Here is a 128,979-nt window from a genome sequence, read left to right as displayed (position 1 = left end):
AACACGTGTGTTGGGTAAGCTTTGTTCAGACATGAGTTAACGTGCTGTTGGCCATGCGTTCAATGTTAATGAATCAACAACATCTATTAAATAAGGTGGCTTTAAACAGAAACACACATACAACAAGGGTATGTCTTGATTGGTCGATGAAAATGTTCAATGTGATGCTTAATATTGCGAAATGCCCTCCAGTTGGCACGTGCAACTGGCAAATACTGCACTCGCGAGGGCCTCCAGCCGCAGCAGGAAACCCGAAGACAAGGAAGAAAATGCATGTACTGGAACCCATTGCATCCGTACAGAGAAGAGGGCCTCGCAGGTTCTCATTTGTCTGTTGTCTCAGTCCTCCCACTGCGTACATCTCCGCACTCCCCAAACGGTGGCCATCTCCGACGCTGACAGCGACGCAGCACCAACTGCATGGCCTGCAGGTGGAGTCACTTTTTGTTTTGAAAACATAGGGCAAGAGATGTGGAGCAGCCCAACTAGTTAATATAATATAAAAATTTCCTCTGGGGCCTGAACGGTGTTGGCCGATACACGGGTGTTTAAGGTTACAGACCTTGCTCCATCAGCGTTGAGCGCCAGGCACTGGTGACAAAGCCTCCCTCCTGTGTGTTATTGGATACGTCCATTTCTGACGCATGTGTTCAGTGGGCAGAACCTGTCACACCCTGCCCGGCAGAACAGAGTCCTGTCTAAGGGTGTACTCCACGCTCACCTGCAGCTCAGTGACCTAATTCTACCCAGGAAGCGTCCAAGCCAAATACTGTATTCATATGGTCCTTCATCCACTCTTGTTCTTTTAAATATATTTTTATTGATTTCAGAGAGGAAGGGAGAGGGAGAGAGAGATCAATGATAATAGAGAATCTACTGGGGATCGAGCCTGCAACGCTGGCATGTGCCCTTGACCGGAATCGAACCCGGGACCCTTCAATTCGCAGGCTGACGCTCTATCCAAGGAGCCAAACCAGCCGGGGCTCTTCCACTCTTCTATCACAAGCCAACTCCACAAGGTCTGAAATTCCAGCCGGGGAGTGGAATGTTGTGTGTGAGTTTTTTCAGAATAACGTGTTTGTGTTACATTTTTGCAGTCCTCTTCTCACAGGAGGTGTGTTTATTGTTTTGGAGAAGAGACAGCAGAGAGTCAGAGTATTTAAAAACCCACGGTAATTTCATTTTACTGTTTTTACAAGACGTTCCTTGCTGGGCATACAACCTCTTGCCCTAGTTCTTGCCCCGGTTCTAGATCAGCATTGTCAGGCAATCCTCAGTTTTTCCAGCGGGAGTTACTCTGCCGCACTCTCCTTCTTCTCCTTTTTATTTTTATTTCCATCCTTCAGGGCTTGGCATCTGAGACCGCCCTTGCTGGTTCCGCGATCTTTGGAAAGTCCCTCCCGGTCTCCATTTGCAGGGGGTGCTCTCGCCCACCACGCGGGACCGCTGTGACCGTGACTGACATCCTCTGTACCGCAAGCTGAGCGAGCACTGCGCCAACCTTGTTGCTGTTGGGTGGTGGGAGGGTTGACTAGCCCTCCACCCTCCTCCATCAGGAGGATTTCATTGGACTTGGAGCCCTTCCCAGTAGCAAAGCAAGGAGTCATTAGAGGTTCCTGTTGCCCTTTCTGAGCCAGGCGGGCTCCTGGGAGGAGCAAGAAGAAACCAAGGCCGCTGCTTGGCGCAACAGGGATTCCTTGACAGGGGCCGGCCGGGCTCCCTTCGAACGGAGACGATAATTGCTCCTTCCATGTGGCACTGGACGAGGGAAGCAAACATAGGAGCACGTGAGAACAGTGAACGTCTTCATCTAAAAGCTTCTGTTGATTTTGGGTCTGCCTTACCCTTGGGAATAGCAACAAGGAAATTCCACCGGAGCGCCCATGTCCACGCTCACCCAGGGTGGGGAGGGTGCCTGGCTCCAGTCCCGGAGGAAGAGGGCCGCCTCCCGGTGCAGCCACCGAGCCTGGTGCACACGGGCCGTGGGAAGGCTGGGAAGAGGCGCCTGCCCACGCCCTTGGAGGCGCAGATGTCCCGACTGAGCCCGCACTGGCCTGGGCAGGGAGAAGGGTGCTGCAGGCAAGGTGTCAGGGTCAGAAGGGCTGTCATCGTGGGCACCAACACCAGACAATGGGCCACTTAAAACGCTTAGGGGGCAAGAGTTTTAAGACTAAATCAGGCCACGTGGAAAAGAGTGCTGTGGGGACGGGCATGGGGACTGGCAGGACACAAGGCAGGACACCATCAGGCCAGTCTTAGGAGATCCCAGCCACGGGGAGTGATGTGGGCAGTGACACTGCCACTGGGACTTCGCTTGGTAAACACGGCTAAGGAGCATGGGCACCATTACATTCATTAAATTAAACGGTCCCATAACAGCCCCGTTTGCGCACTCCTGTGCTTCTGCTGGGCGCTTCCCGGGGCCCGCACACGTCACAGCAAGCCCAGTGGTACCCGGGACTCATCCCACCTGAGGAATGAGAGGCAGCAGCCTCTAGTCAGCGTTTCTTGTTGGCCAAGAGTACCCAGAGGCTGCGTGCGCCTCGCCGCCTGGCTGCGTGCGCGTGTGCGGTGCAGCCGGGCTCCCAAGTGGGAGAAGCCAGGAGCGGAAGCCACGCTGCGGGGGGTGCCCTGGCGGCAAGCTGCCCTTGACTGAAGGTCGAAGTCCTCATGGGCTTGCACGCTGCAGCCAGAGCTGGAATCCAAGTCTGCTTGGCAGCAGATTAGCCCCCACGTGTGTCCGCGTTCTAATCCCACCACCCGTGCACGTTAAAGGGGACTTTGCGGGGGTGGTTACGGTAAGGATCTCGAGACGCAGAGGTTCCCCGGATTACCTGGGTGGGCCTGCTGTCATCACAGCACCCCTTATGGGAGGGCCCCCGGAGAGGCGGGTCCACGTGGTGAAACAGACTGCAGTGATAAGCCCTGCAGCAAGTGGTCCAGGAGCTGAAAGGGCAAGGGCGTGGGCTCGCCGCTCGCATCCCGGAAGGAACCAGTCTTGGTAACACCTTGGCTTCAGCACAGAGCCTGGTTTTGGATCCCGACTTCTAGAACTGCAAGGAAATAAATTTGCGTTGTGTTAAGCCACTAAGTTGGTGGCAATGGGTTACAGTGGCCATAAGAAACAAGTACGCAAAGGTGTGTGTGAGGGCCCCAGGCAGCTGACACACCTGATAATAATCCATGGAGCCTAGAACCTAATTTCACTTTATGCACAAACACAAGGGCTTTGTTTACAGTGTTTGAACATGCAGGATTTTCCAGGGAAGAACGCTACCACGAGTCACTCCCCATTTCAGAAAACCACACCCACTATGGCAAAGCTCCTTGGGATATTTGAGTCACCAAGTCAACATGTCCTATCAGTCACGTTTATGGGGGTTCCAAGTACAAATGCCAACATCTCACCCTTGCAAATTGAAACATATGATTTTATTATAAATACTAGTGGCCCGGTGCACGAAATTCCTGCACATTAAAAGGGGATTAATTAGCCGAAACCAGTTTGGCTCAGTGGATAGAGCGTCGGCCTGCGGACTGAAAGGTCCCAGGTTCGATTCCGGTCAAGGGCACGTACCTTGGTTGCGGGCACATCCCCAGTAGCGGGTGTGCAGGAGGCAGCTGATCGATGTTTCTAGCTCTCTATCCCTCTCCTCTCTCTTCCTCTCTGTAAAAAATTAATAAAATATATTAAAAAAAGGGGATTAATTAGAGGAAATATTTTAATATTGCTATTTGCCCTTTCTCTAATAATGGAAGTGTCAGAGATTAAAGGAAATTAGTAAAATGTATATGAAAATCTTCCTCCTGTCAGAGTCCGGGGCGCGTCTTGGGACCCAGAGTCAAGTTCCTGCCCACCTGTGGTACGTCAAAATTGCACAAGACCCAGACCCAGCTGGCCCCACCCTTGTCAAGGCCTGCTGGGAGGGGTGCACAACCTCAGGTCCCCTGGCCTGGTGCCAGGTGGAGGGTGCAGCCTCAGGTCCCTGCTGATGGCTCATTAAGGCTCATTATGGGAACTTGGCCTCCGCTGTGGATGCAGCCATCTTGTGTTACAGAAACCCCCTCCGTTGTGGGCGCCTCCATCTTTGTTGTGGTGTGATGGTCAATTTGCATATTCCCTCTTTATTAGATTAGCTGTTCCTTCTTTCTTCCTCTGTGGGACCTCTATGACCTAGGTAGGGCCTTGTCTTGCACTTTAGAAAAATATATGTATGGCCCAGCCGTTGTGGCTCAGTGGTTGAGCATCAACCTATGAACCAGGTGGTTCATGGTTAGATTCCTAGTCAGGGCACATGCCCAGGTTTTGGGCCCAATCCCCAGTGAGGGGCATGCAGGAGGCAGCCGATCAATGATTCTCTCTCATTGTTGATGATCTCTCTCTCCCTCTCCCTTCCTCTCTGAAATCAACAAATCAAAATATAAATATGCATGTATATATTTAAAGTATGTATGCATGTAGGTTGTGGCGTGCATTAATTCTATTCCAGGAGATACAAGCTGTTGGAAATGGACTTTGGGTCAGATGAGGCTGCTAACAACAGCTCTCAAAGGCTCTTCCTGCACCTGCTACCTGGGTACCTACACCTTCCCCAGTGACCCCTCTCCACACATCAGGTTCCATTGGCCGTCTACCTTCTGCAGTTTAGTCCGAATTTGCAGGTGAGAATCTGAGGCTCGGAGAGGTAAACAATTGTCTTGGGGTGCACACAGCCAACAGGCCAGGAGCCAGGAGTTGACCACACGAGTCTCCCATTGTGCCCCCCGCCTCTCTGTGCATTAGCAACAGCTAACGGGACAGACTCTGAGGCTCCAAAGGCCCTGCTCACCAAAGAAACAGTCAACCATGTCCACGTAAGCGACCGTGCCTAATAGCACAGGACAGGGGAAACAGCACACGTGCTGGCCCACGTTATCACTGCTATTCGAGTCTTTTTTTAATATATATACGTATATACTAGAGGCCCGATGCACGGAATTTGTGCAAGGGGCTTGGCCCTCGCAGCCCTGGCTTCCTCTGGCAGGTCATCCGGAAGGACGTCCGTAAGGTCATTCAGTTGTCCAGTCTAATTAACATATTATGCTTTTATTATTATAGATATATAATTTTTTTATTGGTTTCAGAGTGGAAGGGAGAGGGAGACAGAGATTTTCTATCTCAATGATGATGGGAGAGAATCATTGATCAGCTGCCTCCTGCGCGCCCCACACTTGGGACAAGTTCTCAACCCAGGCATGTGCCCTGACCTGGGAATTGAACCTTGACCTCTTGGTTCATAGGTCAACGCCCAACCCCTGAGCCACACCAGCTTACTCGAGTCTTTTGTCCCCTTGTTTGCGTCCTCCTCCTGTGCCAGCGCCACAGGGGAGCTGTGAACAGGCTGGGACCTGTCCTCTTTCAAAGCCAAATAGGGGTCTGGGCCCTGAACCCAGCAATAAAGCCCTCAGGTCTAATAAATGTTACAACGTGTGTCGCCTGGGAGGGCGGGCTCCTGGGGCCTTAAACCCAGCCTGTGGCCTCCCAAAGGCAGAGAGAGAGCACTGCCCACCTCCGTTCCCTGGGATCAGTCCTTCCTGCGGCCCAAGAGCATCTCCATAATAGGGAAGCAGAGCGCAGCCTTCCAGGGGTTGATTCCAGGGCTGCAAAGAGCAGCTGACGGTTCTTTGGTCTGCAGTATGTCAGCCAGGAGCTTCTCACGTCCCCGCCCCGCCCTCCCCACTCCCCCAGCGGGAGTGTTTTGGCCTCTCACTCGCGTCAGAATTTATTTCACATCTTGACACTGTTGAGACGATCCACAGCACCTTCTTAGGGACGAGCTGCGCAGGAAGCCGCAGGAAATGGAATCAAATGTCCACTGTCCGCCAGCGGAGCTTCTGGAGACGAGACGGGGGTCAGAACCAGGCCTCGGGGGAACACGGGCTCTGAAGGGCTGTGTGTCCTCAGAGTCGCTGGAGCCTCTGAAGCAGGAAGATGGCCAGCAGTGGGCCGCCTTCCGCACTTGCCAGATGTTCTTTCCTGAGAGCTGCCCGCTGCTGTTATACCTCGGCGAGCGCTGGTGTTTTAAGGCCCAGAGAGAGATCGGTGAGACCACTGGTTTGGCTTAAAGACACAGACAGCTGGCCAGTGTATTGCAGTGGCTGTGACGTGATGGACGCCATTTGGTGAAGACCAGGTCTCGGGCCACCTTGTCCTGGTGTGACCAGGGCTTGACACCAGGTCCTTCTCAGGCGCCGAGACAGACTGGGTCAGCTCCGCCTGTGTGTGTCCATAGGGCCCGCCCCCAAGGGAGTGTTAGGGGATGAGTGTATGCTTGCATGTATGTGTGTGTGTGCATGTGTAAGCGTGTGTGTGAGTGTGCGGGTGAGTGTGAGGGTGTGTGTGAGCTGTGAGTGTCTGCGCACGCGTGCGTGCGTGTGTGTGTGTGTGTGTGTGTGTGTGTGTGTGTTTGGGGGGGCATTGGTATGCTCCCTGAAGTCAAGGTGAAAGTGATTTGAATCCCTGCATTGTCAGAGACCTTTCTAAAAACTCCACGCATTTACCGCCCACTGTGTGGAGCTGAGCCTCTTGTATAAAATTTAGTTTTGTTTAAGTGTCAGAGGAGACAACCTGTGGGGGTTAAGGCGTGTTGATTGCAGCCGGGTCATGTTTGGTTTCATCCCTCTCAACCGTTCCTTTCCAGACTGAGGGGTCTTCTTCCCGAGGGCAAGTTCACCTGCATCCTTCAAAGAAAGGCCAGGGAACAGCTCCCGGCCATGGAGAGAGGCCTTCTGTCTGGGGATGGAGGCGAGCCGGCTAAGCTGTCTTCTAAAGCGAACTGCAAGCACGTGGGTGTGTGGAGGGTCAATGTCTTCTCCCTTCCTTCCGGGGCGCAGAGCCAAACCACATTCCCTGCCTCCCTGGCGGTGAGCATGCGCATGCGATGAAGTTCCTGTCCGTAGGACTTGAGCAGGAGTGATATGTGTAACCCGGCTACGCATTAAGAGAATAAGTGTCCTTCCTCCATGCTTTTTCTCTCTTTTCACCAGCTGGACAGTTGGAACTGGCAGCAACCAAGCGTTGGCAGGTAGAGGACAACAATGTCACCGAGCAACGACTCGGCAGGGGACTGGGTCTCTGAGTGACCAGGCAGAGCAGAGATGCCCACTAGCTGGGCATGCTCACCTGGAACTGGACAGGAGAGAGATTTAAACTCATTCTTTTATTTATTTTTTTAAAGTATTTTTATTGATTTCAGAGAGGAAGGAAGAGGGAGAGAGAGAAACATAATGATGAGAGAGAATCATTGATCGGCTGCCTCCTGCATGCCCCCTACTGGGGATCAAGTCTGCAACTGGGGCCTGTACCCTTGACTGGAATCGAACACAGGACCCTTCAGTTCACAGGCCAATGCTCTATCCACTGAGCCAAACCGGCGAGGGCTGAACGCATTCTTTAAGCCACTGACAGCTGGGGATTGGCTGCAGCAGCCTCGCCTCCACCTAACGCATGCACCTAAGGAGGCCCTGCACCCTTCCTCTCCGCAGGGCGAGAGGCACGGGCTGTGTTGAAGGCCACTGTTCTGCAGAGCTTTGCTCTTGTTGTCAATGCAAAAAGCATGCACAGCCTGGCAGGAAGCGTTGCAGAGGATTCAAAAATGCTTTGAACCATAGTCACCTGTTCGTTATTCGTCCCACAAACATCACCTAAGTACCTGCGGGCCTCCCATTCCAGCACTCTCCGCCCACCCTGTGCCCACCACCTCCAGGACGCCACCTCCCAAGGCCTTCGGGAAGCAGACCCACAGAGAGAATGTGAGTTCCCGGCATGTGCTTCCCTGTGTGGGCAGGAAGGACAGGGAGGATGGAGGGTTTGGGTAAAGAAGCGCATTCTCCGTCCTCGGGGACCAGTCTCATCCTAGCTCCTACAGACTTGCAATTGTTTGCTTCCATTCATTCACCACCAGATGCACCCCCGACACAAATCTCCTCCCACCCAACTCCTGTCTTTCACTATGGTTATTGTGAATAGTAGCTGGTTTGGCTCAGTGGATAGAGCGTCAGCCCTCCGACTGAGGGGCCCCAGGTTCGAGTCCAGTTAGGGGCATGTGCCTGGACTGCGGGCTCTTGATTCCTGGCCCTGGTTGGGGCGCCTGCAGGGGGCAGCCGATCGGTGTGTCTCTCACATCGATGTTTCTCTGTCTGTGTCTCTTCCCCTCCCTTCCACTCTCTCAAAATCAATGGGAAAATGTCCTCTGGTGAGGATTAACAAAAAAAGAAAAAAAAAGTAAGTGTTTCAAGGAATCAGGGACTAGATTTGATCAGATGGCCTGACATGAGCCTTACCTCTTTTTTTTATTTTTAATATACTTTTATTGATTTCAGAGAGAGGAAGAGAGATAGAAACATCAATGATGAGAGAGAATCATTGATCAGCTGCTTCCTGCACGCCCCCTTCTGGGATCGAGCCCTCAACCTGGGCATGTGCCCCTGACTGGAGTCAAACCCGGGTCCCTTCAGTCCACAGGCCAACACTCTGTCCACTGAGCCAAACTGACGAGGGCTGTGCCGAAACTCTTAACACTTCCCAGCCAGGTTGTCTGACTTCTAGGGAGTAAGCTTATCCGTCCTGATTGTCTCACATAGCTGTTGTGAAGTTGGGTTGCAAATGTGGAGTAAAATTATAATGAGCTTTTCGAGTCCCCCCGTTGGTAGTCCCTGGGGCACTCGAGGGCACTAGACACTCCCGAGCTGTGGGTGATATGAGCTGACATGGCAACCTCAGATGAACCTCTGCCCCCTTCCTATGAGACCCAGTCGGTAAATTTCCAGATATTCATGGATAGAATATTTTTCAGCCATAAAAAGGAAATACTAATACACACCACAATGTGAATGAATTCTGGGAAACATTATGCGAAGTGAAAAAAGACACACATATTGTTTGATTCCATTTTCATAAAATATCAGAAGAGAGAAGTTCATAGGGACGTAAGGGATCTTGGTGGTTGCCAGGGGCTGGGGAGAAGGAGAGATGAGGAGAAACTGCTTCGTGGGTTTGGGCTTTCACTCTGAAGCGATGGAAATATTCTGGGCCTAGACCAGGGGTGGGCAAACTTTTTGACTCGAGGGCCACAATGGGTTCTTAAACTGGACCGGAGGGCCGGAACAAAAGCATGGATGGAGTGTTTGTGTGGACTAATATACATTCAAAGTAAACATCATTACATAAAAGGGTATGGTCTTTTTTTTTTTATTTCAATAGTTTTATTCATTTCAAACATTTTAACAAGAAGAATGTAAACACTAATTATTATAATTTGAAACTTCAAAAAATGGAGGAATCATAGCACAATAACATACCTTATATTGAAGATGGCAAAGGCAAAATAAAATTGCCTAACAAAGGAAAGTTACAAAAGCCTTTCAAATTAAACTTAAATATAATAAAATAATTTAAAACTAAAACAAATAGAAAAGAACAAAATGTGTAAACAGTAAATTAAACATTTTCTTTAGTGCAACTTCCAAATGATGCCCGGGACGTAGATGTAGATGGCAATGTAGACTGGGTTGAAAAGTTTTTGGTCTTTAAAACATCAACTTCAGTGGGAACAGTGTTGTTGGTCTCCTTTTTAGCTAATGCTCTGATACTGTGCTCTCCAGGGGCGTGTCTCCCTACATCACCATGATAACGTGTCTCCGCATTCCCAGGGTGATGTCGGGGGGACGCGTCCGCGGGCATTACAAGGAGCCTCTGGAAGATTGAGAGGTTGTTCCTTCTACTGAATGGGCAGATATAAATTTGCCCACTCAGAAGAAGGAGCTGCGGCCGTGTTTCCTGACGTTGCCATGTTAATACTGCTGCTGGTGAAGGAGTGGAGGGGAGAGCAAGAGAACCCTCTGCTCTTTCGGCTCCGCGGGCCCGATAGAACAGCAGAACGGGCTGGATCCGGCCCGTGGGCCGTAGTTTGCCCACGGCTGGACTAGATGGAGGTGGTGGTGGCACAGCATTGTGAATTGGTAAATGACACTGAATTGTACACTTTATTTATTCACTTACTTACTAGTGGCCCGGTGCACAAGTTCGTGCACATTGAAAGGAAATTAAGTAGAAGAAATATTTTAATATCGCTATTCGCCCTTTCTCTATAATAGAAGTGTCAACCAAATTCACAACCCACAATGACAGATCAAAACACATGCATGTGATTGGCGTCAGTGAGAGCTTTATATGTATCATGCATGTGCAAGTCAATTTAGCCTTTTATAGATATAGAATAAACTTGCTTAATTAGACCTGCTTTCTGATTTAGCTAAACTTTTTCCAGCCCAGTGAAGCACCCCAACTTCTCTTTCAGGTAATTGTCAGCAACACAGCAGTAAATATCAACACGAAGCAGATTATTATTGTAGATCACGCAGGGAGAACAAAGGGTAAAATATTGAACTGCAGCAGTGTTTAACTATATTCTGCTCAGTGAGAAAACCTGAAGTCATTCTCAAGGTCCACCATTTCTTACTTCTTTTCAGGCAGGTCAAGTTTCTAAGCTTTCTAAATCTCCGTTTTCCGGCTAATGAAAATAGGATTCCACTGAGTCTCCTATGTACCTACTCCAGGACTTCTGTGAGGATCGAATGAGATGAGGCACAGGAAAACACTTCACAGACATTTGGTTACAGTGTAAAGGTTTCCACCTGTGTTCCTGGGCTGAAGAAACTGCAAGGGGGATAGTGTTCGGGAGAGGAAGCCTGGCATTGCTACGTGACGTCATTACCCAGACAGTCAGACACTTAGCATATTAGCCTTTTATATATATAGATTTATTTATTTATAATCCTCACTCGAGCATATTTTTCCATTGATTTTCAGAGAGAGTAGAAGAGAGAGGGGAAGACAGAGAAATATTGATGTGAGAGAAACACATCGATTGGTTGTCTCCTGCATGCACTCTGACCAGGGCCCGGGCAGGGAAGGAGCCTGCAACCGAGGTACATGCCCTTGACCGGAATCAAACCCAGGACCCTTTGGTCCACAGGCTGATGCTCTATCCACTGAGCCAAACAAGCTAGGGCTGAATTGTACAATTTAAAATGGCTAACTTTGTTATGTAAATTTCACCCCAATGTAGTTATTCACTGCTTTACAATGTGAATATGTTCTTAGAAATGTGTTGTTAGGCAACTGTGTCATTGTGCAAACATCGCAGAGTGCCTAGCTTACTGCACTCCTGGACTACCCGGTGTAGCCTGCTGTTCCTAGGCTACAAGCCCACACAACCTGTTACCGTATGAAGTGCTGTAGGCGACTGTAACACCAGTACAATAAAAATACAGCATAAAAGCTTTAAAACATGGCACTACCACCAACGGAGCTGGTGGGACTGGAAGCGTCTCGGGGTGAGTCGGTGAGGGAGTGGTGAGTGACTGAGAGGGTGTTACTGTACACCAACTGCTGTAGCCTTCACAAACACCGTACACTTAGGCTGTACTACATTTATAAAACAACACGAGATTAAATCAGGCACAAGAGAAAATGATGCAGTCAGGAGGCGTGGTAACCAGAAGAGGCATGAAGCTGCTGGCGTAACACAGCCCGCTGTTTACAGCAAACTTTCTAAAAATATGTAAGATAAAAATAATGGTAACAATTATAGCACAGTAAACACATCCACGAATGGCCTGGCCGTCTCTTGTCAAGTATCACGTATGTACATACTTGCATGGGCTGTGCTTTTATGCGACTGGCAGCCAGTAGGTTTGCTTGCACCAGCGTCACCACACACGTTGCACAACCACATTACGGCGGCTGTGACGGCAATAGGACATTTTCAGCTCCATTATAATCTTACTAGTGGCCCAGTGCACGAAATTCATGCACATTAAAAGGGAGTTAATTAGAGAAAATATTTTAATATTTGCCCTTTCTTTATAAGTGTCAGAGATGAAAGAAAATTAGTAAAATGTATATGAATATCTTCCTCCTGTCAGAGTCTAGGGCGCGCCATGGGAACCAGAGTCAAGTCACCAACCACGCACATGCACCTCAAAATCATGCAAGACCACACCCAGATCCAGCTGCACCCTCCCCCCAATTGGGCTAGATCCAGACCCGGCTGGCCCCACCCCCATCAAGCCCCGCCAGGGCGGGCAGGGCGCCTTGAGGTCCTCTGGCCTGGGCCAGGAGGTGTGGCCTGAGGTACCCCGGCCCAGGCCAGGACAAGGGGCATGCCTTGAGGTCCCTGTCAAGCCCTGCCAGGCAGGGGCACAGCCTCAAGTCCCCCAGCCCGGCGCCAGGGCGGGGGGCGCGGCTTGAGGTCCCCCATCAAGCCCCGAGGGTGGGAAGGTATGCCCTGAGGTCCCCTGTCAAGCCCCACCAGGCGGGAGGCGCAGACTCAGGTCCCTGCTCATTGCTTGTTAAGGCTCATTAGGGGAACTTGGCCTCTGCTGCGGGCACAGCCATCTTGTGTTACAGGATCCCTGTCTCGGCTGTGGGCACAGCCATCGTGTTACGGCGTGATGGTCAATTTGCACAGTCCCTCTTTATTAGATAGGATGGGACCACCATTGAATGTGCTGTCTGTTACTGGCCGAAAGGGTGTTATGTGGTGCAGGACTGTAATTTTTTTAATGAAGAGAGCTAATTAAAGGACAGCATTTCACAGAGGAACCTCAGCACTGGGATGAGTTCTTCCCAAACTCTGAGGCGGCCTCTCCCCTTGTCTCCACTCAGGCCCTTCAGGCACCTGTAGCACAGGTCATCGTTCGGTGGCGTAGCAGAGGCCAGGCCTGCGCCACAACTTGGCTGACTTCACCCGCTGGCCGCCCACCACAGTCTTGGGACCATGCTCCTGGCAGCTTCAGTGGGGACACTGACATTTATATCGATTCACCACATTCTACAAATACTGGGACAGCCACTCCGGAGAAATTAGACCCAAGTTTCCAGGCCAGATTGAAAAAGGAGAAACCTATGTGTGTGACTGTGTGAGGAAGTACACGGAAATGTTAACAGTAGTTAGTTCTTATCCTTGGATGGTAGAATTAGGAGTAGGAGTTTTAATTTTTTATTTCTTTTTTGTTGTTGTTAATCCTCACCTGAGGATATGATTCCACTGAATTTTTGGGAGAGTGGAAGAGAGAGGGGAAGACAGAGAGAAACATTGATGTGAGAGAAACACATCAATTGGTTGCCTCCTGCACGTGCCCTGACCGGGGCCTGGGCCTGGGAGGAGAATGCAACTGAGGTACGTGCCCTTGACCGGAATCGAGTCCAGACCCTTTGGTTCACAGGCCAACGCTCTGTCCACTGAGCCAAACGAGCTAGGGCACTTTTTATGTTGACCTATGTCTTTTTATTTTATTTTTATTTTATTTTTTTATTTAAATTATTTATTGTTAAAAGTATTACATATGTCTCCTTTTCCCCCCATTGACCTCTCCCCAGCCACTCCCACCCCCTAGCACATGCCCTTGCCCCCCTATTGTCCGTGTCCATTGGTTATGTTCATATGCACGCATACAAGTCTTTTGGTTGATCTCCTACCCACCTCTCCCACCTCCCTCCCTTTCCTCTGAGGTTTGATGGTCTGTTCTATGCTTCTATGTCTCCGGATCTATTTTTGTTCATCAGCTTATGCTGTTCATTATATTCCACAAATGAGTGAGATCATGTGTTATTTATCTTTCTCCTACTGGCTTATTTCGACCTATGTATTTTTAAATAATTCTACCATAAACATGACTTGTTTGTGTAATTTTAAAGAAAATATTAGGTGGGGATGGTTCATTTAAAGAGTAGTATCTACACTCATTAAAAATTACAGTCGTTCATTAGAACTTTGCAAGCCCCTGCACACGTGGGGCTCACACAGTGAGGGGTCTCCGCCCTAAGGGGGTTCGTGTGCCCACCACCTGCCTGCGATGCTGGAAGCCTCACCGAGCTCCACGAACACACTGCTCCCGGGGAGATGGGCTAGTTCTACTTGAAGGAGGGCCTTGCAGGGATGTCATCTGAGCCAGGCTTCTGCTCCAGCCGGTGGGTCCCCCATTCCCTCATCTTCATAGTCTTTCCTCCTTTCTTTGATCACAACCCTTTCCCTCTTCCAAGGACCGCAGTGGCTCCTCTTCCGAATCGCCTGATCACTTACTGATGGCGTCACTTTATGGCGCCACTTCTATTTTCATGTATTTTGCCCAATTGTATCATAACCTGTTTGAGGACAGACACTGCTATTCTATACCTTTCAGTAACCACAGCATCCTTAAAAAGTGCGTTATTGATGGTTATGATATCAGACACGTATTCTGAATCTATCAATAATAAAATGGACATGCCAGAAGACCCTTTACTGTTTGTGTGTTTTTTTAATTCTTCAGATGCATTCTTAGAAGAATCAGTCACAGATTAAGAGTCGGTGAGCACAAAGCCAGGCTGCTCATAAATGCTCTCTAGGGGCAACCAAAGCAGATTAAAAAAGTGGCTGGAAAATGAGAGTTTCCAAAAGTTATCAAGTTTATTAATCGATACTCTGAAAAACGGAAACTCTGAATAAAATGTGTTCCCACACAACTCACTTTTGTTTGAATACCAGACAGAAGGTTCTGCACTAAAGGAGTCACCATTAAGATTGAAATGATTCTTTCTCTAGAATGAGAGATGATTTCTGGAAACTCTTTAGATAAACAACGCTGTTTTCAATTTATCTTCAGCCGGCTTGCCGCACTCACTGGTTTGGGCCCAGATTACAGTAGCTTAAGTTAACCAGATGTAAGAAGCCCGGAGGTGGTCAGCCCCGCGTGGGTGCAGCTCTCCCCGCTGTCCGAGAACAGGTCTTCTGTCTCCTGTCCGTCATCTGTGGCTTCCAGTCCCAAGGCCACGGCAGCTGCCAGCGCTCCAGCCATTATGTCTGCCACCTGAGAAGAGGAAGAAGGAAGAGAGAGAGATTTCCTCTTCCTAAGGACTCTTTGACAAAGTTGCAAACACCATTTTTCTAACACTATTTGTCAGAACAAGTTGGAAAGTGTGGTCTCGATTCTAAGCAGCAGCATGCACAGCTAAACATCAGCGACACAGGAATGTGTAGTTGTTTTCGGCCTCACAAACCCCTTTGGCAGGCTAGTTAAGCCGATGGACCCCTTCTCAGAATAATGTTTTTAAATGAGTAAAATATAATACATAAGATTACAAAAGATCCCAGTAGAAATATGGTTCTATTGACAAGCCCTTTGAGGCCTGTCGACCCCAAGTTAGGAGTCCCTCCATAGTAAAGAAAAAGGGGGGCAGTTATCAGCCCCTGACACTTGACATAGGAAAAGACCCTACAGAGGACTTTACTCCTGAAGAATGGCTGAGGTCCTATTTCCAGCCCGGCTGTGCTGTAGGGTCTGATGGTTACAGGAAGATCTGGCTTCTCCTCTCAGTTGTTCTCTAAATTACTTACTAAAATGGAGAGGCAGATAGGCAGGTTTTATGTACCAGTATTAGGGGAGTTCAGAATAAGGGGGGATCCTGTGGAGTGGGCTTGGAGAAAGGAAGAAAAGTAAAAGGCTTATTCTGAAAGAAAAGAGAGGCAGTGTATGTGGGGGTGGGGTGTTTTGTTTTGTTTTTATATATATATATTTTTTATTGATTTCAGAGAGAGGAAGGAAGAGAGAGAAAGAGCTAAAAAACATCAACGATGAGAAAGAATCATTGATTGGAATGCCCCCTAGCCTACAACCCAGACATGTGCCCTGACCGGGAATCAAACCATGACATCCTGGTTCATAGGCTGACGCTCAACCACTGAGCCACGCAACATATTTGGAGGGAAGGGGCTGGCGGATGGGAGGGGAGGCCCGGGAGCGGGGGAGGGTCCCACGGAGTTCTACAGGAAATGGCTTAGGAGAAGTGGTTGGCCAAGGAAGGGCCACTTACGTTTGAGCTGATGAGAAGTAGAGAATCACTGAGTCCTTGGAAATAAAGGGGTGAAAGAGTCACGCAGTGCCCATGTGTACATCAGTTGGTTAGGATGGTATGCAAAAGTCTTTAAAATGGTCTGGAAGGATAGAATTCAAATTTCTGAGAGTGGTGGTTGTTGCTTCTGCAGAAATGAATGGGGTGATAGTGAAAGGGACTGAACTTCTTTGGCAAAGAAATCATTAAGCTCCTTGAAGGCCTAGTCTCTTATGTTCTGGATAGCAAGAAGAGCTTGCATTCCCTACTCCCATTCCATTCCCAGGGCAGACATAACTAATCAACCACTGAGCTTGGACATGGCCTCAGAATCCTTCTCCTCAGAGCTCTTTTGCATAGATTGCCAATTGCATCGATTGGGCATGCGGAGAAACCTCTTTCCACCCTGCCTGCACCTTCTGTACTTTTCCCAAAGCACCAGGGTTGTTTGCAGAAGAGATGAAGAAGGAACCAGCGTTATCTTGAAAACCCAGAATTATAAAAACTTAAAGCACATAAGGTTGAAGAAACCTCATAACTCATTTTAGTGACACACGGATGGCTGAGTCAAGGAACTAGTTTGAGCAAGTCAAGGAACTAGTCTAGAAGGGGCCTCAGGGAAGTTGGCAAAGGATCACAGTGAAACGCCTAACGTAGTCTCAAACACCCACACCCTCGCTCGGCGAACTGGCTGCCAGGCCGCAGGTGAACAGCTCAAGTCCAAAGGCATCCCCTCATTTCCACCAGTAAGTGGAAGGACTGTGTCCCCAGCTCTTCTAGGCCAGGGGAAGCCCTAGGACCGGGGCAGGAGAATTGTGGGAATGGCTTCAAGTGAGGCCACTGGAACGAGACCTCAGAACAAGTCCTCAGGCTGAGGCCTGGCAATCTTATCCCACCCCTAAGAGATGCCAGCGTCCTGAAGAAAATATGCCAATGAGTTGACGGTTGTAGCTTTTTCCCATGGTGCCCCACTCAGTGCTGGACACAGCACCTTCCTGGGCACAGACAGGACTGACAGGCTGTCTTAAATGACAGAAATGCCCTGGCCGGTGTGGCTCAATTGTTTGCGTTGTCCAGTGCACTGAAAGGTTGCTGGTTTGATTCCTGGCCAGGACACTTGCTGGAGTTGGGGGTTGGGGGTGTTGATCTCCTGTAGAGAGCATACAGGAGATAGCCAATCTCTCTCTCTCTCTCCCCCCCCCCTAAAAATGAATTAAAAAAATAAAAATGATAGGACCTCGGGCTAACCCATCTCAGCTTGTAAATTTGCTCTGTGACTTTGGAAAGCTCCCTAAGCAAGTGGGAGCAGTAGCTGGGCGCTCCATGAAGACAGCGCGCTGGGAAGACAGGACAAACCCAAGCCCCTCAGACCTGCATGGCTGAGCGCACACAGGACGCACAGGGCGGCGGCGGAGGAGGGTGGCAGTCCCTTGCCCCTTGATCTGCAGGCGTTCACCACAGGAACTGAGCAGCAGTTGGGGCTGGCGGCTCTGGGGAGCGCCCCTGTCACAAGGGCGGTCCTTATCTCTTTGCAAGAGCCACCTCCTTCCTGGGCCCCAGCTGCCTGTGGTTGACTGCAGCTCCCAAATGAAGTTTGACCCAACCGCACACCCCCAACCTGAAGACCACAGGAGGGACTGGATTTTCCAGGGCAGTAATGATGCTGAATCTTTCATCTCACTGTCTAAACATGGTATGTTTGACCACATGTTCCAGTTTGGGGCCCAGAAATCGAAGTGGGGTCGCCAGGTGGAAGGTTAACATGGACACGTTCCCTGTCCCTCCTTACCCTCTGCCCTCTCTGACCTGCAGCCCACGGGGCCACCTCTCCTGCTGGTCCTCCATCTCCTTAGCTCTCAGCCTCGGTGCCCTAAGCCTGGGCCTTAATTCTCACTATGGCAAGACTCAGCTGGCCACTATGCCAGTGGCCTCCGGGGCCTCGGGGAGACCAGAGCCCTCGCTGTCTAATGTATTAGGGACCGAAGCAGGGGGTCCTCCAAGTCTTGGCCAGCTGCTGGGAGGTGAGGGGAATGCTTAGGGGTTGAGGGTCTTTGGATGGAGGGCTCTCTCGTCATGTCAGGTAGAAGCCAGAAGCCCCTCTGCCCCCCAATCCTGCGTGGGTGAACAGTAATAGGAAGCAGAGGGGGTGACAGGGTTTGGAGATAGCAGAGGCGAGTGTGATCCTTGCTCTGCCCGTCACTAGTACTGACGCTCCCCACCAGCCATTTCCTCATCTACAAAGGGGCCAACACCTGAGCCGGCTGTGATGCTGAGCGGCTGCACCGAGACCAGCACCCCTGCTGCTTCTTGGGCTAGGGCAGTGGTCGGCAAACTCATCAGTCACAGAGCCAAATATCAACAGTACAACGATTGAAATTTCTTTTGAGAGCCACATTTTTTAAACTTAAACTTCTTCTAACGCCACTTCTTCAAAATAGACTCGCCCAGGCCGTGGTATTTTGTGGAAGAGCCATACTCAAGGGGCCAAAGAGCCGCATGTGGCTCGCGAGCCGAAGTTTGCCGACCACTGGGCTGGGGGAACCTGGGTCTGCACCAGCGCCCCTAGTGCTGGCTGAGCTGCCCCAAGGCCCTGCAGGACCACACCCACTGAGCAGGACACACCCACTGGGAAGGACACACCCACTGGGCAGGACACACCCACTGATCAGGACACACCCACACCCACTGGGCAGGACACACCCACTGAGCAGGACACACCCACACCCACTGGGCAGGACACACCCACTGGGAAGGACACACCCACTGGGCAGGACACACCCACTGATCAGGACACACCCACTGAGCAGGACACACCCACACCCACTGGGCAGGACACACCCACTGAGCAGGACACACCCACACCCACTGGGCAGGACACACCCACTGAGCAGGACACACCCACTGGGCAGGACACACCCACTGAGCAGGACACACCCACTGGGCAGGACACACCCACTGAGCAGGACACACCCACACCCACTGGGCAGGACACACCCACTGAGCAGGACACACCCACACCCACTGGACAGGACACACCCACTGAGCAGGACACACCCACACCCACTGGGCAGGACACACCCACACCCACTGGGCAGGACACACCCACTGAGCAGGACACACCCACTGGGCAGGACACACCCACTGAGCAGGACACACCCACACCCACTGGGCAGGACACACCCACTGGGCAGGACACACCCACACCCACTGAGCAGGACACACCCACACCCACTGATCAGGACACACCCACTGAGCAGGACACACCCACTGAGCAGAACACACCCACTGGGCAGGACACACCCACACCCACTGGGCAGGACACACCCACTGAGCAGGACACACCCATTGAGCAGGACACACCCACTGAGCAGGGGAGGGCTGAGGAGAGACATAGGAAGGACTCTCATGGCTGAGGGTCTGTCAGGAACAGGACAGAGAGGAAAACTGTGGGTGAACAGAAGCCAAGAGGCAGAGAAGGTGGGTGAAGAGAGATGGCGCGGGCAGAGGCAAGAGGAGAAGCTGCAGGCACTGCAGCGACCTGGGTAAACTGAGTCACCAGCACAGCCTGGACCCAGCACATGCACACCTGTTGGCCCTGAACAGCATCCCTGTTTTCCTTGAGGTCCTGTCGTCTTGACACGCACAGAGGCCCTGCGTTTCTTTTCTTCTAGTGTCTTTACATAAAACAGCCCTCCTGGCCGGTGAGCAGCACTGGGCTCCATCCCTTGCAATCTGAAAAGGTGAAACAAAGTCCTATGTGCGGGATTGTGACCAGAATCAATCAAAACCATGTATGGAGGACGGTCTCTGAGCACCGGGCTCAGCAGGGCATAATAAGGGGAGCTGTTATTGCGAGGACGCGAACACAGCAGAGCCTACAGCATCTCCCCAGCAGCCACAGCGGCGCCGGGACACCCAAGCAGTTGTTTGCTACCAGTGATCCGGGCTTTGTGGACCCAACCTCCTTCTCCTGCTCCGTCCCCCTAGAGACCTCACAGCTACAGGGACAGGGTTTTAGAAACAAAACACAGCACTGATGCTGGCAGGGGCTCACCGGTGCTAGTTCCGTCGGAGAGGCATTCTGAGAATCCTGGGGTGGGTGCTGAAAGTTGGAATGCTCAACTATTTTAATGTTGTATGAGGCTCTCTGCAGAGAATATCTGAAAAGAAGCCCGCGCTGTCCTGACGTCCCAGAACACATGGGATGAAGCCTTCTGGCTGGCCCCTGACCTTGGCCTCACGGGGGAAGGAGGGTGAGAAGGGAAGCGTGTGGCCTGCGCCCCAGGGGGACCAGGACTGTGCAGGCCGTCTGAGAAGCGATGCCATCGATGGCCTGGTTGTCTTGATGCTGGGCTTTTTGCTGCATTTCTTTACTTCCAGGACGTTGCCACGATGGCCCTCCGGCTCCTGTGTGGAACAGCGAGTGTCACTACGCCTTCCGACCTGAAAACGTCAACAGCGGGGCTTGGCGGCTCAGCTCAACTTTGCAGAGCAGGGAGCAAGGTCAGAGCGGGCCTACCAGTGAGTGGTAAGGTCCCGTGAGGGGTAAGGGCCGAGCTGGGATTCACACCCAGGCCGGCTTGCTTCCTTCCCACCATGCCCAGGCATTACTGCTGAAAACAGCGAAACCTAGATGTTATAGCAAACAGGGTAGAGGTGAGTTCCAGCCACGACCTGGTGTTCACACCACACAGACTCACTCTGAACCCCCTGGTGGAAAATGGAAAAATGCCAAATTGGTTTGGGAAGGGGTGGGGAGAGGAAGCAGAGAAGGGGGGGTCAAGGTGAAATGTTCTCTGCTGCGTCATTAGGAGAAAGGAAAGGGGCGCTCTTCTCGTTTTCCTTAACAGGAAGAAAACAGCTCATTCGGACACTGCGCACTTTGGCAAGTAGGCAGAAACCCTGATTTCAGCACTTGAGAAGAGATTGTTTGCAAAAGAAGAAAAAGGATAAATCAATAGCTTTTTCTTAAAAGAAACCTTAACTGGCTTCCGGTGAGTGAGGGCATGTCTGTGGGACTTTGTTGGACATGAAATCATCCAAATGTATTATCATAAGCTGCCAGGTCTCAGGGCTGAGGGCTGGTTTGCTGAATCTACATGGACCCCGCAGCCTCGGTCAGGGCTTGCACACAGGAGGCGCATAGTAAGTGCTCAGTGCTCAGAACAAAAGTGCCACCTGACTACCCACCAGGCTCCAACAGCTTGCAGGGGCATTGAGGTCACAAGTAGACAGCCCCATGTCTGCTGGCCCCATAGGCCCCTCCAATGTTATCAGTTCAAGGACTTGGCTCAGAGTAATCTTAAAGCTAGGCCTTGGAGGTGGCCAGCGAGGAAAGACATGGGTATTGTGGGGGGGGGGGGGTGGGGGGCCCTAAAGGTTCTAGTGACTCTATCCTCCAGTGGCCCCATCCTCTTCTAGGTGAGACTTGCAACCTAGGGGGCCCGACTCAGTGGTTAGATGTCAAAGGTGAGGAGCAGACCCATTCTTCCTAGAATTATATATCATCTCGCTCATCTTTCAAAATTGAGTTTCTCTGCCTCCTTCTCCAGGAAGCCTTCCCTGGTGCTCCGCCTCTTCCCGCTGTTCTTCCCATTCTGGATTAAATCCCTCCCTCCTGCATGCCTGGCTCTCCCTGTGCGACACAGCCTCTCACCACCCTGGATTCTGACACTTATCGTCACACTGTTAGGTCCTTGGGGATAAGAGGGAGGTTTTATTTTATTTTATTTTATTTTTTGTTTACAGAGAGGAAGGGAGAGGGATAGAGAGTCAGAAACATCGATGAAAGAGAAACATCGAGCAGCTGCCTCCTGCACACTCCCTACTGGGGATGTGCCTGCAACCAAGGTACATGCCCTGGACCGGAATCGAACCTGGGACCCTTCAGTCCACAGGCCGACGCTCTATCCACTGAGCCACACCGGTCAGGGCGAGGGAGGTTTTCTTTAACTTCCTGTCCCCAGTACTCAGTCAAGAGCCTGGCACAGCAGAGGCACTCGGTCCGTTTTGTTAGGTGAATAAAAGGAGGAACGGGAGGGGGGAGGGAGGGAGGAGGAAAGAGCATGCTCCGGGAGCTATGCCGCCTCCTTTCGGAAATCTGTCCCATAGCGACTTGCCCGGTGCCTGTCCACAGACGGCGACTGACGTTTGGATTCTATTTTCTGTCAGTGGCTGAGCTCCTCCGCCCCCAGCTGTGTCTTTGGCACCTAAGACAGGAGGAGACTGGGGGAGGTTTGGGGGCTTTGGGAGCACAGTGCCTGAGGAGTGTATGCCCAAGCACAGTTCTGAACTAAACGTATGTCCCTGAACCACAAGCTAAAGGCACGCACAGCCCCGTCTGTCTACCTGGATCTTAGTTACTCAGCAGTTTCAACTGTCAGAAAACAGCAGCTAGCGATGCAGGGCGGGGAGCTGCGCTCCTGTTCAGGCTGTAACCGCGGAGCCCCCAGAGGGCCTGCCAACGGGAGGTGCTCAATAGCGATTTGTTGAATGGTTCAATAAGTGAGAAAAGGGCCCCTTCAATGTCACACAATCCCTGCTGTAGATTTCCTGAGCTTTACTCGTAGGCGAGGCCCCTAGATTCGCAAGTCACATTGACACTTAGCTCACACACAGCTCTCTCCGGCTCGTTGTCTTGTTCTCTATCCACTGCAGAGCACACATTGGAAGAGAAGAAAAGAGTTTTCACTCTACCTGTATACATATATGTTTTTATTATCACAAAAGTGGATGCAAGACTTCTAACAGGAGACGAGGACCAACTGTGGCAACAGCGAACTCGAAATAGTGGAACGGCTCATTCCAATAGATCGCAGGACACTACCAATGCCAAAAATAATGCGCGAGTCATGAAAAGTGGGTAAAATTAACTTCAGCATGCTCTTCCAAGCAGACAGGAAAGCGAATAAAAGGCGTAAGGTCTCTATCCATGGCGGGCAACGTGAACAAGGGCCCTACTTAGAGAAGTAACCCCAAAGCATTCCCTTAGCTGAGTCAGGTGGAGCCTGAGCACTTCCTATTCTCAAGGCGGTGGCTGTTCATTAGCGCTGTCCTGTGGCCTCTCCCCCTTGCTGTGCGTGGTCCCAGGTCGCCTCGATGACACTCTCAGGTCCCGCTCCTCAGGGGCCGGGGGTCCTGTGGAGACCGCCAATGAGAACCCACATCTGAATCCGTCCTTCCATGGACTCATTTCTGGATTTCTTAGAGGGCCGGTAAGAACACGACTACATGGAATACTGTGCTGATTGAACAATAGTCTTGGTTAAAATTAGAATTAGCGGCAACCTGGGAGAGAAAGCCACACAGAGCCGGGGCGGGGAGGACTCCTACCCTCTGCCCGCGGGGTGCGGTGTGCAGGCACGAGCCCCGATTGCCCCCACCTCCAGAATGGCACCGAGGGAAAGAGCCCCTTCCTCCTGCAGACCCCCGTGCGCAGAGCAAGTGCTTTACCCGAGAGGGCGGGCCCAGGGGGAGCCGAGGAAAAGGTGCTGCGGTGTGGCCCCTGTGAGTCCTGGGGACCGACATCTCGCGCTGCCGGGCACGGGGTGGACCCAACACTCTCTGTCTCAATGCCCGGCTCCCTGGGCCCCCGCGACTCCCCCTTCAAGGAGTCTAGCCTGGCCTGATGACTGACAGGTCCTGGACAGTGGCTGTGGGAGGGCCACAGCAGCCCCCAGGACACCCACCCAGGCCTGGTGACACATAGGATCCAGCCGGTTGTCTTTGTTCCAAGGAGAACAACAAGCAAACAAAAGCTAGCTCTGGAGGAGCCGCTGAGGCCCTGCTCTGCCTGGGGCAGCCGAGCCCAGCCCGGGACATCCCGCCTGCGACCCGGGCCCCCGGGGGCCTGGCTGCTTCCTTTCTCGTCCTGGCTGTGGAGCATCTGCAGACGGGACTGGACCACTCGGAGCCACTGCTGGAGTCTTCTGGGAAGACCTGTCTTAGGACACAGTCTTGCTTCCTTCTGGTTTATGCATGACATTTTCCCAAAAGAAAAAAAGAAGTTGGAATGACTAGCATCATTATTCTTTTCCTGCTTTTAGTTTCCACTCCAGAACCATCTGTCATCAGAAACAGTTTACTTTCCACCTCTCAGGCTGCTGTCCACGGCAAGAGGAGGCTGGACAGGGGCAGCCGTGACCTCTGGACGCCCTGCTGCCGAGGGGCTGGGCGGTGCGGAGGGGAGTGAGTCGCCAGCCCCAGGCTTGCTGGGGAGAGCGCCGATGGAGGCCTGCAGAGGCAGACGAGGGGACCGCGCTCTGGCGCGGGTGGTGCCTGAGATGGCGAGATGCTGTGAGACAGGGGTTTCCGCCCTGAGCCCCTCTGCGTCCACTCAGTTGGTTGAAAACAGTTGACCTTCTGTCACTGTTGGTGCAAACATTCCCTGTGACATGGGGGCCGGGAGCACGTGTGGAGGGAGCCAGCACAAAAAGGCTTTCAACTGAGATTTTTCATCCTAAAGTCACGGGGTCCCTATTGGAGCAAGAGAGAAAGGGCCTGAGCTGCTAATGCCTTGTTACCAGGTTTCAGCCCTCCTGTCGCTCCACGTGTGAGGCCCGAAGGAGAGGCCAGGCTGCTGCTGCACCCCCGCGGGAGGGGACGGAGAGGGAAAGTGACCCGTGTCTCAATGCCTGTTGCGTCATGTCAGACGCCAGCCCGGGGGAGGGAGGTGTGACACCTTTGGGTTTCTGGGTTGATGCTGAGCTAAGGAACCTGAAGGAATCTGACTCTTCATTTGAGTTGAGATGAGCTTTACCACAGCTTTTCGAGCTACATTTTCAGACAATCCAGACTGAGGCCATTTCAGTCTGGCCACCAGAAACCACACTTCCGCACGCTCTCCCCGGCTGGAAGGTGGGCGCTCACCTGACAGGGAGCAGGCTAATCGGAACTTTATTTTGTTCTTTGTTTTTAACTATACTATACACACTGTTCCTCATCTACTTTTTTTTTTCAGTGGGAACTTTTTTTATTTCAAGAAAAATGATTTTAAATGTAATAATGTTACTTGCAATGAACATTAATATTTTAAGAAAAACAATCTTAAATATATTAATACATGCAATAAACATTAATATCTCATGAAAACGATTTAAAATATAATGAAAATGATTTAAAATATAATAATGTTATATGCAGTAAACACCAATTATTCAAGAAAATCTATCTTACATATAATAATATTACATGCAGTAAACATTAATATTGCAAGAATAAAAGGATTTAAGTATAATAATATTACCAAAACTGTACTAACATAGTGTGATATCACAAAAGTTGTAGGAGATAATAAAAATCTGCAAATGACAGGATTACTTCTATTATATTCTGAAATATTATTTTTCCCTCTGGCTCTATTTCTGTTCATCAATTTATGTTGCTTGGAGCTTTATGTTGTAACTGATGAGGTCATTGAGGGTTTTAGAAGCAGAGTCATGTGGCCAGACCTGTGATTTTAGAAGGATCACTCTGGGTGCCTGTGGGAGGTGGGTTCCCAGGGGGAGCTGGCTTAGGGACACCAGGAGCTGAATGCTTGCATCCCCTAAAACTCCCATGCCTAACCTCCAGTGTGCCGGGGCCGTGGGGAATGACTAGGTCACGAGGGTGCAGCCCTCGTGAATAGGATTAGTGCCCTCCTAAAGGAGGCCCGGAGAGCCCCCTTGCCCTCCACGTGAGGACACAGGGAGAAAATGGCAGACTGAGACAGGAGCCCTCTGAGTGACCTGGTGGGAGGCGATGACAGAGACCTGCGTCCTGCAGCCGCATAGGGGTGAAGAGTTTAGGGCAAGCATGTCAAACTCGCGGCCCGCAGGCCACATGCAGCCCACAACGAATATTTTTGCGGCCCAGCCAATATAACGGTATGTAAGAAACGTTTTAATAAAAATTTCGTAACTTAATTTTTACAATATCTTATTATACATCATTATTAATAACGAACTACAACGTTCGCTAATGACTGATGACTATAATCGTGTAGCATTCATTTCCCTTACAGGCCTTACGTGCAGGCGCACCATTTCTCTCCACTAATACCAGCAGCGAATATTTTAGCGGCCGATGGCCACGTCATTAGTCTTGGACTGACTTGTTTGGTGTGAGCAACAGGAAATATTTCACTTTCGGAGAACAAGAAAAATAGGTTTACTTGCGTTAAGCTTATTAATTTGTACAGTTATTCAGTGTCTGGTAAGTTAATGTTCAAGAAAAAATATTAGTTTTTATTAAAATGTTCTATTATTTTGTTAATGATGACTCATTTATTTCAGCCCTTTGTATTCAGCAAGTCCAGTGGTTGGCAAACTCATTAGTCAACAGAGCCAAATATCAACAGGACAACGATTGAAATTGCTTTTGAGAACCAAATTTTTTAAACTTAAACTTCTTCTAACGCCACTTTTTCAAAATAGACTCGCCCAGGCCGTGGTATTTTGTGGAAGAGCCACACTCAAGGGGCCAAAGAGCCGCATGTGGCTCGCGAGCCGCAGTTTGCCGACCACTGAGCAAGTCTCTCAAAATAAACCTACGTTTCTGTGAAAATGGAAGCTTTTGTGTTTTGGGGGCCCACGTACACTTACTAGTAAACCTTACTTATGTGGCCCTGTTAGCCTTTGAGTTTGACATGCATGGTGTAGGGGTGGTGGGCCTGGGTGCTGTTACCGGTCATCAAGGTAGAGAACCCAGGAATGGCTAACCTGCCTCAGCCCAGCCTCCTGCCGGCCCACAAAGCTCCTGGGGAAAGTCCGGGGCAGAAGCTGCGCAAGGAAGAGGAATGCCACGTGCCAGTGGCCACATTAACCCCCTCCTCTGTTTCCTTCCAAGCATCAGAAGCTCAACTGCCCTATTAGTTCCATTCCCGGGTCTCGCCACCTCCTCCCCACTCCCCCCCCCCGCCCGCCCCCCATCACCTTCAGCCCAGGGAGACAGCTCTCCCTGCCTTCTGCGGGTCCAGCCTCAAGCTTTAGGGGGGCAAAGGGGGTCCAGTGCCAGAGAGGGAACAGCGGAGAAACAGCCCTGCCCGCCCCGGGGATGCTCCGGCGCCCGGTCAGGTTGAGCCCCAGACGTGCGTGTCTGGGCTCAGGGTCTCGGGGTTGGGGGGGTTCCCTGTTGGGAGCCTTGGGATGCAGCCCTTCATGACGTTTTAGAACAGTGGGCGCTCAGAGGCTTCCTCCCAGCACCCCCAGCACCCCGCACTGAGCACGCTTTGACAGGGGCCAGGCGCTTCCTTCCGATTCCCGCGGAGACACTGTCCTCTCGGCAGACCCCCTGCCCTCCTCTGCCAGAGCCTCCGGTTCCCAATCCAGAGTGAACCAGGGAGAAGTCTGACCCTGGCCTCCCAGGCCAGAGCTCCGGCCGCAGCTCCCGGGTCAACATTCATATGGCAGCCCTGGCCGGTTTGGCTCAGTGGGTAGAGCATCAGCCCACGGACTGAAGGGTCCCGGGTTCTATTCAGTGAAGGGCACGTACCTGGTTAAGGTACAAGCACGTACCTCGGTTAAGGTACAAGCACGTACCTCGGTTAAGGTGTGTGCAGGAGCAACCGATCAATGTGTCTCTCTCACGTCAATGTTTCTCTCTGTCTCTCCCTCTCCCTTCCACTCTCTCTAAAAATCAATGGAAAAATATTGAGTGAGGATTAACAACAAAAAACCATTTATCTGGCCCCACTGGGTCCCATCCACTATAGTCAGGACAGGGCCACAGGTCTAATTATGAACAGGGCTGGATCCATTTAGCAGGGTTGGGGGCGGGGGGGGGGGGGGTGACAGGCCATGATTGGTACCTCTGAAGAGATTTCGGCAGCCTGCCCACGAGGGTGTTTGAGCGAGGTAGGGACCAGGGAGGACCATAGGCCCAGGATTCACATTCCTATCCAAAAGGTTGTCACCAGGTGGTCCAAGACCCCCTTGAGTGTTGAGGCAAGCTCCGGGTTTCAGCATCAGGATGCCATACGGTGCTGGGGTGGTCAGGGAGGGCTGTGTCGATGTTGCCTTTCTGGGAGGCCAGACCCTGGGGGGCAATGGGTCCGAGTGGGTGGGCGTGGCGGGGCGGGGCCTGCTGCTGCTCCTGTAACGCTGCCCCGCGGGGGGCTCTGGGTCCAGGGGGCTCCCGGGCTGTCTGACTTGGACACCGTGGTCTCTCCAAGGGCGCCACGGGAAGGAGCATGAAATGATTCCCGATTCCTAATTCTCTGTGGTAAGGTGAGCCTCCCCCGACACCCTCGGCACAGTCTCTGGTCAATTTTTATTTCCCTGGCTCCTTCCTGAAGTGCCCTTGGCCAAAGCGGCTCTGGGGGTCACGGGGCTGGACTAGCAAAGGCTCCCGGAGGCAGGCCCCTCCCCCCTCCCCTCCCCACAGGAATGGAACTGGCAGGTCACCTGACTCCTGCCGAGTCTCCCCCAGAAGAGGCTGATCTCCTGCTCCCACTGCAGATGGAGAGGCATTCCCGGCGGCTTCCGCAGTCCCCGGGGAAAATGCCTAGTGACGGGCCAGGGGCCTGGCTGGGTGACGGCCTCCCAGCACCACACCTGTGAGCAGCTTGCTGAGCAGGCGACGACCCTGAGCCGCCTCGCTGGCGATGCCTTCGGGACACAGCCACGCAGAGTGAAGGCTGCGAGGAGAAATGCGGGATGTGTTGAGATCAGCTTGAAGGGTGGGTCCCGCCCAGGGCAGGATGGAGGATACGGCTCTCTCCACCTTGGGAAAAAGCCACTGCAGCCACACAGATCGCAGTCAGAATGTCCACAGCCTGAGGCAGAAATGGGCACAGGCCTTTTAGGATGTGGTTCCTCCCTCCTTCCCACCCTGAATCCCTCCCTCCCTCCCTCCCTCCCTCCCTCCCTCCCTCCGGGCATCTCCGAGACCCAGGCGCCCAGGCTGTGCAGCCAGGCCTGAAGCATCCCTTCAGCCAGGCCGGGCCCCACAAGAGGGGCCTCCCAGTCTCCTCTGCTTCTCTTGGGATCAGCTCGCCACCAGGAGGAACTCCCCCTCCTGTTACTGGAGGTAAATCCGAGTCACACACTGGAAAGGAGTTGATTTATCCTCATTTCTGCTCCCCTCCTGTTGGGCGCTCTGTTTGTTTCTCAAATTTTACCCTTCACACCCCTAGGGTGCATATACCACCCTCACATGGCATCTCCTGAAAGACACGATCCATCCCCAGGGAAATCATAGGGTCAACAAATGTAAGCATGTGTCTGACGCCTGCCAAAATGCACCCCCCTCTGCCATGTCGCCATGGGTGTCTGAGGAGCCCCGTCCTGCCCGGCCCACTGGCGTCGCTCTTTGTGAGCTGCCTTTCTCCGTTAGCAGTCAGAGCGGACTGCCTCAGGGATGTTTCAGGTCGCATGTCTCGGGTGACTGGTGAGACCGCTATTCCCACTTCTGTTCACTGGTCGCACTCTCTTCTAAATCGTCTTTCCCATCCTCTGAGCACACGGCTGCTGGAAGCTCGTATCTGCTATTAACGTGTCGTGGTATTTGCTGTGCGCGTCTGACAACTTGCAAAGCTGTTGTTTGTCTCACAACTTCACTTGGATGTCTACTGGGTCATACAAATTTAACGTGTCAAGATGGGACCCTAAATTTTCCTCCCTAAACCTGCTCTACGTCTCTGGTCTTCCCCGTCTTAGTAAATGGCCCTATGAGCCTCCTATCCCCAGCCCTGAGTCCTTCTGGATTCTCACCCACCAGCCAGGCTCCCTCCTCCAGCCCTCCCCACCTGCACCATCTACAGCCTTACCCTAGTCACTGGTCACCGCATGGCCCTATGCTCTCTTCCTTATGGCACTTTTCACAATTGGATATCCTCTTGTTTAGTCATTCATTTGCTTCTTCATGCTGTGTGCCTGGTCTACTAGTAGATTCCTGAGTCTATGGTATAAGCTCCAAAAGTTCAGAGCCTTGCCTGCCAGATGCATCAGTGTACGCCCAGTGCTTAAAGCAACGTCCATCCCTTAGTGGGAATGCACTAAACACATGCTGAATGAGTGAGTGAGTGACCTTTGCCCTTCCACCCTATTTACATTGTACGAGGGAGACCTCAGAGGATGAGCGCACTGGCGGTGGGAGGGCAGTTCCGGGGATAAAGCTGGGCTCTGTCCCTTCCTGGATGACTGGGGCAAGTTGCTGAGCATCTTTGAAAATGAGACTAACAGTGCCGAGGATTGGAAGGTGCATGAGACACTGCGGACTGAGTGCTTAACAACAGATCAGCGAGAATGAGCGTCCGTACATGCCAGCCTGGCCCGGCTTCTCCTCACTTTCCCCTGTGTTCCTGGCTTAGAAGTCACTCCCTTCTTTTCACTAAAACCTTAGAGCACACACAGGGCATTTTATGTTCGTTTTTGTGGTGTGCTTAAAAAACGGTTAACCTTTAAATCAGGCGTCCTCAAACTACAGCCTGCAGGCCACATGCGGCCCGCCGAGGACATTTTTCCGGCCCGCCGGGTGCCGCTGCCTGTCCTGCTTAGCAGCCGACGCGTCCCGGGCCCGCAGTGCGCATAGGAATTTGTTCATAGTTTTTTTTTAAACTACAGTCCGGCCCTCCCACGGTCTGAGGGACAGTGACCTGGCCCCCTGTTTAAAAAGTGTGAGGACCCCTGCTTTAAATGCTTGGGAACTTATTCCATTGTATTAAACAGAGTGAACTTCTAGTATTGGCACCATTTGTTGACTAATCTGTCTCATTTGTTACACGTTCTTTGTTACACACTCAATTTTTATATATGGAGTGGACAAAAGTAGATCTACAGTTGTGAGCATGCAAAACACAGAGTTTTTATTCTTGTATTATTATTTATTATTATATTATTTGTATTGCAACTGTAAACCTACTTTTGCCCACCCCTGGGTAATAGGGTATTTTTTCTGGCTGTCGAGTCTGTCCCCCTGTCCCGTCTTGGGCTGGGACGACCCTGGGTCACACTGGTTCACCGAGCGGAGCAGACTCCCGCCTTGCTCGCGTCATGGAAGAGTCCCACATTCTCTGCTCACAGACTCAGCAACGTGACGTCCGCGGAAGGCGTGTCTGTGCTGGGTTCAGTCCCTCACAAGAGCACTTGTCCTTCCTGCCCTGGGGCTCCCTGGGCACCAGCACATCCTGGTCTCCCTGTCCCCTTCTCACGGAGCCAATTCAAACAGGCTCCGTACCTGCAGCTTGCCCAAACTTAACGTCTCCTTCGCTGTGGCCCGAGGAGCACCCGGCCAAGGAGCCTGCATTCCTCCCTGCCACAGAGAGTACAACGCTGTCCCCAACACGTCATCAGAGTTATCTGCCTACAGGGTCAGTAACGACAGGAGAGTCCTCAGGACATTGACAAATGGGGCCCCACATACCCACCCTGCCACCACCTTGATGCTAACAGCACCCCAACACTCAGCTACAGATTCAGACAAACCCAGATGGCAGGCTGTCCCTGACCCACTCAAGTTTCTGCCAGCTCACCCTGCCCGCGTGGCTCGGTGGGTTGGGTGCCGTCCCATGCGCTGAGAGGTCACCGGTTCCATTCCCAGTCAGGGCACATGCCAGGGTTTCAGGCTTGACCCCCAGTGGGGGTTATGCAAGAGGCAGCCAATCGATGCTTCTCTCTCTAAAATCAATAAAAACATACTTAAAAAAAGCAAACTACCAGTTCAAGTGGCCTTTGTAAGGCCAAAGAAATAACATATGTGGAAGTACTTGCAAAAAAACCATTAAAATATACTATTATTGTTATTGCTGCCTTTTTGTTCCAAAAAGAATGTGGAACAGCATACAAATTAGATATTAATAATAAAACATTATTTTTAATATGTCTGAGGAAATAACCGTTTTCTGAGGTTGTCACACTAAGAATATCATTTTTCAGCCGTGAAGGTGCTAGGAATAGAGTGTGTCTGTACTTGCCCTTGGCCCTAGATTATACCCACCCTTTGTTTAAAAGTCCTGGATGGTAGCTTGGTTTTGCTGAGTAGTTGTTTCTTGTTTTCTGGGGTGTTTGTTTACCATGTGACCTTCTTTCTTTTTTTTCTTTTTAAAAATATTTTTATTGATTTCAGAGAGAAAGGGAGAGAGAGATAGAAACATCAATGATGAGGGAGAATCATTGATTGGCTGCCTCCTGCACGCCCCCTTCTGGGGATTAAGCCCAAAACCCAGGCATGTGCCCTTGACCAGAATCGAACCCGGGACCCCTCAGTCCGCAGGCTGATGCCAGCTAGGGCTTGACCCTCTTTCTGAGTCATTAACTACATAAGAGAAAGTCTCTAAAGAGAAAGTTCTGGACGCTTATTAGATTGGTTTGCTGTCCTGGAGAAGACTAGAGCGTCAGGGAAAAGAGAAAGAAAGGCTGGGAAGACAGAGGAGTGTTTGTCCCACTCCCCCAGGCGGCGGGTGGGGGAGGGGGGGGAAGAGTGACTCAGCCGGATGCGCCATCCAGGCAGGAAAGCCGTCCAGGCTTGCGCATTTCCCATCGCCTGCACCTGCCGGGATCTCCTGGCTGGCACGGACTCCGGGTCACCTGGTGTCCCCAGCGCAGGACACCCTGGGGCCTTTTTCCTACTCAGTCAGATGCCAGCGGGTGTGGCCGGCTCCCAGTCACAGGCAGAGCTCTGCCTTTCCGAATGCGGGCACACGACTCAGATCTTGCATCAGCAGAGGGTCAGTCCTCGCGATTCACTCAAAAAGACCCAAACGAACGTAGCAAGCGAAAACTCTGACTTGCTGACGCCTCCTCGTGCTGCTCCCACATTACGGCTGCCAGGCCCTGGCTTCCTTGTGTTTGCCACTTGCCCGTGGCCTTGGTCACAGGCAGACTCCTGGCGGCCACATCCTCTTCCTCGGCTTTCTGAGAGGTGACACTATGGGAACCCACCTCCGTGCACCCACAGGGAACACGGGGACCCCAACGATGTGCTGGGTTCATGTAAAACTGAACAATGAAGCTAGAGAGGGACATATCCTTCTGGCCCCATGCAGGACATTTCTTTTGTGCCCTGTCCTTCTTCTCAGGGGCTCGCCAGCTCCGGGGAACTTCAGGGGAAGGTGTTTTGCTAATATTGCTCACATCCAATTCAAAACAGCCTCTGCTGGCAGCTCACCGCCTGCGCATATCAGGAAACGCTGCTCCCCTCGCTCCGCCACCTGGTTATTCAAACACGCAGAGCCATGATTTACATACATCCCATCAAGAGTCCTCCCCAAGTCAAATCATTGCTGCTGCTTTTTCCATGACTTGGAGATTTGGATGAAGATGATCGGGGCTCCCAGGAAAGAGAGGGCACGTGATCAGCTTAGGCTGCTGTCCCCAGCTCACCCCACCCCATGGTTCAATGGTAGGTGAAGGCCAAGTCTACACAGGCTGAATCCTTCATCTCAGATGAAACTTCCTATTGCTCTCTCTGGTCCAGAGCTTGTGCACGGTGCCCCAGGGATTGTCCGAGTGGATTGTCCGTGCCTGGTGGACACCTTAGTACCCGTCTCAGACTCCCCGATTCTAAGGGGCTTGTGGAGTATCAGATAACTCAGTGCCTCGGCATAAACTAAACAGACACTTCCGTGAGTAACTACAGCGTGCTGCAGACCATGCCGGGACTTGAGCAGAAGAATTCCTGAACTGTTTCTTACCTGGGTCTTCCTTGGAGACTTGGCTGAGGAAGCTCCTAACCTCATGAAGTACCCTAGGTCCCCATGGAGACTTGCATTCCTCAGCTAGGACTCCTCCCACCCTGTGGGACTCTCCCGGGAAAGCCATAGCGAGCAAGGGGAGAGAGAGGGCCTGGGGCCCCTTTCCTCCTAAGCCCACCCCCTCCCTGAGCTCCTGAGAGCCCCTGCTGAGGCCCCTGTTGGACCGGGCTGCACCCTGGGTTCTGGTTCCTTTGGTCGAAGCAAGTTTAAGGAAGTGCACCTGGGAGTTCACAAAGGCATGTAGTGCTGTGGGGATGGTGTCCTGTCCCTTCGCCTACGAGGCTGTAAGTGCTTTATGAGGACATCGCCTGCCAACGTGCCTGACTGCCCCAGCTGTCGCTGCTGTCTAATGAACTGCCCCAAAACGCAGCGCTTAAAACACTGCAGAGTCATTCTTTCTCGTGATTCTGTGGATTGGTTGGGCTCAGTTGCTCTGCACGGAGTCGGCCAAGGTCATGCACGTGGCCGCGTTTAGCTGGGAGCTGGGTGGGGGCTGAGACATCCAAAGTGGCTTCACTGACGTCGGGAGCCTCAGCCGTGCTGCCTGGAAGGGCAGGGAGCTGACTGGCCCCCCTCGCACACAGACTCCCACTCAGCACTTTACCCCGAGCGCCTGCATGGGCTGCGTCCCGAGGCCTAAGCAGATGCTGTCAGGCCTCAGGCCTGGCCCCGGCACTGCCCGAGCATCACGGCCTCCATGATCTTTTGTCAAATCAAGTCACAAAGACCGCCTGCGCTCAAGGGGAGAGGAGATGGACCCGCCGCTGGTCGGGAGGAGTTGCATGTCGTCATAGGGAGGGGAGGCACTGTTGATGCCATTTCTGAAAACAATTTACAACACTAACAAAAGGAAGGAAGTCAGCAAAGGGATATGTTGTGTGTGGCTCAGATAACATACCAATTGCCCTTTTTTTCAGTATTAAAATTGTCTCATGTGGTCCACTTGCAAAGTTTAAGGCAAAAGCATGCAGAACTCCACGGTATTGAGTACAGGGCATTCTCATTAAAATCAAAGCCCGTCAAAGCTCATCTATAGGGACAGAAAGCACATCGTAGTTGCCTAGAGTGGGGGGGTGGTGAGGAGCAGGGTTGACAATAGGAAACTTTTGGGGGTGATGGAAAAGAGTCTATATTTTAGTATGTCGGTAGTTAAATAGGTGTATACATTTGTCAAAACTCACTGAATTCTACACTTAAAACAGGTGTATGTTATTATATGTAAATGATATCTCAATAGAGTTGGTTTAAAACAACAACAACCAGAAAGCCAGCCCTGGGTGGGTAGCTCTGTTGGTTAGAGCATCGTCCCACTAGGCCGAGGTTGCAAGTTCAATCCCTGGTCATGTCACAGACAAGAACCAACCAATGAATGCCTAAGTAAGTGGAACAACACAGCAGTGTTTTTTCTTCCTCTCTCTCCTTTCCTTTCTAAAATCAATCAATAAAGCCAATCAAAAATGAAGCCAATTTAGTGAGGACTACCAGAAAGCCTCGGTTTGAGGCGTGGTCAAGCACAGCTGAGGTTCGGGGTATACTATATTTACAAACAATAGCAAATTCCTCTGGGCAGGGAGAGGAAGCACAGGGCTGAAGGGGATGTTTTATTAGTTCCAAAGCAGGATACACGTTCATGTTACCATGGCCTCCTGCTGTAATTGCACTTAAAAGCATTTGCTATCATTTGCAGAATGTTGAGTAGGCGATTCTTGGTATTTTATAGATTATTGAAGGGTGACTACATCCTGCTTCCTGGGGTGCAGGAAGGGCTGGGGTCATCTCAAAGCAGAAACAAACAACAAAACGTGTGGGTCACTCCGTGTTAGACTGTCTTGGAATTAAACCGGTGCCAGCACTGGGGAAAACTAACTGGTGGCCATTACAGATTGCTCCAGGATGTCCTAACTTCAGGAGTCAGGATCCTGTAGCGCAGGTGATCCGAGCACATTTTCGCATATTATTTGCGTTCTAAGAAGGGTCACGAAGGGTTGCATTGGAGAATCTGGGGGTGAGCTGGGTAGATGGGCGTGTTAAGTGAGTTCTGTCTGCCAAATGCACCCACCCTGGACGCATGGAGACAGCACCAGGGGCTGCCAAGCTCTGGACCGAGCTTTGGGGAAAGAGAGGGTTTGGGCCAGCAGGAGAGGGAATGTTTAGACTTTCTGGAGGGGTGCAGAGCCTTGGCCAAGAATGCCCATGAGAAAGGCAAGACACTTGCTTCAGGAATGGAATGGGTCAGAGGTCATCCCCTGGGTGCATTGGGTGGGCTGTGGGGACAAAGGGACATGAGCCAGGGAGCCCTTGGTCTCCTGTCTGTGTTCACTACATAGACCAAGTAGCTGGTGGGAACCAGAACTAGAGATCTGCTTTAAATGAATGGCCACTTGGGGAAACAAGCGTTAAATAGAAGTTATTGATCAGATAAAGCTCCGTGTGTCTGCAATGATCTTTATTTATTGCAGCCACATCAGCAAGGGACAATGAACACAGACCACTGATTTTTGTATTTCACTGGGGAGTAATCTTAGTCATGATCAGAATTCTGCTTGAACTTTTAACTGGTAGCTTCAGGCGCAGGACGACCCCTTTCTAGGGCTGAAGTTCCTCGTGTAATTAACAAGCACACACACCATTAAGTTAGGGAGATGTGCCCAAGTCATCTTCCCGCAGTCCTCGCAAAGGACTCCGTTTATGCATAATTTCTCCCTCAGTGTAAACAGCTCCTCAGTTAATATCCTCACATACTCCGGCTTCCCCCAATCAAACAACTGTTAATTTTTAAAATATATATATTTTTATTGATTTTAGAGAAAGAAAAGGAGAGGGAGATAGAGACAGAAATATCATTGATGAGAGAGAATCTGCTGCCTCCTGCATGCCCCCTACTGGGCATTGAGCCCACAACTTGGGCATGTGCCCTGACCAGGAATCGGACAAACCATGACCTCCTGTTTCATAGCAACACCAGCCGGGGGGAAACATAACTGTTAAAATTCATTTCTTGGGAAACTGTTCTGCTGAAGGAACACTGGAAAGGATCTGATTAAATACTTACATCGATCATTATTAAATTACTCATTATTGGCAAGGTCTTCACTTTGACCATTCTAAGGACTTCGGATTAGGATGCTTTTAGCCTTGAGCAAAAAGAAATAAAAATGTCTAAGGATTGATTTCAGGCAATGGTGATGAGAAAACGTCTCCCCAACAATATTTTGTGGAGGAAAACAAATGTTCCAGGGATTAGCATTCCTCAAACGAAGCCCTTCGTCCCTTGTAAGACCCAGGAAAACACAAACAGCTTTCCGCAGCGGCTGGGGGATCAGGGAGCGCGGGTTTGATTTCACAGCCGCTGAAATTCCTATGCCTTCCTGAGCGTCCGCTAACAATCCGTTGCCCTTTCTTTATGCCCCTTCATTCTCAAGGGCCTCTATGCAACAGTGAATACTCTGGTCAACATTCTTGGTTCAAGGTTTCCAGAGCAACCGTGGGAGGGAAGGCACAGGACAAAACCTGACTGGCAGAGACACTCACAAAATCCCTGGCTTTCCACAGCGCCTCATAAACTACGAGTGACTCAGAAATGCCAAGGACGATCCTGATGGAGTCCAGAGGGAAAGCATGACTTCATCTGACACTGACCCAGGGGAGCCAGCACATCTGCTACGTCCTTGACAGTGTTCCGGGCTGAACAGGAGCTCCGGGAAGCGGGGGTGTCCGGGCCCGGCCCCAGCTGCTGCCTCCTCCGAGAGCTCTCAGCGGCGGGGAGGGCAGGGACCTGCAGGGCTCTCCACACTGGCAGGGGGGACGCTACCCCGGGAGGCTGACTCTGAACCGTGCTTCTGGCTGCTGCCTTACCTGTGTTTGAGGGAACTGTTAGTCGTCCCTCGCTTCCTGGGGCCCTTCTGCAGCCCACCTGGAAACCAGAACTTTCCTCCCTCATCATCGGGATCACGGTCTCCCGCCAAGGCCACTCGAGGCTTAAAGAGGACCAGCTGTGCTGTGGTGGGAGGCTCTGCAGCTGTAAGTGGGAACGGAGGCGCACTTGGCCTCCATTTCCTAATCCTGCTGATCAATTCTGCCTGGCAGACACTCCACCTGCCAGCGCTGAGACGGGCAGGCTACTGACTACCAGCCATGAGGGGGCCTCTCAGTCCACGTCCTTAATGGCAAGAGGACACCACACTGCCAGGCTAAGGAGCAGGCCGACTTATTGAAGACTATTGTGTGGCTTGAAGGGGCTCCAGGAAGGCCAGGAATTCAGACCTGGAGGCCCTGGAGCTGACACTCAAATCATCTTCCTGCCACTGCTGAGTGCAGGTGCCACTGGACTTCAGATCCTGAGATGAGACCACCACTAGGACCTCTGCCACTGCTGCCCCATGCCCTCCATGACTGTTCCCTTGAGCCCCCAGAAAAGAATTCCTCCAGGTGATGTTATCACCAATGTACATTGATTGGTGGGGCCCAGGTCACATGCTTGTGTCCTAGCTGCAAGAGATCCTGGGAAATGTAGTTCTGGCCTAAAAGTCTCTAAAAATAGGACAGGTATTCAAAAGATGCTAAGAGTCACAGATATGACATATGCATTCTACATGGCCCCTCATTTTAGTCACTGTGGCCTGAAAATAAGCATTTAACATACACTATTCATTTATTTTATATTAATATCCTTTCTAATAAAAGAGCAATATGCAAATTAACCATCACTCCGCTACACCCACAAGCCACGCCCACCAGCCAATCAGGAGCGAGTATGCAAATTAACCCAACCAAGATGGCTGCGGCCACGGAGCGAGCAGGAGACTTGGGTTTCCCCGACAATGGAGGAAGCCAAGATTTCCGCACACCCTGGCTGGCCCAGGCCTCCACTTAATGCTACAGAGTTTCAATTATAGAAGATAAATAAATCCCAACAAAAATGGCGGCAGCCACGGAGCTGGAGAGAGCAGGAGGCTTGAGTTGCCCCCAGAGATGGAGGAAGCTAAGCTCCCACAGCCCTGGCCTGCCTTGGTCTCCACTCAAAGCTACAAAGTTTCAATTATAGAAGATAAATAAATCCCAACAAAAATGGCTGTGGCCACGGAGCAAGCAGGAGGCTTGGCTCTGCTCAAGGCTACAAAGTTTCAATTATAGAAGATAAATAGAGGAGAAAACCAAGATGGCGGCATAGGTAAACACCTATACTGCTGCCTCACACAACAATTTCAAAACTGCAATGGGAAGACAGAGAGGACATCTTCCAGAACCACCGGAAAGCTGGCTGAGTGGAAATTCTACAACTAGAAGGAAAGATAAAAGGACACGGAGACCTAGAGGAGCTGTGGAGGACAGAGGTGCGGAGACCCGCGTGCGCGGAAAGGGCGGGCGGCTGAATATGCGGCTGGCTTACTCGCGGCGTGCAGAGAGAGCGGGCAGCAAGCGCGTGGCTAGCTGTCTCGTTCTGGAGGGAAACAAAACCTCCCGACTGCAATGAAATCCAGTTCCGGGTGAGACTTTTGGGTACCCAGACTCATTCAGGGAGAAACTGGACTGTCTGGCAGCAGGCGAAACTCGAGGGTAGCCTTCTCTCAGAGTGCATGCAGCCATTGCCGTGGGACACTGAGACACAGGGGTCTCGTAGGGTGGGGCTGACCGGAAACCAAGGCTATCTGCTCCACCCTGAGACTCCACCCCATCCAAGCTGAGCACAGAAGCTCTCCCAGTGGAGACACAGCTGATCCTCATAGCCAATTGGCCTAGAGGTCAATTCCTCCCAGTGATACCAACAACAATCAAGGCTTAACTACAATAAGACTGCACACACAGCCCACAAAGGGGTTCACCAAGAGTGTCCACCTCAGGTAACTGGGAAGGCTGAGCCACTGGGCCCTGCTAGGACACCTAGCACACAAAGCCACTCCATCAACTCAGGGAAGCAGCCAAAATGCAGAGACAAAGAGGCAGATCACAAATGAAGGAAATGGAGGAAAGTAAATGACTGGATATAGAGTTCAAAATGACGGTTATAAGGTTTTTCAAGAATTTCCTAGAAAAGGCCGATAAATTTAACGAGACCCTCGAGGACATGAAAAAGGATCAACTAGAAATTAAGCATACACTGACTGAAATAAAAAATATTATACAGAGACCTAAAAGCAGACAAGAGGAATGCAAGAACCAAGTCAAAGATTTGGAATACGAAGAAGCAAAGAACACTCAACCGGAAAAGAAAAAAGAAAAAAGAATCCAAAACGTTGAAGATAGTGTAAGAAGCCTCTGGGACAACTTCAAGCGTACCAACATCCAAATTATGGGGGTGCCAAAAGAAGAGAGAGAGCAAGATACTGAAAACCTATTTGAAGAAATAGAGACTGAAAACTTCCCCCACCTGGTGAAAGAAATAGACTTACAAGTCCAGGAAGCACACAGAACCCCAAACAAAAGGAATCCAAAGAGGATCACACCAAGACACATCATAATTAAAATGCCAAGAGCAAAAGACAAAGAGAGAATCTTAAAAGCAGCAAGAGAAAAACAGTTAGTTACCTACAAGGGGGCACCCATACGATTGTCAGCTGATTTCTCAACAGAAACTATGCAGGCCAGACGGGCATGGCAAGAAATATTCAAAGTGATGAATAGCAAGAAACTACAACCAAGATTACTCTACCCAGCAAGGCTATCATTCAGAATTGAAGGTCGGGTAAAGAGCTTCACAGATAAGAAAAAGCTGAAGGAGTTCATCACCGCCAAACCAGAATTATATGAAATGCTGAAAGGTATTCTTTAAGAAGATGAAGAAGAAAAGAATAAAGATAAAAATTATGAACAACAAATATGTATCTATCAACAAGTGAATCTAAAACCAAAGAAATAAAAAATTTGATGAACAGTATTAACTGGTGAATATAATAGAATCAAGGGCATAGAAAGAGAGTGGACTGACAATTCTCAGGGGGAAAGGGGTGTGGGGGGTGCAGGAAGAGACTGGACAAAAATCATACACCTATGAATGAGGACAGTTGGGGGGGTAAGGGCAGAGGATGGGGTGGGAACCGGGTGGAGGGGAGCTATGGGAGGAAAAAAGAGGAACAATTGTAATAATCTGAACAATAAAGATTTATTTTTTAAAAAAAGAAGATAAATTCTAGACACCAGGGCCTCTGCTTGGGTTGCCAGGGGGCGTGGCTGGCCTGCAAACCACCACAGGCCCCTCACCCAGGCTGCCCCATGCCCCAAGGGAACCCTCACCCTGATCCAGGACACCCTTCAGGGCAAACCAGCTGGCCCCCACCCGTGCACCAGGCCTCTATCCTATCTAATAAAAGAGTAATATGCAGATTGACCATCACTCCCACACACAAGATGGCTGCCTCCATGTGATCAAAGATGGCTGCCCCCATGTGGACACAAGATGGCCCCCACAAGATGGGCAGCAGGGAAGGGCAGTTGGGAGGGACCAGGCCTGCAAGGGAGGGCAGTTGTGAGCAATCAGGCCAGCAGGGGAGGGCAGTTAGGGGTGATCAAGCCTGCAGGGGAGTGCAGTTAGGGGTGACCAGGCTGGCAGAGGAGGGAAGTTGGGGGCAACCAGGCCTGCAGGGAAGGGCAGTTGGGGGAGACCAGGTCTGCAAGGGAGGGCAGTTGTGGGTGATCAGGCCAGCAGGGGAGGGCAGTTGGGGGTGATCAAGCCTGCAGCAGAGGGCAGTTAGGGGTGACCAGGCCAGCAGAGAAGGGAATTTGGGGGCAACTGGGCCTGCAGGGAAGGGCAGTTGGGGGCGGGGGGCCAGGCCTGCAGGGGAGGGCAGTTAGGGGCAAATAGGCTGGCAGGGGAGCAGTTAGGCATCAATCAGGCTGGCACGGGAGTGGTTAGGGGGTGATCAGGCTGGCAGGCAGAAGCAGTTAGGGGCAATCAGGAAGGCAGGCAGGCGAGCAGTTGGGAGGCAGCAGTCCCCATCGGACATCCCTCTCACAATCCAGGACTGCCGGCTCCCAACTGCTCACCTGCCTGCTTTCCTGATCGCCCCTAACCGCTTCTGCCTGCCAGCCTGATCACCCCCTAACCACTCCCGTGCCAGCCTGATTGATGCCTAACTGCTCCCCTGCCAGCCTATTTGCCCCTAACTGCCCTTCCCTGCAGGCCTGGTCACCCCTAAGTGCCCTCCCTTGCAGGCCTGGTCACCCCTAAGTGCCCTCCCTTGCAGGCCTGGTCACCCCTAACTGCTTTCCCCTGCAGGCTTGATCACCCCCAACTGCCCTCCCTTGCAGGCCTGGTCCCTCCCAACTGCCCTTCCCTGCTGGCCATCTTGTGGTGGCCATCTTGTGTCCACATGGGGACAGCCATCTTTGACCACATGGGGGCAGCCATCTTGTGTTGGAGTGACGGTCAATCTGCATATTACTCTTTTATTATATAGGATTTATGCATTTATTTTAGTTTAATATATTTTATATTAATTTATTTTAAATATGCTGTTTACTGTCTCAAGGTGAGGTGGTGCAGTTGGTGTGTGTATTATTTCTTATTATTGCTATAACAACTTATCAGAAACTTAGTGCCTTTAAACATCATGAACTTATCCTATCTAATAAAAGAGTAATATGCAGATTGACCATCACTCCAACACATAAGATGGCTGCCCCCATGTGGTCAAAGATGGCTTCCCCCATGTGGACACAAGATGGCCACCACAAGATGGCCTGCAGGGAGGGCAGTTGGGAGGGACCAGGCCTGCAAGGGAGGGCAGTTGCGGGGGAGGACAGTTGTGGGGGGGACCCAGGCCTGTAGGGGAGGGCAGTTGGGGGCAACCAGGCTGGCAACAGAGGGCAGTTAGGGGCAACCAGACCTGCAGGGGAGGGCAGTTGGGAGCGACCAGGCCAGGAGGGGAGGGCAGTTGGGGGTGACCAGGCTGGCAACAGAGGGCAGTTAGGGGTGACCAGGCCAGCAGGGGAGGACAGTTAGGGGTGACCAGGTTGGCAAGGGAGGGAAGTTAGGGGTGACCTGGCCAGCAGGGGAGCAGTTAGGGGGTGATCAGGCTGGCAGGCAGGCAAGTGGTTTGGAGCCAGCAGTCCTGGATTTTGAGAGGGATATCAGACTGCCCATTTAGGCCCGTTTGGGCCTGAACGGGAAGTCTGACATCCCTTGAGAGGTCCCAGGTTGGAGAGGGTGCAGGCTGGGCTGAGGGACACCCGCCCCACTCGTGCATGAATTTCGTGCACCGGGCCTCTAGTTATCGTATATTTCTGGAGGTCAGGCTTTTGAAATGCATGTCACTGGGATAAAATCAAGGTGCAGCAGGCTGGCGTCTCTCCTGCGGGCTCTAGAGCAGACTGTTTCCCTATTTTCCCCAGCTTCTAGGGGTTGCCTGCATTCCTGGTCTCACGGCCCCTCCCAGCATCACTCCAACCTCTCCTTTTGTTGTCACACCTAATTCCCTCTCTGATCCTTCTTTTCCCTTTTTGAAGGACCCTTGGAATGACATTGGTCTCCCACTCAGGTAACCATCCAGGATGATCTCCCCATCTCAAGGTCTTTACCTTAATCACATCTGCAAAGTCCTTTCCCCGATCACAGGATGGGGGGGTCAGGATATGGACATCTCGGAGCCATCTTTCATCCTCCCACTTCCTACCAGGCCAGCTGGTGTCTACACCAAGGCCTCCGAGAGCAGAGTGGAGCTCCCTGGTGGATTGACCACAGTCCAAACTGGTGACAGTTACCCTGAGAGCTCAGGCCCAGACTGGGCAGATAGCTGGGGGCTGCCAACCAGAGCCCAGGGATTAGTGTGAGAATCAAGCAAGAAAGTGCTGGAAGCTGGGAGCCTGGAAGCAGCAGAACGGTCATGTGTGTGTGTGTGGGTGTGTGTGGGTGTGCGCACGCGCGCGTGCGCGCGCGACCTGAAGATGCAGCTGTTCGAGCTGCTGTGTGTCTTAAAGGCACCATGCGTGCCAGATGAGAGGTGCCAGGAGTCCCCCTTCCAATTACCCGTCACCTGTGCACCCGCTTCTCACCGTGGGTTTCGCTCTGCATGACCTAACCTGGCCCTCCCACACGTGGAGGGTAATGGCCGATTCTCAAACTTGCTGACATTAACTTTTACCAAGTCCATCAGAGCAGGAGGCACCCTATGACGCCTATAGATGAGCCACCCTCTGCCGCTGGGCGGGGCTCTGAGAACAGTAGCAGTTGTTACAGCCACACAGTGTGCGTGAGTGTGTTGCCAAGTGTGAAGCTGGAGTTGAGGGAGGCCTGGTGTGTGTGTGGGGGGACGGGGGGAAAGCACAACCAGACTCTCATTTGGGGGCTTCTATCCAGGAGGGAAGAGTTCTCCCGAGGCTCATGACGTCCATGAAAGCAGTCAGAAGGCTGCCGGGCCAGGGAGGTCACAAAGCTTCGCCAGCAGGAGGCTGAGGTCCTGCACTGAGGTGGGGCTGCTGGGAGACACCCCATTTCAGAACCGAAGGCAGTGTCTGCGCAGGAGGCTCAGGGTTATTTTAAAAAAGGGGGGGGGTCTCTAACTGAAATATTAAAATTTATGGAATCCCAGCATAATTTTATGGCTCTTTCATTTAATCGATAACTTTGTGGATCCATAAATGTATGGGTCTTTCCCACACGGAATATAAAATTTACATTAGAACTCTAAGATGAAGTGAACAGCCGAGGACGTAAGTCCAGTGAAAACTTTCTCAAAGTGTGGTCTGGGGGTCATCTGTCTGCCTGGAAATCAAATGGGGTGTTGACCAAAGAGCCAGGTTCTTGGGCCCCACGCTGGGACCTCAAGGTTTGGCTGGTGACTCTCAGCGCTTCCACGGTCCACATGCCACCAGGAGGTCACGCGTCACATGAAGAAGAGGAGGGATGGCTTCCTGTGCCGCCCACACACTTCTCAACTTTTTAGGAAGTGCCATAGAGGAAGGAATGTTTCCTTGGGGCCTTGCAATTTTTCTTTTATTTTAAAATTTTACTTTAGTTCTGAGAATTCAAAATGTGAGGAGGACAATTCTCTGCCCACCCTTCTCCCCCAATGGGCCCTGAATGCCCAGCAAAAGGTGATCTGTCTGTCTTACTCCACCCTGAGAGGGTCTGCCTTCCCCCCGCCCACACACACACACACACACCAGGGTCACGCCAAGGTCCCTGACTCCGCAGGGTCTCTGGGCCTGAAAACCCAAGCCCAAGACAGGGCGGAGACACAGCCCAACCAGAGAAGAGCAAGAGGCCGCCCTAGATTGTCAAAGGCCGATCTGAACAAAGGAGCCTTCCGCCCCCTAGTGGAGATGTGCTGCTTTGCAGACCTCGCCAAGGACCAGCTGCCAGGGCTGGTGCTGGGGAGGGAGGAGGCGGGAGGCGGGGGGCGGGGGGGGGGGGGGGGAGGGGCTAACCAAAGCCGTGAGTGAGGCCCTGGAAACACAACTTCTTAAGATCCCTGATTGGACATAGAAAGAGGAAACACTGTGCTACTTGCATTTATAACTTCCACGTGATTTTAGAATGCATTACTATAAGGTAGACTGTTTTGATAATGAGCACCTTCCATTATCACGGGGTTTTAGAACCTTTCCATTATTTCTCAGTGAGATGAAGGCTGCTACTAAGTTCACACACGAGACGTGTATTGTGTAAGATATCCAGGCACATCAGACTGTCAGACTGGGAGGTATGCAGAGGACTCAGCCCCAGGCCGTCAGGGACAGTGAGAGAGGAAGGCGCCTGGGCCGGAGCCTGGCTGCACCACCCAGGCACCCTCTGTGGGAGCAGGTGCCTCTGCTGGCTAAACCGGCCTCCCATAGAGGACACCAACTCAGCTACATTTGAAGCAGAGACTGAAAGCACATTTTGAGACAGAAAATATACAAATGGACAGACAAGTGCCTACTTAGGATTTGAGAGAAATCAGATTGTGACTCAAGGACTCCAGGCTCTTAACAAAAGCTTTATAAGTAAACGTGCACCCCACCTCACACCCATTAGGAAGGCTACTATGAAAAAGAGAGAGAGAGAGAGAGAGAGAGAGAGAGAGAGAGAGAGAGAAGAAAGAAAGAAGAAAGAAAGAAAGACAGAAAGAAAGAAAGAGAAAGAAAGACAGAAAGAAAGAAAGAGAAAGAAAGACAGAAAGAAAGCTAAAATGCAAACAACTGCCTTGGAAAAGGGATCGCAGCTGGCCAGTGTAACCCGTTCCTTTTCCAATCACTAAGGGGACACGCCCAGGGAGAGTAAGAAGGCCAGCGACCTGGTCTAATCTCTTTGTAAATATACTGATAACTGGGTATTTGCTAGGAGCAGAGTGCTTATTAATGAAATTCTTCCAGTCTGAGGTCTCTGGTTTAGAGTTGCTTATGGTAAACAACCCTAGACTCCAGGGACTTATAACTGGAGAAGGTCACATTCAACCTGGGATATAAAATGGAGATTTCCATAATCTAAACGCTCTCCCCGACCCCACAGTGTGAGCTGCCTGCTTTCCAAAAGTTCGCTGTTTGCTGCCCACTTCCACGGAAGACCTAGTCTGGTAACAGGCTATTGTTAAAATGAAAATCCTCTTGGATTTCTTGTGGTTAGTGAAAACGGGTCCTACTGATGTGGGTGTTACAAGTGAAGTGGGCCCTGGCTGGTTGGCTCAGTGGATAGAGCGTCAGTCTGTGGACTGAAGGGTCCCAGGTTCAATTCCAGTCAAGGGCACATGCCCGGGTTCTGGGCTCAATCCCCACTGGGGGTGTACGGGAGGCAGCCGATCAATGATTCTCTCTCATCATTGATGTTTCTATCTCTCTCTCCCTCTCCCTTCCTCTCTGAAATCAATAAAAATATATATAGTTTTTAAAAAGTGAAGTGGCCTAATGAGAACGGGGAACCTGTGCTCTGAGCACGGGAAGAACAGACCTGCCCCGCCTTCCATGTTGTGTCTTGATTCACAGACTTCCATACAGGCAAGATCTCTGCTTCACATAAGCACGGTTACATCTGATCCTTCTTTTTAGCTCAAAAAGTATTTAGAGCAAGTATTTAAATGGGGCCACTATTTTTGTTACCAAAAGTTCATATAAAGTATTAAGAAAAGCATCAAAAAAACAAAAGATACTAGGCTAAGGACTCAACAGGCAATTCACAAAGAGAAAATATAAATGGTAAGCAAACGTAGAAAAAGAGTCATACTTCCTGCTAACTGATGTAGAGGGGTGTGGGGCTTTTGTTTTTGTTTTTGTTTTCTTTATTTTTCAATGGAGAGGTATTTTTTTTAAATGATACTATCTGAAAATGGCCAGGGTACAGGCAAGAAACATTCTCATGCCTTGCTGTGGGGGAGTAAGCCTTAATGCAAGTCTTTTAAGAAGCAATTAGATAATATGACTTAAAAGCACCCAATAATTTAATTTCTGCCGACTTAGCCTAAGGAAAGAATTCTGAAAACAGAAAGAAGTCTATGACCTAACTTTTTTAAAATCGAAAGTAATCTAAAAAGTATAACAGTAAGTGGATGGTTAAATGTACTGCCATCTATCCATTCACTGGAATATTGTCCTATTTCACATAATGCTTGTAAAGACTACATAATAATACATGAATGTAATGCAGTGTTAAGGGGAGAAATGGCGGCCACCAACTGGTTCACATCCTGTATTTTAAAAAATAATTGGAAGGAAACGCACCAAAATGCTCTCATTGGTCAGCTTGGCAGGTGGGACAACTAGTTGCTGTCTTCTCCTTTTCCCTCCCGAGAATGTTAAGTTTTTCTTTAATGAATATTTACTGCTTTCACCATAGCAACCAGCTTTGCAAGGCCAGAGAGAACAAGTCTTGAGTAGCAGATCATAACCCAACATTACCTTTTGATGTAGACGTGGAGGAAAACACAGTGTAGTGAAACGAAATATTGCCCAGGCACACACATGACAACGGTAATGGAGGCGTGTTATGAACGTGTCTCCAGGAGTTTAGTGAGCACACATGATCCCAACTGGGTAGTCCCGAGCCCAAGGTCAGACCGCGCCAGTGGCAGGAGTTGGGGAGGGGCTTTTGTAGAGAACATGCAAAGCGAAGCAAGGAAACTATTTCAGGGGCCATAGTTTAGGCAGTTGCCTTATTTGGCAAAGCCAAGTTGGCTGTCTCTGATTGGTTGTTCTTAAGTTTCATTTTCTCAGCTTCAAAGGCATTGACTCTGGCCTAGGTTTTGGTTTGCTTGCATCGACTACCAAGGCATTAGAGCCAACTCCGTGTAATGGCCTCCTTATTTAATACTTTAACAAGCATTACATCCTTTCCCTCCAGGTCCAACTAAGCAGTTCCGTACCAAGTGGGACTGGCTGTTTGATAGCTGCCACTCGCCTTCACAAACCAACATGTCTCAAGTGGTATACAGAACCAAAGGAAACAGAAAGAGGAAGCCAGGCTATTTAAAAGGAAAACATGCCCCAGCTGGCTTGGCTCAGGGCATGGAGCGTGGCCTGCCGACTGAAAGGTCCCGGGTTCGATTCCAGTCAAGGGCACATGCCTGGGTTGTGGGCTCGATCCCCACTGGGGGGCGTGCAGGAGGCGGCTGATCAATGAATCTCTCCCATCACTGATGTTTCATCTCTCTCCCTCTCCCTTTCTGTCTATCTAAAAAAAAAAAAAAATTAATAAAACATTTTAAAAGAAAAACACTTGCTGAATTGTCTGCACAGTATGTGCTGTGAGTTTCATCAGTCTAGTCAGAAACATGACAAGGTGACATGCACATCCTTGAAATGGTTTAAAGAAATACCAACATGCTACAGAACTACGGAATGAAGGCGAAGTGAACCTGAGACAAAATGGCCCCCATTGGAGGCTCTCCAAGTGTGACCTGCAGGTCCCCAGGGTATGTGCGTGCAAACCATCCTATCTAATAAAAGAGTAATATGCAAATTGACTGTCACTCCAACACACAAGATGGCTGAACCCATGTGGTCAAAGATGGCCACCACAAGATGGCCAGCAGGGGAGGGCAGTTGGGAGGGACCAGGCCTGCAAGGGAGGGCAGTTGTGGGCGATCAGGCCAGCAGGGAAGGGCAGTTGGGGGGGACCCAGGCCTGCAGGGGAGAGCAGTTGGGGGGGACCAGGCCTACAGGGGAGGGCAATAAGGGGCAAACAGGCTGGCAGGGGAGCAGTTAGGCATCAATCAGGCTGGCAGGGGAGTGGTTAGGGGGTGATCAGGCTGGCAGGCAGAAGCGGTTAGGGGCAATCAGGAAGGCAGGCAGGCAAGCAGTTGGGAGCCAGCAGTCCTGCATTGTGAGAGGGATGTCCGACTGCCCCTTTAGGCCCGATCCTAGCCAGATTGGGCCTAAACGGGCAGTCAGACATCCCTCGAGGGGTCCCAGATTGGAGAGGGTGCAGGCTGAGCTGAGGGACACACACCCCCGTGCACGAATTTCATGCACCGGGCCTCTAGTCTATATAATAAAGAGGTCAATATGCAAATTGACCGTCACTCCAACACAAAAATATGGCCGCTCCCATGTGGACACAAGATGGCCGCCACAAGATGGCTGGCAGGGAAGGGCAGTTGTGGGGGGACCCAGGCCTGCAAGGGAGGGCAGTTGGAGGGAACCAGGCCTGTAGGGGAGGACAGTTGGGGGGGACCAAGCCTGCAGGGGAGGATAGTTGGGGGGGACCAGGCCTGCAGGGGAGGGCAGTTGGTGAGGATCAGACCTGCAGGAGAGGGCAGTTGGAGGCAATCAGGCCAGCAAGGGAGGAAAGTTGGGGGTGACCAGGCTAGCAGGGGAGAGCAGTTAGGGGTGACCAGGCCTGCAGGGGAGGGGAGTTCGGGATGACCAGGCTTTCAGGGGAGGGCAGTTGGGGGTGACCAGGCCTTCAGGGGAGGGCAGTTAGGGGTGATCAGGCTGGCAGGGAAGGGCAGTTGGGGGCGATCAGGCTGGCAAGGGAGGGCAGTTACAGGTGACCGGGCCAGCAGGGGAGGGCAGTTGGGGGTGACCGGGCCAGCAGGGGAGGGCAGTTAGGGGCAATCGGGCCTGCAGGGGAGCAGTTAGGCATTGATTAGGCTGGCAGGGGAGTGGTTAGGAGTGATCAGGCTGACAGGCAGAAGCGGTTAGGGGCAATCAGATAGGCAGGCAGGCAAGTGGTTGGGACCCAGCAGTCCTGGATTGTGAGAGGGATGTCCCAGATTGGAGAGGGTGCAGGCTGGCTTGAGGGATACACCCCCCACCCCCGTGCACGAATTTCGTGCACCAGGCCTCTAGTCTTTGTAATAATACTAAGACTTTGTTACTCCTCTGTTGCCATGTGCACGGATGCAAAAAGCTATGGTTGGTAAAACTGCTGGTGCCGGAGCATGAAGGAAGTCGGAGGCACCAAACAGTACCAGGAACCTGTATTCTTCACGCCATGAATTGGTGACTTTTTAAAAATGCCAGTTTCACTTGAGAATGTACTTCAGCAGTAAAAGGATCGTTTTTATTTAACTCTGCTCTTGCTGGCACACTCTGTTTCATGTTCTGGGTGATGAGAAGGGATGCAGGCATCAGGCATTTTGCAATGATCTGAAGTCCCTTGGTTGACCCCAGGCAAAGAACTTACTGATCACACTAATGTGTGCGCTGTCCTAGCTGATTTTCCTAACAGAAGCCGTTTCTGCGTGAAACTATGACAAACAGTCTCAAGTTATTCAGATGTGTGTATTTGATAGGCTTTTTCTTTTTTTAATCTCTGTTGTTTTTTGTTTTTTTTTAAATATATTTTATTGATATTTCACAGAGAGGAAGGGAGAGGGATAGAGAGCTAGAAACATCGATGAGAGAGAAACATCGATCAGCTGCCTCCTGCACACCTCCCACTGAGGATGTGCCCGCAACCAAGGTACATGCCCTTGACCGGAATCGAACCCGGGTCCTTTCAGTCCGCAGGCCGACGTTCTATCCACTGAGCCAAACCGGTTTTGGCTAATCTCTGTTGTTGAAAGTATTACATATTTCCCCATTTTCCCTTCATTGACCACTTCTAGCCAGCCCCGCCCCTGCCCCAGGCCTTTACCACACCATTGTCTGTGTCCATGGGTTATGCATAGATGCTTACAAGGTCTTTGATTATTCTCTTCCCACCCACCCACCCGCACCTTCCCTCTGAGATTCCACAGTATGTTCCACACTTCCATGTCTCTGGATCTTTTTTAAAAAATATATATACTTTTTTTATTGATTTCAGAGAGGAAGGGAGAGGGAGAGAGAGAAAGAAACATCAATGATGAGAGAGAGTCACCGATCGGCTGCCTCCTGCATGCCCCCCAGTGGGGATCGAGCCCACATCCCAGGCATGTGCCCTTGACCAGAATCCAACCCAGGACCCTTCAGCCCACAGGCGGATACTCTATCCACTTAGCCAAACCAGCCAGGGCTCTGGATCTATTGTGTTCATTAGATTCCACATATGAGTGAATTCATGTGGTACTTGTCTTTTCTGACTGGCTTATGTCACTTAGCATAATACTCTTCAGTCCCTCCATGCTGTTTCAAAGGGTAAGAGATCCTTCTTTTTTACTTCTGCATAGTATTCCCTGGTGTAAATGCACCACAGCTTTTTATCCACTCGTCTACACAAAGCGAGCTCGTCCTTTCAAGGGAAACAACGGACGATATTTGTTGCTAATGACAATAATTTGGGCTTTTGAGTGAAAACAGAATTCTAGAATATTTGTATCTGCCATGGTGAGTTTAATAACTTCTCAATGTTTAAAGATCTTTCAGATGTGATTGGCGGTAACTTTTACAAATGCTGGTGTATTCTTTCTATTGGATAATGAAAATGTGTCAACCTTTGGATGATCTTCATAAGTCAATGAACCAATGTTTTCCTAAATGGTCAATACACGATGTTACAAAATCATAAAAGAGTCATTCAAAGTCCCTTTTGCCATTTAAAGTAACATATTCACAGGTTCTAGGGAATAGGATATGGACATCTTGGGGGGGGGCCATTATTCTGCCTACCACAAATACAAAACGGTTCTATTTGTCTCACTAAATTATTTTTTTATAAAATGTAGTTCTTCTTGCCCTAGCTAGTTTGGCTCAGTGGATAGAGTGTCAGCCTGTGGACTGAACGGTCCCGGGTTCGATTCTGGTCAAGGGCAGAGAAAAACAACAAAAACAACAAAAACAACAAAATGTAGTTCTTCTTCATAAAATGTTACGTTAGCATTTAATTGGTTGTTAGTACTTTTGAATAAATTAATATTTTAAATTTCGTAGTTTAATTTCTAATATGGTAAATGTTTATAGGTATAATCCACATAAGCAAAAGCTCCTTCAGTTTTAAGTCTTCAGTTTTAAGAGTGTAAAGGAGTAGTGAAACCAAAAAGCTTGAGAATTGCTGGCTTCAGTTACTGAAATGGTAAGAGCAGACATCACAAAAACTCCTTAAAATAATGTCAAACACCCTCCAAGGAGGGTCGAGGCCACCTTAGCTGTCACAGACAGAAAATGCTGTAATGGCGATGCCATCAGGTGAATTGACCAGAATCTTTAAGGCAATTGCTGGCCATGCCTAGATGTATGGCAACGTCCAGGCAAGGGAAGGGCTGTTTCAAGGTGTCCTTCAAGCACCCCTTTGCCCATAGTGTCACCCATGACCGGGAGCACCCGCTGATCTGTCGCCAGTGCCCATGGCTGGGTTTTGTGCCTGGCAGACTGATTCTGTCCTGAAACCCGACTGGTGAGACACTTCAGACACGGAATGTCACAGAATGTGGCTCTGCTTGGCTCAGAGGGGAGACGAAGGAACCGCACCCCATGGTGTGCTGTGGAAAAGGCCTGATATTATTAATGTCGTCTAAGCTTCTATTTATCTCCTGTTCATGACAAGCAACGCTTCCAACTTCAAAAATGCTTACCAAATTCTCATTTAAGAAAATCACCCAAAAAATACTAGAAAAAAAAACAGACAAAAATGAAAATGTTAGTGGGTAATTTTTCTTTTCTTCAAATAAAGAAAAATTACCTACTAACATTTTCATTTTTCTGTATTTTCTACACAGATACAAATTGCATAAGAAAAATAACTAGTTTTTTATGAAGTACCCACCACCAAAAACATAAATGCAGTAAATACACCTTTTCAGGAAAGTTTAAAAAGAAAAATATTGCATGAAAATTGTGGGATGCTGAATGTCAAATGTATGGATCAGATCAAGCGGGGCGATGCTACAGTAACAAGTGGCTCTGGGGCTCCGTGGCTTGGAACCAGGAAGGTTCATTTATTGCTCATCTGACATGCCCTTCCCAGGTTAGCGGGGACCCAGCCCGGAGCAGCCTCTGTCTGGAGCGTAGCTGCCATGAAGCTTCTCTCTCGACACCGGTCGGGCACAGGGCCAGTCCTGTGCTCACCAGGACAGAAAAGTGTGTGTGACAGCACAGGAGTGAGAGGTGCAGAATGTCTGAACAGTAACAGCCTGTCCTTTCAACGCCAAGCCAATCAAACCCTCCTCAAATACTGGAGAGAGGCGGAGGAAGGAAGACAACTAACCTTTGTGGAGTTGCGCTCCTGTGACTTCTCCCCTTCTTTCTCTTTGAATCCTCTCCGGGTCCTCGGAGGGCTGTCACTGTCTCTTCCAAGATGAGGAAACCCAGGCCCGCGGGGTGAAGGCATTGCCCCGCGTCATGCAGCCAGTAAGTGGGAGAGATGGATGGCAAACCCAGCGCACCTGGTTCTCACGCTCATGGGGTTCCCACTACCCCACACAGGCTACCCCGCAGTGTTTGGTCTCTAAAATGTGTTAAAAGAAAACACAACGCCCCCTCCCCACACACACACCAAAACCTGAGGCAGAGGCCATCCCTTCCCAAACTGAGGTCAGGGTCAGCAAGGCGCTTCCCCATCCCTCACAGACCAGCATGTGAGAAGCAGCTGAGAGTGATGACCTCCAAGGAGAACCACGGAATGAATTCATCAACAGCCCCCCAGCCACAGCCCAGCCCGGCCCGGCCTGACCTTGTGAGAGGCGGCTGCTGCCTCCGGTCACACTCGAGATCCGCACTCACTTCTGCCACTCGTGACGCATGCCCATTTGGGAAGCACTTTGTGCGGACCTCCATTTCCACGTGTGTACCCATCCCTGAAATAAGACCCATAAAACGTAAAGCACATATAACTGAGACCTAATACATGTCCGTTCACTATCCCTTCCGTTCTGGCTTTAAGAAAGAATCCAGAAATGGTAGGACCTGGGACGTAAAACGCACCACCGCCCCACGGTGCCGCCAGGGCGCGTTAGAATACAGGCCCGGTCTCTACGCGCTGTAAGGTCTGTGCCCCGTCCAGTGGCAGGTTCAACCCGACCTTCCCGCGCGGGCGGCGGGCAGGCCAGACCCCTGGGCGCACCGGCTCCAGGCTGGGCGCGGCTTGGGCTCTGGAACGTGGCGTCATCGACGGGGCGGAGTCTGCGCTGGGCCAGGGGCGGAGTCTTGCCGGGCGGGGCAGGGACGGGGTCTGCGCCGGGGGCGGGGCCTGAACCGGGGGCGGGGTCTGAGCGGGGCAGATCCTGGGCCGGGAGGCGTGGTCTGAGCGGGGGCGGGGCGGGGCGGGGCGGGGTCTTGCCGCCGCCGGGTCTGGCCGGGCGCAGAGCCAGCTGCGTAAACACCGCCGGGGCGTCGCGGCGGAGCAGGTGAGCCGGCGGGCGGGCAGGCGGGGCCGGGGCTAGCGGACGAGGCCCAGTTCTCCACGGCCCAGAGGCCCCGGGTGGAGCCGCGACCCGCGGGCCGAGCCCTGCCCTCTGCGCGCCCCTCGCTGCGGCCGCTCGCGGTCCCTTCACCAGTTCCGGGGCTGCGGACGCTGCGCGCGCCGCGGTCCGGGCCTCTGCGGCCGGCGCGGGGGCGGCAGAGGGCAGGGCGCCGGGACAGCCACCGCGGGGGCCGGCTGGGAACTCGCGGGTGTAAGAGGCGCGGGGCGTGGCCCCCAGGCAGGGGCCTTCAGCCGGGCGGGGTCTGCTCCGCTGCCCGACCCCCGCCGAGGTGGGCGCGGAGCGAGCTGTTAAAGGGCCAGAGCATTTAAAGAAGCAGTGCACGTGGGCTCGGAGGCTTGAGGATGGGGCATTTGTTCTTCCCTCCGGCGGGGGTCTCCTTCGCTGCCAGTGCGGCGGGCCTGTGGCACCCGGCGCTGGTACTGCGTGGCAGGGGCGGGAGGGAGACGGGAGGGCAGACGGGTCTTTCTGGGTGTGTGAGCAACTGAACGCGGGTCGGGGCCGGAGCCGGCGACTTGGTGCCCGGCGGTGTTTGGCTGTTTTATCGGCACTTACAGCTGTGGGAGGCGCCCAGAATCAAGCATTTGACGCAGAATAAACCTGAAACAGTAGCTAGTCTCCAGCCCAAATTTTATCGATGAAGAAACTCGGCCCACAGAGCTGAAGTGACTTTGTCCAAGGTCGCCCAGGTAGGATACAGCAGAGCCAGTCTCTGTTCTGGCCTCTCGTCCTGCTGCCCAGCCTTGGACCGTAGCTCAGCCCGTTGGCAGTTGGATGGAAGGCTCCTGCCTGTTGACTTAACGAGTGGTCCCTGTTAAAGGGATGCACTGGTGGTTGGTGCTCGCTGCATCCCATGTGCAGGTGGGCAGCTGAGAGCACCCGTGACCAGAACCAACTGCGGAGCCAACTTCACTCAGAGTTGACATCCTGGGCTGCCAAGGCTGCGTGCAGGTAACCTGGCCGGGTCGGACCCTGGCTGCCGCACGGATGCCCCTGCTGTCTGCTCCTTCTGCAGACACCTGAGCCTCCCAGGCTGTCAGCCAAGACCTTTGGCAGGAATTACAGGCTCTGGATAAGCGGCTGCAGGTGTGTGAGCCTCGGGTTCCCGTCTGCGAGAACGGGCTGTGTGGGCGTGGGGAAACATGTCAGCAGCTGTGTTTTGGGGGCCCAGCTGGTGAAGGGGCGGGGATCCTGGCTCCAGCTCAGAGCTGCAGCCTCAGCCACCCCTCAGGCGGGCAGGCTGTCCAGGTTCACTTGTGTAGGTGAGGGGGCTCTCAGGACCCGGGGCTTGGAGGAATGTTGCTGCAGCGTGGAATGGAGATTGTTTCCGGTTTTTAGGCAACGTTCTGTATCTTTTGGGGTTGAAGTACAGTGCAGGCTTAGACTATACGGATGGGGATGAATGTTCCTGTCTGAGAAAGCAGAGGACAGGAAGAGCAGGCTGCCACTCGCATGTGCCACTCGCATATTGCCTGAATTTCCTAGAATGCACACATATTACCTTTATTTTTAAAAAGTCAGCGGAAAGGTGAGCACCCTTTCAATTTTTCTTCCACGTTCCAGAAGACTATGTTGGCAAAGACGATTGAGCAATCCATTCTCCCAGGCAATGAAGAGGCTGGGAAAAATCGACTCCCTCCCTGACATTGGGTCTTGACTAAGGTCTGATTTGAAATAACTCTTTTCCTCAGATTTTAGCAAGGCACCCTGACCACTTCCAGGCCTGGAGCCCAACACTGATTACACCAGGGCTGGAGCCCAGGCCAGCCCGGCCAGGCCATGGTGAGAAGAACCTCTGGGCCCTCACATTCCGCCCCCAGCACCTCCTGTCACCATGCCCTCAGCGCCTCTGGCTGCTCACCAGGCCCCTGTGCAAGCAGGGTTTGCCCAGTACGAGTTCCCTACCCATCTTAGCATCTGTCTCTCTAAATTATTGATGATTAATCATGACATAACATACCTTACTTTATGAGTTAGTCCTGTTCAATGAAAAGCTGTTTTGTACAGTAGTTCACAATTATCTTAAGAGCTTTGATCATACCACAGTAGCCATGATTTTTACCCTTCTCCAGGGGAAACCGAGATTCAGGGAGCTAAGCGACTTTTCCTACGATGTGGCTTCGGTGATTGAGCGCTAGGATTTGATCCCAGCCCGCTGTCTTCTTAATCTTTTGCGTTTTTGTGAAAGAGGTTTCCCACATTCACCCCCACCCATGTCCGTGCACTGCTGCCAGGAAATGTCTGTGTGGTCTCCTGACTACCTGACAAAGCAAAAAGTAAATGAAAAAATAGATAGGTAGTCCTGGCTGCTTTGGCTCAGTGGATAGAGTGTTGGCCTGTAGACAGAAGGGTCCGGGGTTCGAATCCAGTGAAGGGCACATGCCCAGGTTGCAGGCTCCATCCCCAGTGTGGGGCGTGCAGGAGGCAGCCAGTCAGTTATTCTCTCTCATCATGGATGTTTCTGTCACTCACTCTCTCTCTCCCTTCCTCTCTGAAATCAATAAAAATATATTAAAATACATATATATACACACACATATATATACACTTTTGAAAAAGAAACCAAAGCCACATGTGTGTTTCTACTAAAGACATCTTTGGCTGGTGCTCAGCTGTTGTTCTGACTTTAGGACACACATTTTTGCAAGTATTTCCACCTGTTTTCAAGCTCCAGCAGCTGGGGGAGGGGCTGGGGGAGGAATGTGAGGGCCCAGAGCAGGCATCCTCAAACTGCGGCCCGCCGGGTGCCGCTGCCTGTCCTGCTTAGCAGCCGACTCGTCCCGGGCCCGCAGTGCGCATAGGAATTTGTTCATAGTGGTTTTTTTTTAAACTATAGTCCGGCCCTCCAACGGTCTGAGGGACAGTGAACTGGCCCCCTGTTTAAAAAGTTTGAGGACCCCTGGCCCAGAGGTTCTTCTCACCTTGGCCTGGCCGGGCTGGCCTGGGCTCCAGCCCTGGTGTAATCAGCGTTGGGTTCCAGGCCTGGAAGTGGTCATGGTGCCTTGTTAAAATCTGAGGAAAAGAGTTATTTCAAATCAGACCTTAGTCAAGACCCGATGTCAGGGAGGGAGTCGATTTTTCCCAGCCTCTTCATTGCCTGGGAGAATGGATTGCTCAATCGTCTTTGCCAACATAGTCTTCTGGAACGTGGAAGAAAAATTGAAAGGGTGCTCACCTTTCCGCTGACTTTTTAAAAATAAAAGTAATATGTGTGCATTCTAGAAAATTCAGGCAATATTTTTAAAAGCCCGTTAGCCCTCAGTCCAGGGATGACAACTAGTCACATGCATTTCCTTCTAGCATTTCACGCACATCCGTATCTAGTCATCTGTTAAGATGTTAGAGGTAGGGAACTGGAGATGATGCCGTGTGTCCTATTTTTCCTGCTAATGTGATGCCTTCAGAATTCTCCCTGCGTTGAGCATTCTTAGAAAACTGGATTTGATTGGTGTGTAGACCATCCTTTGTCTCACCAGTGCCACAGCAGGACCCTTTCCAAACCTCCCTTTTGATTGCCCCAGAGAAGCAGTGCCCTGACTCCTGACCCATGCCCACACGTGGCCACTCCCCGTCCCTGTGCTGTGCCCATGTTGGTGCCACCCCCCGCACCCCGCATGGAACACTAAGAGAAGAGGGAGAACAGGGGGCCTCCTAGTCCAGGCTTGTGAGGTGGGGGCCAGGAGAGAGACCCCAGGGTTTGTAAGGTGGCAGGTGATCTGGTGAGTATTTACAATTCACTGACCTCTTGTCAGTGTTCGGAGAAGCTGTGTGTTAAAGACAAGACACATACCTGCCATGGAAAAGGCCCGTGCCTTATAGAGGTGGGTGTGTGCTCGGAGAGCCCACGCGGTGTGCTGTGGGGGCTGCTGTGTGACCATGGCCTGGCCCGCCCAGGATATGCCCCTCACAGGTGAGGGCAGGGAAGAGCTCCTCAACTGGCAGGTGGGGGACCTGAATTGTAACTGGGGCTTTTGGCCTTGGGACTTCCTTTGTCCCTCTGGGCTTCTATGAAACAGGGTGCGACTCGATGGCCTTTAGGTCCTTGCTGGCTCTGACAGAGGTCCCATGGACGTGCCCTTTTTTTGACAAAAGGTTCACGTGGCCTGGGACCCTCCCAAGAGGGCTGGGGACACAGAAGGCAGGGAAGCTGCAGAGATTTCTAAGGGAATTTCCTCCTCTTAGCAAACCCTTTCCCAGTATCAGGGGAGACTGGGAACTTCGCGGAGTCATGGGATCCCTGTGAGGGGTGACCATGGAGGGGGGCCTGTTCTGCTAGGCCTGCAGACAAGCAAACACACACACCAACGCTGTGCCGGGATCCAGACCTTTCTCTGCAGCCCTGAGTGTTTGTGGGAAGTGCAGTAACTCCCCAGCTGCTCTTGGAGCTGCAGTTCCCATCTTTTCCCATGAGGCACCAGTGTTTCCTGTGGCGTTTTAAAATCTGTTTCCTACCGAGGTCCACTGGCCTTAAATTTTAAGGTCAAAACATTTACATTTCTCCGAAATGGAAAGAAGGTTGAAGAAACGGGGTCACTGGGTTTCCATGATGATTGCGGAACTGCTGACAGGAGCACACTGGAGAAATTCTCTGGGCCAGAGCCCCCTGGTTTGGCTGCTTCAGCGTTTCTGTCCCATTCAGCTGATGGATGGGGTGCGCAGTGGCCACATTGGATGTTTGGTTTTGCATCCTAATCCAAGGCAGCTTTCGGTTTCCAGAACAACAAACAGTCTCGTACACAACACACCCCTGCCCCCACCCCATCGGCCCCCTGCACCGTCCTGCGCGCCCGCAGAGAATGGAGCGCTGGTTGCTATGTGGGTGACAGGATTGACACCAGTGGTAGGAGAGTCACCCAGGGCGCCCCCCCCCCCCCCCCGCCACCTGCCCGTGAGTCAGCCTCCACGGGCCGACGCACTGCTGCTGAGGTGGACAGGCATGCGCGAGGAGGCTGTTTATCTGCAGGTTTGGGTGGCGACTTTCCCCCCAAGGGTTTCAGAGACTGGGAAGCACAGGGAGTCCTCCCAGCCGCTCTGTCCTCAGAGCCGGCAGCAGAGGGCTGCAGAGGACCGGAGCGGCTTCCTGAGCCCACTGCTCACAGCCCAGGGGGAGGGTGCCGCAGAGGCGGGAGAAGACAGTGTGTCTATGTTGGTGCTATTATTTCCCTTTTAAAAAATTAAGAGCTTTAAAACAGCCCTGCCAGTGCACTCCACGTTTATTATAGAAGCTTTAGAATGCAGAAAAATATTAAGTAAAATTCACCCGCAATCTCACCATCCAAAGATAACCTCCTTTAATGTTTTGTGGTTTTTTTGTGTGTTTTTTTGCCAGGCCTTTGTATATATATACATTTTTAAAGAAAATTCAGGTGACTATGTATGTGAAGTTATATACTGATTAAATTTAACAGCCTATTGTAGTTTTCCATGTTATTAAATATTCTTTGAAATACGATTTTTAGTGTTCATGTAATAAACCCTCTCGGATGGATATATCATAGGACAGGGCAGTTCAGTCATTTTCACTTTCTTTATGGTTATAAATAAATGCAACAAAAGATTTTTATGTAAATCTTTTATTATTTTCTTAGGACAAATTCCAAGAAGTAGCATTTCAGGATCAAAAGGTATGAATTTTTAAAGCTTTTGAAAAGTTTTACTGCCTCCAGAAAGGCGGGTCCAGCCCTGGCCTGTGTGGCTCAGTGGGCTGAACGCCATTCCGTGCACCGAGAGGTCACGGGTTCGATTCCCTGTCAGGCTCTATTCCTAGCAGGGGACGTGCAGGAAGTGGCCTATCCATGTTTCTCTCCCTCTTCCTTCCTCTCCCTCTAAAATCAACAAAAACATATTTTTTTAAAAAGAAAGAAAGGTGGGTTCAGTTTGTACTAGGGGTGTTGGAGCCCCGGGTTTTCCACACGCTCCTCCACGGTGGGCATGGCTTGGGGACCTTCCCAGCCCGAGAACTCTGCTTGCCCTGCAGCTTTCTGGGTCTAAAGCTGCTCCTCTGCCTGCCCTGCTCCGAGCAGACACGGTATTCCAGAGAAGGCCTGTTTCTTCTGTCACGCCCCCATTTATCAAGCACGCACAGAGCACGGAGCAGTGGGGGTGCCACCGTGGGTGGGCGAGGCAGAGGGAGGGGGGGAGGGAAGGCGTGAGGGAGGGGAGGTGGACTGTGACTGGACACTTGCAGTTCTGAGCTGGGCCCAGGATGGGGGTCTGATTCCCGGGCAGGGCACCCCAGAGAAGGTCTGACACCAGCCTGGGAGCCGCCCTGGGCTTCCTCGGAGTGCAGAGCCCTGGGCCACTGGTCAGAATGAGCCCAGGGTCTGCATCGCAAATGAGCAGCCTGGCATCGTGTAGTCCCTTCAGCCTGAGCCTTCCCGTGGGCCCTGCCTCAGCTGTACTTCCCCACACACACACATGCACACACACACACATGCACGCTCACACATGCTCACGTGGTCTCACTTCTAACTCATGACTCGCATCTCCCTCCCGGCACCTCAGACCCAGGCACTCAGCCCCTCCTAGATGCCTCTCCCTTTTAACCCAGACACTCAGGCTCCTGGACCGAATTCCGTCTTCTCCTGAGACCATCTCCCCTTCCTGTCTTCCTCCATGCTGGCCCCCCCCCCCCCCCCGCCCCGGACTCTCTCCTCTGTTCTGTCCACATCTGGTCCTATCTGCTTTCGTCCTAACCCTCCTGGTCCTGTCCCCTCACTGCATCCACCGCTGACGCCTTCCGGGGAGCCCCTTCCCTCTACTCCTTTTCCAGGCAGTGGCCGGACTGGCATTCCTAACACCGAGCTGGTCTGTCTGTCACGCTGCCCTTGGGGGAGGGGAGTACGGGAGACCCTTCACGCCGCCACGGCCCCACCCGCAGTGCCGGGCCCTGAGCTTTCTCTGTGCCCTTCCCTCCCACCTGGAAAATACTGTGTCCATCAGACCCTGTCGTCTTCTCTAGAAAACATCCCTCATCGCAGGCTCAGTCCCTGCTGGGTGCTTCTGCACCACTTGGGGAACACCTGCGTCACAAAACGTGTCACGTTGGATGTTTTTTGTTTGTTTTCTTAAGGATGAAAGTGTGTCTTTTACTCGTCTTTGCATCCCCAGAGCCCAGCACAGTTGTTGGCACACGATAGGTGCTCAGCAGGTGCTTGTTGCTTGAATGGATGAGCGTGCTGACGGTGGAGTGGCCTGACTCCAGTGGGGTGCTTGCCCCTGTGGCCTGGGCAGTCCCTCTCGGCCGTGGCAGCCTCCGTGGTAGCTGTGGGGACTGTTGCTTTACACTAGTCATTGGACACGCTGTCCTGGTGGGTTGGTTGCTGCAAGGCAGGGCCTGTGTCCAGGTCTTAAAGCCGCTGGCCCCTCTCGGTCCTCCACCGCCTTTGCCTCACAGGGAAGGGGGATGAGGTCTCCTGTGTTTGTTTTCCCAGGCATCCGAGAGGCAGGGCCTGTGTCCAGGTCTTAAAGCCGCTGGCCCCCCTCGGTCCTCCACAGGGAAGGGAATAAGGCCTCCTGCGTTTGTTTTCCCAGGCATCCGAGAGGCAGGGCCATGCTCACGTTCATGGCCTCTGACAGCGAGGAAGACGTGTGCAACGAGCGGACGTCCCTGATGTCAGCCGAGAGCCCCGTGCCTCGCTCCTGCCAGGAAGGCAGGCAGGGCCCCGAGGACGGAGAGGATGCCGCCCAGTGGGTAGGTTCCCGCAGGGGGGAGGCCTCGGAACAGGCCCCTGGGGTCCCTGTACCTGATGGATGGAAGCCGGACGTTCCCAGTGCGGGAGGAGGACTGGCAGACGGTGGGTGGTTGCCATGGCACAGCTCAGGTGTGAGGGCTTTGGAGTGACTGCGCGTTCCCAGCCGGAACGTCCGACTGCAGCAGACCGAGTGTGTCTGCCCTGTCCCTGCCCTCACATTCACCTTCCTAGTGAGGAGCGTGTGAGTTTGGATGCGGGGACAGGTAACAGGCTCAGGGACGGCCGGAGGGAAGCCTTTCGGCAGATGGCAGCCATGGTGACCCAGCGATGACTGTCCTGAGTCATGTTCGGCTTTTAGCTGGGGATGTCTTACGCCATTCCAGCTGCTGTCACAAAAATAGCACAGACACAAATTGAATCCTCCCTGTCCTGGAGGCTGGAAGCCCAGCATCCCGGTGCCAGCAGATCTGGTGTCTGGAGGGGCCCACTCCGACTCCTCGGCAGCCTGTGCCCTCGTGGTGGGAGGGGGGGGATGCTCTGTGGTCCCTTTATAAGGCACTGATGCTGCTCACGAGGGCCCCACTCATGACGAATCCCCTCCCAGAGGCCCCGCCTCCTGATACCATCACACTGGGGGGCGGTTTCAACACATGAAATGTGGAGGGACAATCAGTTCATGGCAGGAAGGGGGGCTGCGCTGTGATCTTATCTCTGCAGCCCACAGGGCAGGAGGTTATAAGGTCAGGAAGGGGGGGTGTTCTTGGAGAAGCACTACCAAGCCACCCCCTCCCCCTCAGGGAAAAACAGTCTCCTTTGTTTCGCCCATTCTAGTACTTAAACAGCTTCGGGGGCGGGGAGGGGGGGATTCTTTCTTCAGCCGCCCTGATCCCCTTGCTCATTTCTTCTGTCGTCCTCTCTGCTCCTCACAAGACCTCACCAGCCCCAGGCCACCGCGCAGCCACTCCTTAGCCTGTCCTTGCGAGTTGCTTCATCTCTCAGCGCCTGGAGTTTCTGTGCATTTTAGTTGCTTCACTTCCTGTTCATGAACAGTTTCTTCTGTTCTCAGCTGAGGATCTAGATGGGAATTTCTGCAAAGCACCTTCCGAAGCAATGGTCGTTTTTATTTTTGTTTCATTTGTCTTTGGCTTCGGCTGTTAATGTAATTACCAGAGCAGCTGATGGCCCTGAATTGCCACAGTTCCAAAACAGAAGTTCTATGGATTCATTTGTGCCTGCGTCTGGCAGGCGTCCTGCCCACTCCTTCGCCGCTTACTCATTTACTCTTCCCACTTCCCGTCGGCCAGGACCTCCCAGACGCCTGACTCTTGGTTAGCCCCACTCTGGTTCAGAGCTGCAAATTTGCATGCTTGATTTTGCGGCGCAAACATTCAAAGTAATTTATCCCTCTGCAAATTCCCAGTGTCTTATTTATAATCAAAAAAAGGCCGTCCCTATGTGTGCTGACCATTCTAGTTTGTGATTTGTGAACCAAAAATGTTTGCTCGACCTAGCCGGTTTGGGTCAGTGGATAGAGCTTCGGCCTCAGGAATGAAGGGTCCTGGGTTCGATTCCAGTCAAGGGCACATACCTCGGTTCCAGGCTCAATCCCCGGGCCTGGTCGGGGTGCTTTCGGGAGACACGCAATTGATGTGTATCCTTCACATCGATGTTTCTGTCTCTCCCCTCCCATTCTCTCTAAAAACCAGTGGAAAAATATCCGCAGGTGAGGATTAACCAGAAATAAAAAGAAAAAAGAAAAAAAAAACTTAAAAAAAGTTTGCTCTGTTTTCCTGTCACCTGGCCTGACTGCCGCGTCAGTGCGGCCCCGTGAACAGCACTGAGGGGCACCCTGCGCCCCATGCTGGGGGGAGAGCTCTGCAGACGTGCTCCCACCCAGTGGCCATTACGCTCCGGTCCTGAGACCACCCCACTGCCGCGGCCTCCCTCCTGCATGGTGGTGAGTGCCGGCTCTGAGGCTCTAGCTGTCCTCACACACTTCTCAGGGGTGCTGGCATTCCCAGCCCCTCACCTGCACTGCGGCCCGTGGCCGCGCCTCACCTCGGGACAGCAGCAGTCACGCCTCCTTCCCTCTTCCAAACCCGGCACCACGTGGTAGGCCACCTGGGGCATCCGTGGCCCTGACCGTGTGTTCCCACAGAGAAGCCAGGACCCCGGGGAGGACCAGGAGGAGGACCCTGACCGCTACGTCTGCAGTGGGGTCCCTGGGCGGCTGCCGGGCCTGGAGGAGGAGCTGACCCTCAAATACGGGGCGAAGCACGTGATCATGCTCTTCGTGCCCGTCACGCTGTGCATGGTCGTGGTGGTGGCCACCATCAAGTCCGTGCGCTTCTACACGGAGAAGAACGGGCAGCTGTGAGTGGGGCCCCGGCAGTGGGGAGCGGGGCTGGGTCGGGGTGGTGGCCTCCGCCGGCCATGGCACCGCAGCTCCGTGCCAGCGGCAGAAAGGAGCAGGGACGCAGAGTCCGCACCCTGGTCTGGGGCCCGGTCCTCAGGCTGAGGTCCCGGCCAGGTGATGGGTTGGAAGGCAGGGCAGCAGGCGGGATGGCCGACAGCACTCCCCCAGGGCAGGCATCCAGGGCTCCTTCAGAGGGGCACACGGAACAGGCAGGGACGGGCACCGAGCCCTGGCCTTCTCCCTCAGCATCTACACGCCCTTCACGGAAGACACGCCCTCGGTGGGCCAGCGCCTGCTCAACTCCGTGCTCAACACCCTCATCATGCTCAGTGTCATCGTGGTCATGACCGTCTTCCTGGTCGTGCTCTACAAGTACCGCTGCTACAAGGTGAGCCACCCGCCCGCCGGCCGTCCCTCCCGCCCCCTCGCAGTACCTCTTAGGCTGCAACCCTTGGCTTAAAAAAATCAGCGTTCCTTTTTCCTGCACAACGGACTCTGACTTTTAGGACTCTTCCCACCCTCTCCTGCCCCTACCCTGGGTTATCCAATGCTCTTGTGTTTAAATTTACACGTAATCCGCTTAAATCGAGTCCCTCCTTGCAACATTCAAATGTCACCTCGTTTTCAAGGTTATTTTGTTTCTCCTTCCGAAGGAATGCTGTTCTGTTTTAGGCTTCCTTTACCCCATACTCCCCTGCAGGCTTACTTTTATTCTCCCATTTCCCTTTAGGCCAGGGAGGTGCAGATGCTGTGCTGGGTCTCCAGTACTGGGTGGGAGGCCCACTCCCTCCTCCCCCAGCTGTGAGTGGCCCCGGCGTGGTAGAGGCGTGGCGTCCGCCTGGCCCACACCCTGGGCATTGCCCCAGAGATGCCGCCGTCTTGTAGACTTGGTTTCAGGCTTCTCGGAGCTCTGACGCCCTGAAGCTTAGAAGGGAGTTAAACTAGGCCTTACCTAATGTAAACTGCTCACACACAGGTGTGAGCACGTTGTCCTCAGACTGCGCTGTCTGTGGAGCAGGTGGAGGGAGGTGAGGAGGCTCAGCCTGAAGAGATGAGCCCCCTCCAGCTGGGGGTGGAAGCCGGTGCATGAAGGGAGGGCTGTCAGGAAGTGTGCGGAGCTGAGGTTTAGCGATAAGTAATGACCTGTGTATGTGAGCCCGAGTTTTGGGTTGGGGTGGGGAGGCGGTGGACGGTGGGAGAGGGGAGAGGCTGCTTGTCCGGAGCAGAGGATCCAGCACAGATGAGACCCAGCTGGGAGCCGGGAGGGGGAAGCCAGGTGGCTTCAGGAGGCACCAGGTGGTCGGGAGGCACCAGGTGGTCGGGAGGCATCAGGTGGTCGGGAGGCATCAGGTGGCCCGTCCCGGGCCTCGCACTCAGGTTTCCTTGCAGGTCCCAGGACGCTCAGGTGATGGCAGTGGGCATGGTGGGCGGGGGTGGCTGTGGTAAAGTGTCGGCACTGAGCAAGGCCACACCTCCCTCCTGGGGGACCAGGTCCTGCCTGAGGTGCCGTGTCCCGAGCGGGGTGTCTGCAGGGTGGGGAGGCTGGAAGGAGTGTCGCCCTGTGCCCTGTGCCGGGCCCAGGACTGGCTTAGGAACAGCCCCCTCCTTCACCCTCCCCAGCTTGGCAAGGAGGAGAGGAGTGTTTGCAGACCCTCAGTTGCAAGGGACTCCCTGGGTCGACTCTGTTCCAGAGAAGCCTCTTCAAGAGCCTGCCCCGCCCACTTGTCTGCTTCCGCACCGATGGCTTCCCGGGGACCAGCCTGCGCTGGTTTTCCTCCGAGCCCTTGCCGCCGCCGGTCACGATACCTTTGTCGCCTCGCAGCCTCACCTGGAAAGCAGCACCCGTGGGCAGAGACTTTGCTGGCTTTCCCCTAGGGCCCGGACAGTGCCCGGCGTGTCGGGGCACCAGCATCTCCTTTGAGTGGGTCGAGGTCCAGGTGTTAGACCTAAAGCAGTTGGTCTCCGTACACTTGCAGGGCGACCTAGAGAGACCTTGGATTTGTGTGCCCTGTTTGCCTGGAAAACCCACTGGGCCCTCCAGCCCAGTCGCAGAGGAGCCTGAGGGAGAGGTTTCCCGGCGTGGCATCAGCCAGTGCGGGACCTGAGGCTGCGGTGGGGCTTGGGGCGCCCTGTGCTCATGCTGCCTGCTTCTTTGTCTAGTTTATCCACGGCTGGTTGATCATGTCCTCGCTGATGTTGCTGTTCCTCTTCACCTACATCTACCTCGGGTGAGTGGCAGCTGGTGAGCAGCAGCGTCCTGGGCCCCTCCCCCTGTGGCACGAGCGGCTGTGAAGGACCTGGGTGGGGAAGGGCTCCCCCGGGGCTCCACACCCTCCTTAGGGTCTCTTCTCCGAGCGCCGGGTCCCTCTTCCCACAGGCCTTTTTTTATTTTTTTAACATTTTTATTGATTTCAGAGAGAAAGGGAAAAGGAAAGAGAAATAGAAATAGAAATAGAAATATCGGTGATGAGAATCATTGATCGGCTGCTTCCTGCACGCCCCCTCCTGGGGATCGAGCCTGGAACCCGGGCAAGTGCCCTGACCGGGAATCGAATCGTTCATAGGTCGATGCTCAGCCACTGAGCCACACTGGCTGGGCCTGCAGGCCTTGTTTTGACGCGGGAGTGGTCTCCACGGTGGGCCACGCGTCTCCTTGTGGTTCCTAATGTAAAACCAATGAGCAGAGCCATCAGGGACGAGGCTCTCTGTGAACCCAAGGCGGGTAGGACTGCTCAGAATTTACATTCTCATCTTGGGGCTGGACCTGGGTTCTCCTAGTTTATGGCAGAAGGGTCTCCATTGCCCTGATTTGGGATGTCAGCCTGACCCGGCACAAAGACAGGAAGGAGCGGCGAGAGCACTTTTCCTGGAATGTCCAGGGGCCGGGGCCTTCCGGTTGTGCCCGTGCACACCCACGTGAGCCACCCCAAGCATGAGCCGTCGGTTCCCCCCCTCGTTCCAGAAACCATTCCCAGTGGTTCGTGCAGGACTCACAGGAATGGGGCAGGGGTGCTGGTCAGTGGCACCAGGAGCTGGACACCCAGGCTGGGACGGTGGCCGAGGGGCAGGGCGTTGAATTGCGTCGGGGTCTGGCCTTCGCTGAGTTCCCCGCCCCGCGGGCTTGCCTTGGGTCCTGCAGGGAAGTGCTCAAGACCTACAACGTGGCCATGGACTACCCCACGCTGCTCCTGACCGTCTGGAACTTCGGGGCGGTGGGCATGGTGTGCGTCCACTGGAAGGGCCCGCTGGTGCTGCAGCAGGCCTACCTCATCATGATCAGCGCGCTCATGGCCCTGGTCTTCATCAAGTACCTCCCGGAGTGGTCCGCCTGGGTCATCCTGGGCGCCATCTCTGTGTACGGTAGGTGGGCACCGACGGGGCAGAGCCTGGCGGCCGGCAGTGGGTCAGCATCGAGGGCCCAGCTTCGCTGCTGCACACGTGTGGCCGGTGCTAGAAAGGCCCCATCTCCCTCCCCACGGCCCGGGGGCCTCCCTTCTGAGAGATTCTCCTGCGTGGACTCACGACTGTTGACGCGATTTGTTAATAGTTCGCCGAGCCCTCGCACCGACGCACTGCCAGTCGCTGGGCACGGGTTGGGCACGGCACCTGTAACGCGCACCCAAAGCCTTAGCCACGGTCTCTTTAGCATTAGGATGAGGGCCATCCCCAATTCTGTTTCTTCCGTTTTAGGGCCCAGAGAAGTGGGCTCTAAGTTCATCCTCTTCCCTGCAGTCAGCCCTCCCAGGCCCGCTGGGCTCCAGCCAGGGCAGCTGGCGGCTGTGGCTGGAGACCATGGGTTGGTGATAGGACGGCAGGGCCCATCCCGAGAGCCTCACACTCAGACTGTGGGGCACCCCCCGATACCGGTGTTAGGGCGCTGGCTCCTCTCTTTGTGGGGTGCTTGGGGGTGAATCTCTTTTTTAACTGTTTTTCCAGATCTCATGGCTGTGCTCTGCCCCAAGGGGCCGCTGCGGATGCTGGTGGAGACTGCCCAGGAGAGAAATGAGCCCATATTTCCTGCCCTGATATACTCCTGTGAGTAGCCCCCCCCTCCTCCCGACAGGGGGTCAGAGGCGTCCGACTGGGAGCCAGGGCAGCTTCCTGGCCTGGCTGCAGAGTTGACTCGGGGGTGGTAACGGTTCCCTGACCAAAGGGAGGCGGCGGCCTGAGACCTCCGGGTCTCCGCCTTTCAGGACGACAGCAGCCGGCAGCTTGCTGTTACACGGGCGAAGGTGGGAGTGAGCGCGGAGGGCCACGGCTTCCCCAGTCGTGTGGCTGGCTGGAGTTGAGTCTCTGAGGGGAAGGCACGTGGGGGCCGCTGGCTCAGGCCAGGGGGTAGGGTGAATGCACATGCGTGCAGCACACCTGTATCAGAGCCCCCGTTGTGACGGGCACTGTGCGGGCCTCGGAGACAAGGACCCGTGGGCCGGGCCCCCGAGCGCACAGCCCGGTGGCTTTAATCCCCGCCTTCTGTGGCTGGTGGCCCTTATTTAAGTAGAGAGCTTGAACTTCCGGGGCCCGGCTGTGCAGGGTGCCCTGGAAAACGGAGCAACCGCCGAGTTCTGGGTGACCTCTGACAAATGAAGGTCGAGGTGAAAGCACCGTCCAGGCACATTCCAAGGATGAGCCGCACCACGTGGGGAAGACGGTGGTGCCTGGAGGTGGTTCACCGTCTGTGGTCTCGGGAGCTTGCGTTCTGGGAGGGGAGACGGGCAGTAGCTGAGCGACAAAAGCCAGGAGGTGCGTGCTTTGTGGAGAGAGCAGGGGGAGAGCCTGAGGACGGGGCAGTGGGCGCTGCTATTTCACATTGGGTGGTCAGGGAAGCCCTGTCAGAGGAGGCGTGTCCTGCCCTCGTAAAACCTGGGGATGGAACTCCAGGCAGAAGGAAGAGCAGCAAGTGCCGAGGCCTGAGATGGCCATGGACAGGCTGCAGGCGGGTGGGGGGAGGAGGGGAGAGGGGGGTCCAGGTCACGGTTAGCCCTGCAGGCTGTCCTCGGTGAGCTGTAACGCAGCCTGGAAGATTGCAGACTGACATGACGTGACTTGTTGGCTTGTTTGTTTGTTTTTGTTGTTGTTAATCCTCACCACCGATTGGTTGCCTCCCACACATTGAGTCTGCCACCGAGGTCCTTGCCCTTGACTGGAATGGAGCCGGACCCTTCAGTCCTCGGGCCGACGCTCTAGCCACTGAGCCAGACCGGCCAGGGCGTGACTTGACGTTTTAACAGGACCGCACAGGCTGCTGAGTGGAAAACAGTGGATGGGGATCAAGAGGGGGCGGGAGCTGGATTTAGAGGCTAAAGAACAGCCCAGGAGAGGGAGGAGGGGTTTGGCTCGGGCCAGCCGTAGCGGCCTTAGGGCGTGGTTGGGTTCTGGAGCCTTTTAGAGGCAGAATGGCAAGATTGGCGGGTGGTTGGGATGGGATAGGAGGTGGTCAAGGATGATGGCAGTGTTTGGGGCCTGAGCAACAAAAAGGATGGAACTCGCAGTTGTCGAGAGCAGTGGGGGCATATTGAGTGTGAGATGCCCCAGCGCATTCAGCTGGAGAGCTGGACGTGAGTTCATGAGGGTGTTTCCAGACCAGAGAGAACACGGTTGGTACCACGTGATGCGGCAGGCCCCCCTCTGGACAGAGCCCCAAGAGGACTGAAAGCAGGTCTTGGGCCTGTGTGTGTGCAGCCATGTCCGTAGCAGCATTGTTCACAGCAGCCAAGAGCTGGAAGCAGCCAGGTGTCTACTGATGGGTGAGCGGATAGACCAAATGTGGTAGCGACACAGTAGAATACTATTCAGCCTTAAAAAGGAAAGACGTTCTGACATGTGCTACACACATGAACCTTGAGGACATGCTAAGCGATTAAGCCAGTCACCAAGAGACCGATACTGCAGATTCCACGTATGTGCAGTGTCAGACTCGGAGAGGCAGGAGGCAGAGGGACCAGGGGCGGGAGCGGGGCTTGGGGGCTGGGGTGAAGTTTCAGCGCTGCGAGTTGGAAGAGTTGTGGAGATCTGTTCCACAACAACGCGCATGTAAACACGGCACACGGCATACTTAAAATGGCTAAGATGATATGGTTTATGTTACATGTTCTTTACACAATAAAACAAAAACACAATTAGTTCATCAAACTTTCGCTGATATTATTACCATTGTTCTTGTGAGGAGAGAAAAAGACAGGAAAAGGCGTCTGCCCGAACCTGGTCAGTGAGTCGGGACCCCCCCACCCCCCACCACTGCGGCCTCCTGCCAATGGGCATATCGAGCTTCTGGGGACACAGATGGGCCCCTGCCACTGAGGCCCCGGGAGCCCGTTGGCCCCGCCTGAGGCGTGACCCTCCTCTCCTTCCCCAGCCGCCATGGTGTGGACAGTGGGCATGGCCAAGCTGGACCCCTCCTCTCAGGGGGCCCTTCAGCTCCCCTACGACCCAGAAATGGGTGAGTGCTGGGGGATGGTAGCCCAGGGCCCTGGGGGCGGCCCCTCACTGCTCCCCGCTCAGCCTGGCCTGGCCTCCCCGGGAGACACGAGGTCGGGGGGCAGAAGGGAAGACCAGCCCTCCTGGCATCTTGGGGACCGAGCGAGGGTGGCCTCCGGTCCTCTGTCTCAGCCCCTTCCTCTTATGGGGCCTGGGGAGTCTTTCCTTGGTGCCAGGCTGGGGTGCGGGCAGGGACCCTGAGCTCCAGAGAAGCCTCTGACCAGCTTCTGTCTCTCCCTTCCTCTCCTACCCCACGGGGATGCTGGCGTCTCCTACTGGACCCAGAAGAAGACTCCTGTGACAGTTTGGGGGAGCCCTCGTACCCAGAAGTCCTTGCACCCCCCCTACCTGGCTCCCCAGGGGAGGAGCTGGAAGAAGAGGAGGAAAGTAAGGAGCCCATGTCCAGATGATCTGGGGGCCCCAGGTGGGGGGAGCTGGGGAGCCCTGACCGTAGGGGCGGAGGGTGTGAGGGAGGCGGCCTTACAGGCGTCCAGGAGAAACGTGCGAGGGTAGGTCCTGTTGGCAGGCCACGGGCCTTTCACATGCGGGCTGAAGCATGTATTGAACCACGGTCATCGAGCCCCAGCCGTGTGCCTGCCTGCACTGTGCAGGGCCCCGGCTCTGAGACTCACCTCCCACAGGTGTGGACAGGAGTCGGGGGAGGGGGAGCTGTGCAGGAGAACATGGGATGCGGGGCACCAGGGGTTCTTGACCAGGTGTCGGGGGTCAGAGAGGGAGACCTGAGAGTAACTTCCGAGCTCCCAGGTTCAGCCACAGTCGGGACAGACGCTGCCTTGACCAGGCAGAGAGCCACCTATTTGGAGCCTGGAGGGGAGGAGGGCGTGGTGGGGGAGGGTATGGGAGGGTGTGGGGGCAGAGGAGGCGAGCAGTTCCCTTGATGCAGGCCGAATTGACTTTATTATAGAAACACTAGAGGCGCAGTGCACGAAATTCATGCACAGGTAGGGTCCCTAGTGGCGGTCGGCTGCCGGCTGGGGCCTCCCTTCCCCAGCTGGCTAGGGCCTTCCTTCACTCCACGCCACCCCCTAGTGGTCAGCGCACGTCATAGCGAACAATTGAACTCCCGGTTGGTCGAACTCCCTAGGGGACACTTTGCATATTAGGCTTTTATATGTACATACAGATTCTCACCGTCTGCGGTGAAGAAAGTTATCCTATGCAGTGTCCAGGGCCAGTTTGTAAAAGAGCCAACACGAAAGCAGCCTGGAAGCTCTCATTCGCTTTTCAGTAAGGGACAGGCTGCTTGCAAGCACATTTCCTGTTTTTAGGGGGAAGGTCTGCCGTGCGTGTTCTCACAAGCAGTGAAGTGAAATCCCGGAAGGGCACTTATAATTCAAATGCAGCACTGAGTTGTACGGCCTCCCTCCCACCCACAATGCATTATATTTGACTTTTTTCGAAGTAAGTGCCAAGCACCAGGATTTTTTGTTTTTTAAGCAGCAGTTTTGCCTGAGTTCTCAGACATGCCAGCTTTTCACAGCCCAGATTGCAGGCCGCCCAACCCCTGGGTTCCCCCTTTCCCCGCTGGCTATGGTTTTTCCGAGGCAGCCCTTCCTTGTCCCAGGGGCCGGGTGGCGAAGCTGCCCCGTCTGGCCCCTGAGCTCCCCAGGACTCTCCTCTGGGTCCCTGGTGTCTGGCTGCTGCCTCCTCCTGGGATGATGGACTCTGTCTTGCCCACACAGGGGGGGTGAAGCTGGGCCTCGGAGACTTCATCTTCTACAGCGTGCTGGTGGGCAAGGCGGCGGCCACGGGCAGCGGGGACTGGAACACCACGCTGGCCTGCTTCGTGGCCATCCTCATCGTAAGTGGGTAGTGGGGCCTGAGGGTCTTCATGGGGCCCCAGGGGATTTTCAGGTGCTGTGGTCCCTGGAGGGCAGAAGGGATGGGGGCCGGGCAGGGTTTCCAAGATCCTCAACATGAGACCGAGGTGTACAGGCTCTGGGCGTCCACAGGACGCAGTGAGGCGCAGGGAGGGGTGCCCGGGGGCTCTGATGCTACTGAGCAGGCACGCAGGTGGCAAGGGCAGCTGTGCGCTGGTGTCAGGTCACCTGAGAGTCGTGGCAGAGGACACGGGTCCTTACCTGGGCGCACACGCCCGTGAGCTCAGGCCTCTGACTCCAGGGCAGGTGCGTTCCCTCCGTGCCACCCCGACACCGTGCCGTCCTGAATCCAGGGTCTCCCAGGGCTCAGGAGGGGACCCCCATCACTTCGAGCCCCAGTGAAGGTGGGAGATTCCTGTAGTCACTTAAGGTGGCCAGGTGGACATCGGGGGGAAGCGGACTGTGATGGCTGCATCTCAGGGCAGAGGCTCTGAGGGGGCAAACGCCCGCACCACTGGCACATTAGGGCCCGGGTCCAGGTCTTTGGAGACTTTGTGTCCACAGAGTGTATCAGGGAGGGTGCTGGACCCCAGGCTCCACCCCTCTGCACTGTGGGACCTGAAGCCCTGCCCCTCGCAGGGCAGCAGGCACACTGGTTCTGCCCCCACCTGACCGTGCCTGCATCTGCCAGGCGGGGACGGGGCGGGACAGGACCGAGGGAGGAGGCACACGCCATCTTTGATTCCCATGGTGCCAGCATTCAGTTGAGCCCATCCAGTTCTAGAAACTTGTGTCCCGAGGGGCGGCCTGCTGTCCTCTGGTCGCATGTCCCTGCTGTGAGCAGGCGGCAGGTGGTCTGGCGGGCAGCACCATGCTGAGTCAGGAGCCGCTTTCAGGTTCACCACTGACGTGCAGGGAGTTACGTGGAACTGCCCTCGGCCCTCCTCTGCCGGGAGGACCCAGGAGGCTATGGGTGTCCTTGACAAGCCCTGCACCCAGGCCTGGCCGTCTAACTGTCCCCCCTCCTCCCCCCCCCCCCCGCCCCGTGTCTGCAGGGCCTGTGCCTGACCCTCCTGCTGCTCGCCGTGTTCAAGAAGGCGCTGCCCGCCCTGCCCATCTCCATCGCCTTCGGCCTCATCTTCTACTTCTCCACCGACAACCTGGTGCGCCCCTTCATGGACACCCTGGCCTCGCACCAGCTCCACATCTGAGGCGCGGCCGCCGTGGGCTTGTGACTGATGCAGCTGTATAGTCTCACACTCTAGTGCCATATCTTTAAGACTTTAATTTCCTTAGGAAAACATAAACGAGAATAAAAATCCCGTGTTCACTTCGTGGAGAAGAACTGCCTTTGGTGCTAGTTTTGCCACCAGTCCGAGGCTCACCCTTCCCGAGCGCTGGCCGCGCTGACGGGAAACAGGACGTCCATCCAGAGGAGCGGGAGGGGCCACGATGGGGCCGGCACCTCGGAGCCGGGGTGTCCGGGCCGAGATGGAGGAACGAAGGGAGGCGTGGAGGAAGGCACAGCAGGTCCGGGGCTCCCGCAGGCTGGCACCAAGCACCTGCCACTCCGGCCGGAGAAGAAAAGCCCACTTTCTCTGCAAGGAATGCTGCCAGTGCTTGTCTGGGGCGTCACTATCCTTTAGAGACCAAGTCCGAACAGTGTTGCAGCAGTTCCGCTGGGAAGTGGCTTACTAGTAATATCAATAAAAGGTGAATCCTGTTGGAGTATGCAGTTTGGTCTGTTTGTCAGTGTTGGCCTCATCCCTGCATGTGAATGACCCACGTCCTGCGTGGTTCAGGGTTCAGGGTTCGGGCTCTGGAAGGGGCCACACGCAAATGAAAGAGATGAGACAAGAAATAATGATTTTGAAATTGGGGGACCAGGCAGGAGCCCAGGAGGACTCTGCTTGGGCTCCGGCCTTGCCATCCTTTTATTCAATTAGGGACACACCTATAGCCCTTAGGCAGGCAATTTCCAGTAACAGGCAGACTATCTTATCAGTAAGGACTTACATGACTGTCTGGTGGGGAAGCTGCTTCAGCTACCATTGTCTCGATTAAACAGTGGGTGCATAGCTCTGACCTTTGCCAGGGCTCAAGGGTCACCAGCCTTCCAGGCTCCTTGTCCACACCTCTCTGCTAGTGAAGACAATAGGCGGTTTCCCACACCTGCATCTCACAGCCACTCCTGGGATACTGGGTCTGGGCACAGAAAAGACTCACCCAGTTAAAAAGGAGAGACTCGGGCTGGCCAGTGGCTCAGTGGTTGAGTGTCCCTGTGAACCAGGTTACAGTTCCGTTCCTCAGGGCACATGCCCAGGTTTCTGGCTTATTCCCCAGTAGGAGGTATGCAGGAGGCAGCTGATGTTTCTCATCGTTGATGTTTCTCTCTCCCTCTCCCTTTCTGTCTCTGAAATCAATAAAAACATATTAAAAAGAGAGAGACTTACTCCCCCACCCCACCCCCATCTCTGCAATCATTTCTTTAACTAGAAAGTTCCCTAAGCAAAGGTGTGCAGAGAGCCGCGAGGCCCGGTGGCTGGCAGCTCGGAGCTGTGCCAGCTGCTAGAGCTAAGCACGGGCCTTGTGCTGGCTTCCACCATGCGTGTCACCGGAAACCCTGCAAGGCAGTTGCCGAAACAGAGCAAGTGTCCTCAGGGTACCAGTGCTCAGTGGGGCGAGGTCAAGCCGTGTGCAGAAACGCGTCCGCCCGTCGGCTGGCCATCTCGGCACGGGTGGGGTGTAGAGGTTGCTCTCCTTTTTCTAAAGGGTTCACAGTTGCGAGGACCTTGGAGCTGCACAGAGCAGACCCACCCATGGCGTCAGGCCCCTGCGCCCATGATGTCAGGCCCCTGCGCCCATGATGTCAGACCTGCACCCATGATGTCAGACCGCTGCGCCCATGATGTCAGGCCCCTGCGCCCATGATGTCAGGCCCCTGCGCCCATGATGTCAGACCTGCACCCATGATGTCAGACCGCTGCGCCCATGATGTCAGGCCCCTGCGCCCATGATGTCAGGCCCCTGCGCCCATGATGTCAGACCTGCACCCATGATGTCAGACCGCTGCGCCCATGATGTCAGGCCCCTGCGCCCATGATGTCAGGCCTGCGCCCATGATGTCAGGCCCCTGCACCCATGATGTCAGACCGCTGCGCCCAAGATGTCAGGCCCCTGCGCCCATGATGTCAGGCCCCTGCGCCCATGATGTCAGGCCCCTGGGCCCATGATGTCAGGCCCCTGCGCCCATGATGTCAGGCCCCTGCGCCCATGATGTCAGGCCCCTGCGCCCATGCGGTCAGGCCCCTGCGCCCATGATGTCAGACCGCTGCGCCCATGATGTCAGGCCCCTGCGCCCATGATGTCAGGCCCCTGCGCCCATGATGTCAGACCTGCACCCATGATGTCAGACCGCTGCGCCCATGATGTCAGGCCCCTGCGCCCATGATGTCAGGCCCCTACGCCCATGATGTCAGGCCCCTGCGCCCATGATGTCAGGCCCCTGCGCCCATGATGTCAGGCCCCTACGCCCATGATGTCAGGCCTGCGCCCATGATGTCAGACCGCTGCGCCCATGATGTCAGGCCCCTGCGCCCATGATGTCAGGCCCCTGCGCCCATGATGTCAGGCCCCTGCGCCCATGCGGTCAGGCCCCTGCGCCCATGATGTCAGGCCTGTGCCCATGATGTCAGGCCCCTGCGCCCATGATGTCAGGCCTGTGCCCATGATGTCAGGCCCCTGCACCCATGATGTCAGGCCCCTGCGCCCATGATGTCAGGCCTGCGCCCATGCGGTCAGGCCCAGCGGAAACACAGGCTCTGTGTGTGGTCCGGGCAGGCTCTGTGTCCTTGTCCCAGAAACAATGGCGTGCTGAGAGCTGGCTGTTGGCCATGAGAGGAATAGGAATTATGTGTTTTGATGTCTGACGGGAGCCTTCTTTCCCCTGGGCTGTCCGGGGAAGAGCAGAGGCGGGAAGCCAGAGGTGGGTTGCCTGTGGTGGCATTCCTGGGCCTGGCAGCAGGAATCTGAGCTGTGAGGGGCTGTGACCAACTCACGTCAGACCCAGGGTGGCGGCATCTAGTGCAGGGAGGCTTTAAGAAGGTGGGGGCTGGTCCCTGGCGGTGAAACTCGCAGGAGATGAAAGGGGAGGAAGCACGGGAGACGCTCACTCGATGTGGCCATGTTTATCTGAGAGGGGCTTCAGCACAGGGCTTCCGAAGAGGAGATCTGACAAGGGTTTGGCTTGGTTAGGCTTCAAGAGGTCCTTTGAAAGGCCTGACAGGGTGCCCTCGGGGGTAGAGCAGAAGGTAGGGCCCTTCCGAAGCAGCTGGACCGGGAGGGAGGGAGTGATGGTGGTCCCATAATGAAGGGTTATGGTTAAGTGTTGAGATGGGAACAATAATAAGTAAATGTGAGAAGACCAAAGCATAAGAACAATTGTGTTATGAGGTTAAGCCTCCTTCTCCACGTCTTGGCTGTGCATGTTTCCTTGTAGGTTATTTCTTCCTATCTCTTGCCCATTTTTCATTTGGACGGTTTGCCTTTTATTTGTGGACTAGAGGCCCGGTGCACGAAATTCTTACATGGGGGTGGGGGTAGTCCCTCAGCCCAGCCTGCACCGTCTCCAATCTGGGACCCCTCGAGGGATGTCTGACTGCCGGTTTAGGCCCAGTCGGACATCCCTCTCACAATCCGGGACCACTGGCTCCTAACCGCTCTGCTGCCTGCCTACATGATTACCTCTAACCACTGTGCCTGCCAGCCTGTTTGCCCCCAACTGCCCCCCATGCTGGCCTTCTCGCCCCCAACTGGCCCCCCTGCCAGCCTGCTCACCCCCAACTGGCCCCCCCCGCCACCTGATCACCCCCAACTGCCCTCCCCTCCTGGCCTGATTGCCCCTAACTGCCTCTGCCTCGGCCCTGCCACCATGGCTTTGTCCAGAAAAACATCCAGAAGGTCTCCCGGTCTAATTAGCATATTACCCTTTTATTAGTATAGATATTTAGGCCTTTTAAGATATATACTCTGGAGCGATGCTAATCTCTGGCCAATTAGATCCGTTTCGGATAGTCTTCCCAGGCTGTGGTTTGTCTCCCCCTCCCATAAGGATCTTATGGTGCCAAGGTGATTTTTAAATGTTAGTGTTGTTAAACCTGTACGCTGTGCCTTTGAGTCTCCTTTAAGAGATCTCCTCGACCCTCGATGCTTTCTAAAAGCTAAAATTTTAATTTTCTTATTAAGATTTTAATCCATCTGAAACTTATTTTTATGTATTGTATTTAGTAGGGACCCAATTTTGTTTCCCACACGAGGTCTGGGTCCTGTGCTCTGAGGGTTTGGAGGGGCTGGCACAGGCAGAGAGGACTCCGTTGTCACCACAGACTCCGGGGCACAGTTTGCTCTGAACGCGGGAGGAAATGGATGGATTTATATCAGGGAACTTACAGATGAGTGTGTATTCCAGGCCGTGAGGAGACACAGAAGTGAAAACACTGTCCCCAGGGCCTTGGAGTCTGGCTCCCTGAAAGAATTTTTCGTTTCCAGAAGCACAAGTCAGACCCCAGGGGACTGTGCTGGCAAAACGAACAGCAGCACGGAGCTGGTCAGAGACTCCTGTGCCTGAGCACTCGGCAGCGGCCTGAGCCCCTGAGGGGACGCTCACCTTTCCACACCCCCGGAGGCCACGCTGCGGAATGGAGGGGGACTTCCTTCACACCAGGTATCCAGGTATGAAAAAATGTACGACAATCCACATAACAAAAGTCTTTGGGGTCCTCAATAATTTTATTTTGTTTGTTAATCCTCACCTGAGGATATTTTTCCATTGATTTTTTTAGAGAGAGTGGAAGGGTGGGGGAGAGACACAGAGAGAAACATCGATGTGAGAGAGACACATCGATGAGTTGACTCCCGCCCGCTCCCCAACCAAGGCCAGGGATCAAGCCTGCAACCCAGGTATGTGCCCTTGACCAGAGTCGAACCTGGGACCTTCAGTCCGCAGGCCGTCGCTCTATCCACTGAGCCAAACCTGCTGGGGCCTCAATAATTTTTTGAGTGGAAAGGGGTCCTGAGACCAAAGGGTTGGAGGCGGCCCCCAGGAAGGATGCTGCTTTCACCCGTGGCTTTCAGTTCAACTGTCCTTAACGCTTTGGCCTCTCCTAGGGACTGCATCTGCCTTTCTCCTCCCGTGAGCTCCGAGCCAGGGTGGCCACACGAGGGCAGCAGATTCTGCCGGAGCCACCCTGGGACCTCGCCCAGGTTCACCCTTCCACCTGCAGCGGAGTGCCTGTGGGGTCACCGGCCAGCGGTGCCCGAGAAGCGAGGGTGCGAGGCCCTTGTCCCTGCCTGGGGGAGGCGCAGGCCCTGCGTGCTCCCTCCAGGAGCGGGGAGTGGAAGAGGACCGGGGTTTTGATGGCGTCCGGAGCCTGGCCACACGCAGGGGTGATGTGTTCAGTGGATGAGCTCCATCACCTCCATGTGCAGCGCTGGGCTGAAAGCCCGTTTCCCGGCGCCTCAGCTCTACCCTGGATGTGTTTGTTCCTGTTTGCATGGTCGTCGAGGGAAGGTACCTGTGCTGTCTGCTGTGTTGACTTAAGAACCGTCCAGTCGCTTTTTATTGGAGCTTGTCTGAGCCCAGCTGGGCAGTTGCCGGGAAGCCAGGTCTCCAAGTGCTCTGGAGAATGACAGTGTGGCAGTTTCTCTCATGCACTGGGACTTGAGGAGGGATTTCAGGACAATTACATGCAAGTGGGAGAAAGCAAGGCGGAGACGGAATTGCAGAATAGTTCACGTGTTCTCTTAAGGGGGATTATGCTTATGTCCAAGGTGTGTTAAGCTAGATGCACAGGAACAGTGGACAGGACTAGCTGAAGGCAAAGGTAAGTTCTATGCCTGGGGCGTGACTACCACCGTAACCACCGGCCCAGCCCATGTCTTTCAGTGGCGTGTAGTTATCATGCAATCAAGTGGTCAGGCGAGAGGGGGCAGAGGTCACCGCTTCCCTCTTAGCTCATCTCAGATGAAGATGGAGGTAGAGGGCACATGCGACGTTTACCCCAACGCGGGCCTCCTTTGTACCAGGACAGGTCATGGACACCGAGCAACGGGGAAGAAGGCCTCGTGGCCACTTAACTCAAAATGACCTCCGCCTTCCTCACCTGGCTGTTCCCGGCGTGCTCCTAAAACCGTGCAGCGTCCCGACATGCAGACCCGGCTTAACGACTGCTCAGCAGAAAGGGCCTGAGCTCTGAATCCGCAAGACAAGGCTTCCAGTCCCAAGTCTCCTGGGTTTCCTTCTACTCTAATGCCGACCCCTGTCTGTTCCCCGAGTACTCACCATCATGCCAAGTCAACCCAGCCGCACACAGACCATCAGCAGTCCGTGCTAAAGGGTGCCTCGTGGTTTAGCGCAGGGCTTTTTCCAGGTGTGAGAGTCAAGAAGAAAATCAGAAGTATTCTAATTCAATGTTTTCTAAAATGTGTTCACTCTCTTGCTCACAGTAGGTGGTCCTTCCATTGACCCAGCATTTGTCAAGTTCATTTGCCTGCAGAACCCCTTTCTCCCGTCACCTTTCAGCTTCCCGGTTGCTAGTGTTGGCACAACACATCCTAACCATCGGCCCATGGAGAAATCTGGCTCCTCCTGAAGCATCCATCTTATATAAATACTGCTGTTTGAAATTTTAACCCTGCTATTTGGCTTCTGCAAATTCTTGCTTGCTAAGACTACTCCCACTTCAGAGAGGCCATTAAACCTTCCCCAGACAAAGTTATCAGTGCTGGCGCCAGGCCAGGCCTCTGGTTGTGGTCTCAAGGCCCCAGAACATACGGGCTCTTTGGAACTTGCAAAGGGGGCCGGAAACACCCCATATTTGGGAGACAAAGAAGGTAAAAACATATAAATAGGGAAAATTCCTGCATGTTGGGGCCCAGAATTTGAGAGACATTTTCCTCTGGACCTGCTCATAATAAATGTAACTCCATTTCTCTAAGTATTGCTTTGTTCTTCTCCGGTTTTCTGTAACACTCCCACAAGCCATCAGGCAGCCTCAGCTGCAACACCTCGAGGTGATGATATGGACAGTCATCGCCTCTAAGAGGTGACGCTGATGGAGGGTTTGCCATGTGCCAGGTGCTATGATAAGCACCAGGCATCGTTATCTTATTTAATTCTTTTTTTAATGGTTTTTATTGATTTCAGAGAGGAAGGAAAAGGGTGAGAGAGATAGAAACATCAATGATGAGAGAGAATCATTGATTCGCTGCCTCCTGCACGCCCTCCATTGGGGATTGAGCCTGCAACTCAGGCATGTGCCCCAACTGGGAGTTGAACTGCAATCTCCTGGCTCATAGGTCGACACTCAACCACTGAGCCACACTGGCCGGGCTTACTTAATTCTTATAATAACACTAAGACAGCGTTGTCTCCTTTTACAGGTGTAGCAACTGAGCCTAGAAGAGCTAAGTAACTTGCTGAAGGCCACATGGCTAGAAAGCACCAGCACGCAAGCCCAGGTCGGCCTGACTGTGGAACCCAGCCTTCCCACCAGCCCTTACTGCTGCCTGCAGCCACCGGGTCCCCTCTCACTGTGGGAAGCACTCCTTGTGCTGAGCTGGAAGCTGGGTCTAGCCACGCCCCCTCTCCCAGGTGCACACATTCATCACTAGTTTCAGTGCTAATGTCCTCTGTTTGCCATTGTTCCTGGGACTGGACCCATCCGGCTCCTCCTTCTTTTGCTCAAGTACTTCAGCGTCCCTTTGGGCCAAAATCCTCAGAGCTGAGCACAGTTTTATCTACTCCACTGTCATATGGTAATTGCATTTTTAGGAAATCATATCTTCCCAAAACATGCCTTTGTTTTTAAGAGGAGTTCTTATCTCTATACATAAAAAAGCCTAAGCAACCGAACAACTGAAGGAGCAGTCACCCAGCCACTATGACACGCACTGACCACCAGGGAGCAGACGCTCAATGCAGGAGCTGCCCCTTGGTGGTCAGTGTGCTCCCACAGCCAACCTCTTGCAGTTCCTCCCCCCGGCCCACCCCAATTGGCCCTGGGCCCCCATCAGGGTGGGAGACAGCCCTGATCAGCCCCAATCACCAGCCAGGCCAAGGGACCCCACCTGTGCACGAATTCGTGCACCGGGCCTCTAGTCTAATAGAAGATTTTTTTAGATAGGGTTAGGGAATAGAAAATTTTAGATGTACAATAAAACAATTATTTTCTCCTGCAGGAATTTTGACCACAAATCTGTTTTTCAAAGCTCTCATAGCATTGCTATGACACCTTCAGCATCCTGTGATTACCTCTGGCTTTTGCTCAAGTGTGACAGTCACTCTCCCTCTCTCCCTCCTCCTCTGCCCTCCCTCCCCACAGTAGCGCCATGTCAACACAGTTTCTCACCAGCCTCACCACTTCTGTTACCTGTATGACTAATTGTTTAATAAAACCTAGTACTGGGCTACTCATAACAGTTTTTCTCCTCCTGTACTCTGTGCTGGTTCCCAATTGTGATCACCTTATAACCAATAGCAGTCCCCAGTGATGGAAATTGTTTCCTAGTTAATCAGTTTCATCATAGTGAATTCTAGTTCTGAAAACACCATAGCATTAAGATCACTTGAACTCTCAGTGTGTTTTGACCAATGTAGCTTGGAACTATCCCTCTTTTGTTCTGAACTTGTACTTCATTAATTCAGCTCCAAATATCATCGCTTTGGGTAGCTGCATTGCCCAAGGGAGCTTGTCTTCCAGCAGAATCACTCCCCCCACAATTCTGCTCTACTTCTTTTTTAAAAAAAACATATTTTATTGATTTTTTACAGAGAGGAAGAGAGAGGGATAGAGAGTTAGAAACATCGATGAAAAGAGAGACATCAGCTGCTTCCTGCACACTTCCTACTGGGGATGTGCCCACAACTAAGGTACATGCCCTTGACCAGAATCGAACCTGGGACCTTTCAGTCCCCAGGCCGACGCTCTATCCACTGAGCCAAACTGGTTAGGGCTCTACTTCTGCCATTGTATTGTGGAGCCCCATGGAGGGCATTGCACTTCCATCTGTTCAAGTTCATCTGGTCAGACCTGGCCCATCGTGTCAGCCCATGTGGCCATCTGGGAGGCTGACTCCCCTTGGGCCTCTGTGAACTGATAAGCATGACCCCTAAACCAGGGTTTGCCAGTGGATCATTCTGTGGTGACAGACGTGCTCTGTTCTGTGTATCGTGGGAGCTACCGGCCACAGGTGGCTATTTGAGCGCTTAAAATGAGGCTGTGCCACCCGCAGCCGAACTGTAAACTGCGTTGTTCAATGGTAGTTGGCATTTTAAATTGTATTTCATTGAACTCCTTCAGCTTTTGCATGTCTGGAAGCTTCTCTCTCTCCTTCAGTCCTAAGGGTGTAGGACCCGAACCGAGAAGAATGCACCGAAGGCGGGGGACGGTGGGGCTCCAGGCAGCCATGAAAGGAGAGCACTCCCCTGCCTCCCTGCTCTCCTCTGGAGAAGGACGTGGGTGTTGACTGGGCAGGAGGTTTCCTGAGCACGAAGAGCCAAGGCGCAAACCCTGAGATAAAACGCCATAAATAGACTGGGGAGCTGACCCAGAGCCCGGCTCCGTGTCCTTGGGCTGGTGGACTCCGAGCCAGGACCCGGGTTGGGGGGCTGGGGCTGAGCAGCTGTGGTGGAAATTTCCATGGGCTGTCCCCCAGCTCTTGAGACACTCTGGGGCTCCACATGGCAGGAGGACGGCACGGGTTACGAAAGTGGCACAAGATGTGGTCCCAGCTCACAAGGAGCAAGGCCCCTAGAGGACAGACGCGGGGCTGCTTGCCAAGAAAGCCGTCAACAAGCAGGTTGGGAAGATGAAAACAGCCGTGAAGGTCAAGGCGTGGGGCCAGTCAAGAGGAAGTCACTTCACCTCCCAGGCGTTAGGGCCCCATTCCACCTTCTAGGGAGAATGTTGGAGGCACAGACCTCACACTAAAGGTAAATGTTGGCTCTGTTACTTTAGGTGCTATTAAAGAGGTCACAACCATGTTAATTTTTAAATTAAATTTATTGGGATAACATTGGCTAATAAAAACATTTCAGGGATACAACTAACTTTATAATGCAACATCTGTATACTCTGTTGTATGCTCCCCACCTGAAGTCTAGTCTTACGTTATTTTCTTAAAAGGAAAACAAATGATCCTCTATAATAAAAGGCTAATATGCAAATCGATGGAACCGTGGAACGACTGGTCGCTGTGATGTGCACTGACCACCAGGGGGCAGACGCTCAACTCAGGAGCTGCCCCCTGGGGGTCAGTGCGCTCCCACAGGGGGAGTGCCGCTCAGCCAGAAGCCGGGCTCCCGGCTGGGGAGCACAAAGGCAGCGGTGGGAGCCTCTCCCGCTTTTGTGGCGGTGCTGAGGATGTCCCACTGCCATCCCCCGAGGGCTCCCTGCTGGCAGTCGGACATCCCCCGAGGGCTCCCAGACTAGGAGAGGGCTGAGGGACCCCGCCCCCCCACCTAAGTGCAGTGACTTTCATGCACTGGGCCTCTAGTTTATTATAGTTGCGAGTGTCTGGGATATTCTTAAGAATTCAGGTTAAAATTGCAAAATCACTTTTTAATACAGAAATCAATGAAAAGTTATCAAAAGACCTCAGTTCCACGTCTTGGTAATAGTTACAAAAAGCTTTAAAGTGTGTAATTTTGTAAAATAGATGTTACAACCACCCCAGGAACTGGAGGTGTGTGTGTGTGCTCCTCTCTCCCTAGTAAGATTCAGGTTGTGTGTTTGTGTGTTGCATGCACACGTGCATGTGTGTGAACCCACAATGCTCATCACAATGCCACCTTCCCAAGGTGCTGGTTAGGATGGTTTGGGATGCAAGTAAGAGAAACCATAAAGAGAACTTATTGGTTCGCGTTAGGGCAGAGAAGTTCAGTGTTAGGGCAGACTTCCAATATGGTGCAGTCAGGGCTCCAGCTCCACTCCGCTGCTCCCTCTGCCTGTCCTCACTCGGGGGCCAGGTTCCTTTTCAGGCAGGTTTCTTCGTGTTTGCAAGATGCCTGTGATCAGCAACTCCGCTGGGACTTCTTGACAATGACAATTAATCTGGAAAGAGAGGGGCTATTGCTTCTCATAACCATCGACCACGAGTCCTGTACTTCATTCTGATTGGACTATCCCAGGACCAATCACTGTGGCCTGCCATGTGCTGACTGACTCAGGCTCAAAGAAACCTGTCACTTTGGCATGTGGGTTGGGATTGGCTTGCACCATAGGAGTCCACTCCTGCAATTGGGTGAGGCCAACGCCACTCACACCGATGGTGACTGCGCAGTGGGGAGGAGACAGAGGTGTTGGAAAGATACTCCCAAGGTCTACCACACCGTGGCAGCAATTTTAATTTTTATTTTTTGAGATTTAAAGAGTACTTTCTAAGTATAAGGTGCTATGGGAAGTATCAAGCTATGCAGTTTACAATTTATTAGATATAGAAAGAAAATTGACAAATAATTACAATACGCTGCCAAGTGTAATGTAGCAAAGAGGCCTGCAATTGCTAAAGCAAAGTCCTGTAAAAGCAAAAGAGAGAGACAGGCTGCTGCTGGCTGGGGTGATCAGAGAGGCATCATGTAACGAGGAAACTGGAATTCGGTCGTAAGGAATGAGTAGGACTTGCCTGGCCAGCGTGGCTCAGTGGTTGAGCATCAACCTGTGAACCAGGAGGTCACGCTTCGATTCCCGGTCAGGGCACATGCCCGGGTTGTGGGCTCGATCCCCAGTGTGGGGCGTGCGGGAGGCAGCCGATCCATGATTCTCTGTCATCATGGATGTTTCTATCTCTCTCTCCCTCTCCCTTCCTCTCTCTAAAATCAATAAAAAAAATATTTAAAAAAAAGAATGAGTAGGACTTGAATGATTACAGATGGGAAGGGAGGACCCTGGAGGCAAGGGGGCAGCAAGAGCAAAACCCTAGAGGCAGGACGCCGAGGGGAGTTGAGAAAGGTGGCAGCCAGGTTAGTTGGAGCACAAGTTTCAGAAGTCATTGCCAAGGCAGGAAATGTTACCCCAGTGCAAGATATCTCGGGGTTCAGATAATACCTGCGTAAGTACGATGAATGGTCCCACCAAGTTAGAATGCAAAGGTGAGCCTGTCTTTTAGATTTTTCTCCGATGAAGAAAGCTGGCTTTGTTCCCCTTTGGCCTGATTAACGGGAAGTTCAGTATCTCTCTTAGGGCTCCTTCACTCACTTGTCCCCAAACCCAGAGGCACACACAGTCCACAGTAAAGGTGGGCTTGTCTGACTCTCACAGGCAAGCAGGGACCACTGGCCTCTAGTCAGTCCGGTGGCCATACAAGTCCAGGTCTCTGTGGCTCCTCAGAAAGGACAATCCCACACTGGTCACTTGGAGCTCGGAGCGCAGTGTATCACTGGTGACCGGGCCGTGATCTCAGCACCCTGCAGTTCAGTTCACAGCTCTGCCCCGGGGACTCTGGGTGAGAGGTAGTCCGGGGTTCCTTGGGGATGCGGAACTCTGTCCTCGGTCCTCCCCTGGGGTCCACGGCACCAGGAGGCAGGGAGCTTTTCCTTCGGGGCTGCACCCACCCAAGCAACATAGCGACCTGTTCTCCCGTCTGTGACTGCCTCCCCTTGCACCCTTTCCCCACCACACACACGCCTGGGGTTCTTGGGTGGGAACGATGTGAAACGTCTTGCCATGAGCAGAGTGCCTTTCTGACACCTCTCTTGGCACAAAGAAAAGAAAACCCGAAGTTCAGTCACCAGTGGGCCACTCTGCCCTCCAGACTCACAGGTCTACGCCTCTTAGTCTCTTCCAGAAACTGCCTCTTTCACCCGGGGGAGCAGGCCCTCCTGTGAACTCTTTTATTGAAAGTTCACACTGACTTTTAACTTGCTTGGTCACGGGCAGATGGAGTCTTGTGTGTGCCCTTGGTCCGTCCTTCCCCATAAGTGAACTTCTTTTCCCTGCAGCTGTCCTGCCTGCCTTGACCATATTCCTGCCTGCAGAGGGCCCTTCCTTTTGGGGCACAGGACTCCTCTCTTTTCCAAAGTCCCCTTCACAGCCTCATCCCCTTAGCCCTGTTTCTGGGCATCTCAGAAGGAAATGGTGCAAGAGATTGACATGCAAATAGGCTCAGCCCCGGGTTTCCAGCTCCAGTATGTTTGTTGATTCTCTTGTTTACAGATTTGGGGCCCAAACTTGGACAGTACTCGTAAATTTAAGTGAATAAAAAATTGTTTTATAAAGGTATACAGCGACTGTCTGCGAGTGAGCAAAGTAAAATATGTATTCAGTAACTGGTGTCTTTCCACACGCACTTGAGAATTTAAGGACAAGACCATGAATTATGTACTCATTTTCCATTTAGAGTGTGCTGCTTCCCACTTTGTGTCATGTAATCAGTTATCTCTCCTGGACAAGATCAACTTGGATCAGTTGCCTAGGGCAAGGTGGGGGGTGATTGGAAAGAGGGGCATAACGGAACTTTTTAGAGGGAAAAAATTGTTCTAGCCCTGACCGGTTTGTCTCAGTCGATAGACCATCGGACTGCAGACTGAACGGTCCCAGGTTCGATTCTAGTCAAGGGCATGTACCTTGGTTGTGGGCACATCCCCAGTAGGAGGTGTGCAGGGGGCAGCTGATTGATGTTTCTAACTCTCTATCCCTCTCCCTTCCTCTCTGTAAAAAATCAATAAAATATATTTAAAAATTTTTTCTATATTTTAATTGGGGTGTTGGTTATATAATCTATTCATTTGTAAAACTTACGAACTGAACTATAGACTTAAGATCTGTGCATTTAACTGCATATAAATTATATCTCAATTGAAAAATAGGAAAGTTAAGCCAATGATTTGGCAAACTTGGCCAATTTCAATATACTACAGTATGTTGAAAAGAAATTAACCTGAAAACAAAAAATAATAGCCCACTGAGAAGGCAGACATGCTGCAAGCATAGGAAGGGAATGGAGAGCAGAGGAGCCCACATTGCTGATGGGCTAAGCAGGTGGCCAGCGGGGAGCTGGCCCTTTTTATTGTGCTCACTCACTTCTAACGGTGTAGTGAGCTAATTGCAGTAATTAGTCTTGCCTTAGTTGAACAGGCTTGGGAATTCCTTGAAATCATTCTCTTAGTAGAACTGGGTTGGATTTTCCTGAGTCTGGAGACCTCCTCAAATTCTGGCCGGCGACGGTGCTCTGGAGATGACCTGGTTCCCCCCATGGGGGTTTGGGGGCGTGTGACGAATCTTGGAGCCAGTGAGTCATGCCTGCCAGGCCGCTGAGCAGTGTGGACAGTGTGGGCTCTGTGCTGTGCTGTTCTCTGGGCACGCGCCCAACCTCGCCTGGGTCCCAATTAATCACATGTGGAAAACAAACAGGATTATTCACCGCAGCACTGTTTGAAAGAGCAAAAGAATTAAAACAGTCCTCATGACCATCGAGGGAAGACTGGCTGAATAACTTATGATTTATCCACATGATGTAATACTGAAAAAAAAAAAAAAAGGAGGACTCTCTATGTGCAAATTTGGAAAGGAGTTCCAAGCTATGTCATTAAATGAAAAAACAGAACAAAGTGTACGGAATGACCGTTTCTATAAAATATGAGTGTGTGTGTGTTTGCGTATCTAAAGGAACTTTGAAAAGAGACAAGAAACTGGATAACAGTGGTTACGTTTCGGCGGGGGAGGCCGTTGGGGTTGGAAGTGGGTAGGAGAGACATGAAGTAGGGGAAGACTTCACTGCAAACCTTTTAAAAATAGGTTTTTAAAAATGATGTGAACGTATTACCGAGAGAAAGGCGAAGATCAATTAGTTACAATGTTCAAAAGTTTTAAAAATAGGAAAATGTTTTAGCAGAAGGGGAACTCTAATGATTACCTAATCCAGAATTCCCCACACAGTGGCTTGTGAAGGTGGCATGGGAAACTCACATACTTAAAGCAGCACAGGCACACTTGTTTCACCGTGCTTTTTAAAAAAATCCTCACCCGAGGATCTCCCTCTCTCTCTCTCTGTGTGTATATGTATATATATGTATATGTATATGTATATGTATATGTATATGTATATGTATATGTGTATGTGTATGTGTATGTATCTGTATATGTATATGTATATGTATCTGTATATGTATCTGTATATGTATATATGTATATGTATATGTATATGTATATGTATATATGTATCTGTATCTGTATATGTATCTGTATATGTATATGTATATATGTATATGCATATGCATATGTATATGTATATGCATATGTATATGTATATATATATGTGTCTGTATCTGTATCTGTATATGTATATGTATCTGTATCTGTATATGTATATATGTATATGTATATGTATATGTATATGTATATGTATATGTATATGTATAATTGACTTAGAAAGAGGAAGGGAGGGAAACATCAGTGTGAGAGAGAAACATCCATCTGTCGCCTCCCGCATGGACACTGACTGGGCACCAAACCGGAAGCCTAGGTGTGTGCCCTGACCAGCAAGTGCACCTGCAACCTTCTGGGACGATGCCCCCACCGAATGAGCCGCCTGGCCAGGGCTCATGGGCGTCACAGCGCTGCGCTTCGCAGACAGCTGCGTTTTTAAAACATTGAATGTTTGGGGTGACCTTGCGTCGAGCAAACTGAAAATCTTCTGGAAAGGATTGACCATTCCAGATGCCAATAAAAACATTCACATTCATGGGAAGAGGTCAAAATGTCAATTTTTTTCTCCTTTCTGAATCTTCTTTATTTTAATGATTGTATATTACCTCTACCACCCAAACAAACATAAAATGTAAAAGTTACATTAAAGTCATATGAAGCTTATGAATGATGCTGGTAAAGTACATGTCATTTAGTTTTACTATCTTTTACTTACATTTTAACTGAAAATCTCATATATCAGCTCTTGCAGCTATAATTTTTAAAACTTTATTGTTGAAAGTATTACAAATGTCCTCCTCCTCCCCCCCCCCTTTGCAAAATGTCAATATTAACAGGAGTTTGGAAGAAGTTGACTCCAACCAGGTTGACGGCTCTGAGGGGTTGAAGCCTTCGGTGGAGGAAGTACTGCAGATGTGGCAGGAACAGCCAGACAGCTGGACTAGAAGCAGAGCCTGATGGTGGGACTGAATTGCTTCACTCTCATGACAACATTTTATTTTATTTATTTTATTATTATTTTTTAATATATTTTATTGATATTTTACAGAGAGGAAGGGAGAGGGATAGAGAGCTAGAAACATCGATGAGAGAGAAACATCGATCAGCTGCCTCTTGCACACCCCCCACTGGGGATGTGCCCGCAACCAAGGTACATGCCCTTGACCGGAATCGAACCTGGGACCCTTCAGTCCGCAGGCCGGCGCTCTATCCACTGAGCCAAACCAGTCAGGGCATCATGACAACATTTTAATGGTTGAAGAGTTGCTTCTTATGGATGAGCAAAGTGTTTCTTGAGATGGAATCTACTCCGGGTGAAGGTGCTGTGAAGATTGTTGCACTGACAACAAAGGGCTTAGCGTGTTCCACAGACTTAGTTGACAAAGCAGTGGCAGTGTTTGAGGGGACTGACTTCGATTCTGAAAAAAGCTCGTCTGTGGGTAAATGCTAGCAAACAGCATCACATGCTACAGAGAAATCGTTTGTGAGAGAAAGTCAACCGATGCAGCAAACGCCGTTGTTGTCTTATTTTAAGAAACGTTCATGGCCGCCCCAACCTTCAGCAGCCGTCAACATGGAGGCAAGGCCCTCCACCAGCAAATATTATGAGCGCTGCAGGTTCAGATGATGGGTAGCATTTTTGGCAATATTCTTTTTTTCCCCTTTATTTTATTTTTTTACAATATACAAAATAAATCTATTACCAGATTGTAGATACAGAATAATTAGCTATTTACATGCAATAAACATTAATGTTTCAAGAAAAATGATTTTAAATGTTACATGCAATAAACATTAATATTTCAAGAAAAACGATTTAAAATGTTACATGCAGTAAACATTAATATTTCAAGAAAAATGATTTAAAATGTTACATGCAGTAAACATTAATATTTCAAGAAAATGATTTAAAATGTTACATGCAGTAAACATTAATATTTCAAGAAAAATGATTTAAAATATAGTATTATATACAATAAACATTATTTCAAGAAAAAAGATTTTAAATCTATATAAAAGCCTAAGTGACTGAATGACCAGAATGACCGGTGGCTATGACGTTCACTGACCACCAGGGAGCAGACACTCAACACAGGAGCCGCCCCCTGGTGGTCAGTGTGCTCCCACAGCAGGAGTGCCGTTCAGCTGAGACCTGTCCAGGTGGCCCACCAGCTGGCTGGCAGCCACTCACTCCCTGCAGGTCCAATCTCTGGAGAAAGGGCCAGGCACTGAGGGACCAGTGCCGCTGGCACTATCCCAACAGCGCCGCTGGCCCCTGGAAGTTGGCCTCAGGCACCACAGCCACTTCCCCTTCCTAGACACTCCGCAAGGAAGAAACAATACAAAAGCAGCTGCCAGGTGGCTCCCGACAACAGGCGTGAATGTCAGCGGGACGGATCCAGTTGCCGGCCCACCGCCAGTCCGGAGGTCTAATTGTGTCCCGGTCCCCCCTTTGGACGCCACCTGTGCATGAATTTGTGCATTGGGCCTCTAGTATAATAATATTAGCAAAACCAGTGGTCGGCAAACTGCGGCTCGCGAGCCACATGCAGCTCGTGAGCTGCAGTTTGCCACTCGGTTGACTAATGAGTTTGCCGACCACTGACCTAGACTCTCGATTCCAATAATTACAGACTGTTGTTCCTTGTGATTAGGCCCCTATCCAGTGGTCGGCAAACTCATTAGTCAACAGAGCGGCAAACCGCGGCTTGCGAGCCGCAGTTTGCCGACCACTGAAAACTGTACAAACGTAGTATAATATCACAAAAGTTGTAGGAAATATTAAAAATCTGCAAATAACAGAATTACTTCTATTATATTCTAAAATGTATTTCTTCTCTGGCTCTATTTTTGTTCATCAGTTTATATTCCACAAATGAGTGAGATCATGTGATACTTATCTTTCTCTGTCTTATTTCACTTAGCATAATGCTCTCCAGGTCCATCCATGCTGTTGCAAATGGTAAGAACTCCTCCTTTTTTACAGCACGGTAGTATTCCATTGTGTAGATGTACCATAGTTTTCTAATCCACTCACCTGCTGATGGGCACTTAGGCTGTTTCCAAATTTTAGCTATGGTGAATTGTGCTGCTATGAACATAGGGGTGCATATGTCCTTTCTGATGGGTGTTTCCAGTTTCTTGGGATATAGTCCTAGAAGTGGGATCACTGGGTCAAATGGGAGTTCCATTTTTAGTTTTTTGAGGAAACTCCATACTGTTAATAAAGTATTCTTTAATTAAGGCATGCAGGCTGTGTTTTTAGACAATAATGCTATATTGCACACTTAGACTATAATATAGGGTAAGCATAACTTATCTGCACTAGGAACCAAAAAAAAATCACATGACTCGCTTTATTTTGGTACTTGCTTTACTGTAGTGGTCTGGAAGCAAACCCTGGGAGGTGTGCCTATATAATAACCCCCTGCCTCCCCCATTTCAGGCATCAACATAAAAGGGCTTTCCATTTTTCTAATAATATTAAAATAAACAAGCTTCCAAAAAGTTAAATGTTAATTCCAATAAAGTCTCAGAAGCAAGGGCAATCCTGTGGTTTGAATAGTTTTATGAAAAACTCATTACATTGTCCTTTTATGTTTTTTCCACCAGCTCCATTAACAACCTTGGACGGAGCTGCAGACCAAGCTTTGGGAATCGCCTGGGAGGAAGTTGCCAGGCAGACCTGGGCTCCGACCTCAAATCTCCGGTTAGAGGAGCGGTTTGGGGCCCATCTCACTGCGGAGGCGGCGCTCGCGGGTCCGCCCCGGACTGCATGGGCCGCTCGCGGTTCCGCTCCTGCACGTGCTGGCGGGTTCCCCCTGGGAGAGGCAAGGGCAGCGACTCGTCCTCCGAGCCCAGCGGGGAGCTGCCTGCTTTGCGGGCCACCTCCTCGGAGCCCCGTCCTGGGGTCACGGGCGGCAGCCCCAGCCCGCAGGCTATCAGTTTTGGGGATCGCGCCCGCAAAAAGCCACCACGGTTAGCCTGAAGGGAAAGGACAAGGAGGCGGGGCCAGGACGCCCAGAGAGCCGGGAGGGGCGTGGTGACGCCTCTGGCGGGCGCAGTGCAGGCCTCTCCGGTCCTGAGTCGCGTTCTCTGCGGTCCCGTCTCCTCCTCCCACCGCCTCCCTTCCAGGCCCGCGCCAAGGCTGGGCCAGCAGGCGACAGCAGAAGGCTGCCCACCGCGGCCTCGTCCGGGGCCTCGCCGCCAGGAAGGGCCTGCTCTCCGGGCGCACGCGCTCCGGCCACCAACCCCACAACCCGGCCCAGAGCCGGGCTTTCCGAACTGGGGTAAAGGGCAGCGGAGAGAAGAAAGAGAGGGCCCCGCGCGCTGAGAAGCCTCCCATTGGTTGTTCTCGTTCCGCCCTCGATTCTGATTGGCCGCAAGACGAGTGCACGGCTCGAACACGCTCCTCCGCTCTGCGCGGCGTTCTGCCGGCGACGGCGGCGCAGCCAATGGGAGCAGCCCGGGGGCGGGGCTGCTCGGGGCGGTCGGCGCTGGTCTCCCGGCGCTGGCGAGCTGGTAAACAGATCCCGAGCGCGCGAGGTGCCTGCAGTGCTGCTACGCGCGGAGGCGGCGCGAAGGTGACCGCGGCCCAGCTTCCTGCCCCGGGGTAAGGATGCCGCCCGCCGCGTGCCGGCGCCGTGTGCCTGCGGCCAGTGCTGGGCTGTGACCCGCCTGGGCCGTCCTTGCGTCCTCCTCAAGGGACCGCGCGCTTTCCCTTTTGCGACTTTCATTGGCCGCGAGGTCGGACTCGCGCCTCAGGGTGCAGGGTGGGGGCCCTGTAGACGTCGCCCACCCCGTGCCCCTCAGCGGGCCTGGCTCCGGGAGGGGCGGGAGCGGCGGCCAGAGCCGGGGCGCCTGGGACGCGCCGAGCAGGCTCGCTGACCAGCTGTCCCACGTCGCGGCTCTTTGTCTCCAAGGCAGCTCTCCTGCCTCCCTTTCCTCGAGATAAGCTTTCTCTCCACTCCCAGACCCCTGGGCACCGATTCGGCGGCTCTAGCCGGCCCTGGCTGCAGATTGGTGTCAGAGCTTTCCCTCTTATGACCCGGGCCAGCTGGAGGGTTTCACAGGCGGGGTTTGGGGTGACTGGGAAAGGGGGCCCTTTTTGGCCCTTTCTCCCGCTCCCTTTTGTTGGGCTCTTCCTCCTGCCACTCGTACCATCTGGGGCCTTGTGAGTGGTTTGGGCTTAATTGCCTTTCCCTCGCCTCCCGCCCCCTCTGCCAAACCCGGGCCAGTTCTCCCAGGTGCCTTGGGGCAGGAGGGGGGGCCTGGCCGTCCGGGTGAGAGATGTCAGGCTCCTGAGGGGAGCGTGTCCACCCTCACTGCTCGCGTGGGCCATGGCTGTGCGTGGCAGAAGACCAAAGAGCTGGGCATGCCAGGCTCACCTTGTGCCAAAGGATTGGGGCACGCACTGATGCCAGCGGCCAGTTGTCCTGCTGGGGATGGGGGTCAGGCCGGGAGGGCGCCCTTCTCCTGAGAGAGAGACAGTGGGGAGGCTGGTGGTTCAGGGGAGCTGGTGGTTCTAACGCGCTGGCGATGGCTGCAGGCATTTTGTTCAACCTGGCGAATGATGCAGGTGGTGCAGGGTGGTTGTAATTTTTGGCATGACCTCAGGCCACTCAGGAGAAGTGATGAGCCGTCCCTGTGTGCCACCTAAGACAAGACAGGGTTTCTCCTCCCCCAGACTGTTGACATTTCGGACCGGATGACTCTGAGATGCCTAGGTGACGTGCATTGTAGGATGAGCAGCGGCGTCCCTGGCCCGTGTCTGTTAGGTACTAGGAGTCCCCTGTCACCCACGTACTAGCTGTGACAGCCCAGAATAGCTCCGAGGGGACAGCATTGCCCTCTGTGGAGAACCACTGAGGTAAGACTCCAAAAGAATATTCCAGGCGTTCCAGAGGCCGCCTGGGACCTGCCTGTGAGTAGCTGAGAGGTGTAGGAACAGGGTGGTGTGCCCTCTCCCTAAACTACGGAGGCGGGGCTTTAAAGGAGACCCCAGCTGGCTCCGGGGAGGTTAGTGAGGGGCGGAAGGTAGAAACCCTGGGCTTTGGCTCTGCCTGCTGCATGCGTGGCAGTGACTGGCGGGTCCGGAGTGCAAAAGCAGTGGAAGACTGGTGGTTTCAGTCGCGGGATTTTGCAAGACTGTAGATATGCATGTGAAATAACCGTGGGGCCGCTTTTAAATACTGAACAAACAAGTTGAAGCTGAGTGCTGGCAGAGGCGCCAGCTCAGGCATCCACAGGTGGCTTCTCCAAGGTGATGCTTTGCTCATCCTCACTTTTTAGGAAGACGTCCCTTATGTCCTGTAATAAGGGAGGGGGTCAGGCCTGCATCTGCAGGGAGGAAGTGTCTGGCTGCATTTCAAACATACGTGTGGGTCTCTTTAAATATACCGTGTGCCCCTCCCTGGGACAGGCCTCCCCGGAGTGCAGTGGTGCAGCATGGACACCTGTATAATTTCTTTTATAGTTGATTGAAGCTTCAGTGTCAAAGACAGTGAGCCATTTCTTTTCATGCAGAGAAAGACACTTTAATTCGGAGTCTAGATTTTGCCTTCAGTATAAGCCAGAATTTATGCCCAAAATGTCCTAAATGGATGGTATGCAGAAAAAGCTGAAAAACAGGTCATTATTGTACAGGGCAGAGAAAAACATCCCAAGTGCCTAACGTGAATTTCCCTTTCTTGTTAATCAACCCCGTGGGGCTGTATTAGGATTTTCCCATAACACTCCTTGGTTAGTTAGGGGGTCTTTCTTGCCCTTTGTTGCTTGTGGAGAAGAATCTAGACAGGCAGTTCACTTCTTTCTCAAAAACAAGTTTAAAGAAGTCTATTATTGGGAAGCTGCAAACTTAGCGGGATAATTTTCCGTCAGGAGCCATGGACACTGAGTCATTATCTTCGTTAGTTGAAACAAGAGCTGTGTGCAAAATTAGACAGGGATATTTAGGTAGAGAGTCCTCTTGATCTGACAGTGTTGTCTGGAAATAGTTCCGGCATTCCTGCTAAACAGCAGCCAGGGAACTGGGGGAGCCTGGAAAGGAGAGCCCATGGGGTGGGGAATGTGAGGTCCAGCTCCTGCAGTTGCACCTGTGGGAGGGGTGGGGTCTGCTAGTGCTGAGTGAGATGCATCTCGGTGGGATCTGAGGGGGCCATCTCTCCACATGTTGCAAACTCGAGTGGTATCCATTGGCCTGTCCACCAGCATCTTGTTTGTTGGGTGAGTACAGGCTCCTGAGCCCTTGACCCTTGGTTTTGAGGTCAGGGTCCACAGAGTATTGAAATTCGGAAATAACTCTGAAAATCTCTTTTTGCTCTTCATACTTGGGTGTGATTTATTTTTAGCGTGTGCATGTGATGTTATCACTGAAATTGCCATTTCAGGGTATTGTAGAATCTGCTGAAATTGAATAGTGGCCAAGTTCTTATCTCAGGAACCGTCGACTTGCATTAAAACAACAAAAATCCTCCTATTCCCATCTGGGCCGGGGAAGAGGCGCAGCATCTGCTCCAAACCTGAAAAATCCCTGTGTGCCCTAAGGTTGGTGCCCCTCCACGCCTGCGCTGGAAGAAAAGCCCACTCTGAGGTGGTGGGTGGATCTGGTTATTTTCTCCTCATTGAACAAAGGGGTGTGCAGATACCACCTCACTACGCTCGGTGTGGTTTGGACGAGGGACTCTGGGTCAGACACTTCTAACTGATGGACACTGCAAAGGCTTCTTTTAAAACATTATTTATTCTAATCCTCACCTGAGGATATTTTTAGAGAGAGTGGAAGAGAGAGGGAAAGACAGAAATATCGATGTGAGAGAAACACACCAATTGGTTGCCTCTGGTCAGGCCGGGGAGGAGCCTACAATCAAGGTATGTGCCCTTGACCGGAATCGAACCAGGGCTCTTTGGTCTGCAGGCCGACATCCTATTCATTGAGCCAAACTGGCTAGGGCTGCAAAGGCTTCTTGAAGGAGAAGGCATGGTAGCTGGGCCCCTGAGGATGAGCAGGATTTCAGTAGGAAGAGGCAGAAGTTTGGGGGTGGGAGTAAGGGGCCAGTGCTTCCAAGACTCTGTGCTAAAGGAACAGGTTTTATCTCCCCCACCCGCCCCCCAATTTGTTGCAGATCAATGCTTTTGCAAGACACAGGAAGAACTGCATGGCAATACTAAATTGCTGCACAAATTTCTAAGTGCTTATTCCTGTTACCGAGGATGACAAGACTGAGTAGCATTGGTCCAGGCAGCAGGCTCTTTGAACGGAGGCAGTGGGGTAGGTGAGTGCCTGGGGATGGGGTGAGTGCAGTCTGGCTGAAGGGTAGGGAGTGTGCGGGGAGCAGTAGGGGGCTGGGCTAGGGAGCACTCTGGGGTGAAGCAGCCTGTGGGATCTGCCCTTAGGCGTTTAGGTCAGTCTGAGCAGCATTGCTGCCAGCTGTGCTCCTGTTACAGTTTATCTCGGCAGGGGGGTCAGGAGGGCTTGGCATAGTGCTCCTGGTCATTTTAGCTGTCAGTTCAGTTCAGGCCAGAAAGTGTTTCCTGAGCCCCTACAACTCACTCGCCAGTCCACCTACAGCCTGGAGGGCTCTGGGAGGCAGCTCCCTGCCCTATGGGCACTGTCGGCTGGGGAGATAGCGTGTTATAGGGCAGACTGCAAGGACCTTTTAGGTTCTCAGCTGTGGGAACCCAGGTGGAGTGGGTGCTGACTCTGATGGAAAAGGGCTGGGAAAGCAGCTTCCTACTGGGAGGCCTGGGAGCTGGGGCCTGAAGGAAGAGTGAGGTTTCCGTGGGAGAGAAAAGCTCTAGAGCCGAGGCCCAAGAAAGAGCAGAGGCCTGGCCTGCCAGGTAGGCATTGCTGTGGGGAGTGCACTGGGGCCAGCAGGTGTGTGCAGAGGGTTGAAGGCAGGTCAGGGTGGGGAGGGAGGGAGCCCAGGGAGGTGCTTTGTGAGAAGTGAGGGTGGCCTGAGTCCCAGGTGGGGGGTGAGGAGAGGTGGAATGCAAGGCACAGATTCAAGAGAATATAAATCTATGCAGGTAGAATTTCTAGACTGTGACTGGTTGGACACCCAACAGATTTCTAGTTGGGAGGAGGAGCTTTTTGGGGGTGTATGGGTGGTGTCACCACTGAAAACAGGTGCAGGAGGAGGAAGAGCTGGTCTGGAGAAAATGGTAATGTTAGTTTTAGATATGTAGGGGTTGAGGTGGCTGTGGGACTTTCCTCCATCTTATTTTACTAAGATATAATTGCATACAATAAATTCACCCTTTCTAGTGTAAGGTTCTGTAGTTTGACAAATGCATGTAGTTACATAACCATCACCACATCAAGGTATAGAACATTGCCTCACCCCCCACATTTTCCTGGGCCCCTTCATGGGTGCCTGTGGGATTTTGAGGGGTGATATGATGTGTGCATAAATGGGGTTTGTCCCAGAGTTAATTGGTTCAGGGTTTGAGATGGCCTGCTTGGCCTGAGAACAGGGATGCATAGCCTTGGGGAAGCGTTGCTACCCACCCATGGAACAGCCCAGGGGTCAGTGTAGATAAGCAGGGAGGATGGGGTCAGAGGCCTGGGGACTCTGCAGTGGGCTCAAGAAGAGGGACTGGTGAAGGATGCGGACTCTGCATTAGGCTCAAGAAGAGGGACTGGTGAAGGAATCCCAGACGAGGGGGTGAGAGCGAATCATGGGACCCATGGAGAGGGTTTTAGGGGAATGTGTGGGGCCAGCAGGAAATGCTGAGGAGGGTAGTGTTGGGGTGGCCTCTGGTGTATTGAGCTATCCAGTGGCTGTTGTGAGTATCACGAGAGGAGGGCTTGGGGTGGGGCCAGACAGTGTGTGCTGGGGGAGAAGGAAAGATGGGAAGTGCACTCTATCCCTGGGAGATGTTGGCCAGGATGAGGCTGAAGGAGAAGCATATTTGGTGTGGGAACAACACTAAGAGAAGGTTTGTGGGCTGGAGGTGGAGGATGTTGTGGAAGGAGAGATGGAGGGCAAAAGAAAAAACGTGTGAGGGATAAGGTCCTAGTGCAGGAGGGAGGAGGGTGCCATCAGTGTGGGGAGGAGATAGAATAGCGGAGGCAAGGCTGAGGGGCGGTCTGAGATGTAGGCCAAGGGTTTGAGGGTGCTCACATCTGGTTGCCTCTGTTTTGGAGGGAAACAGGTCAGCTCTAGAGGGAGTGAGGCCCTCTGATTGGTGTGAGTGGGGCAGGGTGGGCTGGGGTGGAGCTTGAAGAGAAAGCCAGGTTGGTATCCTGCCTTCGGTGCCCTAGAGGTCCTGCTCCTGCCAGCATCCGAGGAGCTGGTTGTTCCTGGCAGGGGAGTGAGTGAGTGAGAGTGTGTGTGAGTGTGGAAGAGGAGGAGGGATGTATTTCCTGGTTGTATGAGAAGGGGCCAGCCCTTCCTTGCTCACTACCTCTGCACCATCCCCAGAGGTCTGTTTCCTGAGAGATGCCATGTGAGTTCCACCTTCCCACCGAGGGAAGCAGGGTCTGCCCTCTGATTTGCTCTTTTTATGGAATGTCTAGAAGGGTCAGTTCTTGAATTCTTTTGAGCATTATTCTTTCTAGACCCCCGTTAAATCCCTGTGCTGTGCTTTCTTTGTCAACCTTCTGCACTTGAGGGATAAGTGATGGAGTCCTAACCTCTGGGAACTGGTGATCATCTAGGTCAGTGACCTCATTTCACACTTGAGGAAAAGGAAATGCAGGCCCAAAGAGGAGAATTGGTGTGCCTGAGGGCACTTGTGGCTGTTGCCTAGCGTGGGCTCCGGGCTCCGTCCAGCAGCCTCATCACACTACTCATGTTGTCAGGGAACTAGAGGGCCTGGTGGCAACGTTTCTGCCATCTGCTGGGCTGGATGAGAGGTCCTGGGGACTGTTCATACAGGACTTTTAAAGTCCAAGTGTTTGTTCTCTGCCTGGCACATTTCTCTCTGGCTCCAATCCTGGCTCACAGGAGGGTGAAGGTAAGAATAGGTTGTCCCGTGACTGCAGGTGGTTACTGTTTGACAGGTGCTGGAGCAAATATCTTGTATCTTCCTGAGATTAAAAAAAAAAGATGTGTGGCTCTTGCTCTCTAACGTGTTTACAGCCAACATTTGGTAAAGCAGAAGGCTGGGCACCATTTTACCATGGGTCGAGTCTGCTGTTTCCTGTTCAAACCTGCATGGAGTTCACTGTTAAAGGGGCAGGCCTGCTATCTTTTCCCCCCTCTCAGTCCTCTTACAAGCAAGGAGTGGAGAGAAGTAGAGGAAGCAGTAGAGGTGCCTCAACCTGTATGGGCACCCTCCGCTCCCCCAACTCCTAGTGCCTGAGCGTGCACCGCCAGCAGACTGGTAACTGACCTGGCCCTACTCCTATGACAGTCACTCTTCCTCCATTCTCTCTCTTCTGCCCCCGCCTCGTAAAACAGGAGGCTTCTGCTGCTTTCTGTGGCTTTTCATAGAAGGGTGGATGTCTCAGGGTGGTGGTAGAAGGAAAGAACATTTCCCTGATGCTCGGCTCCCCTGGGTGTCTCTTTGGTTCTGGGGTCTAGGTGGGAGAGCTTGATAAGCTAGGGAGCACCCTGGATGCGTATGGGTATTAAGCTCCTGGTGTGGACGAGGCACAGTGCCCGACACTATGGGGCATATAGAACTGGGAAGAGACTTCCGTTCTCTCTAGGAGCCCCGGGAGCTGAGGAGCTTTACACATGGGGAGTTAGGCCAGATGGCCTTTGACAGCCCAGCCAGCTCCAGGGTTTTTATGACTCATAATTTTCTGCAATCAGGGTATGGACCTTGCTGTGTCTCAGGGAGAGTGACTGTTTATTTTAAAAAATGTTACTGACCTGGGGGCAGGTTTCCTATCTCTTAGCTGCCTGGGCAATAAGAGGTAAGGACTTGAGCCTGGCATCAGACAGGCAGGGATAGGCCAGCACCTGACGCTTGGGGACTTAGAGGATATTTCTTCCCCTGGCTGTTTTATCTCATCAGCAGATGGGGACAATAATACCTCAGAGGGTTGTTGTAGGATTAGGAGTAATATAAAGTGATAGGCACACACTTTAATAATACATGGTAGTTGTTCATGTTATTGATACTATTGCATTCAACTATTAAATCTGAAGTGAGCATGTTTTGAAAAATTAAGAATGTAAAAATGAATGAGATGGTATTTTCAGGGTGGAGGCTCTTACTTGGATTTGTGGTATAGCCTGGCATATAATAAATGCTTAGCAATGGCTTGAATGTTGAACTGAACTTGGGAAAGAGGCTTGTAGAAGCATGAGGCATATTTATACTGAATGCCAGCAGGACTCTGTCGTCAAGAACAAGAATGTGTTTTGAGCTGATCATGGATATTCTAGCACCTAAGAGTGCCTGGCACTTGGTTGGCAGTCGGTACTGTTTGGGGATGTGGTGGTGACCAAACCAAGTTATTTTAAAAAAATGATCTGGAAGTTATTTCAGGATGTAGCCCCTCTTCCAACCCAGTGATTTGCCTTTTAAAAAATAGCCACTGTATTAGTTTCCAGTTGCTGCCATAACAAATTATCATTAGACTGGTGGTTTAAACAACCACAGGTTTATTATTTTACAGTTCTGTAGATTAGAAGTCTGCAATGGGTCTCCCTGGGCTAAAATCAAGGTGTCAGCAAGGCTAGTTTTTTTCTGGAGGTAACCTGCATCCCTTCCTCTAACCTCTGCTTCTCTCATGTCTTTATCTTTTTTTTTTTTAAAGTATATTTTTATTGATTTCGGAGAGGAAGGGAGAGGGAGAGAGAGAGAGAAACATCAATGATGAGAGAGAATCATTGATTGGGTGCCTCCTGCACGCCCCCCCACTGGGGATTGAGCCTGCAAACCAGGCATGTGCCCTTGACCAGAATCGAACCTGGGACTTTTCAGTTCGCAGGCTGACGCTCTATCCACTGAGCCAAACCGGCTAGGAACTCTCATGTCTTCTGATTCTGATCTCCCAACCGCTCATACGGACCCTGTGCTTACATTGGGCCCACATGGATACTCTCCTCATTTCAAGATCTTTAACTTTATCCCAGCTGGGTCATCAAGGACTACAATTTCAGACCCATGCGGGGGTCTGTGTGTTGACCAGGGCAGACAGGCCAGCTCTTGTGGCTCACCAGGAAGGCTTCATGCCCTGCAGTTCAGTTGGGGCCCTCTGTGGGACTGGGGGTGGAAGCCACAGTGTACATCCCTGTGTGCCGGTGCCTCTCCCTCTCACCCTAACCTCAGTTCCCCATGCACACACCTGGTGCTTGCCTCGCAGGGGGCTCTTGTTAGGGACACAGTGAAAGTGCACCAATGAAGGGTCAGTTAGATGGTGGATGGATTTATATCTACTCAAATTCAGCCTATGGACCGACAGTGGCATTTGTCAGTTTAGGGTAAGACAAGAATATGGCTGTGAGCCTCCTGAAATGGTAGAAGGAGGTAGTAGAGATGTAAAGGAAGTTGGCATCTGACACCCCTTCATGAGTAGCATTTAGGGGCTGCCCTGAACTGGGTGATCCAGTAAAAAGTAGTCACCAGGGAGCCTGCTCTCCTTGTCAGGCTGCAGCCTGGGGGCCTCTGGGGGTGGGCAGCTCTGTGTCTGGTGAGGTGAGCCCACCTCTGGGGGGGTGGGAGCAGAGATGTAATTGGGGATTTCAGCCTTGTTGGGCTGTTCTCATACAACTCTAGTGACCTTTCCTGATTTCCTGGTACAGTTCTGGTTATATTTTTCTCTGTTGTCCTACAATAGAGGTCAACAAACTCCCTATAAAGGGCCACATAGTAAATTTTTAAGGCTGTGTGGATTTTTTAGGTCTCTCTTGCATCTATTCAACTTTGCTGTTATAGCTAAAAACAAACCAACAAAAACCCCCAAACAGCAATAGATAATACATATGTAGATGAATGAGATGTAGATAATACATAAATGAACAAGCAGGTTTGTGTCCCAATAAATATTGATTTACAAAAACAGGCAGCAGGGCTGGACTTTACTGAGGGTCATGGTTTGCTGACCCTGACCTGGAAGAACCCTAGGCATATTACATGTCTTAACTTCGGTGCAAAAAAACGTGGTCACTGCACTTACTACATTATTCTAAACTAGAACCTTATTTTTTTTTTGGTGGTGGTGGTGGTGGAGGGAGTACCATCAATGGTTTCTGTCTTAACACAGGGGCCAGCATTGGACCTGCTGCCTGCCTGTGCCAAGTGATTTCCTCACCAGTTTCTGAGAAGGGCAGTTGAGCCTCTTTCCCCAAAGTGGGATGGCCATGTTCCATCTTCCTGGTGGCCTCTTAGGGGCAGTTGTCTTCTGATGAAGTTTGGTGGCTAAACAAGGGTGTGGAGAGGCATTATTTATGGCATTCTGACCTGCTGTCTGGCCCTCGCTCATTGCTCCTGGAACAGATACTTAGGACCTGGACAGTTTCTTATAACTACACATTTGTGTGTTTGCTTGTGTTTTTTATTTTAATAACAAATATTTAAGATTATTTTGTATATTTTCTATTATAAAAGTAGTACATCCTCTTTGTAGAATATTATAGAAAATATGAAGAAAGTAAAGAGGATCTATCATGACCACACTCAGAGAAAACCACTGACTGCTTTGCACATGCTCTCTCCATCATCCATCTCCCTCCCTCCCTCTCCTCCTCCTCCTCTCCAAAAGGAAGGATAATACTATTTTGTAATCTGCTTTTTCTTTTTCACATGGGAATATATAATAAACTTTCTTATTTGTCAGTAAACACCTTTCCTAGTGTCATCTTAAATGGCTGCATAGCATTCTATCCTATGGATATATCACTATTTACATAATCAATCTTACACAATGTTGTGATTTACATTCCTATAGCTGAATTATCATACATACTTTTTATTTTTTAAGGAAATGCAGTTTGACAGATTTTCTCAGGATTCTTGGATAATTATTAGGCAGGTTGGCCTGGGAGGAAAGGGGAGAGGATTTTCTGTAGACAGGAAGGTTTGGGACATTCCGGAGGTGACTTGCAGCTGTGGGGAATGAATGACTCTGGAGGCCTATTTCCCACTGTGAAGGCTTGACTCACCCGGCCTGGGCTAGGGCCAGCTGATGGGAAGGACAGAGGGTATTTTTCTCTCTCTTCTGGGTTCTTTTTCATGTCCCCAGTTGCCTTTGAACATTGATAGCATATTAGGATATTTCTGAGCTTGCTTACAGAGACCCTGAGGCCAGACCTTACTAGACAGAAGCCTGGAGTTGCCTGAGATACCTGAGTGTGGACCCCGGTGTGTGATTGTAAAGGCCGAGGTGAAGAGCACATCTGCAGAGACTTGGGGTTGGTTCAGGAGGTTAAGTCTTTTCCTTAACACATACATTCCTGAGTCCTTGGAGGAGACTGTCAACTGGTATTTCCTTTTTCCTCAGAATGAAAGAAAATTTCAAACATGTAAAGGAACTTTTCAGTGCCGTGGAAGCTAGAAATTGAGAAGGTTCATGCCCAAAGTAAAAAAGATTGTTCTTGCCCTAGCCGGTGTGGCTCAGTGGATAGAGCGTTGGCCTGTGGAGGGTCCTGGGTTCGATTCTGGTCAAGGGCACATGCCTGAGGTTGCAGGCTCGATCCCTAATAGTGGGCGTGCAGGAGGCAGCCAATCAATGGTTCTCTCTCATCATTGATGTTTTCTATCTCCCTCCCTTCCTTTCTGAAATCAATAAAAATCAATTTTAAAAAAAAAGATTGTTCTTGGCTGGGTTGGGGCAGAATGCCACTTGGGAACCCCTACCTCAGGGCCCCCTGAAGATCTTTAAACAGTCCTATCTGAAGAATGCTGGAAGTGACGGTCTTGAGAGTCCCTTGGTGGCTGGCTCTGTGGGTCATTGTCTTTAAGCTCATTCATTTTTTATGTCTGTTTTCAGTTTCTTGAAGGGAAATGGGAAAGGAAGGTGTAGGTGGAGGGTTTGCACTTAAGGGTGAAGCCAGACTTCTGGGGAGGAGTTACCTGGGAGATACTCTCAGTAAAGGATCTCTGTTTGGATGTGCTGCCTGGCTTGAGTGTGGGCCACCTGTGCTCCCTTCCCCTCTTCCTCCCGAACAGGGTTCTCAAGGTAAGTTCCCAGGACCATCAGCTGCAGCTGCACCTGGAACTTAATTAGCAATGCAGATTTTCAGGCCTGCCCTAGACCTGTAGAACCAGAAACAGGGGTGTGTGTGGCGGGGGTGAGAGGTGGGGAGAGGGGGCGGGGGGGGGGGCAGCAACCTGTGCTTTAACAAGTCCTTCGGGTGATTCTGATGCTCACTAAAGTGTGAGAACCCTGCCTCAGACCAGGCTCCTATGAGGCCTTTGATTTCCTATGTAGATTAAAAGCTGCAGGCAGGTGGAGCCAGTCCCAGAATTGGCAAGGCTCTCTCAAACCTTAGAGAGACCAGCTGAGTTCATGTAACAATATTTGCTACTGCCTGCTGCTCTGTGGCTGGCATAGTACTAGGTGCTGATACAGAGTCAGGAAGACTGGCGTGGTCCTTGCCCTTCTCTGCTGACAGCCCAGGGGCGGAGAAAGACAGTTACACAGGCAGATTTGGAGCATGGTCACTGCTGGGATGGAGTAAGAACGGTGCTGTGGGGCACGTGGATAGGGTTTAGGAAGGGGACATGTTGGGGAGGGCTTCCCAGAAGAGATGATGTTTGAGCTGAGACTCGGTGAGGAGGAAAGCTAGTGTGTTCTTGTGCAGAGAGAGGCCTGCAGAGATCTGGGTTGGCCCAACTAGAGTACCATCAGTGGAGCAAGTGTGCAAGATAAGGCTGGGGAGGCAGGGTTGGGCTAGGCCAGTGGTCGGCAAACTGCGGCTCGCGAGCCACATGCGGCTCTTTAGCCCCCTGAGTGTGGCTCTTCCACAAAATACCACGTGCGGGCGCGCACGTACAGTGAGAGTGAAACTTCGTGGCCCATGCGCAGAAGTCGGTTTTCAGCCTGGGCGAGTCTATTTTGAAGAAGTGGCGTTAGAAGAAGTGGGGGTGTCGGTCGCATGTGGCTCGCGAGCCGCGGTTTGCCAACCACTGGGCTAGGCCATGAAGGTTATGAAGGTTTCAGCCTCTTAGGAAGCTGGGGGAGGTCAAGAAGCCTGGGGGTGGTTTGATAGTATTTTCCTTTTAAAGTGGGGAGTGGATAGAAGGGGGCAGAGCTGGGGCGGAGAGACCACTTAGGGGATGCTGCAGTTGCCCAGGTGAGAACATTCAGGTAGACGGGGAGGTGAGGAGGGTTGGAGAGAAGTGGGTGGTGGCCTCATTGCTCAGGGTAGTGAGCCTTGGGAAGGGAGGGGTGAGGGTGGTGAGGTCAGTTTTGAATAGGCTGAGCTTGATGCTCCTCGGACAGATTGTCCAGCTTGACGCCTGGACAGAGCCCTCACAGGAGAAAGCTTTTCAATGAGCTCCACAGACTCCCCAAGACAAAGGGCTTTCTGTGCAGCTTGCTTTTGGGTTCTTCTATACGACACCCAAGGGTATGGGAGCAGCTCAGGATAGAAAGAGACCGGAGGAGGGTGTGCTGGCTTTAGAGGTACACATGCCATGGCTTTGCTTGGATGGGAGCTGGTCTGCCATGCTCTGCCTGTGGTCACGGAGGGGATTGAACAATGGCTTAGTACATTCACACACCATTAAGAAGAGACAAGTGACAGATGGTGAGTTCTGGCTGTGAAAGGGGGATTTGGGGTGTGTATGGAACCCTCCCCCCAAATAAGTTTCCCCATGTGGGTACTGAGTGGAAAAATATATGATGCTTTCCTCTGCTTTATGCCTCTCAGGATTGCCTGTTATATTTATTTTGCAAAAAGAACACGACTCGTTTTTCTGCATGTTACTGTATCTGGCCAGGTCGGCAGCACTTTGTGAGTCTGTTCTCCAACATGAATGAGATAGTAAGCATCTGGAAGGTCGGAGAGTGAAAGTTCAACAGGAAAACTTCCTCTGAGCTTGAGGACTCCCCTGCCAGGGGACTGCTTGTGCGTCTTTCTCAGTCCCTATCCCTGGGGAGTGGTGAGCTGCATGTATTCCAGTTTGTTCTCTCTCTAGACAGCATCTTTATTTACTTCCTTTATAGCACTTTAGCATGTTAGGACCAGATATGGCCTGGCTAGTCACCCACAGTGCTCTCCGCCTGAAAGAGATGGTGAGACGAGTAACACGCTCAGCGTCAGCAATAGTGACGGAGCTGGGCCCTGTGTCCAAGCTACTGTACAGTCTTTTCCACTGGTCAGCCACCCCTGACTTTGGCACGAGAGCCTCAGTTGGCCTCTGGCTGTCTCCCTGGTGTCCGTGCCCGTTATAGATGTGCCTGCATGCCATCACAGCTGTGAGCAACCCAGGGCCAAGGGCAAGTTCATCTGGACCTGCACAGACTGGCCCAGAGCACCAGGAGGAGACGCTAGTGAACGAACATGTGTTCAGTAAATGACTACATGACTGTATTCTGGTGCTGGTACCATGTAGGCATTTCCAAATGTGAGTGCCCATGCTCCACCCCCACCACTTTGTTTGTAGGCGCAGAGCCTGAACACTCCATGCCTGTGTTACTCCCAGGCCAGGTCCTGAAAACCTGTTTAAAGATAGCAGGCTCAGGCGCGTGGGGTGAGGGCTCTGATACTTACAGATGAAGTCGTGGTGTGGATAAGGTTTTTAATTGGTGTGTTACCTGTGTTTGGGAGCTTTTAGTTTTGTTTACGATCATGATGAAAGATCTTGGTGCGGCTGGGTGCCTGGTGCTTGTACATTCTTGGATGGGTTTCCACCCATGTTCTGGATAGCTGCATTCTGAGCCACGTTGGGATTCTGGCATGAGAAGTAGGATAATCTTTGAAAACCAGAAGGTGAGAACATTTCTGGAAAGATACTTTCTTCTGGCGATGGTTCCTCTTCCCTCCCCCTGCCTTTTTGAAGGTAGACACTGCTTTGAGCCAAGCAATGTGTGGGAGGTCTGGGTACAGCCCTGGCACATTCAGGGGTCCTCAAACTATGGCTCGTGGGCCACATGCAGCCCGCCGAGGACATTTATCCGGCCCGCCGGGTGCCGCTGCCTGTCCTGCTTAGCAGCTGACTCGTCCCAGGCCCGCAGTGCGCATAGGAATTTGTTCATAGTTTTTTTTTTAAACTATAGTCCGGCCCTCCAACAGTCTGAGGGACAGTGAACTGGCCCCCTGTTTAAAAAGTTTGAGGACCCCTGCTTAAATAAATAATTTTGTCAAAGCGGTTTGAACACGCTGTGGTTTTGAACTATACATTCATATGTGAATCTGCTCACGAATGATAGGCTGTTTATTAGCAACATCTGTTGATTTGAGAAAAGCAGAGTTTGCGTTACAGGAAGCTGGAAGGTATATTTCTGTGATGGTATTTCCACCTGGGTGGGTCTTCCTTCAGGGGAGATGGTCTAGTTATCTTCCTCCCAATGGTGCCCACTGTCTAAGGTGAGATTTCGTGCCCTTTGGGAGTTCACTGGTGTGAGAACACAACTGTTTAGGCAGGAAGAAATACATAACATTACTCTTTAAAGTTTTAAAATTGATTTTAAAGAGAGAGAAGAAGGGGGAGAGAAACATCAATGTGGTGTTCTACTTATTTGTGCATTCACTGATTGCTTCCTGTGTGTAGCCTGACTGGAGATGGGACCTGCACCCTTGGTGTGTTGGGACAGCGCTCTAACCAAGACAGCTGCCCTGTCAAGGCTATACCTTACTTTTTATTGTGTGCTTTTTAGGCGACTTCTCTGTTTGCCATTTTGAAAGTAGGATGTGTACACTAAAAAGTAAGGAAGGTACTGAAAGAGACCATTATTACTCATATTCCCCCAAGGCAGGGAAATGTAAAAATGTTGGGTCAACTTAACATTTTTCCTTTTATGACTTTAAAAAAAGTGTCAGTGTAAAGCAGGTGCACTTCCAGCCTGTCACAGAGCTGTGCTCAGTGCTGACACGCTTAGCACCCAGAAGAGTGAGGACTGGGCTCGGTGGGTCCCTGCCCTGCCCTGCCTGTGCAGCACTGGAAATGGATCTTTCAGATTGAACTGCCATCCGTGTAGTGGGCCATTCAAACTAGAGTAGGGGAAAAGCCCCCCACAACACTTAGCAACTTGGCTCTAATGAAATGAAATTCTGGTGTGTGGTTTTGATAACTAGGATGAGAAATTCAGGAAGAATTAAAGCCTGAAAACAAAGTCTGAATCAATAGGTCTTGTAAGTTTTAGGGAAGATTTGGCATGAGTTAGAACAGCCTTGGGCAAACTACGGCCCGCGGGCTGGATCTGGCTGTTCTATCCGGTTCTGTTGCTCTCCCCTCCGCTCCTTTACTTTGAATTTATATTAGTTCACACAAACACTCCATCCATGCTTTTGTTCCGGCCCTCCAGTCCAGTTTAAGAACCCATTGTGGCCCTCGAGTCAAAAAGTTTGCCCACCCCTGAGTTAGAAGTTTTGGAATTGTTGGGGTTTGTGGCCAATGGGAGACTACTGCCTTGCTTATGTGAGCAAAGGGAAGGCCTGTTTCTGGGAGCCCCTGGGGCAGTGGGATATGGTGCGTGGTCCTGGGCCACCAGCAAGGGTCCTTCTGATAAGAGGTGGCTAGGGGCCCTGCCTCCGCCATTGCATGTCCCTGATGTCTCCTCCCTCACTGGGGTCTATGGACCTTGGTGGATGCTACTCCCTGGACTTGACAGTGTACCTGTGTGTGTTGGGGGTGGGCCAGGGGCTGCCGAGTTGTTGAGAGCTGGGACCAGCTGCATTTGATCTCTGATTGCATGATCTCTTCCCAGTCCTGACATTGGAGAATGTCTGGGGGGCTCATCCTTGTTTATTATAGTCATCAAGTGAGGGAGAGCCCAGAGGAAGCCTGGGGTGTGGATGGCACCAGGTGATGGGCTGGGCTAGCCCTCCTACCTCTCTCCCTTGCCTCTTCAAGGGTGTGGTCACCTAAAAACCTCCTTGGTTTTAGCTAGGGTGTGGGCGGTCCCTTTGTTTCTGAGCAGTGCCCTCAGAGTCAGAGGCCAAGTATGGAGTGGTGGGCAGACAAGGGCCAGGATCAGGCGCAAGGCCACCATTCAGAAGCTGAATGACTTCGGCCAGTTAGCTAAGCTCTCTGGCTTTGGTTTTCTCCTTTTGAAATGGGGGTAGTTGTTTATAAAGGTTAAAAGGAGATGAAGAGTGGAAAGCACCCAGCCCCGTGCCTGGTAGCTGTTCTCATGTGCAGGTGAAGGTGTTCCTGGGGTCAGGTTATGGTGGGTCAGCTCAGCTCTCCAAGGCTCCTGTGCATCAGTGGGTTTCTGTGGCTGTCACTACAATTCTCCTTTTAAATAAAAGCCGCTGTGCCCTGCTGAGGAGCAGCGCTGATCCCCACAGGAATCCTGGCCTGACTGGGCTGCTCCCCTGCAAAGGGCAGGTGGGACTGAGCCTGCCTGCCGTCTTCAGAAGCCCGGGAGTTCTGGTGGCGGTCCTAGTGTGCTCTCACCAGACCGCCAGCATGTGCTTCTGCTAACTAGTGTGAAGAGAAGAGGGACTCCACGAGGTGTCTCTGTGACCGTCCCCTCCCTCCTGCTGGCCCACACCCTGCATCCAGGGTGTATCCTTCCCTTCTTAGCCTCCACGTGTTTGTTCATGCAGGTCCCCTGCCTGCAGTGTCTGCAGTGCCTGTCTCCCATGCCCCTCTCCTCTCTGGCTTCTGTCTTATCTCTGAGACTCTTAGCAGATCCCAGCTCTTCCCTGTCCTGTCCGGAGTGTACCTTCTTTGGGGTGCCCTGCTGTTCCTTTCTTTTTTGTGGTTTTTCTTCAGCCCCAGTTTGTTAACAGGGCCTTATCTAACCCCTCCCAGCACACAGCGCCCTAGCAGACCGTAAGAAATACTTGGGTGATAGACAGCACACTCTGCACCCTGTGAGGCACCACTGTGTACAGTGACTTTCAGCCTCTTTGGCCCTGACCTACGTTAAGAAACACATTTTAGACGGACTCGGTAGAGAAAAAAGGGACAGAGAAGCTCACGTGTACACACAAGGGAAACAAGTTTCATAAGAGTCCTTCCCATAGGACGACCTCTGACGCTTTCTTTCCTGTTCACGTCATGTCGATGCATTTTCATGCTGGTTAGGATTTTCCAAATGGATTGCACTGTGGTCTGGACTGTGGTTTGAAAACATTGGCTTGGTCAGTAGTTGAGTCTGAGGAAGGAGGGTGGGCTCTGGCTGCCCTGCGGTCTGTGGGTGTCTGTCAGAGGCTTCACCTGGCAGAGCGAGCGCAGGTGGGCAGGGACAGGCAGCCCTTTTGGGGAACTGCTTTGGGAACAGGTGCTCCCTCCCCAGCCTACAGTTTGGTCCAGAGGAAAGAGCCTTGGACTCAGTATACCCGGTTCAAGTCCTGGTTCTGCCACTTGGTGGCGGGGAGACTTGAGGCAAGTCACTACCTCTCTAGGTCTCCTAGGGTGTTTATAGGGTGGCTGTGTGGCCTCGGTGAGGAAATGCCTGGGGCACAGCCTGGCCCCTTGGAGCCTTGCATTCTGCTCAGTGCCTGCAGTGCAGGGAGTGGCCCCGAGCAGACCTTGAGCCCTGGGCCCTTCCTCTCTCTCTTTTCTCTGTCAGCCCGGATCAAAGGGAGGTCAGTGCAAACCAGTTACCTTCTGCCCAGGATCACGGGGCATTGATCAATGTGCGTGTGATCCTGTATGAGGTGTGGTGCCCCCCTGCCTGACTTGGCCTGCTCTCTTCCAGACCTGAAGGATGGCTTCCATTATGGGGGATGCGATCATGGTGCTCAAAGGCCTTGCCAAGCTGACCGAGGCAGCTGTGGAAACCCACCTGCAGCACTTCGGCCTTGGAGCGGAGTTCATCATGGCGGCCAGGGCCCTGCAGTCCACAGCTGCAGAGCAGATCAGCATGTTCTTAGGGACGGTGCAGGTAAGGAGGCTGGTGCCAGTGGGAGGGAAGTTGGACTTGGAGCTCTTGGTGAGACTAGGACACAGCTAGGGTGGCTGGTGGCCAGGGCCAGAGAGCCCACTGGTTAGTGTAACACACTACCCTTCCTGGTGGGATAGGGTCCCTGTGAGAGGCTGCTGGGTGGCTCAAGCCTTAGTTAAAGGAAGCTTCACAGAGCTGAGAAGAGCCCCAGGAGCAAGCGGCCCAGCACACTCGTTAGATTAGGAATTCACTGGCACTCACCGACTGACGCCAGGCAGGGGTGCTGAGCTCAGGGAGAGACCAAGGCCCGTCCGCCGGGGATCGCAGTGACCTGCCCTGTTCCCTCTGCCCGGTCTGTGTTCAGTTTCTGGGCTTGCTGAGGTATTGAAGAGAAGCCTTTTTAATTTTGGAAATTTAAAAAATCACAGGAAGAAGTAGCACTTGCCGTGTTCTATGGGAGGCAGCTGGAAGGAGCCCTGCGTGTGTCCTTCACTGGAGCAGTTTTTAAAGAAGGCAGAGCCCCCTCCTGTGTTATGTAGGGTTTTGTTGGTTGATTTCTGTAAAGAAGTGATGGAAGCCACCCACTGTCAGCTTCACTGGGCAGAGCAAGAGCCGCTGGGCAGGGACGGCCAGGCTGGGAAGCGTGTTTCACTGGCTGCCACCTCGGCATGGAGCTGTCCCAGGAGTCTGTCCGTTGGGCTTCCTCAGGTGTCGAAGGCTTCTCCCACGGTGCCCGCTTCATTTTCCCGTGCGTCTCTGGCTCCTGATTGTGTTCCTTTCCTGGGTGAAAGCTGAGGACCGCTCCGCCTCTCGTCCTCCTCTCACCTTTCATGCTGTCTTTTGTGCCACAGACCAGAGAGCCTCTGCTTTTACCCGCCACGGGAAGGTTTTAGTAGAAGTGAGTGCAGGACAGGTGATTATAACAGGGCTTGACAGAGCAGAGGGCTGTCCGCCGTGGTGCCCCAGTAACGGTTTCTGAAAGTCCCAGGGGAGGGGAAAGCTGTGCGCACCCATGTGCATGAGCACACCTGCTCCCTCTCGCCTTGCGTTTCTCTCTGTGCTTGGCTGACCTTCTGGACAAAGGATACTCGGGCTCCTGCAGGCGAGGCCGTCACAGCTTCTGGTTAGTCTTAGTGTCCGATTCCCAGCCCCTATGCTGTTCTCAAAGGGTTCAATGGCACTACGTGGCTATTTCTCACCCTCCACAAATGCCTTTAACTTCTGGAAGTCTTCACACTCGTGACGAGGCCTCACTGCTCTCCTGGAAAGGGGCAGGCCTAGTGTTTACCCCTTTTCTCAGGTGGGGAGACAGAGACTAGGAAGTTGGGTGCGAGGCCCATGATTTTTAAGTGACAGGATCAGATCGTGTGTCCTCTTCCCCGTGGGCCGTGGCTCCGGCCCCTCAGTGCCTTTGCTAGTGAGGAGCATTGCCTGCCTGTCGGATGTACACTCAGGAGCTGCACTTGTCCAGCTCACTGGGCCTCCCAGGCGTGAGGCCGCGTGGGAGACCTGGACAGGCCTCCCTGAGAGGCAAGAGAGGCCTCCTGCCCAGTCTCCCACCTGCTCCTCTGTCTCCTCAGGCATGCCTGGTCTCTGGAACAGGCAGGGCCATCCCCAGGACAGTCACTTGGAGGGAGGAGGGAGGAGGGAGGAGGGAGGAGGGAGGAGGGAGGAGGGAGGAGGGAGGGGCCATTCCCCACCACGAGGTAGACACTTAGTGGGGTGCTGGCCTCCATGTGCTCCCATCCTCTCCCTCAGCATGTAGGTTCCTGTGCCTCCCTCCAGCTCCTCCAGGGGCTCGTTCACATCCTCATTCAGCAGACGCCAAGTCTGGTCCCATCGAGACACGGAGGCCCCTTCACTGCCCAGAGGCCCAGAGCCACATAAACGGGTCATGGTAATGCAGGGCCAGGCGGCCACACGGGAGTCAGGGGCAGAAGGGGCTCTGCTGTGGCTCTCAGCGACCTGCCTCAGGCCCCTCACCCAGGGCTTCCTGGCCATCTTGAGAGGTGCCCAGAGAATCCAATACAGTTTATTTCTGCTCTGAGATGGTTGGCCAGCAGGACAGACCTTGGCCTGGGGCCCTGATCTGCCACTGGCCGGCTGGTGGGCCTTCACCGGCTCACCTAGGCTCCCTCAGCCTGAGGTTCCCATTTGGCAGGAGAGCCACAGCCCCATCTCCTTCCTTCCCTGGAGGCATGGCCTGTAGAGCTGAGCGTGCGAAGGCCGTGGGCCTGCTCATGTGCTGCAGAGCCGCAGGCAGCACTGCGTGCGCCGAGTCCGTTTCAGTGGGTCAGGGAATCCGGGCTCCTGACCTCCCTTCAGGAGCCAGTGCTGTTCCAATTATAGCCTCCTCGGCACTGTTCCCCTGGCCTGTCTGTGGCCCCCACAAAACGGTGACTGTGCGGAGTCCTATTTTCAGATGAGGAAGTAGCAGAGAACTCACACAAGGTCACTCTGAGTTCTAAAGTAGAAGGAATCTGGGCCTGAAGATCAGGTCTTTTCACTTGTTACAAGGAAAATATGTGCCCCCAACTCCCAAGGACAGCCAGGCCAAACCTGGGGGTGCCAAGTCGTCTAGTGAGAGCCTCTTAAAGGCACTCCATGGCTGGTGAGGGGAGCCGTGTCTGTGGCGAGGCACTGGCCTGGAGTGGTGGGTGTCGCCGTCTGTACATGGCCCTTGCCCTCGCTGGTCTGTGGTTATGCTTTGACTTCTCAAAGGTCTCCTGTCTCTTTCCCCGGCTCACCCACCCCAGGGCCCTGGAGGCCTGTCCTCGGCCCTGACTAATAGATGAGGAACTTGTGGGAGTGGTGGTAACGGGCCTGGTCCTGGCTGGACACCCAGCAGCTTCTCAGTGACCACACAGCAGAGCCCTGGTCCTGGCTGGACACCCAGCAGGTTCTCAGTGACCACACAGCAGAGCCCTGGTCCTGGCTGGACACCCAGCAGGTTCTCAGTGACCACACAGCAGAGCCCTGGCAGAAGCAGGACTGGAATCCAGGTCTCCTGCTCCTGGGCCAGGAAGGTGCTGCTCACCTCCAGAACTGACACAGGCCTCGGGAGTAATGTGGTGTTACCCTCCAGAGGACTGGCGGGCAGGACAGCGGGGATGTGGTGTCTTGTGCGAAGAGGGATGGACACAGGAGGGTGGGCTACCTCTTGCTCCTCTCACGCTGGCTTTTGTTCCCTGCAGGAGCAGGACAAGCACGAAGAATCTTACATGTCTGAGAGCTTTGACGACCCAGAATCAGAGTTCCACTTCTCAGGGCCAAGGGCCGAGGGAGCCTCTGCAGACTTCTCTGCAGCCTCCTCCCAGGAGTCATCGTCTCCACCCCAGGATCATGCCAGCAGCAAGGGCCCAGCTCCTGCCTACGTTGACAGTGGACCCTTTAGGGAAGCTGGGCTCCCAGGGCAGACTGCCTCTCCTCTGGGCAGGGGGGACGGGAGGCTTTTTGTAGATAGCAGAGCCCCCTTCTCTCCCACTGGCCTGCAGCGAAGGTTCTTCCACCAGGACCAGTCCCCTGTGGGGGGCCTTACAGCTGAGGACATTGAGAAGGCCCGACAGGCCAAGGCGCGCCCCGAGAGCAAGCCCCACAAGCAGATGGTGCGTCTGGGAGGGCCCCTGGAGTGGGCCCTGTGGGTGGTTCCCCAGTGGTGCTGGTGTCAGGCCCCTCCGGGGATGCTGTGGTCTGGAGGCTTTGGGAACATGGAGGTCTCTTGGTGGTGGAGGTGCTGCCAGGCAGAACTGCTGCCTTTGGTGGTGGAGAGCGGATGGGGGGCAGCATGCGCCCCCGAAGGCTGGCCCTGTCCCCGTTCGCTCTTCCCTGACGTCTCTCTCTGTTGTCCCTCCAGCTCAGTGAGCGGGCTCGGGAGCGGAAGGTGCCAGTTACAAGGATTGGGCGGCTGGCCAACTTTGGAGGTAAGGTGGCTGTCTTTCTCTGTGCCCCTCACCTGCTCTGGCATGCCAGTCCTGGATGAGTGGGGCTGTGGCTGCCCTGGGCCCAGCATGGAGGTGGAAGAGGGCGGGTCCCACAGGTATCCTGGGAATGTAGTACAGGATGTTTCCCGCGGTGGACGATTCAGTTACTGGAATCCACTGTGCCTAAGCTCACCCTAGGGGTTGGTGTGGCTCATGCCACACGGGGAGCTGCAACTTTGCTTCTCAGGCCACGCTTGGGGGTCACTGTCTGCAGCATCAGCCTTTCCTACTACCTCAGCCTCCCCGCCGTTCAGCCCCTGTGGAGGCCTCTGCAGGAAGGAGGCCAGATAGTGAGTGGGAGTTCCTCACTGGGCCTGTTGGGCTAACTAGACAGAGTGGTTTTTGCCCCAGGAATCAGCCATTTGGACACCTTTTGCCAGATTCCCATAGGCTTGTGGGGCATCAGTAATGATAATGAGGTGCTGAGGCCCTGAGCTGCTGTCATTTAAAGTCCATTATTTGTCCTTTTCTTTGGGGGTTTGAATAGCCATTGTGCCCAGCACACCTGTGCTCTTTTATTAGCATTGAAGGATCATTTTATAATGAAGGTTTACAGCCGTTGTATCTGCCTTTCTGACATTGTCTTGTCACATCTGTTGCTTAATTCCTGGCTAAGACGTTCCTGTTGAAAACACCATCTCCTTTGTAATGGTAACTTTTAGACAGAGTGACTGGGGGCACCTTTCTCTAAAGCTTGGCTGTCCTCAGAAGGTTCTCTGGAAAGTGAAGTTAATGAGCTCAGCTCACACATGAGCCTTGGGCCAGTCGTTATTTGCAAGGCTGTGTGTAACAGGTCTGCTTGTTCATGATGATGCAGTGCTGAGTGGCCATGAGTGCTCACGATCGGGTGGCTGCCTGCTTTTTCCTGTGCTTGGGCTGGAGTATGCATCTCCCTCCCATATACATACATACTGTTCTCTGTTGCCTCTTCTCTTTCAGAAGCCACATCCTACTCATTGTTAGGATTGGCTCTGTGCTCTGAGAGCTAGACCCAGGAGTGAGTCCTCATGTTGATGGCTGGCTATTTTTTAAAAAAATCCTATATAATAAAAGCCTAATATGCTAAGTGTCTGGTCGTCCGTTTGGCCATTCAACCAATCAAAGTGTAATATGCTAATGATATGCTAAGGCTGCTCAACCGCTTGCCTTGACATGCACTGACCACCAGGGGACAGATGCTCCGACTGGTAGGTTAGCTTGCTGCTGGGGTCCGGCCGATTGGGACTGAGTGAGATGGGCCGGACATGCCCTGAAAGCCCTCCCACAGTCCCTCCCTGGCCCCAGTTGTGCATCAGTGGGGTCCCTTGGCCTGGCCTGCACCCTCTCGCAATCCAGGACCCCTCAGGGGATGTCAGAGAGCCTGTTTTGGCGTGATCCCACAGGCCAGGCCAAGGGATGCCACTGGTGCACGAATTTGTGCACGGGGCTTCTAATATATATATATATATATATATATTTTATATTTAATTATTTCCGGGAGGTGTCTGGGCACCAACCCCTGAGGGGTGACTGTCTTCTTTTTTTTTTTTTAAATATATTTTATTGATTTTTTACAGAGAGGAAGGGAGAGGGAGAGTTAGAAACACTGATGAGAGGGAAACATCGATCAGCCGCCTCCTGCACACCCCCCACTGGGGATGCGCCCGCAACCAAGGTACATGCCCTTGACCGGAATCGAACCCGGAACCCTTCAGTCCGCAGGCCGACGCTCTATCCACTGAGCCAAACCAGTTAGGGCGTGACTGTCTTCTTAATGTGCAGAGCAGACTGAGTTAACCAGATAGAATTTTCTTAACCCTAAGGTTTTCTTGTACATTGCTAACTTAAAATTTGACATCTGTTGCTACAGTGTAGTATAAAGTGTCATCTGAATTTTAGCACAAAACTATTGCCTTGTTTTACTTTAATGAGTTAGCATTTCAATCAGTTCCTCATAGTGATACCAAACTCAGGTTTGGCTGCTTGCCACTTTGAAAGCCCGTACTCAAGAGACAGGGGCTGGTGTAAGGAGAGATGGTCTATTCAAGTGCCAGCAGCCTGAGAAGATGGTGACTCCCGTCCCAAAGACCATCTTAACATCTCAGTGTAGGCGTGGGTTTTTATTAGGAGGGAGAGGGGGAAAAAAAGAAATCAGGTGCATTGAAAGTTCTCTTCAGGTAAGTCAGCGCAGTCCAGTCTAATGATTATCTTGAAACTGGTTGAGCAGAGGTCAGGTATTTATTTATGTATTTATTTACTTATTTATTTATTTACTAGAGGCCCAATGCATGAATTCATGCAGGTGGGGTCCCTCAGGGTGGCCTATGGGGATTGGGCCCTAGCTTGCGCCCCCAGCCTTGCAGCCCCACAGCCCCACCTGGCACCCCGCGTGGCCTGGCTCCACTCCCTTACCTGCTCTGCCATCCTGCCTGTGGGGTGATCACTTGGGGCCAGGCGCCCCTGCCCGCCTCCCTCAATGTCTGGGAGCCAGGCGGCAGCCCCACCCCCTGCCGCCGCTGCTGGTCGCTGTCTGTGGGGCGATCGGGCCCCCGCTCACACCTGCCTTGGCCTGGCACTGCCCACTCACCTGCTCTACCATCCTGCCGCTGTCCCACTGTTGTCGGGGCCCATCGGAGCTGGCAGCACCTTCACTGCTGCCCGTTGCCAGCACCACGTCACTGACGCCTGCCGTGTTCTATGCTGCCCCCTGGTGGTCAGCACAGGTCATAGCGAGCGGCCGAACTCCTGGTTGAGCGACTGCCCAAGGGGACAATTTGCATATTAAGCTTTTATTATATAGGACTTCCTTATTTATTCTTAATCTTCACTCGAGGATATTTTTCCATTGATTTTTAGGGAAAGTGGAAGTGAGAGGGAAAGACAGAGAGATATTGATGTGAGAGAAGCACATAGGTTGGTTGCCTCCTGTGCGAGCCCTGATCAGGGCCCAGGCTGGGGAGGAGCCTACAACTGAGGTACGTGCCCTTGACTGGAATTGAACCCAGGACCCTTTGGTCTGCAAGCCGACACTCTACCTACTGAGCCAAACTGGCCAGGGCAAGGTCCGGTTTTTATGGTTGAGAGTCAGCAAGTGTCCTAGAGGCGGAATGTGTGATTTCTGAAGCTAGTTTCTGAACTCTTACACAAATATGCTGCTTTTCCATGGGTTACGTATTAGTTAACAATTCCTCTTCTGTAAAAACACTTTTAATATTGAACAGTATTAACAGAAGAGAAGGGTGGGTTACACAGAACATCCTAAGTTCCTGGGGTTCCACCACCAGAATGAGTTTGAGAATTACTGCTTTGGTGGCCTCCAGTGGTCCCTGCTCCCCAGAAGACTTGGCATGGTTCATTCCCTGCTTTGCACAGTGGCTATTAGTTGTGTAACATTACTTTCTTTTTAAATTTATTTCAGAGAGAGAGAGAGGGAGAGAAACATCGATTTGTTTCCACTGAAAGGAAATTAATTAGAAGAAATATTTTAATATCGTTGTTTGCCCTTTCTCTATAATAGAAGTGTCAACCAAATTCACGATTGACAATGACAGATAGAAACACACACGTGTGATTGGTGCCAGCGAGAGCTTTATATGTATCGCGCATGTGCGAGTCAGCTTAGCCTTTTATAGATAGAGAATAGACTTACTTAATTAGACCTGCTTTCTGATTTAGCTAAACTTGTTCCAGCCCAGTGAAGCACCCCAACTTCCCTTTCAGGTAATTGTCAGCAACACAGCAGTAAATATCAACACGAAGCAGATTATTATTGTAGATCACGCAGGGAGAACAAAGGGTAAAATATTGAACTGCAGCAGTGTTTGACTATATTCTGCTCAGTGAGAAAACCTGAAGTCATTCTCAAGGTCCACCATTTCTTACTTCTTTTCAGTCAGGTCAAGTTTCTAAGCTTTCTAAATCTCCGTTTTCTGGCTAATGAAAAGAAAATATGATTCCACCGAGTCTCCTATGTACCTACTCCAGGACTTCTGTGAGGATCGAATGAGATGAGGCACAGGAAAACACTTCACAGACATTTGGTTACAGTGTAAAGTGTTTCCACCTGTGTTCCTGGGCTGAAGAAACTGCAAGGAGGCTAGTCATCACTAGGGAGAGGAAGCCGGGCGTTGCTATGTGGCATCATTACCGGACGGACATTTAGCATATTAGCCTTTTATGTATATAGATTGGTTGATTCTTACGTGTGTCTTGACTGAGATCCAACCCACAAATTTGGGGTATCAGGATGACGCTCTAACTAACTGAACTACTTACTTAGCCAGGGCTTTTTATTTCTTATTAAAGAACTAGAGGCCGAGGGCATGAAATCTGCACTGGGGGCAGGGGCGTCCCTCAGCCCAGCCTGCACCCTCTTGCAGTCCGTGAGCCCTCAGGGGATGTCCGACTGACGACTTAGGCTGGCTCCCTGCAGGGATAGAGGTGACTTCGTTCCCCTGAGTGGTGTTGCAGTGGGAGTGCTGGGTTGCCGCGCCCACCCCAATGGTGCCCTCATTGGCCTTCACCCACACAAGTGGGCAGGGGCAGTGCCGCGCTGTTGGGGACCTGAGCGTTGGTGTTGTGTGTCTTGGAGAGAGCCATGTGCGGGAACCTGTCCATCTCTAGCCTGGTCTCCTCCTCAGGGTTGTGGTGTAGCTGGCCCTTGAGGATGCGGGTGGTCGTCACCATGGAGATGCCCATCCCATCTCCCAGGAACATGATGGTATTCTTAGCCACGTTGGTGTTGAGATTCTGAAGGCTCAGGGCATTTTTCAGGGTCTGCTGAGCTTGGTCTCTCCAGTACTTGGGGTCTTTCTCTTCTCTGGCCCTGAGGAGGTGGTAAGGCAGGTGCCAAAGGCCGGCACCAAGAATGGTGAATCCTGATGCGCTCCAAGCCCTGCTCTCTCTCGAGGCCAGAGGTATGATCCATGTGGGTGGGAGGCGTGGGCTGGCAGTGGTCAGCGTTAGCTGATGTTCCGATCCGGCGCAGAGTCCCTGGGTTAGGGTCTGTCCTGGCACAAGTGACGCGGGGCGAGTATGCTGGGGCCCGAGAGCGTGAAGCGGGTGTACGATGCCACCACCCCTGTAAGCTTATAAAGGCGGCCGAGGGGGCGGGAAAGGGGGACAGTGCTGCCTGGGCAGCCCTCATGGCTGGCCCTGGCCCTCCCCGCCCCCATCCCGCCCTGCTTATTGATCTTTTTAAAAGGATATTTTAGCAATGCGCAAGTACAAAGGCCATGATTCCAAGATAAAAGGAATCGAGTCACTGAGTTTTGTGATAGATTCAAACCCACCATCTCTGTGTGTAGACACTGATGGAGACCCCTGGGCCTTGCAGCGTCAGCCTGCAGTGGTGCCGCCTTTAGCTGGGGCAGGGGGCAGGACGGGAGGGGGAGAGCGTTGATGCCTCCCACAGCAGCACTATGTGCTCTCACCCCCTGGCACGCTGCCCTTTGTTGACTTGTCTAAGGTCAGGCTTCCCACCCAGTATTGACTGATGGGGCACCTGATTTTCTTGGTGGCTGTGGAGGCCAGGCCCTGGGTTGACAGGGCGGTGTCCAAGGCCGACCTGACCGGCCCCCTCGTGGTGGCACTTTGTGACGCCAGTTTCCTTGCCCGATTCCTGAGGGCACGTGCTGTGCAGCCTGTCCCCCAGCACCCGAGCTCCTCCTGCTCGCTGAGCAGCCAGGGGGGCTGCTGGGGGATGAGCCGTCCCGCCCCGGGCAGGCCAGGCTTAGGGGGTCCAGTGTCCTTTCCCTCGTAGGACGCAGGAAGGCCAGGCAGTTCTTGTCTCCAGTTACAGGTGACATGCTGAGCCACGCCCCCACTCGCCCAGGGACCCCTCTCACAGATGGCAGTCTGACCGGCCGCCTGTGTCTGTGCCCTGTCCCCTGCAGCCGCAGAGGGTGTGTTAGGTCCTCCCCTACGCAGTGGCCGTTATGGGCACGGAGGGCAGCCCCAGAGAACCTGCAGAACACCCTCCAGGAGCTTCCTCCAGCTGCTCCCTGCCCCCTTCCTCCTGCGCTGTGGGCTGCGCCCCCCACAGGGTCTCTTCTCCAAGGCCGGGCAGGAGGACACAGCGATGCAGAGGGGACTGCGTTACTGAGCCTTCGGAACCTGGAAGCAGAGGACCGTGTCCTCGCCCAGCCTTTTCTTTGTGGACTTCCTTGTCAGCTCAGGATTGTTAGATGAGCTAACACAGACAGGGCTTCGCTGTCACGCCCTGACGCGTGAGTGCCGTGTGAGTGTCCTGTGGTGTAGCTGGTCACGCGCCCCTGCTGTCACATGGAAATGCCCGCGCCTGTGGCTACCCTACCCGTGCCTGGGTCCGTGAGAACATTCCCTCACTTCCTCCTGCCTGCGGCACCTTCCCGGCCTCCGTACCAACGTGTTTGTTAGAAGGCCTTTTAGTGTCTCCTTTGCTTGGTCCCTGGAGCCTGTCTGGGCAGAAGCCCAGTGGCTGCTCCAGGAAGGGCCACATTGGGCTCTGATGACCTCCAGAGGGACAGCAGGGGCCAGGCGGGGGCCTAGGCTCCCAGATCACAGGAGCTGCTCCCAGCTGGGGAAGCTGGCCCAGTGGGCGCCTGCCTAGGGGAGAGCCCACTCCCTCCCCTCCTCCCCATTTCTTGACTGTAAACTTCTGTTTGTGAGGGAAATGGGGAATGTCAGGAACATTCTTAGAAGGTGCTGGCGCCTTCTCACAGGCTAGGACGGAGGCCAGGCCGGGCCTCAGAGCAGGCTCCACGCTGGTTCTCCTCCAGGACTCTGTGTAGCCAGGCTGGGCCTGATGTGAATCAGAAAGTGGAGAGAGAGGCGTGCCATTCTGAGGGCTTGGGGTGCTGAGGGGGGCCGATGGGCACAGGTGACAGAGCAAGCATGAGCTCTGGGTGTCCTCACCAGGACCTGGAGAATCCGAGGCGGAGGCACGCCGTCTGAGAGAGGGAAGAGTCCCGCTGGGTTGTGGCCTTCCCTCTCAGCAGAGCTCTGGAACCGCTCTAAGCTTGGCAGGAGCCAGGTGTTTCTCAGTCACAGACGAGGAGCTCTTAGGCCAAGGTCAGGGCTGCCTGGTGGGCCTGGCCCTGGGCTGGTCCTGAGGGGGCTTGTAGGGCCACAGGAGGAGCCTGAGGCCACCGTGTCGACTGTTCCCTTGTTTAATGATTTAAGGACAGGCCCTCAGCCTTGGAGAGTCTGGGCTCTGACCTGTAGCCTAGAGACGGCCAGAGAACAGTTTGACAAAGCATCTTAGGGGGCCCAGCAGGAGGAGCTGGGGGTGCCTCTGCCTGCCGAAAGAGGGGCTCAGCACCCGCCTCCCCACGCCGGGGACACACAGACACACACAAAGACACACACACAGACAGACAGACACACACACACACCCTGTAGTGTCTGTTCCCAAGGGCCAGGCTGGATAACCTCTGACGCCATCTGCCTCTTTTGTCTTTGGACTTGATCTAGGCAGAGAAAAATCTAGATGCAGACATTGGTGAAACTTGCTTGAGTTTGAAGGTTAATGTCTTTGTTTTCCTAAGTCAGATAGTGTGATGGGTGGGCAGGAGAGTTAATATTTGATTGGAGATGAGGCTCCCAGCACTGTGCCCGGTGACCGCCAGAGGGAACAGGTCCTGGCACCTGCATGCCAGCACACCAAGATGTCCTTGGTGGGCCCTGGGGTCACCCAGATGACTGGCTTCGAGCGTGGCCTTTCATGGCCCTGTACTGCCCGTGCTGCAGCCACCAGCCACACGGGTGTCAGCACTTGAAATGTGGCTGATCCAAACCGAGACATGCTCAGGCAAAATACACACTGGAAGTTGAAGAGTTAGTACAAAATGTAAAATACATCTAATAATTAAAAAAATATTTTTATTGATTTCAGAGAGGAAGGGAGAGGGAGAGAAACATCAGTGATGAGAGAGAATCATGGATCGGCTGCCTCCTGCAGGTCCCCTGCTGAGTATCGAGCCTGCAACCCCGGCATGTGCCCTTGACTGGAATCGAACCTGGACCCTTCAGTCTGCAGGTCGACGCTCTATCCACTGAGCCAAACCGGCTAGGGCGCTAATAATTTTTATATTGAGTACTTGTTGAAATGATAACATTCTGGATAAGCTGGTTTAAAATTCATGCCAGCATTCATTTTGCATGCTTTTTGCTGTTAGAAATACTGCATGTGTGGCTGGCATTGTCTTTCCTTGGACGGGACCGGCCCAACCCCTTTGAACAGGAGGCAGGACAACAGCTGCAGGCACGTGGATAGCAGTCCCTGTGCCCGCCCTGCTGGGAGCACCCATGACTGTTCCGTTGTTTCATCTCCACAGTGGCTATGAGGCAGGAACGTCCATTTTTTGTAAAATTCGGGAGATGTGTGCAGGTTTCCTTACCTGTCAATCAGAGCACCCAGTGTGAGTCTGTCCCCTCTGGGCATGGGGCTGCTGCTCCCTCGACCCCTGCCCCTGGCCTCCTGGGCCCTGGGCTGTGCTCTTCGAGGCCCACTGGCCTTAGGGCCTCTTTAGTGTCTTCCCAGGGTCTCTGCTGCAGTCAGTGTGCTCAGCCACCTGTTCATTCTCTCTCTGCTAAGGTGTGCCTCCCGCCCCACCCCCAACAGCTAGAACTGTTAGAAAGTGGAGGAGAGAGGCTCCAGGCAGGCCTCTCCTGGGCAGGTGAGACCATCCACTTCCCTGCCTCTGGACGCACGAGGCCCTGCCTCTGGACGCACGAGGCCCTGATGAACTTTGATTTAGATTGCAAAAGGGAGAGGGAGGGCTGCGACCACCGTCAGTGCCTGCGTGAGGGCTGCAGCCTGAATTCCTGTGAGTCTCTCAGTTTGGATTGGGGACCCCAACCTTTTGCTTTTGCAAAATGTCCCCACTCGCTCCAGCGACTGCTTTATGTCCCTGTCGTGTGGTCCCTCCCCTCTGGGGAGCGAAGTTAGGGCTCTGAAGACGGAGGCTCTTCTCCCAGACTGCGCAGTGGGTGGCTTCATTCCAAGGGGTGCCCGTTCCTGGTCCCTCTTCCCGTGTGCTGGGTCCTCCCAGCCTGTGTTCTCAGTTGTATGTTGTCTTGGGTGTTTGTGTGTCCCATGAGCCTATACATGAGCAAAGGTGATGGGGGTGGGGACAGATGAAGCTTTTCACCAAATGCACCTGCCAGATCTTCTCTGAAAACAGCAGATACGTGTGTCCCTACATTTTTGTCTTCTTTGAGCGTCGTCCTGTGCACCGAAGAGTTGCTGGTTCAGTTCCTAGTCAGGGCACATACTGGGTTATGGGCTTGATCCCCAGTTGGGGTGCGTATGGAAAGCTACCGATGGATGTCTCATTTCGATGCCCCCCCCTTCTCTTTCTTTTTCCCTCCCTCCTTCTCCCCTCTCCCTTTCTCTCTTTCTCTTTCCCTCCTGCCATCGCTCCATCTCCCCATCCCTTCCAGCATGTCCTCCAGTGAGGATTAAAAAAAATTGTCTGGAGTGTCTTTGAGGGTCCTTGGGAAGCTGAGGGGTGCGCACGTGTGCGCATGCACGTGTGTGTGTGTGCGTGTGTGTGTGCGTGTGTGTGTGTGTGGGGGGAGGGGCCTTGTGGGTGGAGGCGGTAGGCAGCAGCCCGCTCCCATGCAGATGCCCAGTGCCCCCCCCTCCTCCTTCCAGGTCTGGCTGTGGGTCTGGGCTTCGGAGCACTGGCTGAAGTTGCCAAGAAGACCCTCCGCTCTGAGGATTCCTCAGGTGAGCTGGGCCCTTGACCCTGGGAGGTGGGCCTGTCAGCCCACTCCCACCTGTGTTCTGGGGTCCCCTCATGTCCCCCTCTAGGGCACATTCACTTGTGGCCTGAAGGCGGCTCTGCCCCAGTGCTGGCCTGGCTCACCCTACCTTCCTGGCTCCTTCAGTGGAGCTGAGGTTTGGCCCAGCCCCGCCCCTGCTCTCCGGAGCTGCTGCGGCCTGTGGCCTGGCTGGTCAGGCGCCCAGGGCTCCTCGTGAGGCTGAGGGATGAGGGTGCTGCTGGGACAGATCCCGCAGGGCCCTCCATCTCTGAGGCAAAGGTCATGACCCTCTGTCCCCTGTCTCCTGGGGACAGCCAGGGGTCAGGTCAGAACACTCGTCTCTCCAGGAGATGTCAGCTCTTTCCAGTATCTGACACCTCCTGTCCCTTGCATGAGGACCCCCCAGTGACACCCCACTGTCCTGTCCCTGTTGCCCTGGCTGCCAGTTCAGGGCTGGGCTCCTAGGGGCCTGCCGGTCACATGGGTGGCCCTTCTTCATTCGCAAGACCCTCTTGTGGGGTTAGGGACCCTCCCCGAGAGAAAGCACTAGCCTGTCCCCACAGGCCCCGAGTGCAGGGGACACATGTGTCCCTGGAAGGGGCTGGAGGACGGGACTTAGCGGGAGTATTTTTAGTGTTGGTGCGAGACACTTTGGAAATGAGGCCTGGCTTTCTGGGGAGAGAAGCCAGCCTTCCCGAGGCAGCACCCCTCCCCCTGCGGCTGGCTGTCCTCTCCCAGCAGGTCCAGGCAGGGAGGAGGCTAGGACTGGCTCCAGGCTTAAGCTCGTGTCCTTTGTCAGGGAGGCAGTGACCTTGGCTGGAGGTCAAGGCCCAGGAGCCAGAGGACCTGGGGCTCCGGCCCGGTCAGCCCCCAGCTCTGCCCCAGCTCTCAGAACAGGCTCCACGGTGCTGTGGCCTGGAGGCTGCTGACCAGCAGGCCCAGCTCCGCCCTGGAGGGGTCTCTGCTGAGGGGGCAGGCCCACCAGGCGCTGCCGCCTGGCTCCTCATTGTTTTCAGAACCAGCCATGTCCCCGCGGGCGACGTAGCCGGGGTGTGATCTGGGGACCCTTCTTGGTCCAGCCGTTCTGGAGCCCTGCCCACAGGTTGCTCCCCTGACCCCCAACAGCTCGGTCTCTCCCTGCGGAGCTGACATCGCTCACCCTCCCGGGACCCCCTGCTGTCTAGGACCCAGCCTGACTCCTAAGTGAGCTGACAGGGCTGCCCTGAGATGCTGGCAGATGCGCATGTTCTCTTTGGGGCTTCTCTTCTGCAAACTGCACCCCACCCTGGGCACCCCACTCTGTCAGAGGCTGGGCCGGACACAGTCCCTGGGGCAGGGGGCAGTGACCTGAAAGCCACCTCTCCTGTTCCCTCCTTGGGACCTAGCTCCGTCCTCCTGAGTGCTGGGCCAGGCACCTAACTGGGCTCCCAGGCCAGCAGGCAGGAGAGCACCGAATGCCACACGCTGCAGGACAGGGAAGGGGGTGCTGAGGAGCTGGGGGAGGGCAGAGGGGGCGCCGGGCACGCCTCTCCCAACCTAGGACAGGGCAGACTCAGTACTTAGGTAGGGCCACTGAGGTGGAGGCAGGGCGCTGGGCAGAGGGTCCTGACCCCTGGGCCGCAGCACTGGCTGGCCGCCCTGGAACCCCATTGAGTCATCGCCACGCACCCGCCCACCCCCAGTGTCCCGGACACAGGTCATCGGCACCCCTGAGGTCACTGCACTGGCCCCTGGGCCAGCAGGCTGAAGGGAGCTGCCGAGGCCTCTGGGCAGAGGGGAGCGGCGGGCACAGCGGGCGAGTGCTGTCCTTGACCCTGAGCTCCCCTCCCTGAGGAGGGCACTCTCACTGCAGCCAGCTGGCCCTGTGGTGGACGTGCTGGGCGACCTCTGTCCTCCTCGCCTGACACTGTGCATTGGGTCCCTCCCTCCCAGTGCCTGGCCCAGCGCCAGCTGACTGTGCCCTTCAGCGTGCCCTCTCCAGGCCCCAGGCGTGTGCGTGTGCGCGCGCGCGTGTGTGTGTGTGTGTGTGTGTGTGCGCACGTGTAGTGGGGGTGGGCGGTGCCTGCATGTTCCTGGAGGCCTCTGCAGCGCCAGGGAGGTGGGGGTGGAACAGTTACAGCTCTTTGGGTTTTATGGGCATCCAGGAGGAAGACTGGTCAGGCTCCGTGCTGGGCTTTTTCAAATCACACTTAAAAATCCCCCCCACCCTGACGTTACTGCTTCTGCATTTACCAAGGAGGATGGGGGTGACTAAGTTGGCCCAAGACAGCCAGTTGGCCGTGGGGTGGGGTGCACTCAGGCTCCCTGAGACCCACGAGAAAGGAACTGGGTCTCCTCAGAGGTGCCCCGGGGGGTCCTCAGGCCCTGCACCTGCCGGCGGCCCCCTTGCGAGCCCTGCCAGCCTCTTCCTCGTGCCACTTGGCACTCCGAGGAGGGTGGTGGGTGCCACACGCGATGATCTGACTTCTGCCCACAGCGGGGAAGAAGGCCGTGCTGGACTCCAGCCCCTTCCTGTCTGAGGCCAACGCGGAGCGCATCGTGAGCACGCTGTGCAAGGTGCGCGGGGCGGCGCTCAAGCTGGGCCAGATGCTGAGCATCCAGGGTGAGTGGGCCCTGCCTGGTGCGCGGACCGGGGGGCAGCAGCGCTTCATCCCCACGGGGAGGTTCTTCACGGCTCCTCTTGCTTGATCCTGGCTGGTGCCTGCAGGGATGCTTAAACGTGTCTTAAACAGGAGCCCAGTCACTCTTCTTTCTGGGAGCAGAGAGACGTCTAGAGGTGGTCCTGGCATCTCAAGAGGGGACGAGTCTGGCTGCTGCCACCCCCGCCCCCCGTGTTGGTTGGAGGGAGCGGGAAGGAGGGCTCGCAGTCCTGCCAGCCGGTGTTGGAGGCAAGGAGCACGTGGCCCCAAGGAGGGAAGGCAGCTGAACTGAGCCTGGCTCCGTGTGGCCTACGAGCAGAGGCTGGGGGCGCCTCGGGGCTCCTAAGGGTGCTCCGCCCAAGCAGGAGCGCCCGGAGGCTGGCTCTCAGAGGGAGCACGTGACAGCGGGTCATCTCACCGGCAGTTACATGGGCTCATGGAATGGCCAGTGTGACAGGCACACGCAGGGCAGGCCAGCGGGGCCCAGGTGTGGGTGCTCCTGGGCTGTGCAGAGGTGTAGCAGCTCTTACCTGATGTCTGTGATGCATGGACCCCGACTGCAGGCGTCCGCGTCTAGAGACATGGGGGAAGCCGGAGCTGTCGTGGGTTCATCGGGATCGCACGGTCAGTCACGTGCGCTTAGTTACAGGGACACGTTCTGGGAAATGCATCTGAGGCGATGCCATTGTGCAAACATCACACAAGCCTAGTGGGTTCAGCCTTCTGCTTCTGGCCCCACGCCTGTTCCACACGCTACTGCACAGAACATGAGATTGCGCCAGCACAGGAGAAGGTGATGCAATCAGATGTAAACACGAGAAGTGTGGGGCTGCTGCTGG

At 52.9% G+C, this 128,979-nt stretch overlaps 2 protein-coding genes and 1 long non-coding RNA gene across 10 annotated transcripts in view; 2 read left to right on the top strand and 1 right to left on the bottom strand.

Moving 5' to 3' along the window:
* Positions 1–14,345: 14,345 nt before the first annotated feature.
* Positions 14,346–53,953, bottom strand: LOC308238910. 4 transcript variants are annotated; one of them, XR_013959640.1, is made up of 7 exons: positions 53,751–53,953; positions 53,053–53,641; positions 28,294–28,526; positions 19,968–20,320; positions 19,500–19,645; positions 15,896–16,016; positions 14,346–14,892 (listed from the first exon to the last, which is right to left on the bottom strand). It is a non-coding gene; the product is annotated as an uncharacterized lncRNA (long non-coding RNA). The 4 variants fall into 4 exon arrangements; XR_013959641.1 differs by lacking the exon at positions 15,896–16,016; XR_013959642.1 differs by lacking the exons at positions 15,896–16,016; positions 28,294–28,526.
* A 141-nt stretch (positions 53,954–54,094) lies between these two features.
* Positions 54,095–74,413, top strand: PSEN2 (presenilin 2). 4 transcript variants are annotated; one of them, XM_080651044.1, is made up of 12 exons: positions 54,104–54,190; positions 59,854–59,889; positions 61,799–61,958; positions 64,118–64,332; positions 64,622–64,763; positions 66,536–66,603; positions 67,515–67,735; positions 68,312–68,410; positions 70,728–70,811; positions 71,135–71,236; positions 72,553–72,671; positions 73,746–74,413. In XM_080651044.1, the coding sequence occupies exons 3-12, from the start codon at positions 61,818–61,820 to the stop codon at positions 73,899–73,901; spliced, it is 1,347 nt and encodes a 448-aa protein (XP_080507170.1). In that variant the 5' UTR covers positions 54,104–54,190; positions 59,854–59,889; positions 61,799–61,817; the 3' UTR covers positions 73,902–74,413. The 4 variants fall into 4 exon arrangements, with proteins under 4 accessions (XP_080507171.1, XP_080507169.1, XP_080507170.1 ...); XM_080651046.1 differs by having other exon boundaries at positions 54,145–54,190; positions 71,138–71,236; XM_080651045.1 differs by lacking the exon at positions 59,854–59,889 and having other exon boundaries at positions 54,095–54,190; positions 71,138–71,236.
* Positions 74,414–92,966: 18,553 nt separating this feature from the next.
* COQ8A (coenzyme Q8A) overlaps positions 92,967–128,979 on the top strand; it is a 42,196-nt gene continuing 6,183 nt past the window's right edge. The window contains exons 1-6 of one of the 2 annotated variants that reach the window (XM_080650897.1): positions 92,967–93,504; positions 111,610–111,795; positions 114,990–115,400; positions 115,649–115,715; positions 125,392–125,466; positions 127,978–128,103. In XM_080650897.1, coding sequence (XP_080507023.1) covers positions 111,619–111,795; positions 114,990–115,400; positions 115,649–115,715; positions 125,392–125,466; positions 127,978–128,103 — 856 coding nt within the window. In that variant the 5' untranslated portion in view covers positions 92,967–93,504; positions 111,610–111,618. The remainder of the gene's footprint in view (positions 93,505–111,609; positions 111,796–114,989; positions 115,401–115,648; positions 115,716–125,391; positions 125,467–127,977; positions 128,104–128,979) is intronic. The other variant, XM_080650898.1, reaches the window with a different exon arrangement.

The sequence above is a fragment of the Plecotus auritus genome (assembly GCF_963455305.1).
Source record: "Plecotus auritus genome assembly, chromosome: 14".
Lineage (NCBI taxonomy): Eukaryota > Metazoa > Chordata > Mammalia > Chiroptera > Vespertilionidae > Plecotus > Plecotus auritus.
Note: the sequence above shows the minus strand (reverse complement) of the source record. Positions and strands in the feature narration are given on the sequence as shown.

Excerpts from the sequence above, each read along its gene's own strand:
- PSEN2 (XM_080651043.1), top strand. The coding sequence starts at position 61,818 with ATGCTCACGTTCATGGCCTCTGACAGCGAGGAAGACGTGTGCAACGAG. Across the intron at positions 61,959-64,117 it reads GAGAGGATGCCGCCCAGTGG|AGAAGCCAGGACCCCGGGGA; the intron begins GTAGGTTCCCGC and ends GTGTTCCCACAG. Across the intron at positions 70,812-71,134 it reads CCCCTACGACCCAGAAATGG|AAGAAGACTCCTGTGACAGT; the intron begins GTGAGTGCTGGG and ends TACTGGACCCAG.